The sequence below is a fragment of the Schistocerca nitens genome, chromosome 8 (genome assembly GCF_023898315.1).
Source record: "Schistocerca nitens isolate TAMUIC-IGC-003100 chromosome 8, iqSchNite1.1, whole genome shotgun sequence".
NCBI lineage: Eukaryota > Metazoa > Arthropoda > Insecta > Orthoptera > Acrididae > Schistocerca > Schistocerca nitens.
Genome location: NC_064621.1, coordinates 540772077 through 540916255, shown reverse-complemented (window position 1 = coordinate 540916255; position 144179 = coordinate 540772077). Strand labels below are relative to the sequence as shown.

Genomic DNA, 144179 nt, shown 5'->3' with positions numbered 1-144179 from the left:
CCATATCTTAAGTCCAAGTAGACACGGACGTGGCAAATGGCGTCAAATGTTAATTTAGCTTCTCCTGCCAACTCGGTTTGAGTTATGCTTTGCTTTGCGCTACTTAGGCGCTCATCACCGTAACGAGGATACAGTAAATTCTGAGTGTCTCATAAGTCTTTCTTCAAAATAAAAAAAATTACAGCACATAGCACGATATCAATTTATGCTTGTGACGCTCCATTTAACTATCTGAAGATCGTCCGATGACTTAAAATCTATATAGCAAGTTTCAGGGGGTTCACAAGTCTATTTTCAAAATTTCAAAACAATGTATCCAATTTTGCAGTCTGTAGCACGGTACGTGGTTACGCTCGTGAACAGCCATCTTACAACTTTACGATTGACCAATGGATGTCAAATTTTATACTGCATTTATCGGGTGTTTCACAAATCTGTTTTCAAAGTTTCAAACCAAAAGACCCAATATTGTGGCCTGTAGTGCGATATGCATAGTCGTGAACAGCGATACGGCTACCTTAGCCCTCAAAATCTATACAGCATGTTTCAGGTTCTCCACAATTCTATCGTCAAAATTTCAAGCCGCAAGACGAAAACTTGCGCCCTATGTAGTATCCGCCACGTTCGTAGTTATGTAAGCACCGATTGAGGAACCACGAAGCTCAGGTTGGTGAACTGAACTGAATGGTAATCTCCACTGATGCGAGAGACAGAACGGCGTTGCAAGTTGTATCAGATTTTTAGTCCCAGCTCGGTTTAACTCGGTGTTTACGCGCGCTTTCGACTTAGTTGGCTCGGTTTGGCGTAAACACGAATTGACCCATCGCTAGGTACAGGCACGTCCGTGGCCGATGACGTAGGCCTCGGGGTGTGTCAGAGTGAGGTCACAAGGAAATATCATTACAGCAAACCTTATGTTTTGGGCTAGTTAAGTGATTAGATTAGATTGGATTAGATTAGTTCTTGTTCCATAGATCATGAATAGGACACTTCGTAATGATGTGCAACGTGTCAGGTTAAGAAAAGGTGTCTATACAAGATATTACATGACACTTGATTTATTTATTTATTTATTTATTTATTTTTGGTCGGCATTGGCTTCAAGTTTGTGACGCAATGACACCTCCCTTACTTTTTTACCTCCATGAATAAGGCTCACCCTAAATATCTGTCTCGCAATGGCATCGGTGATTTCATGTGAAAGTCACAGGTACTTCACAACTGATGTTAATAAACTGGTGGTTGCAAGCACTGGTACTCAAACGATTAAGGGCAAAACAATTTGTATGTTATACAGATGCCTACATCTGAACGCGTAGCGTTGAATTAAGGTGACGGGGGAGTCCGATTCAAATCTCCTTTACAGCATTATTTGGTTTTTTTACTTTTATTGAAATTCTATATTTTTGTCAAATGGAAATTGTAATAAACAAATACTGTATTGACTCACAATTTTCAAATTAAAATTGCGTCTTTTTTTTTTTTTTTAGCTAGCTAGCTGACAAACCCACATTGCTCAAGAACTCATTGTGCCAACTTTCCATTAGTAATGAAAACAAAATATGAAGAATTTTTGTAGTGAAGTATCAAAAAAATTTCATTTTCATGTATTTGTGATTGAAATTAAGAATCAGTCATACGAGGAAATTTTCATAATATACAAATGTGGTAAGTACAGTCTCTATGAACATGGACAGTTTCTTTACACTGGGCGCAGGTGCTTCGCGCGCCAACAACGCCATTTTGTAAATGTCTCCACATTGGCAAAGCTTGTTATTTAGTTTCATGTTCCATGGACAATTTTAGATTATTTTAAGTTCTCGCCCCACAGACCCCAAAATGAGATGATTCTCAGCAGTGTGGAATGTGTCAGAAAGTATAACAGAAAAAACATAGAACATTTGAATACAATACTCACTTCCCTGCTCCCTTTTTAGGCGATTGTCAAAAATATGTGGATACATTACAGCTGACAATATGTACAGAATTGATACAGTGAGAATGAAATTCAGTTATGCACCATTAATAAATTTAGCATACACAAAATACATAATCTTGAATGTTGTGACAAAGTGGTGTAAAAACTGAAATGTAACAGACTTTTTTACTTAAGCTGGTCTAACATTCCTTGTTAAGATATTCATCTATAGAGTAGAAGGAGTCACCTACCAAAAAGTCTCTCATATTCGGTTTCAACTATGCTTTATCTGAAAGCAAGTTTTTAATGGTTGCTGGCAACTTATTGAAAATATGTGTTATTGAATATTGGACCTCTTTTTGGACCAAAGTGATTGATTTTAGGCCTTTATGTAGGTTGTTCTTATTCATAGTTTGATACTATGTTGGTTTGTTTGGAAAGGAAGGGACCAAACTACAGGGTTATCAGTCCCTAACAAACTTTGTTAAGGACTATATACACTCCTGGAAATTGAAATAAGAACACCGTGAATTCATTGTCCCAGGAAGGGGAAACTTTATTGACACATTCCTGGGGTCAGATACATCACATGATCACACTGACAGAACCACAGGCACATAGACACAGGCAACAGAGCATGCACAATGTCGGCACTAGTACAGTGTATATCCACCTTTCGCAGCAATGCAGGCTGCTATTCTCCCATGGAGACGATCGTAGAGATGCTGGATGTAGTCCTGTGGAACGGCTTGCCAAGACATTTCCACCTGGCGCCTCAGTTGGACCAGCGTTCGTGCTGGACGTGCAGAATGCGTGAGACGACGCTTCATCCAGTCCCAAACATGCTCAATGGGGGACAGATCCAGAGATCTTGCTGGCCAGGGTAGTTGACTTACACCTTCTAGAGCACGTTGGGTGGCACGGGATACATGCGGACGTGCATTGTCCTGTTGGATCAGCAAGTTCCCTTGCCGGTCTAGGAATGGTAGAACGATGGGTTCGATGACGGTTTGGATGTACCGTGCACTATTCAGTGTCCCCTCGACGATCACCAGTGGTGTACGGCCAGTGTAGGAGATCGCTCCCCACACCATGATGCCGGGTGTTGGCCCTGTGTGCCTCGGTCGTATGCAGTCCTGATTGTGGCGCTCACCTGCACGGCGCCAAACACGCATACGACCATCATTGGCACCAAGACAGAAGCGACTCTCATCGCTGAAGACGACACGTCTCCATTCGTCCCTCCATTCATGCCTGTCGCGACACCACTGGAGGCGGGCTGCACGATGTTGGGGCGTGAGCGGAAGACGGCCTAACGGTGTGCGGGACCGTAGCCCAGCTTCATGGAGACGGTTGCGAATGGTCCTCGCCGATACCCCAGGAGCAACAGTGTCCCTAATTTGCTGGGAAGTGGCGGTGCGGTCCCCTATGGCACTGCGTAGGATCCTACGGTCTTGGCGTGCATCCGTGCGTCGCTGCGGTCCGGTCCCAGGTCGACGGGCACGTGCACCTTCCGCCGACCACTGGCGACAACATCGATGTACTGTGGAGACCTCACGCCCCACGTGTTGAGCAATTCGGCGGTACGTCCACCCGGCCTCCCGCATGCCCACTATACGCCCTCGCTCAAAGTCCATCAACTGCACATACGGTTCACGTCCACGCTGTCGCAGCATGCTACCAGTGTTAAAGACTGCGATGGAGCTCCGTATGCCACGGCAAACTGGCTGACACTGACGGCGGCGGTGCACAAATGCTGCGCAGCTAGCGCCATTCGACGGCCAACACCGCGGTTCCTGGTGTGTCCGCTGTGCCGTGCGTGTGATCATTGCTTGTACAGCCCTCTCGCAGTGTCCGGAGCAAGTATGGTGGGTCTGACACACCGGTGTCAATGTGTTCTTTTTTCCATTTCCAGGAGTGTATATTGAGAGGCAGTGTTTGGAATACCCAGTTCCATGAACAACTTTCTACATGATGTTCCTGAATTTATTTGCTGGTTTTGACGAGTTACCCCAGAATGTTATCCCATACAACATAAAAGAATGAAAGTAATCAAAGTACATAAGTTTTTAATATGTATGGCTCCTATATCTGACATCATTCGCATTGTGAATATAGACTAGTTCAGGCACTTCAGCAATTCTGCAGTATGCCCTTCCCAACTGAATATGTTGTGGAGATGTAATCCCAGAAATTTAACTTTGTCAACCTCTCGTATCTGCATGTCTTCACACATTATGCACATGCTGGAAGAAAATCTCTTACATGTTCTGAACTGCATATATTGTGTTTTTCAAAGTTTAATGACAGTGAATTAGCTTTAAACCATTTATTAATGTCCAATTATATCAGGCATTTCTAAATTGATCTTGACTTGCTATTTATTACAATATTTGTGTCATCTGCAAACAAAACAAACTTAACATCTGGCACTGTAACAGATGAGAGGCCATTAATATACACGAGAAAAAGCAACGGACTTAGGACGGGACCAGAAAAAGAAGAAAGATTTACATATGTGAATGAGTAGTTCCTACAGACTACCTTTTACATGTTACAATAAAAGAAATTCTACAGAATAGAAGGTGTTGTCAAGGAGAAACTTTCTAATTTTGCTTTCAAATTTTACTTTGCTGTCTGTGTACATCACTGTTCAAGGGCGTACCCAGGATCTGAACTGGGGGGGGGGGGGTCAGGTCATACTAGTCTCAGGAAACAAAGACTCGAGACAACATACAGCACTTCTTTTAAAATAAAACAATAAAACAGTAAACCAGTGAAAAACTGCTTTTAATACACATTTTAAATACAAGAATGCACTTGTACAATCCGAGCAAACATGCAGCATTTCTTATTAAGTAAAACAGTTAACTAGTGAAAAACTGCGAATTTCTTCTGGGGGGGGGGGGCAGCTGCCCCTTGCCCATCGCTGGGTACGCCCATGTCACTGCTCCTTTTGAACTGTAGTGGGTTATTTGTAACAAACTTCAGCACACTTTTGAGCAATGAAGAATTTCCTTCTTAAAGATGAGTAACACCAGAACATTCCCTTAGGGAAATGGCAGCAAGGGACAGGAAAGGACATCAGGTGCACTCAGTGTGTATACCTGGGGGCCTCATTCAACATGTTGAAGAGGCTATTCCAGCAGCCACTAAGGGAACAGGATGCAACCAACTGAAGATTGTGGTGCCAGCTGGAACAAATTGATGCCTGTTGTCTGGGCTCCGAGGCCGTATTAGGGTCATTCCAGCAATTGGCATAGAAGGTTAGAAGACCAGCCTTGCACATAGAGTGTCAACGAAGCTCACAATTTGCAGCCTGTTCCCAGATGTGATAGTGGCCCTCTGGTTCTGAGTCAAGTGGAAGGAGGAGCCAGAGACTTTGAAGGTTCTGTGACAGGCTAGGCTGCAACTTCTTGGACTTGCACCATAAGGTTGAGAATTGTAGGGCCCCTAAATGGGTCAGGTGTGCACTACACGTCAAAGGCTGTTACTCAGTAGCTATGTGTGGGGTGCACACAAGGTTTTTTTTAGATTAGGCGACTCTCCATCCAGTCCAGATAACTGTAGGAAACCCGGAATAATCAGTGTAAGGTAAAAAGAAATGCCTCTCACCAGTGAGAGTATTAAAATCCTAATGGCAAACTGCCAAAGCATTCGCAACAAAGTGCCAGAGTTTGAAGTGCTCATAAAAAGCAGTGCTCCCATAATACCAGGTTAAAATCTGAAACTGGCAGGAGTGAGATTTTGGGGAAAAATTTAAGTGTATATCAAAAGGATAGACAGTTGGGAAATGGAAGTGGTGTATTTGTCACAGTAGGCAAGAAACTCAAATCTACTGAGATAGAAATTGAACTGCATATGCGACTGTTTGAGCAAGAATCTACATCTACATCTACATGGATACTCTGCAAATCACATTTAAGTGCGTGGCAGAGGGTTCATTGAACCACCTTCACAATTCTCTATTATTCCAATCTCGTATAGCGCGTGGAAAGAATGAACAGCTATATCTTTCCATACGAGCTCTGATTTCCCATATTTTATCGTGGTGATTGTTTCTCCCTATGTAAGTCGATGTCAAAAAAATATTTTTGCATTCGGAGGAGAAAGTTGGTGATTGGAATTTCGTGAGAAGATTCCGTCGCAACGAAAGACGCCTTTCTTTTAATGACTTCCAGCCTAAATCCTGTATCATATCTGCGACGTTCTCTCCCATATTTCGCGATAATACAAAACGTGCTGCCTTTCTTTGAACTTTTTCGATGTACGCTGTCAGTCCTATCTGGTAAGGATCCCACACTGCGCAGCAGCATTCTAAAAGAGGGCAGACAAGCATAGTGTTGGCAATCTCCTTAGTAGGTCTGTTACATTTTCTAAGTGTCCTGCCAATAAAACGCCGTCTTTGGTTAGCCTTCCCCACATTTTCTGTGTGTTCCTTGCAATTTAAGTTGTTCGCAATTGTAATACCCAGGTATTTAGTTGAATTTACGGTTTTTAGATTAGACTGATTTATCATGTAACGGAAGTTTAACGAGTTCCTTTTAGCACTCATGTGGATGTCCTCACATTTTTCATTATTCAAGGTCAACTGCCACTTTTCGCACCATTCAGAGATTTTTTCTAAATCGTTTTGCAGTTTGTTTTGAGCTTCTGATGACTTTATTAGTCGATAAACGACAGCGTCATCTGCAAACAACGGAAGACGGCTGCTCAGATTGTCTCCCAAATCATTTATATAGATAAGGAACAGCAAAGGGCCTATAACACTACCTTGGGAAACGCCAGAAATCACTTCTGTTTTACTCAATGACTTTCCATCAATTACTACGAACTGTGACCTCTCTGACGGGAAATCACAAACCCAGTCACATAACTGAGACGATATTCCACAAGCACGCAATTTCAATACGAGCTGCTTGTGTGGTACAGTGTCAAAAGCCTTCCGGAAATCCAGAAATACGGAATCGATTTGAAATCCCTTGTCAATAGCACTCAACACTTCATGTGAATAAAGGGCTAGTTGTGTTTCATGGGAACAATGTTTTCTAATGTCAATAGACAGTTTTCTTCGAGGTAATTCATAATGTTCGAACACAATATATATTCTAAAATTCTGCTACGTATCGACGTTAACGACATGGGCCTGTAATTTAGTGGATTACCCATACTACCTTTCTTGAATATTGATGTAATCTGAGCAACTTTCCAGTCTTTGGGTACAGATCTTTCATCGAGCGATCGGTTGTATATGATTGTTAAGTATGGAGCTAATGCATCAGCATACTCCGAAAGGAACCTAATTGGTATACAGTCTGTACCAGAAGACCAGAAGACGAATTAGTAGCAGAGGTGGGAATAAAATGATAATTGGATCTGTAGGTAGTGGGGAGTGGGCGTGGTAATTATGGCAATAAACAATCACTTACTCTCCCATCACTTACTATGAATAATTTTATTCTTGAAGCTTATACACAAAATCTTGTAGCATAGAGCATGTACTACAGAGGACTCACTTGGCAAAGATACAATTACTCTTGCTGGGGTAGGGCAGTGATATTATTGGGGGAGGAGGGGAGGGGTTGAGCCAGTGGTTCTACATCCCACACATCCTTCTATTGCCCACCAGACTCGTCTCGTGATGTAATTGAAAGCTTTATAGAAAACATCATTTCACTTGTACCAAAGCTCTCCAGTTATAATGCAATCATCAGTGGAGATTTTAATCATCCAACAGTTAATGAGGGAAAACTACAGTTTTGTTAGCAGTAGGAATGGTAAGACAACTTGTGAGACGTTACTAAATGCCTTCTCTGAAAACTATCAGACCAGATAGTTAGGAATCCCAATCATGATGGTAATATATTGGATCCAATGGCAACAAATAGACCTGACCTCTTTGAGGATGTCCATATGAAAATGTATCCATGTTGCAGTTGTGGCATCAATGACTACACAAAAAAAAAAATTACGCAGCAATATAAATAAGTTCAGCAAACTAGATAAAATATCAGTAGTGTCATATCTCAATAAGGAACTTGAAACTTTCAGCACAGGGCAGGAGCATGTGGAGGAACTCTGGCTCAAGTTTAAAAGAACATTTGACCACAAACTGAATAGTTGTGTACCCAGTACAACATTTCACAATGGGGAGGAACCTCTGTGCACACAGTTGCTGTAAAGAAACTTCTAGAGGAACAGAGATTACTGCATAATACGTGTGAAACAAAGTGTAGGGTTATAGATAGAAAAATGCTGAATGAAACTTGTAGAGCTATAGACAGAGAGATGCTGAATAAAACGTGTTTGGCTGTCAAGAGTGCAATGCATAATGCCTTCAATGATTACCATAGCAGAATATTGTCAAATGATATCTCACAAAACATAAAGAAATTCTGGTCATATGTAATGGCTGTTAGTGGCTCTGAGCACTATGGGACTCAACTGCTGAGGTCATTAGTCCCCTAGAACTTAGAACTAGTTAAACCTAACTAACCTAAGGACATCACAAACATCCATGCCCGAGGCAGGATTCGAACCTGCGACCGTAGCGGTCTCGCGGTTCCAGACTGCAGCGCCTTTAACCGCACGGCCACTTCGGCCGGCGGCTGTTAGTGGCACCGAAGTTAGTGTCCAGTCTCTAGTGAATGAGACAGGAACTGAACTTGAATGTAGCAAAGCAAAGACTGAAATGCTTAAATCCTTTTCAAATATTCCTTTACAAAGGAAAACCCAAGATAACTGCCCCCATTTAATCCTTGACCCACTGAAAAGATGAATGAAATAACTATTAGTGCCAGTGGAATCCCTATCAGAGCCCATACTGAATTTGTGGCTGATTTAGCTCCTCTTCTAACTGTAATCTCTTGTAGATCCCTCAAAGAAAAAACTGTGCCAAGGTCTTGGAAAAAGGTACAGGTCACACCCATCTACAAGAAGGGAAGTAGAAGTGATCCACATAACTACCATCCAATATCCTTGACACTGATTAGTTGTAGAATCTTAGAACATTTTCTGAGCTCAAACGTAATGAGGTATCTCAAACAGAATGACCTCTTCAATACCAGACAGCAAGGATTCTGAAAACATCAATCATATGAAACCCAGCTTCCACTTGTCATTGAGTAAAACTCACATGACATACTGAAACCTTTGGATCAAGGTAGTCAGATAGATCCAGTATTTCTTGATTTCTGAAAATCATTTGCCTCAGTACCACACCTATGCTTATTGTCAAAAGTAGAGTCATATGGGGTATGAAGTGAAATTTGTGACCGGATTGAGGACTTTTTTGTAGGGAGGACGCAGCATGTTTTCTTGGATGGGTTGTTATCGTCAGATGTAGAAGTAACTTCGGGTGTGCCCTAGGGAAGTGTGTTGGGATCATTGCTGTTCATGTTGTGTATTAATGGCCTTGCAGACAATATTAATAGTAACCTCAGACTCTTTGCAGATTATGCAGTTGTCTATAATGAAGTACTATCTGAAAGAAGCTGCATAAATATTCAGTCAGACCTTGATAAGATTCCAAAGTGTTGCAGAGATGGCTACTTGCTTTAAATGTTCAGAATTGTAAAATTGCATCTCACAAAATGAAAAAAACATAGTATCCTGTGACTATAATGTCAATGAGTGACTATTTGAATTGGCCAACTCATACAAATATCTGGGTGTAACACTTCGTAGTTATATGAAATGTAATGATTACATAGGCTCGGTTATGGGTAAGGCAGGTGGCAGACTTTGGTTTATTCGTAGAATACTGAGGAGGTGCGATCAGTCTACACAGGAGATTGCTTGCAAATCACTCATGAGACTGGTTCTAAAATATTGTCAAGTGTATGGGACTCATACAAAATAGGATTAACAAGGGATACTGAATGTGTAAAGAGAAGGGCAGCATAGATGGTCACAGGTATGTTTCATCCATGGGAGAGTGTCACAGCTGGCAAACTAATGAAGATAGATGTAAACTATCCTGAGAAAATCTATGAACATAAATTTCAAGAACTGCCTTTAAAGGATGACTCTAGGAATATACTACAATCCCCTACACATAGCTCATGAGGAGAACCCTAATATACCGAGCAAGGTGGCACAGTGGTTAGCACACTGGAGTCATATTCGGGAGGACAATGGTTCAAACGCTGACTTAGGGTTTCTGTGATTTCCCTAAATTTCTTCAGGCAAATGCCAGGATGGTTCCTTTGAAAGGGCACGGCTGACTACCTTCCCCATCCTTCAATAATCCGATGGGACCAATGACCTTGCTGTTTAGTCCTCTCCCCCCCAAATCAGTGAACCAACCAACCTAACCCAAATAACAGGTACAGCGGGAAGTGAGCCCTGCCATGCTCCTCAGGGAGGTCTGCAGAGAATAGATGTAGATGTACAGTATTAGACATAAAAACTGACCGCCGGTCGGCCGCCGCAGAGACTAAGTCCGAGTCGTTCACTTAAGGTGGCCAATAAAACTGACCGCCCCTTACAACCCTTAAGTCCGGCCATCTGCACAATCTGGCAACACTGTAAGATGCGGAAGTGTTAGGAGGAAGTGTTGGCTACTTCTGAGATGTTCTTGGAGTGTGTGATCCTGTGGTCTAGTGGTAATCGTCGTGCATTCTAAACTTATAGTCGCCTGTTCGCGTCCAACTGTATTTTTTTTTTTTTTTTTGTACCACATTTCGGCCCTCGTCTAAAGTTATGAGTCTGATTGAACATCGAAGATAATTCGCTTCACATTCTACCCACCAGAAATAACAAGTACTTCCAGAAATAATTCCGCAGGACAGCTCGTGGCTGCGTCGCGATCATAACAGCTGGAGGCCGGTTCCCACTAGAGCGCGGCAGCGCGGCGTGCGGCAACGGCAGCGGCAGCGGCAAGCGTTTTCTGCTTTGACGCGGCGGCTCGCGGAATTGGCGTTCCCACCTGGAAGCGGCAGACGCTAGCGGTAGCCAATGACGGACAGCCACTGAGGTACAGGGTGGGACCCACCGAAACGACCGGTGTGTTTGAATAACTATAACTTACACCTACGTGAAGGAAAGACGAAGTTGGGTGAAGACATTCCAATTTTTCATTTTCTGTACAATGTACTCTTTCACATATTTCATTATTCGTGTTTTCTCATTTCAGCATAAACAGATTTCATGACTACCATTCGTGATTGTTCACTATCTCCTAACACATTGAAACAATGTACGATAAAAGAGATTATTCAGATAGTTAAGCGAGACAAAAATTTAAAATGTGATACGGTAGCGGGTACACGAAAACAGTAAGAACACAAAGGCTAGGTGGAAGGGATGAAAGTGGAAACCACCTGATAGAATTTCCCACAGAGCATAGTAATCATCGCCAGCACCTTGCTTAAGAATCACAAAAGAATAATATATATTTGGAACTGAGTTTTCGAAACCAGATTTTAAATTGTAAGGCATTTCCTGGTGCAGACGCAAACCTGACTGAAGACAGTCAATAGCAAGAAAAGCGTTCTGAAAAAGAAAATTTGTTCACATCGAATATAAATTCTAATGGTTGGAAACTAGTTTACAAAGGTATTTGTGTGGAGTGCAGCCTTGTATGTAAGTGAAACGTGGACGATGAACAGTTCTGTCAAGAAGACAATGGACGCTTTCAGAACGTGGCGATCAATAAGAATGCTGAAGATTAGATACGAGGATCGTGTGACTAAAGAAGAGGTACGGAATTAAATACAGGAGGAAGAGGAAATTACGGCACAACTTTGACAACAATAGGGGTTACTTGACAGGACGTATTATGGGGTGTCAAAGAGTGAGGTCAAAGGGGTTGGGTGATAGTACTCTGATAATAATCTGTTGAAATACTATTCTACTATTTTATCTATTAATGTAAGCAGTGAATTTACTCTTCCATGCACTCCTCCACAAAACATTTAAACCAAAACTGAAATCAGCTGAACACCAAATCTTTCAACCACTGTCTGACAACTACTGGATTCACTTTCAACTTTCTATAACTATCACTGGCTAGCAACACACACATACAGATATAAGGAACACATACAGATATAAGGAGAACAAAAATAAACAAACATTAGTTTTCAGCAATAATTCTGCAGGTTGGCAACATGTACATAAACAAACCAGACAGGAAGGGACATGAGGTGAACAAACGGTGGTTACGACCTCAAATCAGAGTTTTCGGTAAAACGTCTACTGCTGGTGACAAGAAAAAAAGAGCGAACATGAAAATGTGCTTATGTTCCATAATCAAAGTCTTAGTTCAACCTCCAGCATGTGACCAGGTGAGGGGAAACGTATATGTACGCCAAAAACTCGATTCACTGTAAGTAATCAGTCATTCACGTAAAAAAAAGATGTGAACTGTTTTATAATCTGCAAGTATCACACTGCCGGTTGCGGTGGTCTCGCGGTTCTAGGCGCTCAGTCTGGAACCGCGCGACTGCTATGGTCGCAGGTTCGAATCCTGCCTCGGGCATGGATGTGTGTGACGTCCTTAGGTTAGTTAGGTTTAAGTAGTTCTAAGTTCTAGGGGACTGATGACCACATGACCACAGATGTTAAGTCCCATAGTGCTCAGAGCCATTTGAACCATTTTTGCAAGTATCACATATCAAAACAAAACTGAATCATTCTAGATTACACCGAAGATGCCTTAAATTAAAAGGCGAAATGCGTCTTGAATCAGTAAAGTACACTGGATAAAGAAAAAAAAGTTTGTTACTTACCAAAGGAAATAATCAATAGCTGTAGATATTTAGTAAATTACATCTTATGACATCCCAGAAAATTAGTTTCGGTTTAACTTCTCATTCCACATGCTATTAAATGCTGTTTAAAAGAATTCCGAAAAACTGTAGTTACTTTCATATCTCGGTAGATAAACAGATTTAGGATATTTATCATGCGACGAAATACGTGACTTTTCACAAGTTACCGTTTGCAAAAAAACAAGTTTCGATTTCTTGAACCGTTTGCGAAATTTGCGGTTGATACAACCACATGGTTTACGACGAGCAGGACGAAGTACCGGTCGCGTCGCGAGCAACCCGCGCGCGGTCACGGCACAGCCCGTCCGCCGACTTATCATTCAATATCTCGAGAACGGTGATAGCTATCCATCTGCTCTCAGCTTTAAAAACAATTTCGATATGTTGACTAAATTTCATACGGAATAATGTATTACCTAAAATGAACTGTACGCAAAGTCCTCGCAATGCGTTTTTACCTCTGCACACTCATTAAAATTTCGCGTAAAGGTTTACGTAAATGCGATACAAGAAGTAACCACGACGAATAACGAAAAGAAATTCGGTCCTTTATCGAGAGAAGATATCGGGCTGTAACATGCCCAAGAATGAAATTTTTCTGCCGAATAGTTTTCTTGGAATCGGATGATAAGTATTTCATAGCTGCCGCCGCGTCCGCGCCAGCGGTCCGGCGAAAGTTCGTGTGGCCCGGGTTTCCGTACCTGAGGTCACGCTCAGCGCGTTCTGTGATTGGCGGCGCGCACCTGGAGCGCGTCACGCGGCAGCGGAAGCGGTTCGACATGGGCAAACCGCGACGCAGAGCCCGCCGCGCCGTGCCGCTGACGCCGTTTCCATGGCAACCACGCCGCTGACGCGCGGTTTTGACGCGCGGCAGCCCTAGTGGGAACCGGCCTACGCTCGAGCGTTTCCTCGTGCTGCAGCGGCTACCGGCCACCGGCCAGACGTCTCCCGCCGCCTGAAATCCGGCACCGCCCATGTGAACGCAGCGCGACGCTGTCAGTGTATGTATCAACTGTCATTTCCGAATTTGAAGTTCTAGTTACCATCTTGCAGTTTAGCATTGGATTTTGCACACTTGAAAATCATGAACTACAGTTAAGCATTGTAAAATTTAGTCGCGAGTGGAAAAAGATGTAACATCTGCAACACAATATTTACTTTTGGTATAACAGAGGGCTGAATGCAGAGGAGGTAGCTAGAAAGAATTGAACTGTGTGTGGAGCGAGTGCTTTTGGGAAAAATAGGCCAGAAAAAGATATTCTTGTTTCAACAAAGATTGTTCTGGCATGAATGATTTTCCACTTTAAGGATGTCTCGACTACTGATACATGTGATGAATTCTACCATTTAACCATCATGCGACATTTGCATGCAACAGGCAAAGTTCAGAAGTCTGGTGTAGGAGTACTGCATGCTCTAATTCGAAACAACAATAATCAACGGAGTGACTATTATTGAACGTCATCAGGTCGCTCATTGAGCATTCCTATGCAGTACTGTTACTGGTGACGTGTTTTGAAACCTTTATCGTTAACTTCCTAGGAAGAAACGAAAGGCTGAGCCCCACCAAAAGACAAACTCCAGAAAAGAGTAGTGTGAACATAATATTATACATCTGATAGCTCCAAAAGTGTGGTTTGGGCTACGAATTCTGTCCCAAGGGGTGTGTGCATCACAACTGGAATTTGTTGCCAACAGCTGAGACACCTTTCGGTCGCAGTGCAAGAAAATCGAGCAACAAAACTACATCACCTGTGCTACTGCATGATAACGCACTCTGTTGATTTGAGAAACAAAACTATCCAGGAGACTGATAGGAAAGTCGTCTCTCAGGCACTTGTTTTGATAGGGAAGTCCTCTCTCAAGCACTTGTCCCTCTCGTCATATACCCGTAAAATTTTACCTTTCCCCCTCTTGATCGATCAACCGTCAAGGCAATTCATTTCTAGATGAAAATACTCTTCAAAATATACTGATTTAATGACATCGTTAGAACCAGTAGGTTTCTACTGGCGTAGAATTTACAAACTGCTGTAGCATTGTCAGATTGTTTTAGATATCGTGAAAGAAAATTCTACTGCTGATTACTTTCTCTTTGATGATTACTGTTGCGTTTAGTAAACTAATGGAAAACGCAATTACAATATTCACTGTACTAATACAAATTAAATTCAGCTTACTACAGAAACATCACGACGGCAGTCTATCTTAATAAAGCATTAAGTGTCTGTAAGCCGATTGAGCCTATTTTAACACGAATTAGTAGGATATTCCCGACTTCTGACTTCGAAAAGATCTGTGTTTACTTCATTTCCTGTATCATTCGCAAGTGTAATGAAAATGTGGCAGTTGCTAGATAAAATTATGTATTCAGAACAACAAAAAACATGTCGGCAGAAAACAAAAGTGGCATTATGAATTAGGCAGTGCCGTAAGGTTTTCGCTTTGACACTACGGATTACTAAAAGTAGCAAGACGAAGTTTGCTTGAGCGTTGTCTTACGATTACCTCATTGAATTTGTATCTGCCTGCTTGTAGCTGTGCTACAAAAGAATTAAAAATCTGGCTTTCAGCGAGTCTCGAGAGGCAAACAAAGGCAGCGTGCATTTGACAGCCAAGCATGTTACCTAGGAGCTAGCGAAGTGTTCCAGTGTCTTTGATGTTCCTTTTGGCTCAGTAGGGGCTGTGGCAGAAAAATCGCAACATATGAGACGAGAGTAGTGGTATTGCCCGTGTGGAACGACTTTCGTTACTCAAAAGCATTAACTGATATCCTTATGTCACATCTCAAGAGAAAATCACTCACAGTATTCAATTGGAATGATACGATAACATCAAGTGAATTTAGCAGGACAGTTCTGTGCCATCAAGGAAGTAACTCGTTGGTCACAGAGTTGCCAAACATATTCTGCGCTCTTGCCATGTTTCAGTTATACTGCCAGGAAGGATACCAGCTGATGTGTGCTGTAAGAGAGCTCGGAACTGACTATAGCTTCGTCTCAAAGTTGCGGGTGGCAAGGGCCGCAAGATCCTCATTATATGTCAATGAGTCTTGTTCGCATTTCTGTAACTAGGTTTAGGGGCTAATTATTTGTGTTTTACTATCTTAATCGGACAGAAACCTCGAAAGCGTATTCACCAGACGCGATTCACAATTTTAGAGCTTCTCCAGTGGTTCAGTTGGCAATGTATCTTTGCTGTACAATATTGTTATTGAGATCACTGTCATTGGCACATCCGCCAGAAGACAGGCATGGCCTGGCTTATTGTTGTCAGCTTTTCTTACGGATATTTTGCCTTTGCTCGAAACGTGAAGACTTAAGGTGAATTCGGACATTCTATATGGCGGAAATTTGATGTTTCTATTCTTCTAGCTCTAACATTCAAAAAACAATTACGGTACAATAAGAGGCAGAAAAGCGCCTGTCAGCCAACAATTAATAATGCAGTCATAATTAGTGGAATCTGATAAATTCCATCTGTCATCTGATAATTCTGAAAAACTACCTTTTTTCATCTGCGCAGCGCTGCAGTATGAACTCAAGGGTTTCATAGGATTCCTATACTTAATTTCGTTGTGATCGTTTTCAATGACAGTAGGGGAAGAGCCAAACCATCTGACTTGAAACATACTTTTCCAGCAGGATTTGAATCTTTGAGTACAGTTGCAGCAGCATGTCCAGTGAGGTACCAAGAATGTGAGCAATCACTCATTGGTATAGTACCGGCCAGGGCAGAAAGAAGCAGGTTTACGACAAAGTAAACGATGAGAGATACTGTCGCTGTCACTTATTAAACAGAAATTGTTCAGAAAATTACATCTAGAGAAATGAGTAGGTTGATGCAGCTCCAGTCCGGCACTATCACTGAGTTGCCAAACATTTTCCGAATTGCACTTAAGATAAAATGTAAAATGTGTATACGTGTGTGTGTGTGTGTGTGTGTGTGTGTGTGTGTGTGTGTGTGTGTGTGTGTGCGCGCGCGCGCGCGCGCGCGCGCGCGTGTGTGTGTGACTGTTCTTTCGGACATTTCCGAAAGAACAGACACTACGAATCGAAACAGAGAGCCTTGTTAATCAATTAAATATCCAAGGACAGATGTCCAGGCTGTCATGGGCGTTAAAATAGAACAACGGCGTCAGATGAAAATTTGTACCTGACCAGGTTCGAACCCGGATTCATAGTGTTTTTTTCTTTCGGACATATCCGAAAGAACAGACACCACTCATATATCCATATTTAGGGTGTTTCAGGAGGAATAGTAGATATTTTAGCAGGTGGTAGTACAGAAGAATTGCATAAAAACATTCCATATAAATGTGTCCACTTTTTATTGAGTACAGAGATACAGTTGTTAGTACGTAACCCTAACAAACTCAAAGGGGGACATTCAAAGTTGATTTTCAAAAATTCCCCCACCTACTTCGATGCACATTTGACTTCTCTTGATAACACCACGTGTAGTTCTTCTGAGGTCGTTTTTTAGTTCTTTTATGAGGGCTGCACTATTCATAATCCGAACGATCAAATCGGCTCTTGGATTTACTTTTCCTTTGTAGACTTCGCCTTTAACCATCCCCGCAGGCAAAAATCCAAAGAGATAAGATCCAGGGACCTTGAAGGCAAAGAAAAGTGCCCATATCTACTGATCAATCTTCCGGGAAATGTTAGGTTTGGATAGTGTGTCACCTGACGACTAGAATGTGCACGAGCCCCGTCATGCTGGAGGAACATACGCATTCTTGTAGCCAAATGAACCTCTTCCAATGACGCTGGAAGCTCATTTTCAGCGAAGTGTAGACAACTGGGTCCTGTAAGGACCAACATACGAAACGAAAATGCGTTGAACCCAGCTATATGTACTCAATAAAAATTGGACAAATGTTATATGGCATTTTTTCTGCAATTTGTCTACACTACCACCTCCTACTATATTTACTATTTCTCCTGAAACATCCTGTATAATTATTTGGGTCTCGACGGGTCATCGAAAGTTTTCAGTGCTAGACGCACGTCATCGTCCGGACCCTCGCGGGAATACCGTGTGACGGGGAGCGTGTGGAGATGGTGCTGCAGAGAGGTTGGCTGCTGTGTCCTTACAGTGCCCACCGTCGGAGGTTCGAGTCCTCCCTCCGGCATGGGTGTGTGTGTTGTCCATAGCGTAAGTTAGCTTAAGTTAGATTAAGGAGTGTGTAAGCTTAGTGACCGATGACATAAGCAGCTTGGTCCCATAAGATGTTACCACAAATTTACAAAATTTTAAATCCAAAATACTGCATCTCGGTTCTTACAATAGTGCAATAGGTGCGCACTGGTTAGATGTAACTGAAGAGAGACTCCAACTCTGATTGTGGTTAAGGGCGAATCCCAAGCGCATGGCTACGAACAATTGGGAGCGGAAACTTAATGTCATCGGAACCTTGTTGAAGGACCATGACATGCGATTGTTAAGACTGACTGCAGAAAGTTCAGCTTATAAATGCATACATACTTAGCAAAATATATCATGTCGCAGCAGTCTTACCGATACCGCAGGTCACCGCACATAAAATATTAGCTGTAGTGTCTTGGTATGTGTGGAAACAAAATATCTTCAAAGTATCCTTCCACAAGGCGACTTTGCAGAGGCAAAACGGAGGACTTGGAATTAAACACGTGTTTTTAAACTAATACATGCCACTAAGACAGGCATCACGAAACTTCTGTTCCTCTCGTTAGATTCCGGGGATAGGAACGCTCCTGTTAATGTAGCACGTATAGATGCCAGTCTAGATTACGTCCGAAAGTAATATGGCAACTGGAGCTGTATAAGACTTCCACCAGCACAAACCAACACTAGAACCGTCTATGATTATATTACCAGACATCGTCTTCACAGCACAATTCCGGTAAATTGATCTACTAAAAACTGGATGAACGTCTGGAAAAATATAAACAATAAAATTCTGCCAACTAGAATCAGTGCCGTATGGTACGACGTTGTAAACGAAACCATACCCACAGCGGAACGGTGAGGAAAATCAAATTGAGACCATCTCCATACTGCGACAAATGTCGGCTTGTAAAAACTGTAGCGCACATCTTCTTATGTGAAAGTAGAATCAGAATTTGGAACTGGACAAGGAAGAAATTAGCAGTATCAACAGAACCGCAGAAAGTCATATACCGATAACTGAAGCTTTACAGCCCAACTGGAAATGTTACCCGCCCGCAAAGAATAACAGTTATTCCTGGCTTCCGGGACAGTTTGTGTTTTACGTCTTAACTAACAAAACTTCGAACTTAGAAGAGTACATGTTTTTATTACAGAACATTTTAAGCTGAAGAAGAATAACAAGTATAAGGAATGGTTTCAAAATTTTTTATCTATTGCTTTATGTGGGCTACAAAGAGGCGGACAGTGTTATTGATTAGAAGCAGAATACTATTCTTTCACTTATTTATTCCTGGAATCTTCTTTTACGTTGGTTCTAAAATCAGAACTGTTCTAATTTGGTAAAACCCCTCTGGCTCCGAAATTTCTTTCATTTGTTGTCTAATATATGGCTTCCTTACAGACCTCATATGCATCCAGTGCATAATAACTTAAATTGCGAATATATTTCTGAATGAATGTTTGTTATGTATTTTTCCGCCACCCTTTTCACTGTTATAGGTTACGTTCTACAAGGAACGCACGCCATTGGAGGCGGCGACCTGTAATTTATTTTACCTTAATAACTACTTCAATTTTGTTCTACAATTTAAGGCATATATGGGAACAAACGTGGCGTACATGGAAAAAGTGCAGCTACTCAGTGACAGATATCGGGTAGGCTTTGTGGCCAGGCCTCGGATCTTCGATCCCTGCCCTCTTTGCCTCCATCTACCTGGTGCTGAAAGTCTTCTCAAACTTAAAAAAAAAAATACTGCAGTGGTTAGCACGTCTGTCGAGTAATCAGGAGGTCCAGGTTCGAAGCCCAGTTGGTCACAAATTTTCATCTGCCGTCATTGCTGTATTTCAACGCGCTGTGACAGTGTGGACGTCGGCCCTTCGATATTTAAGTTGCAATTGTTTTTTGAGACAATAGAGGTGATTTGCGAACATTTGTCTTGCCATCAATGTAAGGGACTTCAACGATATCCAACCCTTAGTGATTGCTTTGTGACTGCGGTAACCCATGTCATATACATGCGAATCAGTCTGATCAGATTGTAGTGCATATTTAGTCAAATAACGAATGGTCAGTGAAGTATTTACGAAGAGTAGAAGCAGGATTGCAGCGAACTGATCACTTAACCAAGTGTAACATAAAGTACCTGTGTAATGAGTCATTCCAGCTGCATAGCTGAGGGTAATATTGGTTAAGCAATTCACTGCAGAATTAATGTAATACCCGCACGATGATCTCTGTAGTCATACTGTATCATTAGCAGCTCGCGAATGGAGTACTACATCGTTAAATCGGATTAATCAAGCTGATTCCAAATAAAGAGAACCGATGCGCTAAATTATGTGCGCCACCATTAACCATTTGACAACAACACCACAACTACTGACAACCTGTACCATTATCATCACACAGTTGTAACTCGCAGTGATTACAAGTTGCTGATGTTTGTCAAGAATAGCGGAAAGCGCCTCTGAAGTTCCATTTGTAGGTCCTATTACGCCTAGGACGGAGAGAATCCTAAATAACAGTAATAGGTCACCCAGCGAAGAGAAGAGTCCACGTATTGTCTAAAGTTCTTGCAGTTTGATGTTAATGCAGTTCCCGATGGTTTCACACTAACGGGTTCTTTTGGCTATCGGAATACTCATAAGGGAATTATCAAAGTGTAATTGGTAGAACGCTCAACTACCTTAATAACACCTCATTCTGGATTGAATACGACTCGGAAAGCGACGTTAATTTGACGTTCCCGTCCATCTCCTGACGTCTTACTGAATGAAGTTTGAAGTGCACGCACTGTTGTGTTGCCTGCCGCATGGATTCTGTGAAGTGTTGTGGCAGCTGGCAGTCATTGCTGAATACAGACATGTGCAAATATCCTCACTGCTCTAGCGGAACTCGTCTTTGTTGCATTTCTTCCATACCATAATTAGCACAATAACATAAGACTTATTCTGCTGAAGAACTCGATGCTCACAAGTCCTTAAATAAGAATATCCTAGCGGGAGTGATGCATGAAAGGAGACAGACGGTTGGACAAAAGAATGGACAGCTCCCTGCTTTTTGCGTTTCCGATAGCAACTACGATAAGAATCTGGTGTCATATTATGCTTCAGAACCCTAAACTGTTTATTTTTTTACTTCATACTAAAATAAAAGCTATGATATGAGAAGAGGAAATGACTTATATGATTCTCAGTAAGTTTAGTTTGTCGTGTTTATTTTCTCACTTCACACTAAAACAAGGGCGTTAATATGAGAAGAGGAAATGAAATATACACTTCCAAGACATAAGATTTCCTTGTGTGCTACTATTGCGTGCATGAAAGCCCTGCAGTTAATTTTTGTATGTTGGATAAATTTTGATATCACCTCACATTCCTTTGTGAAAAGGTTCCTATTTCCTTGGAATTCAAATAGAGTGGACATTTCATCACTGGTTAATATTCTGATGACTAATGGCATGATCCCGTTGCAATTGCTCCATGGCACCTGTGAGTAGAGTCTCACTTCGGTTACTATAAGAACATGCAGGCAGTGATGTCCGCTCACTGCAGTCAGAGCCAAAGTGATCTCTTTCTGTTTATGGGGAAGCGTCTGCTGCAGTGTCCACGCTCAGCAAACATAAACAAATCGCGGCGGCATTAGGTACTGCTAATCGCTGCTCTTGTCGCGAGCCTCGACAACAAGAGCGCACTGTCTCTGCTAACGATACTATTGGAGTTAATACATCTTACTTACTTAACGTGATATGCAGGACGTTGGTTGGGTAAAAATTCAGTTTGCAACTTCCCATCGCATTAAAATACTTTACAGTCATATTTGATGCAATATTTATTGTTGGTTGTCTCTATAATGTTAATAGCATTGATTCAGATTGTGCGTGAACACGAAAACAGACAAAAAAAAACACACACACACACACACACACACACACACACACACACACAGAGAGAGAGAGAGAGAGAGAGAGAGAGAGAGAGAGAGAGTCATTGATTCCAGGGAGGGTGACAACTACTGTGTGTTGAACACCACATGCACCAGTCAAGTCCTCAGTTGGCGTCGAGCTGATGAGATTTTTCAATTACCTTGCATTGCAAGAATTGTAAGGAGGAGGCTGGAAGTAAATGGACTTGTATGCTGAAGAGCTGCGACAAAGCAAAGCTTGACCGATTATCAGATAATTGTCCACATGGGTTTTGTGGACGAGTATACTTTTAGTAACCAACCCACCCACCATCATTATGTAAGATTTCTCGAAGGCGTAGGGGCATTGATTTCATTAAGTCGTCGATAGTGTAGCGTGATGGTTTGCTTCCCATCATACGTGCTCTATATTCGTCCAAAGGTCGCTTGCATTTGTAGGTCCACATGGCAACGATCTTGTTACCTCTGCCCACATATTCTCTATGTGGCTGATGTTCAGTGATCGTGGCACAAACGGCAACAGCTTTATCCTCTCTTGGCCCTGAAATCAATCTTGAACTGCTCTGCTATGATGGATGGAGCTCTGCTCCTGTAAATAAACTTTTATCTCGTTACTTCATATGTTTATATTTAAATAATGTATTTGTAATAAGCACATTGTATTATTATTTTCCATAGTGTTTAACAATTCAGGCCCTGTCATAGATAAGTGATCTAGATTCAACAGTCCGATTAAGAATGTGGCTTACCCAGTCTATCATACGATGAGAGTCATAGTCGGATATCCACATTAAGACTGACTGGCTGAATCCGATTAGAACGATCTGGTATCGAAATAAAATTACAGGAATCGGATAATTTGAACGTCTGTATTGCAACAATACTGCGCACATAAATTCCTTTGATGGAGTAACAGGTAGCAACTGCCTAAGAAAACGTGAGAAATATGTCTACTAGCAGCAATGTAACGTAATTATAACCCACATTTATCTGATGGAAATACTGAATCGAACAATACACATCTATTTCAGTGGTGGGAAGATACACCATATCGGATTTGCTGATGACATAATGATAATAATAATAATAATAATTCCCGTGGAGGCCCGGGAAAAGAATAGGCCTCCGGTATGTTCTGCCAGTCGAAAAGGTGACGAAAAGAACAAACCACTAATAGGGCTAACCCCCCTTTTAGTGTGATTAGTTGGTTCAGGACAGAACTAAAGAAGCCTCGGACAAGCGCCGTCATGGTCGGGGACGACGCTTGAACCCTATGCCCGCCCAAAATGGTAACAACACTGCTAGCCAACTGGAAAATGATTCAAATCCAAATAGAGGTGTTTTGCAGGATATGCTTCCTGCAACCACCCTAGAAGGAAAACAAAGACAGAGGATGAGATGGTCAGATGAAGTTAATCGACACCTCATGGTCTGTTATTACCAAGCAACAAATCTAGGAACCAACACAACTGGATACAGATCACAAGTATACACAACATTTATCACCAGATACCCAGAATTAAAATTTTTAACAGAACAACGACTAGCTGATCAGATCCGTGTAATAATCAAAAATAACAGGATACCCCAGTCAGAATTAGAAAACATCAAACAACAAGTTCAACAAATACTGGAACAAAATAATGTGCAATCAGAAGAAGAAGAAAATACAGTAATGGACTCAAACATCCCAGAGCACACAAACAAAGAACAACACGCATCAATTAAACAGTCAGAGGAAAGCGAAATCTTAAGACAGCCACCACAACAAGCACAAATAAAACACGAAGTGACACACACGTTAGATATAGAAGAAAAATTTCAGCTGACATATATAGAATACAAAGACACAAATACAGACATTAGACCATTCTTGCATAGACGGCCAAATAACCCACAAGTCGAAACAACAATAAAAACTATCAACACAATCATACACAACAAAATAAATGAAAACAACTATGGAAGAGTTACAACTACTGGTTTATATAGGAGCACTCACTACACTAAATATACACACTAGGCAGAGATCAGAACCAACCAACACACAGAAGAAACCCACAAAACCAGCATGGCAACACAGGCTACAGATCAGAATAGAAAAACTGAGAAAAGACATCGGACAGCTAACACAATTTATAAGAAATGAAATGTCAGAAAAAAAACGAAAAAGGTTAGGTAAAATCTCACAACAAGAAATGATAGAGCAATTAGATGAAAAGAAGCAGAAATTACAAGCATTGGCCAAACGACTTAGAAGATACAAAAAAAGTGAAAATAGAAGGAAACAAAACCAAACATTCAACACAAACCAAAAGAAATTTTACCAGACAACAGATAACACACACATTAAAATAGACAATCCACCAAACATAACAGACATGGAACACCCCTGGAGCAACATATGGTCAAACCCGGTACAACATAACAGGCATGCACGGTGGATACAAGCAGAAACAGATACGTACAAGATGATACCACAAATGCCTGAAGTGATAATTTTGCAACATGAAGTCACCCAAGCAATTAATTCTACTCACAATTGGAAAGCCCCTGGAAAAGATAAAATAGCAAATTTCTGGCTAAAGAAATTCACCTCAACACATTCACATCTAACTAAATTATTTAACAGTTACATTGCAGACCCATACACATTCCCTGATACACTTACACAAGGAATAACTTATCTGAAAGCAAAAGATCAAGCAGACACAGCAAACCCAGCTAAATATCGCCCCATAACATGCCTACCAACAATATACAAAATATTAACTTCAGTCATTACACAGAAATTAATGACACATACGACACAGAACAAAATTATAAATGAAGAACAAAAAGGCTGTTGCAAAGGAGCACGAGGATGTAAAGAGCAACTGATAATAGATGCAGAGGTGACATATCAAGCTAAAACTAAACAAAGGTCACTACACTATGCATACACTGATTACTAAAAAGCTTTTGATAGTGTACCCCACTCATGGTTACTACAAATATTGGAAATATACAAAGTAGATCCTAAATTGATACAGTTCCTAAACATAGTAATGAAAAATTGGAAAACCACACTTAATATCCAAACAAATTCAAATAATATCACATCACAGCCAATACAGATTAAGCGTGGAATATACCAAGGAGACTCATTAAGTCCTTTCTGGTTCCGCCTTGCTCTTAACCCACTATCCAACATGCTAAATAATACAAATTATGGATACAATATTACTGGAACATACCCACACAAAATCACACATCTGCTATACATGGATGATCTAAAACTACTGGCAGCAACAAATCAACAACTCAACCAATTACTAAAGATAACAGAAGTATTCAGCAATGATATAAATATGGCTTTTGGAACAGACAAATGTAAGAAAAATAGCATAGTCAAGGGAAAACACACTAAACAAGAAGATTACATATTGGATAACCACAGCGACTGCATAGAAGCGATGGAAAAAACAGATGCCTATAAATATCTAGGATACAGACAAAAAATAGGAATAGATAATACAAATATTAAAGAAGAACTAAAAGAAAAATATAGACAAAGACTAACAAAAATACTGAAAACAGAATTGACAGCAAGAAACAAGACAAAAGCTATAAATACGAGGGCCGTTCAGAAAGTAACCTCCGGTTGATTTAAAAAAATACACCAAGTTAAATAAAAATATTTTAATATATACATCTTACAACTACATCTTTGCACTATTTTTCTACATAGTCTCCATAGCGATTGAGGCACTTATCGTATCTCTTCACAAGCTTTGAAATTCCTTCTGCATAAAAATCACCCGCTTGTGCCTGGAGCCAGCCTGTGATCGCATCTTTGAGCTCTTCGTCGTCATCAAACCGCTGTGACCCGAGCCATTTCTTCAAATGCATGAAGAGGTGATAATCACTTGGCGCCAGGTCTGGGCTGTAAGGTGGATGGTTGATAACGTCCCACTTGAAGGACTCAAGAAGGGCCGTTGTTCTGCGAGCAGAGTGAGGACGGGCGTTATCGTGCAAAAAAACGATACCGGAAGTCAGCATACCACGGCGTTTGTTCTGTATAGCCCGTCGTAACTTTTTTATTGTTTCACAGTACACGTCTTGATTAATGGTCGTACCACGTTCCATGAATTCAACCAACAACACCCCTTTGGCATCCCAAAACACCATTGCCATCAGTTTTCTGGCAGAAAAATCTGGCGAGGCTTTTCTTGGTTTGGTAGGCGAATTTGAATGTGCCCACATCTTTGATTGTTCTTTTGTCTCAGGGTTCACGTACTTAATCCAGGTTTCATCACCGGTCACGATTCTGTTTAACAATGGTTCTCCTTCGTCCTCATAACGTGACAGAAAGTCTAATGCAGAGGCCATTCTTTGAGTTTTGTGGTGGTCGGTAAGAATTTTGGGCACCCATCGTGCACAGAACTTACGGTAACCCAATCTTGCTGTCACTATCTCGTACAAGAGAGTCTTAGAAATCTGTGGAAAACCAGTAGACAACTCCGACATTGAGAAACGTCGATTTTCACGAACTTTTGCATCAACTGTCTGAACGAGTTCGTCAGTCACCAATGATGGTCTACCACTCCTCTCTTCATCATGAACGTTTTCTCGTCCACTTTTAAATAAACGTACCCATTCACGGACAACTCCTTCACTCATAACTCTTGGTCCGTACACGGCACAAAGCTCACGATGAATAGCTGCTGCAGAATATCCTTTGGCTGTAAAAAACCTTATGACAGCACGCACTTCACATTTGGCGCGGTTTTCTATTGCAGCACACATTTCAAACTGCCGCAAAAACTAAACTAGCGCAGGTACGACGTTCACTCGACCACGGCTTGATGCCGACTGACCTGTTGAGTGCGTGAACGCACAGATGGCGTCGCTACTCCCCCCACAACCCGCACTGTGACCAATCGGAGGTTACTTTCTGAACCGCCCTCGTACTTATGCTATACCAATATTGACCTACTCATTTGGAGTAGTGAAATGGAGTAACACAGACCTAGAAGCACTCAATACACTTACACGATCACAATGCCACAAATATAGAATACATCACATACATTCAGCAACAGAAAGATTCACATTAAGCAGAAAGGAAGGAGGAAGGGGATTTATCGACATAAAAAACCTACATTATGGACAGGTAGACAATTTAAGGAAATTCTTTCTAGAACGAGCAGAAACTAGCAAAATACACAAAGCAATCACTCATATAAATACATCGGCTACACCACTGCAATTTCATAACCACTTCTACAACCCTTTAGATCACATAACATCAACAGATACGAAGAAAGTAAATTGGAAAAAGAAAACACTACATGGCAAGCACCCGTATCATCTAACACAGCCACACATCGATCAAGACGCATCCAACACATGGCTAAGAAAAGGCAATACATACAGTGAGACGGAAGGATTCATGATTGCAATACAGGATCAAACAATAAACACCAGATATTACAGCAAGCATATTATTAAAGATCCCAATACCACAACAGATAAATGCAGACTTTGCAAACAACAAATAGAAACAGTAGATCACATCACAAGTGGATGTACAATACTAGCAAATACAAAATACCCCAGAAGACATGACAATGTAGCAAAAATAATACATCAACAGCTTGCCTTACAACATAAACTTATAAAACAACATGTTCCCACATACAAGTATGCACCACAAAATGTACTGGAGAACGATGAATACAAATTATACTGGAACAGAACCATTATAACAGATAAAACAACACCACATAACAAACCTGACATCATACTCACCAATAAAAAGAAGAAATTAACACAACTAATCGAAATATCCATACCCAATACAACAAATATACAAAAGAAAACAGGAGAAAAAACTGAAAAATACATCCAACTGGCTGAGGAAATCAAGGACATGTGGCATCAGGATAAAGTTGACATTATACCAATTATACTATCAACTACAGGAGTCATACCGCACAATATCCACCAGTACATCAATGCAATACAGCTACATCCAAACTTATATATACAACTACAGAAATCTGTAATTATTGACACTTGTTCAATTACCCGAAAGTTCCTAAATGCAATGTAACATATACCGTACAGTTCAAAGGAAGTCACGCGTGATCAAGGTCCGCGTCACCTTCCATTTTTAACCAGACATAACGTCTGAGACAAGAAAGAAATAATAATAATAAAATATCATGTGGCAGATAGAGGAAAGCCTCCCCCACATGGGTGGTACCGAGGAAATCAAATATTTGGGCTGAACGAAATACTAACACAATCCTGAATGGCTACTCAATCCGTTGAGCCCAAAATCCAGACACGTCTGGGTGAAAATCACCACTACTCTGGTCACCGTCTGTTAGCTCAATGAGCTCGGCTGAAAATATACGCTTCCAAAGGCTTCAACACCCTCTTGGCCCTGTCCGGTCCTGGTATCACCCAGGCCAAACCAATGAAACACAAGCAAACATGAACTGTGCAAGAAAAGTCAACTTTACTCCACGTGGTACACAACCCGCCCGTCGACGGGTGGCAGTTGGATTTTCGGATTCTGGGGAGTCCAGGCTAGCACGGCAGAGAATATCGAAGTTCTCTGGTAAATTTCCCTACAAGCAGAAAACATGCATTTGAAAACTAAACATCGATACATTGATCCAAACACGAAAACTAAATAATCTCACATAAGAAACTGACCGACAAAAAATTCTCATCCTTGCTCTTCAAGAACTACTACTTGACAATGAAACCTTGCATTATGGAAACCATTGCATCTTCAAGATCAAAATACAACAAAAGGTAGCGAAAGGCGCACCAATCTTCGGCATCGAATTTCTCTAACACAGATCTATCATCAACTCTGTCAAACAAATCACACCCATCAACAATCGACTTATGACTATGCTCATTCAGAGCCCCAGTAAAAAATATACACTCATCAATGCACATGCCCCCACCAAAGTCGAAAATGAGAAAAACACCGAAAACATCGAAAAATTCTGGAACACACTTGAAAAAACTATGAGCAAAATTCACCTAGATGACGTGAAAATACTAATGGGAAACTTCAACTCTCTATTAGGGACAGAAAAAAACCTACAGAAAAAACATTGGTACAAATTCAACACAGCGAAACACTTACACCAACGGCACACGTCTGACTGACATTTGCCAACAATTCAACTTCAAAAGGATTTCTACCCACTTAAGGAAAAAACCAGTCCCCAGGTAATATGCTTGGCTACCAGGTGCAAGCTTCTTTCCTTCGCCTTTCGAGACTCACTGAAAGCCAGATTTTTAATTATTTTGTAGCATAGTTACAAGCAGACAGATACAAATTCAATGAGGTAATCGTAAGACAACGCTCAAGCAAACTTCGTCTTGCTACTTTTAGTAACCCTTAGTGTCAAAGCGAAAACCTTACGGTACTGCATAATTCATAATTCCACTTTTGTTTTCTGCCGACATATTTTTTGTTGTTCTGAATACATAATTTTATCTAGCAACTGCCACATTTTCATTACACTTGCGAATGATACAGGAAATGAAGTATACACAGATCTTTTCGAAGTCAGAAGTCGGGAATATCCTACTAATTCGTGTTAAAATAGGCTCAATCGGCTTACAGACACTTAATGTTTTATTAAGATAGACTGCCGTCGTGATGTTTCTGTAGTAAGCTGAATTTAATTTGTATTAGACAGTGAATATTGTAATTGCGTTTTCCATTAGTTTACTAAACGCAACAGTAATCATCAAAGAGAAAGTAATCAGCAGTAGAATTTTCTTTCACAATATCTAAAACAATCTGACAATGCTACAGCAGTTTGTAAATTCTACGCCCGTAGAAACCTACTGATTCTAACGATGTCATTAAATCAGTATATTTTGAAGAGTATTTTCATCTAGAAATGAATTGCCTTGACGGTTGATCGATCAAGAGGGGGAAAGGTAAAATTTTACGGGTATATGACGAGAGGGACAAGTGCTTGAGAGAGGACTTCCCTATCAAAACAAGTGCCTGAGAGACGACTTTCCTATCAGTCTCCTGGATAGTTTTGTTTCTCAAATCAACAGAGTGCATTATCATGCAGTAGCACAGGTGATGTAGTTTTGTTGCTCGATTTTCTTGCACTGCGACCGAAAGGTGTCTCAGCTGTTGGCAACAAATTCCAGTTGTGATGCACACACCCCTTGGGACAGAATTCGTAGCCCAAACCACACTTTTGGAGCTATCAGATGTATAATATTATGTTCACACTACTCTTTTCTGGAGTTTGTCTTTTGGTGGGGCTCAGCCTTTCGTTTCTTCCTAGGAAGTTAACGATAAAGGTTTCAAAACACGTCACCAGTAACAGTACTGCATAGGAATGCTCAATGAGCGACCTGATGACGTTCAATAATAGTCACTCCGTTGATTATTGTTGTTTCGAATTAGAGCATGCAGTACTCCTACACCAGACTTCTGAACTTTGCCTGTTGCATGCAAATGTCGCATGATGGTTAAATGGTAGAATTCATCACATGTATCAGTAGTCGAGACATCCTTAAAGTGGAAAATCATTCATGCCAGAACAATCTTTGTTGAAACAAGAATATCTTTTTCTGGCCTATTTTTCCCAAAAGCACTCGCTCCACACACAGTTCAATTCTTTGTAGCTGCCTCCTCTGCATTCAGCCCTCTGTTATACCAAAAGTAAATATTGTGTTGCAGATGTTACACTTTTTCCACTCGCGACTAAATTTTACAATGCTTAACTGTAGTTCACGATTTTCAAGTGTGCAAAATCCAATGCTTAACTGCAAGATGGTAACTAGAACTTCAAATTCGGAAATGACAGTTGATACATACACTGACAGCGTCGCGCTGCGTTCACATGGGCGGTGCCGGATTTCAGGCGGCGGGTGACGTCTGGTCGGTGGCCGGTAGCCGCTGCAGCTCGAGTGCAAGCTGTTAATGATCGCGACACAGCCACGGGCTGTCATGCGGAATTGTTTCTGGAAGTACTTGTTATTTCTGGTGGGTAGAATGCGAAGCGAATTATCTTCGATGTTGAATAAGATTCATACCTTTAGACGAGGGCCGAAATGTGGTTAAAAAAACATCCATGAAGTAGCCAGCACTTCCTCCTAACACTTCCGCATCTTACAGTATTGCCAGATTGTGCGGTCAGTTTTATTGGCCACCTTAAGTGAACGACTCTGTGGCGGCCGGCCGGCGATCAGTTTTTATGTCTAAGGCTGTACATGTAGAACATTATTCTATATGACATTACAGAATGAAAATATGCAAAATACATCAACTTACTGATTTGTCTCTCCCCAAGATTTGTTATGATTCTGAGCACAAATGTGTCTGAACGAGGCTGTTTTTAGGAGTTCCAAAATGTTTCTTTTCCAATTTCAATTCCCATCAACATGGACGCCTAATAATTTTGAAGTTTTATTATTACCTCACCATGTGTTAAATTTATCGTTGATGTTGTACTCCTGGATGTAAAGCACTGAATACATTGTATCTTTTTAAAATTGAGGTTGAGACCATTCACAGAAAATCAGTCAATGATACCTTTAAGAACTTTGTTTACAATTTCTTCTGTTTCTGTATGTGTGCTTGGATTGATTACAATACTAGTGTCATCAGCAAAAATAAGTAATTCTGAGATTCTTGCATATTGGATGGAAGATCGTTTACATATATGAGGAACAATGGTGGATTTAAGACTGAACCTTGGGAGGATCCCATACAGAATTACTCCCCAGTCAGAATTATGCCCCTGGCCTATATTTGTTGAATTACAAAGTCCAGTTTTCAGCATTCTTTTGGTTAGGTATTACACTATCCATTGAGTGGCTTTACAACCAATCCCATAAATCTTCAATTTATCTAGGAGAGTACTGTGACTCACAGTCAGATGCCTTAAATAGGTCACAGAAAATACCAACCAGAGAGTTTGGAATGTGCGAACCAATGACAGGAGGGTAATATCGTGGCGTGTGTAAGGAGGTGTGGTTCCGGCCAGAGCGTGGAAGTTCACAGCCAGTTGCTAGAGGGCACGCGTGCACATCATGTGACTATACAGAGCTAGCTGCAGCATGCATCAATTGTCCAACACTGCCAGTCGCATTGCAAACAGTGACATGGAGGCGTCAACACAAGAGGAAAGAAGTGTTGTTCGTTTTCTGACAGTGGAAGGAGTAGGAGGAACAGAGATTCATCAATGACTGTCACAAGTGTACGGCGAACACTGCATGTCAAGGCGTGGCACAAGCGCTTCAGGGAAGGACAGGTGTAGTTAGCTGACGATGCACAGTCTGGAGCACCACACTGCATTACCAATGACTACGTCCAGCTAGTGGATGCACTCATTGCCCAGGACCACCGAGTGACAGTGAAAGCCACAGCTGCCATGGTCAGATTGAGTGTCAGAAGTGTTCAACCCATCATGAATGAATTACTGCACATGTGTGCCCAATGGGTGCCCCACAGTCTTTAACCACATCAGGAAGCATGTGAAATGGCCCACTGTCTTGCTCGTCTGCAGCGCTATGCTCAGAAAGGGAATGCTTTCCTGGCACAAGTGTTGCCCGGAGAGGAGTCATGGTGTCATCACTTCAAACCAGATTCAAAATGACAAAGACTCCAGTGGAAGCATCCAGGGTCACCAGCACCAAAAAAAGCCAAGGCCATCCACATGAGTGCAGGGAAGGTTATGCTGACGTTCTTCTTTGACCACGATGGCCCCCTTCTGATTCACTTCCTGCAGCATGGGACAACAGTGAATGCCCAGTGTTACTCGCAAACCTTGATGACCCTTCGCCAAGCGATTAAATCAAAATGACCAGGCAATCTCACCCATGGGGTCATTCTCCTCCACGACAATGCAGAGCCTCATACGGCCAATACCATCGCGGCACTCCTGCAGAAGTTCAAATGGGAGGTTCTAGGCCACCCTCCATACAGTCCAGACCTATCCCCCTGTGATTTTGCCATTTGTGGTCCTTTTAAAAAGGCTCTGAGGGCCAAACGATTCATTTCGGACGACAATGTCCAGCTGTACATGCGAAACTAGTTAACATCGTAGCCCCGGGAATTTTATGAGACACCCATTCACTGCCTTGTGTCACACTTGGACAAGTGTCTCAACAGTCAGGGTCTTCTAACACGCAGGTACTGGTTTCTGTAATTATGCCTCCAGCTTGTTTCTTTTTGAACGCCCCTTATATTATCTAATGCTTGTAAAACCTGGTGAGTGAACATGAAAATGCATTCTTGGTAGAGCAACTCTCCTGAAATGCAAACTGTCATTTTCCGACAGTATTATCGTTCCAAACTACATCACCTTATCAAATTTTTTGAAAGTAATGTCAGCAGTGAAACAGGTCAGTATTTATTGACATCTCTCTTACCTTGTTTCTTAAAGAGGGATTTAACAACAGCATATTTCAGTGTCTCTGGAAAAACGCTTTGAGTCAGTGACACATTACATGTTTCCAATGAAACTGGGCTCATCATATGATATCAAATCTTTGGTATGCTATTGCAAATACCATCAAAGCCAGATGAGTTTTTATTTTTGAGAGAATGTACAATTCTCTTTAGGAGAAGTTGGTGACACAGTCATATGATTGAATTTTATGAGATTTGGTTTTTCAATATACTGCTGTAATTTTTCTCTTCACCTGTTTGTCCCTATGCTTTCTGTTGTATTTAAGAAAATTAGTATTAAACACATTTGGTACCTGTCACTCATCAATTGCATGACTAATTAATGTGTCTTCACCATAAAAATAAACAATGACATGAACTGTGTAGATTATTCCATCTACTCAAGTCTGAAGACAGTAATCATTGACTGAAATCAACTACTTGATTAATAAACATTTGTAGTTCATGACTCAATTTACCAAAAAAATACATAATTCTGAATTGCTGGAGAACCTTACTGCAACTAAGTATGTTGCAACTCGTGGGTATCGATATTACTTAGTTTTTGTAGTACAGGTGTATTTCTGCAAACAAACAGCACATAACCAGAACATGAGCAAACACTGGGAACGTATGTGTTGTGTGCTTCTTCGTTCGACAGGGATTGGGCACAGACCGCTGAGTGGCGTCTGACTATTTAATGATTGGCATATGAAGAAACTGTTATATGAGAAACTACATGTCATTTGATAAACGGCTATGTTAAATTTTTCTATTCAGAATGGACTATAAGTAGGCCGACTGATAAAATTTTGGTTTAAGAAAAATGTGGTATTCTAGGAATTTTGAAAAGTTTATGGAATCGCTTTATGCATGTGCATTGGGAGTACATTACTTACGAGAGCGAGCATCATATTGAAAATTACTGTAAATTATACAAATTACTTCATTAATGATTCAATCAATTAATTAATTATGCCACTTGGTGTATAAAACTTGGGCTAAACGAAGTACAATGGAATAGGTCAAAACTTAACAATACTATGACAAATTGGGTAATATGAAATTTAGCTACCTATGAACTTTAATGTTAAAGAATGGGAAGTCCAGGTTGGCATATGAACAACTATGAAGAAGACAGATTGCTACTCACAGTAAAGATGACACACTATCTTACAGATAGCCACAACAATAAGACTATTACACACTGAGCTTTCGGCCAAAGTCTTCTTCAGAAAAGAAAGGAAAAAACACACACACACAACAAAAAACCACTACCTCCAGACACTGTGTGTGTGTGTGTGTGTGTGTGTGTGTGTGTGCGTGTGCGTGCGTGCGTGCATGCGCGCGCGCGCGCGCACGTGCCCTTTCCTTTCTGAAGAAGGCTTTGGTCAAAAGCTCATTATGTAACAGCCTTTTTGTTGTGTCTATCTGCATTTCAGTGTATCATCTTTGCGTTGGTTAGCAATCTATCCTTTTCATAACTGTCGGACTTTAAATGTTAATTGTCTGATAAATTAATTAGTTTAATAGAACTTGGATTATGTTATTTTAAAGTTTAACCTACCTACTAATCTTCATATCCAGCGGTTTCACCATGCCCAGAAATACTTACTAGATCACAATAATTTTTCTTGTTATGCAACATGGCAGAATAATGGATCTAACCGAGGAACCAGTTTAGTTGACACTTTGAAATATTCGGACACTTTCCACATTAACACTAGTTAGAAACTGCACCGAGTTTGAGAAATAAACAAAGAGGAAAAAATTAGTTGTTCACAGAAGTTGAAGTCACAACAGATGGAATAGTTCCAGCATGCTACGTTACAACTCCTAAAACAGCTTAGTTCAGCCACAATTGCAGTTAAATCATTGCAAAAGCTGGCGACAGACAAATCAGTAAGTCAAGATATTTTGCATATTTTCGATCAATAATATCATATGGAATAATGTTCAGGAGTAACTCTTCTTAAATTAAGTCTTCATTGTTCAAAATTGTGTAGTAAGAATAATATGTGGTGCAAGAAATGATGACATTCACTACTCCACATTAAGGTAGTCTTTACTACAAAAAGGCGTGAACTATACTGCAACCGAACGTTTTGATCACTTACCCAGTGATATAAAATGTCTGACATACTTTACTTTTAAGTTTACTTTCTGTCCAAAGCATCAAGTTACAAATTAAAAGGAAAAATAAATAAAGTACAAGTTACAGGAATAGAACTGAGAAGTAAAATTTTGAATAGTTTCAAATTGAAAAACAGCCTGTGTTATGAAGTTATTTAATCTCAATGATAAGGTTCAACCTTTTAGAGCATAATCAGAATGTCTAAAAAAACAAAAAACACTGAAACATACATAGAAACTTGCACAAAAGTAAGAGTCACAGAGTCATAAAGAATGAGGTATGGACACAATAAAAAGAAAGAAAATGACAATAAGCCACCCGCTGTGTGAAGGACACAAGAAAATTTCAAAAACTGTATGTTACCTTAAGCGTAACAGCAGACAGTGCAATATCAGCACAGCACAGGACCATAATACAAAAGTATAAACACAGTATCAGCTGTGCAGGGCACAATAGGTCCATTTAGTACTCGCAAAAATATGACTACGACAGATGAAAAATCACACACAGTATTAGCCCATTTACTGAACATTACTGTGCCTTTATTACATGTTGATTTGCTATTTATCATTCTACTATCATTTTACCTTCTTCTTTTGCTCATATATGGGCACATTAATATATACTTGGTTTTACATACTTCATATGACTACTTCTGTTTTTCATATAAGCATTTTAATCTACAGTGAAAAGCCAAAACATTGTGACCATTTTCTTAATAGCTTATTTGTCCATCTTCTGAATGAAATACACCACTTAGTCTGCATATCAGGGATCTGACAGTTTGTGGAGGTTGTTGTTGTTGTGGTCTTCAGTCCTGAGACTGATATGATGCAGCTCTCCATGCTACTCTATCCTGTGCAAGCTTCTTCATCTCCCAGTAACTACTGCAACCTACATCCTTCTGGATCTGCTTAGTGTATTCATCTCTTGGTCTCCCTCTACGATTTTTAACCTCCACTCTGCCTCCAATACTAAATTGGCGATCCCTCGATGCCTGAGAACATGTCCTAGCAACCGATCCCTTCTTCTAGTCAAGTTGTACCACAAATTTCTCTTCTCCCCAATGCTATTCAATACCTCCTCATTAGTTATGTGATCTATCCATCTAATCTTCAGCATTCTTCTGTAGCACTAGATTTCAAAAGCTTCTATTCTCTTCTTGTCCAAACTATTTATCGTCCATGTTTCACTTCCATACATGGATACACTCCATACAAATACTTTCATAAACGACTTCCTGACACTTAAATCTATACTCGATGTTAACAAATTTCTCTTCTTCAGGAACACTTTCCTTGCCATTGCCAGTCTACATTTTATATCCTCTCTACTTCGACCATCATCAGTTATTTTACTCCCAAAATAGCAAAACTCCTTTACTACTTTCAGTGTCTCATTTCCTAATCTAATTCCCTCAGCATAACCCGACTTAATTCGACTACATTCCATTACCCTCGTTTTGCTTTTGTTGATGTTCATCTTATATCCTCCTTTCAAGACACTATCCATTCCGATCAACTGCTCTTCCAAGTCCTTTGCTGTCTCTGACAGAATTACAATGTAATAGGCAAACCTCTTCACGCAGTATCATATCTCCCATTTCATCTTCCTCTACATCCTCTTCCATTTCCATAATATTGTCCTCAAGTACATCGCCCTTGTATAAACCCTCTATATACTCCTTCCACCTTTCTGCTTTCCCTTCTTTGCTTAGAACTGGGTTTCCATCTGAGCTCTTGATATTCATATAAGTGGTTCTCTTTTCTCCGAAGGTCTCTTTAATTTTCCTGTAGGCAGTATCTATCTTACCCCTCGTGAGACAAGCCTCTACATCCTTACATTTGTCCTCTAGCCATCCCTGCTTAGCCATTTTGCACTTCCTGTTGATCTCATTTTTGAGACATTTGTATTCCTTTTTGCCTGCTTCATTTACTGCATTTTTATATTTTTTCCTTTCATCAATTAAGTTGAATATTTCTTCTGTTGACCAAGGATTTCTAGCAGCTTTTTACCTACTTTATCCTCTGCTGCCTTCACTACTTCATCCCTCAAAGCTACCCATTCTTCTTCTACTGTATTTCTTTCCCCCATTCCTGTCAATTGTTCCCTTATGCTCTCCCTGAAACTCTGTACAACCTCTGGTTCTTTCAGTTTATCCAGGTCCCATCTCCTTAAATTCCCACCTTTTTGCAGTTTCTTCAGTTTTAATCTACAGTTCATAACCAATATATTGTGGTTAGAGTCCACATCTGCCCCAGGAAATGTCCTACAATTTAAAACCTGGTTCCTAAATCTCTGTCTTACCATTATATAATCTATCTGAAACCTGTCAGTATCTCCAGGCTTCTTCCATGTATACAACCTTCTTTTATGATTCTTGAACCAAGTGTTAGCAATGATTAAGTTGTGCTCTGTGCAAAATTCTACCAGGTGGCTTCCTCTTTCATTCCTTACTCCCATTCCATATTCACCTACTACGTTTCCTTCTCTCCCTTTTCCTACTAGCGAATTCCAGTCACCCATGACTATTAAATTTTCGTCTCCCTTCACTATCTGTGAAATTTCCTTTATTTCATCATACATTTCTTCAATTTCTTCATCATCTGCAGAGCTAGTTGGCATATAAACTTTTACTACTGTGGTAGGCATGGGCTTCGTGTCTATCTTGGCCACAATAATGCGTTCACTATGCTGTTTGTAGTAGCTAACCCGCACTCCTATTATTTTATTCATTATTAAACCTACTCCTGCATTACCCCTATTTGATTTTGTATTTATAACCCTGTAATCACCAGACCAAAAGTCTTGTTCCTCCTGCCACCGAACTTCACTAATTCCCACTATATCTAACTTTAACCTATCCATTTCCCTTTTTAAATTTTCTAACCTACCTGCCCGATTAAGGGATCTGACATTCCACACTCTGATCCGTAGAACACCAGTTTTCTTTCTCCTGATAACGACGTCCTCCTGAGTAGTCCCCTCCCGGAGATCCGAATGGGGGACTATTTTACCCAAGAGGATGCCATCATCATTTAACCATACAGTAAAGCTGCATGCCCTCGGGAAAAATTACGGCCGTAGTTTCCCCTTGCTTTCAGCTGTTCGCAGTACCAGCACAGCAAGGCCGTTTTGGTTAGTGTTACAAGGCCAGATCAGTCAATCATTCAGACTGTTGCCCCTGCAACTACTGAGAAGGCTGCTGCCCCTCTTCAAGAACCACACGTTTGTCTGGCCTCTCAACAGATACCCCTCCGTTGTGGTTGCACCTATGGTACGGCTATCTGTATCGCTGAGGCATGCAAGCCTCCCCGCCAACAGCAAAGTCCATGGCTCATGGGGGGAGGTATGTGGCACTAAATGTCTATGTACAGTTCATGTAATTTGTGGAAATAGCAGGCTGCTGATATGCATATGCGGTGATTGCGTCAGATAGCGACCCAAATGGATTCCCTAGGATTAACATCATGTGAATTTAGTCACCGAGGCATCAACGTGAGTTCACTATAATGTTCCTCAGACCACTGTAGCATGATTCTGGCTCTAAGACACTGACAATTATACAGCTGAAAAATGATATCATCGTTGGGGAAGACATAAAGCATGAAGGGATGCAGGTGGTTTGCAGCTGTCAGCATGCCTTTGATTACCACCGCACGCCAAATGCAAGCGCAGGAGACTGTCTCCTATAGCGTAATACTGATCCTGCTAGCCTGCGTCCGTGATGCACTGCACGTTTCGAGATGCCATTCACCTTGATCATGGCATTTGTGGAAACAACCATCGACCTAGTGTAGCAAAAATGTGATTTACCTGAAGAGCTGACACTTTTCCATCTATCGACAGTCAGATTCTGATGATCCCGTGCCCAATGCAATCAAAATTAACGATGTCGGTGGGTCAACATGTGAACATGTAGGAGTGGTCTACTGTGGACCTCCATGTTCAACAATGTGCAATGAATGGTGTGCTCTGAAACACTTGTTTCATGCAACAGCATTGTGCTGTTTCCGCAGAGATGCCACAGATAACCGCCTATCCCACTTCACAGATTAGACAATCATCCAATGTGAATAGTCATGGACATTCATCCATTTTGCGTCTAGTTGTAGTTTCACTGTCCTACCTCTTTCCATAGATGCTTATGACAGTAGCCCATGCACATTCGACATGCTTTGCCGTTTTCGAGATGCTTTTTTCACTGGCTCAGTGTAATAATAATTTCCCCTTGTCAAAGTGCTTATCTAAAAGGAGTTCCCAATTTTGCAGCCCACACATTCGCTAGGGTGATCCCCGCCCTGTCTGCTCCACTTACATACTTTTGTTATGGCATCACTTACCTACAACACCACCAGGTGGCATCCAACGTCGCAGTGGGCAGTGGTCATAATGTTTTGGCTTATCAGTATTTGTTTTACACAGTTTTATAGCCATGTAAATGCCTTGTGGCTAGTTTTATGTGCCATCTGGTTATCTTTTGCCACACTAGTGGTGTGTGTGCTTTCTAGTTTGTCACAGTTGTATCTGTGTAAGGGTTTAACAGATCTATTGCACAGTGCATGGTTGATACCGTTTTTATAATTTTGTAAGTGTGAGCCTATGCTGTGCTGCTATGGTGGTGCCTGCTAATGTGGTTAAGGTAACAAATGAGTATTTGAAACTTCTGAAATTTTTCTGTCGCCTTCATACACAGGATGGCTTATCGTCATAATTTCCTTCTTTTAATTAGGTTCAACTCTCATTCTCTGTGACTGGTACAGATGGGTTTCACATCTAGTTACTTTTTGTTCACTATATGTTTTCGTGTTTTATTCACGTAGTTGTACAAGACACGCCCCCCCCCCTCCCCCCCCCCCCCAATTTGTTCTTAATAGATTGTTTTCTTGTTTTATAGAGAATCTGATGATGCCCCAAATGGGTGAAATGCATTATTGAAATTAAGTAACACTGCAACACAGACTGTTTTTCAATTTGAAACAACTGACAAGTAATCTTAAAACAGAAAAAAAAGAGTATTTTCAGCAGAATCAACTTGCACATAACACCACAAAAAATAGGGTTTGCACCTTTCATCTACGTAACAGGCATGAATCATGAGGGTTCTAGTTAAAAATGTACAGGAACTTCATTGGAGCACTGTCTCACCTCAAAGCATTTTGAGTCATCTTGGAGAGCACCCTCACATAAGCAACATTGTGCTAACTCCGAAATGAAAGTAGCAAAAACAATACCATCTATAACGCTGTAGACTAACACTGAGGTGCTAAACCACCTTTAGTAAAAAACAATAGCACTGGCAGTGTGATATTCCACTAATGAATATACCTCCTTATCTGGTGCAACTCTGCAAGCTGATATCATTCTCAGATTTGTCATCAGCTGTCTGAAGCCCTTTGCCACAGACAATCTCTATGACCTCCCTGGAACTGCTGCTCCCAAACCCTTGTCTCATGGCTCATACCCCTGCAATATATCTAGATGCAAGACCTGTCCCATACATACTCTTACCACCACCACCCACTCCAGTTGTAATGTTAGCCTGCTTTATTTCTTCGTTGATGGTCCTCGGTGTCGACATACTGCATTGTGACACTGGCTGAAAAAATAGGGGATGGGGTGGGGTGGAAGTGCAGTACTGATTACTGTAAATGATGTAGTCGACAGGTGCACAGTTGCGTTTCAGAGTTCTTTACTTTTACTGTTCACAACCCCCCACCCCCTTATTATACAGTTATATGGCCAGTGCACTATTGGTTAACTTTCGATAAGCCTCATTAATAGGTTGCAGGCAAACATCCAAGTATTGCTACAATAGTTTACTGTAGAACATTTACGAGCAGTAAAAACCTAACCACACATTTCACAGTCTTTCAAATAAATTGAACAGACACTGTCATTGCTTTAACATATGATCTATTGGTGTAACACTTATTTCACAGTTAAGTTGATGCATTGCTGTTGATCTAACCGATACAGGTTCTGTGTCTGAAACTCAGCCACGGACTGACTGTCTCAGGACCAAAAATCAGGCCCTTATATATCCTCACAATAACACACATTGTTTGATGTTTAATTTACAGAAATCACACAGTTAAAACTTAACTCATTAAATTAACTGAATACATCGAAAACTTCCTTCTTTTTAACAATTTCTGCTACTAAAAGGGTTAAGCCAAATTATTTGTTTAAATGATGAAATTAACAGATATATTTATACAAACAATGCTATTGACAAAACTGGGAATTACTTTGCAATTAATTAAGGGCTGGCTTTCCTAACATGTTTTTGAATAGAGCCAAATAGATCCTTTACAAATACTGTTAGTTGTTCACCCAAATGTTTATAATTAGTACCGAATTTATATTTGTTTATACGCCCAACAATAGAATTTAAGTTATGAAACAATTACTGATTCACCCTATAATAAAAGACACTGACTAGGAATAGTCAAAATAAATTATAAAATCAATTACATACATAAAACTGAGCACAAAATTAGATCTGGTGTTATATTCTTTAAAACTGAGGGCCAACCTTTCTTGTGTACGAAAATGCAGATTATACTCACATATGTTAATGGTAATCAGTTCAAAAATGAATTTTAAGCAGGCAGATGGCAAAACAAGAGGGAAAGTAAAAATATCCCAGCTTGCTTTGTCACAGAGTCCAGTCACAAGCATTGTCTATCTCATCAAAGGCAGGGCTACTTGTGAAACCAGTTATTTAATCTACAAGCTACGCTGCAAATACTGTGCTGTGTTCTATGTGGGCACGACAACCAACAAGCTGTCTGTCCACATGAACGGCCACTGACAAACTGTGGCCAAGAAACAGCTGGACCACCCAGTTGCTTAACACGCTGCCCAATATGACATTCTTCGTATCAATGACTGCTTCACAGCCTGTCCCATCTGGGTCCTACCTACCAACATCAGCTTTTCTGAAATGTGCAGGTGGGAACTCTCCCTGCAATATATCCTATGTTCCCGTAACCCTCCAGCCCACAACATTCGTTACTCATTGTCCTTTAGACACGTATCCATTACCCTGTTCCTACTCCAGCACTGTACAACCCACTATTCCACCAATGCACCCACAGTCTTTCTACTTCTCTCCTTTTCCGCTGCCCCCCCCCCCCCCCCCCCACCTGTTCTCTGTCCAACCTCCAGACTGCACCTAGCTTCCATACCCTCTCTCTCCACCTCATCCATGTATGCTTCCACAAGCAGCACTTTTCTGTCCACCACCCCTACCCCACTATCCCTCTCCCACGCTGCCTCAGCCTCCTCCTTACCCCCACCACCCAGACTGCTTTCCTCATCATGCGCTGCTGCTTGCAGCCTGGCACAACAGTCAGACACTGTAGTCATGAGTGCGAGAATTGCATTTGCATGTGTGTGTGTGTGTGTGTGTGTGTGTGTGTGTAATTCTGATGAAGGTTTACTTGTTGGACAGTCTTTTTTTTTGTGTCTATCTGCAAACCAGGATATCTGCTGTATGGTGAATAACACTCCATCCTTTTAACAATATTGTCATTATTTCATCCTGTGGAATTAGTGAAGTCTGGTGGCAAGAGGTACAACACTTCTGGTCACATGAATAGAGGGTTATAAATACAAAATTAAATATCGGTAATGCAGGAGTAGGTTTAATAATGAATAAAAAAATAATAATGTGGATAAGCTACTATGAACAGCACAGTGAACACATTATTGTAGCCAAGATAGGCATGAAGCCCACGCCTACCGCAGTAGTACAAGTTTATATGCCAACTAGCTCTGCAGATGATAGAGAGATTGAAGAAACATATGGTGCAATAAAAGAAATTATTCAGGGGTTAAAAATTTAATATTTATGGGGGACTGGAATTCGATAGTAGGAAAAGGAAGAGAAGGAAAAGTAGTAGGTGAATATGGACTGGGGAATGAAAGAGGAGGCCGCCTGGTAGAATTTTGCACAGAGCATAACTTAATTATAGCGAACACTTGGTTTAAGAACCACAAAAGAAGGTTGTATACATGGAAGAGGCCTAGAGACACTGGAAGGTTTTAGATAGATTGTATAATGGTATGACAGAGATTTAGGAACCAAGTTTTAAACTGTAAGACATTACCAGGGGCAGATGTGACCACAATTTATTGGTTATGAACTGTAGATCAAAATTGAAGAAACTGCAAAAATGTAGGAATTTAAAGAGATGAACAGGGGACAAGAACAGGGGAAACAAGAACAGGGGAAAGAAATATATTAGAAGAAAAATGGATAGCCTTGAGAGATGAAATAGGGAAGGCAGCAGAGGATCAAGTAGGTAAAAAGACAAGGACTGGTAGAAATCCTTGGGTAACAGAAGAGATATTGAATTTAATTGATGAAAGGAGAAAATATAAAAATGCAGTAAATGAAGCAGGCAAAACAGAATACAAACATCTCAAAAATGAGATCAACAGGAAGTGCAAACTGGCTAAGCAGGGATGGCAAGAGGACAAACATAAGGATGTAGAAGCATATATCACTAGGGGTAATGTAGATACTGCCTACAGGAAAATTAAACAGACCTTGGGAGAAAAGAGAACCACCTGTATGAATATAAAGAGCTCAGATGGAAAACCAGTCCTCAGCAAAGAAGGGAAAGCAGAAAGGTGGAAGGAGTATATGTAGAAGGTCTATACAAGGGAGACATACTTGACGGCAATATTATGGAAATGGAAGAGGACATAGGTGAAGATGAACTGGGAGATATGATACTACATCAAGAATTTGACAGAGCAGTGAAAGACGCAAGTCAAAACAAGGTCCCGGGAGTAGACAACAATTTGTCAGAGCTACTGATAGCCTTGGGAGAGCCACCCATGACAAAACTCTTCCAGCTGGTGCGCAAGATGTATGAGACAGGTGAAATACCAGCAGACTTCAAGAAGAATACAATAATTCCAATTCCAAAGAAAGCAGGTGCTGACAGGTGTGAAAATTACCGAATTATCAGTTTAGTAAGTCACAGTTGCAAAATACTACCATGAATTCTTTACAGACGAATGGAATAACTGGTAGAAGCCAAAATCTGGGAGATCAGTTTGAATTCTGTAGAAATGTCAGAACACGTAAGTCAGTACTGACCCTACAGCTTACCTTACAAGATAGGTTAAGGAAAGACAAACCTACATTTCCATCATTTGTAGACGTAGAGAAAGCTTTTGACAATGTTGACTGAAATACTCTCTTTCAAACTCTGAAGGTGGCAGGTGTAAAATACAGGGAGCGAAAGGCTATTTACAATTTGTACAGAAACCAGATGGCAGTTATAAGAGTCGAGGGGCATGAAAGGGAAGCAGTGGTTGGGAAGGGAGTGAGACAGGGTTGTAGCCCATCCCCAATAGTATTCAATGTAGTAAAGAAAACAAAAGAAAAATTTGGAGTAGGAATTAAAATTCATGGAGAAGAAATAAAAACTTTGAGGTTTGCTGACAACATTGTAATTCTGTCAGAGACAGCAAAGGACCTGGAAGGGCAGCTGAATGGAATAGCCAGTGTCTTGTAGGGAGGATGTAAGATGAACACTGACAAAAGCAAAATGAGGATAATGTAATATAGTAGAATTAAATCAGGTGATGCTGAGGGAATTAGATTAAGAAATGAGAAATTTAAAGTAGTAAACAAGTTTTGCTATTTGGGAGGGCAAAATAACTGATGATGGCCAAAGTAGACAGGATGTAAAATGTAGACTGGCTATGGCGAGGAAAGTGTTTCTGAAGAAGAGAAATCTGTTAACATCGAGTAAAGATTTCAGTGTCAGGAAGTCTTTTCTGAAGGTGGAGTGTAGCTATGTATGGAAGCGACACAGGGACAATAACTAGTTTAGACGAGAAGAGAACAGAAGCTTTCAAAATGTGGCGCTACAGAAGAATGCTGAAGATCAGATGGATACATCATGTAACTAATGAGGAGATACTTAATAGAATTGGGTATAGAAGAGGAATTTGTGGCACAACTTGACTAGGAGGAGGACACGTTCTCATGCATCAAGGGAACACCAATTTAGTACTGGAGGGAAGTGTGGAGGGATAAAAATTGTAGAAGGAGACCAAGAGATGAATACACTAAGCAGATTCAGAAGGATGCAGGTTGCAGCATTATTTGGAGCACAGGATTGAGTAGCATGGAGAGCTGCACCAAATCAGTCTCTGGACTGAAGACGATGACGACAACATTTCATTCTGGATTTTCCATTGTTTCAAAGAACTGAATTGTCACACAAATAGTCAACAATTAACCAAGCCATTTAGCTAAGGTTTGGTGATCCTATATTTGTATTTTGGCACACAGTATTTCATAGAACTATGGATGCACTATACTACAGCCGCAGATAAAGAGCAATGATGCTGCAAAAACTAAAATATGTATCAATAATTATCACACATGTATTCAAACAGAAAGATAAAAAATGTATGCGAAGTACAGGATATTGGATAAACATTGCCAGAGCAGACTTTGAAATGAAGAAGCCAAAAGGATTATATAAACAGAACTGTCACAGTAAAAGATGCATGTTATGCAATAGCATATGAAATATAGGAAAGATTTTTTTCCATTTGTAATTTTCAACTATACTATCATTTTTTCATGCTGAGGGCTTTGATAAATATGAAAAATGATTCCCTGTTGAAATGATCGCACAGCCAATAGCATTATATTAATTTTCAGAGAAGCGAAGTCTAAAAACTGAAGTAGGACTTTTGTTTCATGAGTAACATTAACATTTTTAGTTCACAAGTGAAATGACCTGGAATCAACATTTTGAGAGAACACAAAATTTTGACAATAGTCACCACTGATAAAATCTTCTCAAGTGATCATCTGGGTGGTTGCATTGACTTGTCAGAACATTTCAGTGAGTCTTGTACCCATCTTCTTCAGACAAGATGTTGCGATGCCGTGTTCTGTATATTTATATAGCCGCTGGATAGCTGAGCTCTTCCGTAGGCGCCTCTGGAAGAAGGTGCTGTGCTGGTGGTGGGGGAGCATGGTTTAGCCCTGGAGAGACATTGAGTCCTGATGTTTGTCTGTTCTGTCTGCGGACACCGCTACTTCAGAGTGGAGCATCCTGTCGCATTTTCACTATTGCAACATGCCACACTCTGCTGAGTTTGCCACGCCGTGCCGAGTTGAAATCCCCTATCCCAGTTTATTAGGCTATTGTGCAGACTTATTTCTACTGCCTCTGACAACTGAGTCCCAGAATTCATTGACACTGCATAGCTTCTTCATTTGTTCAAAATCAAGGAGGAGTTGCCATATATGTCAAAAGTTATCATTGTGCAAAAAGTATAGAAACAAACAAGTTTTGTGTAGAGAAACATATAGAAGCATGTGCCTGTGAGCTTAAATTAAAGAAAGGCACATTTATAATTGTAACTGTATATAGGTCCCCATCAGGAAATTTTCATCTATTTCTGAAAAATTTGGACTCCTTGTTGTGCTATCTGTCAGACAGGGGTAAGCATATTATTATTTGTGGGGACTTCAATGTAGATTCTCTGAAAGAAGGTAATAGGAAAAAGGACCTTGAAGTATTACTCGGTTCTTTCAATTTGACACCCGTTATTGATTTTCCTACTCGGGTGGTAAAGGATAGCAGCTCACTGATAGATAACTTCTTTATAGACCAAGATAAGTTTAACCAGATAAATGCTCAGCCTGTTGAGAATGGTCTTTCTGATCATGGTGCACAGCTGGTTACAATAGATGACATAGCACCATTCAGCAATACTAAACAGTCCTCCAAAGTAGTACGTTCAGTCAACGATTTAACAATTGCAAATTTCAGGGAAAGCCTACAGCAGTTAGACTGGGATGAGGTGTACCGTGAACCTGATGCCAATTTAAAATATAATTTATTTCATGACATTTTTGTAAATGCATTTGAAAACTGCTTCCCCAAGAAAATAATTAAATATACTCGTAAGAAACCTTGTAACAAACCATGGCTTACTAAGGGTATAAAAATATCTTGTAACCGGAAAAGGGAAATGTATCTGACAGCAAGAAAGAGTAGTGACCCAGAAACTATCAAACATTATAAAAACTACTGTGTTATATTAAGAAAAGTTATTAAAAAATCCAGGAGTATGTGTATCATGTCTGAAATCAGCAACTCTGATAATAAAATTAAAACAATTTGGAATATTATTAAAAGAGAAACAGGTCAACCAAGAGCAGAGGAAGACAGTATTACCATAAAATTGAATGAAAACTTTACGAACAAAAAGTCAGAAGTTGAAAATATTTTTAATAATCATTTTCTAAATGTTGTGGATATAGTAGGATCCAGGTGTTCATTAGAAGATGCTAGGCTGTTAATGGAAGAGGCCATACCTATGCAATTTGATACAATTGAAATCTCACCCACTTCTCCCTCTGAAATTAGGAAAATAATAAACTTGCTTAAAAGCAAAAACTCACATGGAATTGATGGCATTTCCAGCAAAATACTAAAAGCTTGTTCTTAACAGATAAGTAAGATTATCAGCCACCTGTGTAATAGCTCTCTGGAACAGGGCATTTTCCCTGATAGACTGAAATATGCTATTGTTATACCTTTGCATAAAAAGGGGGATAGATCTGATGTCAACAATTACCATCCAATCTCCCTTCTAACAGCTTTATCCAAAATTTTTGAGAAAGTAATGTATTCAAGAGTAGCTTCACATATATGTAAAAATGAAGTACTAACAAAATGTCAGTTTGGTTTCCAGAAAGGTTTTTCAACAGAAAATGCCATATATGCTTTCACCAATCAAATTTTGAATGATCTGAATAACCGAACACCACCCATTGGGATTTTTTGTGATCTCTCAAAGGCTTTTGATTGTGTAAATCATGAAATTCTGCTAGATAAGCTCAAGTATTGTGGCATGAGTGGGATAGTGCACAAATGGTTTAATTCGTACCTAACTGGAAGAGTGCAGAAAGTTGAAATATGTAGTTCTCATAACATGCAAAGATCAGCCCATTCCTCAAACTGGGGAACTATCAAGAATGGGGTTCTATATTCATGAAGAGGCAAAGTTAGTTCTCTTTGCTGATGATACAAGTATAGTAATGACACCTGTCAAACAAGAATTAACTGATGAAATTGTCAATACTGTCTTTCATAAAATTACTAAGTGGTTCCTTGTGAATGGACTCTCACTGAATTTTGATAAGACACAGTACATACAGTTCCGTACAGTGAATGGTATGATGCCATTAATAAATATAGACCTTAATCAGAAGCATATAGCTAAGGTAGAATATTCCAAATTTTTAGGTGTGTCCATTGATGAGAGATTAAATTGGAAGAAACACATTGATGATCTGCTGAAACGTTTGAGTTCAGCTACTTATGCAATAAGGGTCATTGCAAATTTTGGTGATAAACATCTTAGTAAATTAGCTTACTACGCCTATTTTCACTCATTGCTTTCATATGGCATCATATTTTGGGGTAATTCATCACTGAGGAATAAAGTATTTATTGCACAAAAGCGTGTAATCAGAATAATAGCTGGAGTCCACCCAAGATCATCCTGCAGACATTTATTTAAGGATCTAGGGATATTCACAGTAGCTTCTCAGTATATATACTCTCTTATGAAATTTGTTATTAACAACCAAACCCAATTCAAAAGTAATAGCAGTGTGCATAACTACAATACTAGGAGAAAGGATGATCTTCACTATTCAAGATTAAATCTAACTTTGGCACAGAAAGGGGTGAATTATACTGGCACTAAAGTCTTTGGTCACTTACCAAATAGTATCAAAAGTCTGACAGATAACCAACAAGTATTTAAGAAGAAATTAAAAGAATTTCTGAATGACAACTCCTTCTACTCCACAGAGGAATTTTTAGATATAAATTAAGAAAAAAAAGCAAAAAATATTTAAAAAATGAAAAATTTAAAAAAGAAATAAAAAAACACAAAAAATGAAAAAGTTGTTATATTAACTTAAGTATGTTGTTAAATTAACTTAATTATGTCATGTATTGGAAAATTTGATCGTTCCACATCATTATGAAATATCGTATTCATGATCCATGGAACTAGTATTAATCTAATCTAATATAATCTAATCTAAAGATGTGTTCTTCATTCATGCTAAGCTCTACCACTGTGCAATTGTCTTTCTGCCCTAGTCGAACATTTCTGATATGTTTTGTACAGTGCTTGAGATGCATCACTGCATCTGTCAGTATACTTCATCCCATATTCACACTCAATACTGTAAACACTCAACGTCTGTTGTCCAAGCTGGTCTTTGGTTGAGCCAAGCATGTCCTTAATGATGCAATAACATCTATGACATGTTAAGACCATCAACCTACTCTGTAGCTCAGGAATGGGCACAGACACCATCAGAAGGCTTTACCCCAGGGCACTGACACCACCACGACTATATGGCCTCCTGAAAATACAAAAGGAGGGAGTACTCTTGCAGCCTGTATTGAACACCATAAACTCGCCAACAAACAGGGTAGCCAAACATTTATCACAGTTGCTAAAACCTCTCGTCAGTCACTGCTAACACTACATCAAGAACTCCATTGAATATGTGGAAACACTCCGAGGATTAATCTTGGACAAGAAGAGCCTACTAGTCAGCTTTGAAGTCACATCGCTTTTCATCCAGGTATCACTTGATGATCCTTCCTTCTACTCGAGGGACTCTTTGACAAGGACACAGAAAACTCTTTCAACACGTACTAACCATCAACTATTTCAAATGTGGTAGAGAATCCTATGAGAAAATAAATGCAGTTGCCAAGGTTTCTCCATTAGCTCTGGGTATGGCCAATTTATTCATGGAGCGCTTCGAGGATGTAGCACTGAATACTGCCCACCTAAAATCAAAGGCATTCTGTAGACATGTAGATGACACCTTCTTGATGTGGCCACATGGCAGAGAAAACCTACGCGAGTTCCTACATCATCTCAGTGGTATACATGACCGCATCAGATTCATCATGGAGATAGAAGAGAATGGACGCCTATCTTTCTTGGACATTTTGATCAAGAGCAGTCTGGTTCGCACATTGGGACACTCAGTCTTTATGAAGGAGATGCACCTGGACCTTTACCTTAATGCTCAGCATTGCCACCATCCAGTGCAATGCAACTTGGTACATAGTGTCAGGTCCATCTGCGACAGGCAGAACCTGATGGATCAGTCGTAGCATCTGAAGGAAACTTTCTATAAAAATGGTTATGAGAAACAAATTAGATGTGCCTTATAAACTGATAAGAGAAGGGTGGACAACCAAGAAGAAGAAGAAGAAGAAGAAGAAGAAGAAGAATCCAAATGTGATGCATTCTTCCGCATCGGGGCTCGCCGACAGCCAAGTTCATGAGAATAATTGAAAAGCATCAAATAAAGACCTTTCCACACAACACAGGAAATTAAGGACGTGCTGAGTTTGAGCAAAGACCAGCTAGGACTTTAGGCACTGGGCACTTAAAATATTGAGTGTGAATGTGAGATGCAGTACATCCGACACACACAACAATGCATATCACAGTACCATGCAGAACACGTAAGGAACTTCATGGTGGCAAAGCACAGAATGAATGAGGAATACACGTATGATTCTGAACAAACGAAAAAGCTAAACAGTGCCAACAGGTTTTGGGACTCAAACATCACAGAGGTGTAAGAAATGGGTCTACACAACAATATAATAAAGCAGGATAGATTACAACTCAGCACAATGTGGGATTCCGCAACTGCAAAAATATGACAGGAATGCCCCACTCTGAAGGCAGCAGCATCCACAGACAGAATGGACAAACACTGGGACTCGATGCCTGTACCAGGGCCAAGCTGATTTCCCTCACCACTGGTGCACCATCCTCTTCCAGAGGCACACGATCGGCCTGCCCACAGAAGATGTCAGCAGTTGTATAGATTTGAGAACAAGGCATCCTGACAATTCACCTGAAGATGATGGGTACGAAACTCACTGAAACATTGCAACAATACAATGTCACCACTCGGCTGATCACCTGAGAAGATTTTATCATGGAATATGCAGGAAAGCCTACAATAACATATAATTGTCTCAACAATGACTATGATTAGTGCTGAGGCTGGCAGATGCTTCTTAACTCTGTAAAAGATTTTTGATGCTTTTAAGCAGCACAATGAGTGACACACAAGGTTGACTGCATCAATAATGTTGTCTGTCATATATAGGTGTACTAATGTTATTTTAAACTATTTTATTACATTTGTAGTTATATTCTGTATTACAATTGTTTGGGTTCCATACAAATTTTGAAGTAATTTTACTATGCGCAGATATTTTGAATTCATGTGTTGCCCTCCAGTTACATTAGTCATGTGAAACCACTGATTAGAACAAATTCAACTCCTCATTCGATATAGAATACCAGTACAATTTAAATTTAGTTGACAACTGCTCATGTAGTGCATTTCTATAAAATCACAGGAAATTCATACCAAGATGTGTTGTTCCTCAGAAAGCAATTTTTTGTTCTCAGAACAACAAATTGAGGACTGAGAGAAATGCTTAGGCTGTATAAAAATGACCGAGCGTAACCAGGCTGAGCACATGGGGAGTGTATTCAGGCAGAACACCTGGGTATAGTAATTATGGATTCGAGATCACAGCCCATTTGGTGTTAGAAACACTCACTCAAAAGTTGTCTTCCTTCTACATTTATAATTATGGACTAAATTGGAACCAGTGACAACACTGAATGAAATTAACATAAAAAATTCAGAGTTCTAAAAGGATAACCATCAACTACAGCTTATCAGTGTTATACAATGAGTCCGTGGATGGCACACCTACAGAAGATGTTTAAATTGGTATCTGCCTAAGACAACCAGCTGCAAATAGCTTTGGCAGTACTAGGTTCGATAATGAACCAATAATACAATGCTTTGTTATAAAACTCACTTTCAAACCAGTCCTGTTAATATTTAAACTTAGTAATGTTATTGCAATGGACACTTTTTTCAAATGCTCATTTCTGATGAAACTTCCACCCAGATAATTCCAAGCCATGGTGGTGATAATTTACATCATCCCATGACATGTCCACTGGCTTAACTTTTTTTTCAGCTTTTCTTGCATGTAACTGTGTGGCACAGAACGTTGCTTCTGAAATCCCAACAGGATTATCTATGGGTACACATCACGTTTATATGCATGCAATCAAACAACTAATCTTCAAGTACTGTCAGCACTTCCACAGCTATGTTTGGGTTGATGTTCTTCCCAGTACTGTACAAATTTGCACACCTCAAAATTCAACAAATATGCACCCTCAGGTCATTCACCATTTGTTAACAAACTAACTAGCGCGTAACTTCCTGGCAGTTTAAAACTCCGTATGGACTGGGATTTGCAAGCAGAACATTGGCCTGGAGGCAGGGGTGAGCAAATAGCTGAGACCAGGGCAGTTAGGCTGCCAGTGTTGCCAATGTGAGCAAGTAGCTTGGTCGAATGCCCTCTGACAGGGGGACCAAATGCTTCATGCATGTGCAGTACAAAGTGTGGACACAGTGCACTAAGTCTGCCAGGCAGGTACCCTATACTACATGTGTCTGCCCACAAGTGAGCTGATGGGCACTCCACAGAGCCGAATTGGAACAGCCTGCCTTTTGCTGTGACTAACCGTTTCATCACAATATTCTTTTTTCTGGGAGAGTAAGCACTGTGAGGTGTGCAGGAGAATCTTCACGTTTGTAGGGCAATGACTGATCCATTAAATATTGGGTATATAGGCACATAAATTCTATTTCTTCTCTACAATGTCGGCTCACCCTGAAGATGACAAAGATACACAGCTGAAACATCAGAATAAATAGAATTTATGTAGCTGCATGCCTGAAATTTAATGGTTTACACAGGGGAACTTCTATGAAGCTTGCAAAGTAGAACAGGGATGCTGACAGAAGTAAAGCTTTTACAGTTGGTCATGAGTTGCGCTTTGATAGTGCAGTTCGCAGATCATTTGCCTGTGAAATGATCTGCCCACAAGACTTGCAGTCCCCAGCTCTGAAGATAGGTTAGGTTAGGTTAGTGTTGTTTAACGTCCCGTCGACAACGAGGTCATTAGAGACGGAGCGCAAGCTTGGGTTAGGGAAGGATGGGGAAGGAAATCGGCCGTGCCCTTTCAAAGGAACCATCCCGGTATTTGCCTGAAACAATTTAGGGAAATCACGGAAAACCTAAATCAGGATGGCTGGAGACAGGATTGAACCGTCGTCCTCCCGACTGCGAGTCCCGTGTGCTCTGAAGATAAATTCCCTAATATCAGTATGTAGTAAGTTACTCCATGGAACATAAGGAAAACAATATATGCAAAGAATTAGAATAATGTCACTTTCATGTAAACATAGGATAAACATAAATATTCATATAAATATTGTAATTAGTTTAGTGAACAGGATATGATTCCACCACAACTGACAATCAAAATTCATAAGTGTTCATAGATACCTCAGGGAAAAATCAAGACTACTGCAAAGTACACAATCTTATTTGTTGAATGATTCTGATTTAATCTGTTTGCTGTGAGCTATATGTATGTTTAGTAAGTACTGTTTTTAGATGGGCCTGATTACTTAATTGGAGCTTTTGGTTAGGGAGCCTGTGCTAAAAATGGACACCTGTATCTTTGCATCTGATATATAAAAGATGGACTAAGAAGAAAACATGGAAACATAGTTATATAAAATTGATGCATGAATGGAAAAACACACACACACACACACACACACACACACACACACACACACACACACACACACAGAGAGAGAGAGAGAGAGAGAGAGAGAGAGAGAGAGAGGGGGGGGGGGGGTCGAGAGAGAAATGAATTTATAAAAATACAATCTCATAACCATTACAGTGCACACTATTATTTGTCAAGCTACTACTGATTGCTCCAGAGGGGAATGCAACAAGTGGAGGTATTAGTTCTGGCCAACAAAAACTGAAGGAGGAGGACAAGTTGAACAACAGGAAGGGAAGGGGGCCTACTGTGAGTGTGCTATATGTTTCATACCACGTCAAAGCAGATCCGAAACAGTCAAGAATTCCTTACATAATATACATAAGTGCCTTGTTGACAAGTTTGTTTTCAGTTGTGGTATTTATTAGTACGAATACTGTATCAGTGCTCAGAAGCAGCATTCAGTGACATACTTTATTCTAACAGACATTCTCCAAGTCACATATGGCTCCAGTGTTGAGTAAACAATTAATTACTCATTCTCAAACAAAGAAGCTCAACAAGACAACTGGTACTATCTTTAATGAATACTAAAATGCTACCCATACCAATGTTATTATTAAGATATGTAATGCTCGCAATGGCTAGAAACATAAATACCAGTTTCAAGCACAGCAACCAGAAAAGTTACACAGATGATGCTTGTACATTCATATATTTCACTTTATTTACAGAGGCTCGGCAAAAAGGCACAACATACTGGTAACTTTTTCATAAAGCACAAAACCTTCAATAGTCCTGCAAATATGGGAAAATAGAGAACAATACATTGCCTTGTTCCGCATAAAGCAATCATCGCCACATTAAAGCTCATCTGTTACAGAAATCTATTAACATTATTTGTGAAACAAACTTTCTTTCAAAATTAGAAATTAAAATCTGCAAAAATAATAAAACATTGCTTAATCACAAAATATCACCCTAAAAATTTCAATCAGAAAAATTTCACTCCTCTGTTATCATCAAAATCCATAAATTCAGCATTACCACGTTGCTGCAGGCGAAGAACTGAGCGGACCAGTGTCTCTTCATCCAAACCATGGAAATCACAACTGACAGTATCATCTCCATGCGTTAGTTCGTATAATGTACATACTGTACCACTCATGCCGTTATCACGTGCCCAAGACAGAAGGCAGTCTGCCCACTCATCTATAGTGCGGCCACAATGCACAGCCCAGGTATAGCCCTGCTTGTCGAGACGTTCCGCATGACCAGTGCGAGCCAGTTCTTCCATTACAGCTGTTATGCCCTCTTCGGGAAACCGTCGGTTGATGGTAGCATTGGCAAATGGTGGACCCCGCCCTGCTTCACGCACGTCTACTTTACTTTGCCGCGTCGCTCCGTACCATTCAAGTACAAGTGACCTGGTGTAAAGAAATATTTCTTTTCAGTTCTCTGACAAAGTATTAAATGAAAAAACAACACACTTTATACCAACTTCAATCCCATTACTCTTTTTATGTTAATTTTAGGAGAAGTCACGTAAATTGTGAAAAGTAGCTTGACTGCATAACAGAAAACAGTGAATAATTTTGCTAGAGGATGTCACAGGAATGAAACTAACCTCAGACTGCAGGAACATGGTATGTGAGACCTGTGAAGATCAGTATTGTGTCCACTCTTATTCTTAACCTACACAAATGTGCTGACAATGACTTACAAGGCGATATCAAAAACTATAATGCTCGCTGATAGTAGTAGCATATTAATCAAAGGCCATAGTATTAAACACTATTCAAATGTATTCTGAACAGGCTAGCAGTTTTAATCTTATGCTCACAAGGACTCATATTACGGGAAATACTCTTAACTTATAAACACTGAGCCTAAAATTCCTCAGGATCCAACACAATTAATTAAAATGGAGTCGACCACAAAAAAATTATTAAGACACTCAATTTAGCTTGTTTTTCTCTTAGAAGTTTGTCTCATTGTGCAAAATAAGGCATTAACTCACCAGTTAACAAAATTTAGTATGTTTAATTAGAAATACTAATATTCAGAAATCTGAAAGCTAAACCAGGATTTTGGCCATAAAATAAATATCTTATTGACTGAAAGAGTACCTAATCTAATACATCCTGAGGCTAGCATCTCCATCTCTCCTCATCCTTGCAACAGGTGAGGTCCACTCAACCTGACATTGAAGCAACTTACTCCATCTCAACCATTTCCAATCTATACCTTTTTTCTCAAGAAAAGGAATTGACAGTTCCAAAAACTAAGAATAGTTTTTTTTTTTTAATATGTCTATTGGCAGTACTGGAGTTATGTACATACTGGCCAGCCATTCTGTGCATCCACAATTTTAGAAATAAATGCTTATAGAGTTCTGGGAAATACATTATTCCACATCCTACATTTATCAAACCAATCATGGAAACTTACAGTGACACCATTATCATTTTTGAAGATACAATCCCTAGTGGTGAATTAGCAATGTTGTTGAACAAATATGACCACCTCCTGTTTCACATATCACATTAATTAGTTACATTTCCTTTCAGTGTGATTATATAACCCACCGAAAACAACAAAACAGCAACCAAAACCATTATAAAAACTTTACCATGCATTACAAGTGGGAGAAAACTGGATAGTACACGTAACTTCTTTTTCTGCCCATATGTACAGACAGTAAAATTAGAAAAATTCTTTGTCTTCATTTCTTCATCATCAAGCCACATTGGGGCATTTATGGTGCTTTTTCACTTCCCCCACCTTTCAATCATTCTTCTTCTACAACTGTTTTCTTCCAGTCCAGATTCCTTCTTCTTAACATGGTCTTGATTGAGTCAATACCTCTTGCTCCACTTATCCCTCTTGCCCTCAAACTTGGACTTTATATCATTTGTTTTGGTATTCTTCCATCTTTCTTTCTCTTCTATCATTCAATTCTTCTTCTCCATTTCCTTCCTAACATCTACACTTCTCACACTGTCTCTCCTCATTTTCCATAACATATTTCTTAGGAATTTCATTTCACTGTCTTGGATGCTACTCTTCTCTCTTGTTGCACTGTCCATGTCTTTAACTCATATGTCAATGGGATGTAAGGTGCTTTTTGCACAGCATTTCCTCCGTCATGAGTTCATCTATCACCATTACAAATAATAATGGCGACAACATACTTACTTGACTCAATCCTGATCCAACTTGGATCTGAACACATTTGAAGATTTTGTCATACATTGCTTGAAGAATTCCAATTGTTTTCCAACCCCCCCCCCCCCTCTCTTCCCAAGTTCCCCAAACTTTCTCTGTGGTCACTATTGCATGTCTTCATTATCTGTCTCCCTTATTGAACACTGGAACTATAATTCCCTTTTCCCTTTCTTCAGGCACACATCTCTGAGTCCATATGCACCTTAGCAATCTATGTAACCACTGTAGCCCAGTAGATCCACATGCTTTTATCACTTTTACGTGTATTTGATCTATCCAACTGTGTCTCATATTTTCATTCTTAAACTGCTAGTTCCACTTCTAACATTAATATCTTTCTCTTTTCAAGTCCAGGTCCCCTCATTGCACTCCTATTCCCTACTATTACTATTTTTCATGTTTAGCAGTTTGTCAAAGTACTCTTTTCATCCTTTCCTTTTCTCCTCTCGTTGTGTTACTAGCACTTCACTTTCCCCTTCCACCAGCTCTGTAATAGTGTAAAAGGAGTACATTATGAGATAGAATTGCAGCCACCTTTAAAGAGGTGAAATGTGTGGTACTGCTGATAAGACACTTTCTAACTTCCAGAACTAATAATTACTTCCTCAGGGAGGGGAGAATGATAGTTCAGGGAAGGTTAAAAAGGAAGGGGTCACTCAGACCTCAGAATGAAAGGGATTTACAAGTCATGAGACAAGGGTCTGCTGAAATTTTATTTTTATTTGTTCTCATTTCTATTTATACTATTCATCACTCTTCTCCCTAATCTAGCTTTACTCCCCACACTGTCATCACATTTTCTGGACTGTAGCTGCCACATTACCTGCCAATGTACCCTCCCTGACCACCTCTCACTGATGCTTCCCCACTCATCTTTGTCTACTCTCATCCACACTACAGGTCAGTCCCTCTCATCCTGTGGCTTACTGAATGGCCCTTTCTTTTCACCTTCTCCAACTTATTCCTCTCCCCTCCCCAAGGAAAGAAATGTTAGTAGTGCAAGGTAGGAAGTTTATCACTTTTATATGTATCTCTCAAGAGTGATACACTTTTTGACTAGTCAGCAATTCTGTCTTACAACTTGTCAGTTTATTAGTTTATTTGGTTTAATTTTCCTCTGATACAATTGTAAAAGTATATACTGACACTACATTTCCCATCCGTGTATTAAGATTAGCAATAACTGCCATGGCAGTGTCCTTAAATGTAACACTTTCATTTATTCCCTACTGCCACTCTCAACAAGAGCAAGAGCATTAGCAGTTAAGTATCCCCACAGCTACTGTATGCCATCGTGGTACTAGAGACAGCAATTGCACATACACATAATAAACTTATGATTTAACACAGTTACACCAACTAAACTGGCATTGGTTTTATCTCCAGTGGAGCTCTGTAAGGTCTGACATGACTGTAGATCAGAAAATACCAAAACACAGCAGATATACTGATAACACAATACACACACAGATGTGTCAGCACAGTGACAAACAAACTCCAGCAATGATGTGTATGTGCAAGCATATTATCATTGTTCTGTCGAACAACTGTTATCAGTTCCAAGTGTTGAATGTGACTAACACTACCTTTCCAGTTTATTTATCTGAACATCTACATACTGATGATACAGGTAATCACAGAGGCACCAACATTTAATACACAGTGAATACAACCCCTTCCTCTCCCTCCTCCATATATGCACATTCACAACAATTTAAAGTGTGCACCTTTTGCATAACTTTTCCACTTCTTTAATCACTTTATTGAAAAACAACAAAATTATTTAAAAATTATTTGCAACAGAAAAAAGTCCCAAAAAGTGGAACAATTATTAAATTATTCTCCTTCATAAGTATCATCATCATTTGTGAACGTGGCTAAAATTGAACTGTGTACAGATTGGGACGTCGTGTGGGCGCTGATGACCGTGCACTTGAGTGCCCCACAAGCCAAGCCAAGCCAATCATCATCATCATCATCATCCTTCATAAAAAACTATATAACCAAAACAAAAAAAAAGGATGTGACACCTGATGGGCAAATTATTTGGAACCCATGGTAAATAAATAAATAATGATCTTACAGAACATGAGGGCATACTGGAAAAATAAAAAATGACAACAGAGAAAGAAGAGGAAGTGAAGTCATTACATGGTCCAAGTTGGTCACTACGAAAATAAAAAGTAAGCTTACAGAGGAATTCACTCCTTGCAATCACATACAATTATTTTCCATGATCCTTAAAAGACAGTAGTGCAACAGCTTGACAGTGAGTTAGGGAAATATCAAGCAGGTTTCAGAGCATCAATATCATTTATTGAACAAATAGAAAATCTCAAGATCATCCTCCAAATACAGCAAGAAACGAACCAGACAGTGGGGTAGCTATCTTAGAATTCCAAAAGGCATATGACTGCACAGATAGAACCACTCCTTTCTGAATACTAAGAGAACTAGGACTCAATGAAAACCTCAGTAGATTGGTGCACTCTACCCTGTCCAACACCAAATCCAAAGTAAAGTACATTGGACAACTCTCCAAGAGTTTCCCAATTAATACAAAGGTCAGGCAAGGAGAGGGTATTTCATGTATATTATGTAACAGTATCCTGGGAAAAAAAAGAAAAACCAGCACAGAATAGACCATATCTTTACCAACAAACCATGTACTAATGATGGGAAACAAAGCAGAAAATCTAAAGATTCTGTGTCACAGGCGTTTGCTGATGACCTGACCTTACCTGGCAAAGGACCTGCAACAGGCTTCTATGCAAATCCAAGTATGGCATTTAACAACAGTGAAACAGCTTTATTGATCAACATCACATAGACTGAATTCATTACAAATAGTAAAGATGCTCCTAGAATGGTGAGAGTCAATTATACCCAGGATATCAAGACAGCCAAAACTGTAAAGTACCTTTGAAATGAATCTCAAATGATCTCACTGAAACAGTAGCTCTTGAACAAAGGAAAATCAAACTACAGAAGGCATACCATGCCTCTAGAAAAATTTACGCCTTCAACCACCTGTTGTTGAACATCAAATTAAGCCTCTATAACACAGCAGTCAAATCGTTAAGTATTCTGTGCAGTGCAGTGCCTATACCTAACCAAGAAGACATCCAAGAAGACCTCCGGTTGCACTACATATCAGTCTCACTGCAACTAAGATTTCAATGGGATTCCAATAACTAAGAAGACTGTAACAATTATAGGAGAATAAATGATATGCCCTCATCTGGTATGATGCTCAGACAAACCATAAAAGAAAGACTAGACCACAGGTAGAAGATGTGGAAGAACAAGTTGGTTTAGGACTAATAAACAATGCACAGGCAATATATTCTTACAGAACAACTAGCAGAAAAGTAATAGCATGCAAAAAGGATCTGCACATAATATTAATTCATTTAAAAAGGTTTATGACAGTGTGTCAATTAAAAACATATGGGAAGAGGAAAAAAAAAATCTTTCCGGAGTTTGTACTAAGTCCGTGACTGAGCTGTGCAAGGATAATAAAAGTACAATCAAAACATGTAACTACCTAACTGAAAAGTTTACAATTAACAAGAGACTGAGACAGTGTTATTCCATCACTGCTACATTGATCAAAATACATACTGAAACAAACTCTAAGACACAAGAGGAGAAAATATCAATGTGTGTTTCCACAAAAATGGAATGGGAGTATTTGAAGTCTATTGTTTTCAAGCGATTCACATCAAACATGAAAAAAACATAACTAACTTGTTTAGAAAATTAGTAGAGGAATATAAAGAGTGGAGTACATTTGAAAACTGCAGTTTATATCCATAGAAGCTGTAGGCAACTTACGAACTGAAAAGGCTTTTTTTCCCTTAAATACAACCTCATACAAGTGGTTGGACCTTACTCTACCACCAGATGTAAGGGCGTTCAAGATATACAAAATAAAATATGGAAAGCAAAAGTCACAACTAAGCAACTAAATCCAGTACTACAGGATGAAACAAGATTTTCTTGCATTTTGCAGGAACCTGCACCCCCCGCCCCCACTCATCCTCCCCAGGTTATCTGCATTTCTACTGCAACCTACATCCTTTTCAAGTTTCTTACTGTGGTCAAACTTCAGTCTCCCTCAACAATTTTTGTGTTGTTGCTGTGCACACCCCACTGGGTCAAGGTGATTCATGGTGATATTTCCCTTGTATGTGTCAAAATTCAGTCCACCTCTGTAAATTTCTGGACCCAGATGCTAGGGTAGTTTTATTCCTAATGATGAAGGTGTTATTGATGTTGTTTTTGTGGTGGTGGTGGTGGTGGAAGCTTAAGAATTATACTGAATTTAATACAGCTTGACTACTGTGATGTTTTTATACAAGTATGTCGCCACAAAAGGCTTCAAGACACAGAGCTTTCCTTTCACATCTTAATTCTTTACACCTGTCAATTCATTATTCACAGGACTCCTCTAACATTAAATTCAAATTTCCAGCTTCATGTGATTTCTTTTCGATTACCTATTCTTCTAAGATTATTTCTTTATTCTATTGGTATTCAAAGGAAGAGAGAAGTGAACGAAGAATAACTTACAGGTATGCCTTAAAATACTCAACAATGTATAAAATTGGATGAGACATATTTCAAATTTCACACATTGCCTTTAGGCAATGACAGCGTCAGCTATTCCCCGTCTTGCACATGACGAATATATTAAAAATAGATAATTTATTCTCTAAGTCAACATTTTTACAATGCAGGAATACATATCAGTATCTTCAAACCTCCATGCTGCTATCTGCTTTGCTCTTGTCTCTGCATGTGGTTGCAATGTGAAGAATGGTGGGAAGTGAAACTGCCATGGAAACTCAATATTGGGATTTTCAATTGACATCTCAGCAACCCTCCTAAAAGTACAGAAATAAAATCAGTTAAAATAGTAATTATAATAGGCAGAAGCAGAAGCTGGAAATTACTAAATCCAGGTAGAAATGAACTTATACACTGCAAAATTCTGTAGGACTGGACTACGAAGGATCTTAAGCATTTTCAAGCACTTTGAATAAAATTTTCTGCTTCAGAATCTACCTCTTTGCGGAGGGAAACAAAATAATGAGACACACAGAAAATACTGAAGTTCTGCACCTTGAAAGTCAATTAATTCAAATCAAAAATTAAGATGGGGAAGAACACATTGCCTCAGTCCAAGAGAAAAGTGACAGTCAATGCCATTATGTGATTCCCATTTGGAGAGCATATTTTTATGTTATTTAGTTACAATGAAATGAATTTCTCAGTATCTCATATCTTTATTCTACTTACTCAGCAATTTCTCGTCAATGCTTAACAGACATAAAGGCCTACAGATTTCCCAAAAATAAATCTGAAAATTACTGAATTATCAACCACATTTTTGGAAGGAAAATTTTTTTTATCCCTGTGTTGTTCTGGAAATACAGCAACCATTGCACAACCAGATACCTATCAGCAGCTTAATTTCTTACTATATTAAGAATTTGAAAACATATCCTTCTTTTCACTGATTTCTCTGATACCATGGACACTCTTTACATGCTCTAGGCCCTCATTGTTCTTTCTAACTTTTGCATTTAGGTTTCCCATGATAATCAAGATGTCTCTCTTACTGATACTTTTAATGGTGTCACTTAAGGAGAGGTAAAACACTTTTCTGTTCAGTATCTGAGGTTTCTGTAGGAGCATAACACTGGATGACTGTGACATTTCGAATGTTTGTCTGAAACTTCAAATTTATGTGCCAGTCACAATTTGGTGATTGGAGGTACATTATTCCCACACAAGAATTGCCATAAGGTTACATGGGTATTCCCTGATCACAGAACGGAAAACCAAATTGATCATATAGCGCTAAGCAAAAAATTTAGAAGGTCACTGATAAACATGAGAAATAAATGTGGGGCTGATATTGGCAGTGATCACCACTTTATTGTTGCAAATTTTAGACTAAAAATCATGGCTACAAATAGAAAGTTTGAACAACGGAACAAAAAATATGATGCGGGAAAACTTAGAATAACAGCAAAACAATAAGCTTTCTGTATTGAGCTAAGGAACTGCTAAGAGGCACTCCAAGAAACACAGGAACATGATGAAAATAGTGTTGATGATACATGGATGCAGATTAAGGACGTCTATTGCAATGTGAGCAAACAGGCCCTGGGCTTTAAAAACCATTTGAAGAAAGATTGGATGTCTGAGCGTACATGGAATTTGATCGGCTGTAGCAAGGAGATTAAGGCAAAATTAAATATGAGTAAAACAAGACAGCAGAAAACTCGAATGCAAGCTGAGAATGCCGCTATTGACTCTCAAAGAGGAGTGTGAGGAATGATAAGAGAAAGTGGATGGATGAGCAAGCTCTGAGAGCAGAGACAGCCGCAGCAAGGGGTGATGCAAAAGAACTGTACTGCATCACTAGAATGTTGTCCAAAAAAGGTTTCAACAAAAACAGACCTGTGAAAATCAAGGAGGGTTGTCTGTTGACAACAGAAGACCAACTTAGAAGATGGAGAGAACATTTTTCTGAAGTCTTAAACAGAGAGTAACCTGAAGATAGGGAGAGGCAATGAAATTTTCCAGATGCCAGTGATAGAATCAATGTAAACACACCATCTAGGACTGAAATTAAAATAGCTCTCAAACAGATAAAGGACGGGAAGGCTCCAGGAATGGATAATATTGCACCTGAGGTGCTAAAATCAGACACTGACACCACCGTACTGCATCCATTGTTTGAGAAGATATGGTCAGAAGAGAAAATACCAAAGGATTGGAAAGAAGAGTGATTATTAAGTTGCCAAAGAAAGGGGATACTACCAACTGTAATAACTGGCGAGGCATCACCCTCCTATCTGAAACAAGTAAAGTACTCTGTAGATTGATGCTAAATCGCACCAAGGACTCAGTCAAGGCACGACTGAGAAAAGAGCAAGCTGGGTTTAGAGAGCACAGAAGTTGCGTCAATCTCATCAACACACTGCGTATAATACTTGAGCAGAGTGCAGAATGGCAGAACACACTCTACCTTACATTTATTGATTTTGAAAAGGCATTTGACTCTCTTAATAGGAGAGTTATGTGGCATACCTTGGAAGAATATGGAATACCATCAAAGATAATAAATATTATTAAAGCCATGTATGATGGATATGAAACTTACTGAATCTATCCAAGCAATTGCTGGGGTGAGGCAGGGATGCGTTCAATTACCTACCTTGTTCTTGTTGATACTGGTCAGCGTAATGAAAAGTGTTGTGGATGGTAGGAGAAGAGGTATTCAGTGGGGAATGCAAGACTGGCTTGAAGACCTTGACTTTGCTGACAATATCTGTCTGCTCTCGCAAAGATTGCGTGACATGGAAGAAAAGTTGGAAAGACTGAAAGAGGAAGCAGAAATTGCAGGACTTAAAATAAATGTTCAGAAAACTAAGGAAATGAGAATGCGATCTGAAAAACAAGCAAAGCTAACAGTGTATGGAAAGGAATTGGAACAAGTAGACTCCTTTGTATATCTAGGAAGTACCATCTGTATAGATGGAGGAGCCGAGGAGGATGTAAAGAGTCGGATATGAAAGGCAAATGGAGCCTTTGTACAGCTGTACCCTGTCTGGCATAATAAGAACATCTCGAGACGAACCAATCTGCACTTGTTCAGTAGCAACGTAAAATCAGTCCTCCTGTATAGTTGTAAAACATGGAAGGTTGCAAAACATGGAAGGTTGCAAAACATGGAAGGTAACAAACATGAATGTAAACCACCTGAAAGTCTTCATAAACCGGTGTCTTCAGCAAATTATAAATGAGAGGTGGCCAGATGTTATATCAAATGACGAATTGTGGGAGATGACAAACCAGCGACCAATCTGTAAACAAATAAAGGAAAGAAAATGGAGGTGGATTGGTTACACAATACACAAACAACAAGGAGCTGTTGAAAAGGCAGCACTGGATTGGAATCCACAAGGAACATGTAGGCGTGGCCGCCCGAAAAAGACATGGAAAATAACGTTGGAAGAAGAAGCTCTGAAAGCTGGTAAAACATGGAATGAAGTGAAATGTTTGGCTGCCAACAGAACCAGATGGAAGATGCTACCCTGTGATCCGACAGGAACAACAGAAAATAAGTCAAGTAAGTCAATATTAAGAATTTATATTGCAAGCTGTATCACCATGTCAATATATATTGATGAAAAAATACTATTTTTAATAACTACTACACAGTACTTGGATATGTGAACCTTTTTTCCATGTGAGAAGCTACTAAAAGTTTTGTTCACTGCTTCTGAGTATTCCTTAAGTACCATTTATCACACAATAAGAGGATTAGTGGTCGTGTTTTCATGCCTTAGAACAGTGGCTGGCACTCCCGATCTGCTGTGCTTGAAAGTTTTTGGCCATCAAACTTTAAAAAAAGTTGGACTATCACTGGAGTGAGATTAAAAAAAAAAACACAGATCCTTTAAATGAAAACAATTTCCACAGCAGATACAAATGAACATTTCTCATTTCCATGAATTTCACAACTTAAATGAATTTACAGTAATAAGATTTACTGCACATTGTGCTGCTTGTATAACATTTTTTCCTGCCCCTGCCAAACAATGATTTTTTCCAGAGACAATATGAAATATTTTCTGTTGAAATGTGTGAGTGAAAAACAAGTGATCACTTTTTACTAGGCACCCATGATGTAGGTTGAAAGACAAGAATAGTAGAAAGTTATGAAGAAAAGATAGAGGCAAAAGAATGAAAGTTTGCTACACCTTAAATTGTCTCTTTTCTCAGCAACCAACCTTTCACCTTTTCAAACCCCCTTAACTCAGTATGATTAATCATTTTCACAACCCCCTGAATCCATATTAACCATATTACAACATGGCGCACACACGCTACACTAGTCCCTCTGTGGCTGAGGCAGTCTGCACATGTCACTTCTATGATTATTATAACTTCTAAAAATAAACTGAGCAATTCAAAAGACCAAAAACCTGGTGAAAGTGTTTTTACTTTGGAGGTTCTATGTACTTCTGAAAAATACCAAACCATCAACTCCACTCACAGCTCATTATTTGACATACATCAGATCTTTTGCCTCATTATTTATCTGTAGCAGTTCTTATCTCAGTTACATTTTTTCAGTCATTCAACTAAATAATATGCTGACCTTTACGCCTGTTCATTTCTGCTTGTGATGTCTGGTAAACATCAGCAGTTAATTAGTACATGTGTTTAGAGCCACTAAAAAAGCAAATGTAAGAAATACTTTGTAGAAAAAAATACATTAAGTTTAATGATACTAATAGAAATCAATCAGAAGTTACATAGTTGATGTATGAATAATCTGGTGAATGAGGGTTGTTTTCCATACACCAAATACCATGAAAGATGAAATGATACATAGAAAATACTTAATAGAAACTGACAAGATCAATTTTAGGCCCTCAAATGAATGTTTAAAAATTTTCACAAAAGTGGAAGAGAACAGTTTCTGGCTATATTACTTCTGCATGCAAAAATCAAACATTGGAAAATCCAGGGTGGAATGTAACAATATTATGAAAAGTAAGTTGTTACTCACCATATAGTGGAGATGCTGAGTTGCAGATAGGCACAACAAAAAGACTATCACAAATACAGCTTTCGGCCAGTAAGCCCTTCATCAAAATTAGAAGACAAGACGCAAACATACACACTCACACGACTCTGCAGTCACAGGCAACTGAGGCCTCAGCTACCTGAGACTGCAGTTGTGTGTGTTCTAATTTCGATGAAGGCATTACTGGCCGAAAGCTGTATTTGTGAAAGTCTTTTTGTTGTGCCTATCTGTGACTCTGCATCTCCGCTATATGGTGAGTAGCATCTTTCCTTTTCATAATATTGTTACATTCCATCCTGGATTTTCCATTGTTTGATTTTTGCTGGACAGCTTTTCTTCGATCCTAACCCAGTGCTGTTTCCCTTTGTTACTATTTTCTAATGCATCACTATAACCAATGTCTGTCTGTCCTTTCTCTTCTTTTCTGTGTTTCTCTTGTAGCCTTACAAACCACACTGCACACACTACTTACGAGCCACACTGTTCAACTGTCTTGGCCACGCGCAACAGACAGCTACAAGTATTACTTTTGTATGCAATATTCATTATGGCTTAATTGCAAAAACTGCAAGAATTTTGTCATATGGATTTTCTAAGGGTAATGTTAAACCTAACCAAAGAAATGGGAAAGAATGAACATAGCAAGACTGGAATGGCTCAGGGCATCATTAAGGAAAACAGATTTTCAGAATCTGCACTAGAACAGACAAGTATATCAAGGGCCACTAACTTTACAGAGTTAACTGTTATTTAACAATCTGGTTTTCCTTACAGAAAAATGCAAGTTTTAATTGTAAGACATATACAATCGGGATGAGACAACACCAACTACTCTACAGAAGCCACTGAAAGTACTTGCTCAGTCTGTCTGCAGAGCAGTTGGAGAACTCTTTCAATTGTGTAAATGGTTGCAATAATTAGTACTGGTCACAAATTGCTCATGTTTCCTTAGGTGTGCTTTAAATGTCACATGTCCCACCTGGCTCTGGGGATGTAACCAGTCTCAGGTTGAATGAACAGTGAATAATTGTTACAAATTCTACAGCACTTTGCCAAAAATTAAAGTTCTACAAAAGAACATCCTAAACTCATCATTCTGGACAATCATAAAAGCCACACATGCTTAGCAACAGTATCATATGCGTAAGACACCAGTACTATTTTGCTTACTCTTACACCTTACATAAGCTACATCCTCTTGATTTGGGAGTCTTGCTTCTTTCAAGAAATTCCATACTGCAGCACACTGTGATCTTAGGGCAAAGCACAAAGGTATCAGTCACAATCTATGGTATCAGTGGGTTACTTGGCAGGGGATTCCCCCTTGCCACCACTAACAGAAACATATGCAGCTGTTTAAGGCATGTTGTATGGAGCCCCTGAACACAAAATGTTTTTGGACCTGAAAACTACCAGCCAGCTTATTCGACTAATCAACATTTGCCAACTTAGTTTAGGCAAAGAATTGATTTACCATGTACTTCCACTATTGATGTTTCTGACAAAATCATAACTGCAGATATCTGAGCATTTCTCACCCTTCTGAAGACATGATGGCCAAAAGAAAAAGGAGTGAACAATATCTCCAGATGACATTCAGCCTCATCCCCAGGGCCCTTTTCCACAAAGAAAACTAAATGATTCTGATATATACTCTCATCAAAACACAATTTTGGAGGAGGAAAGAAAATGAAGAAATCTAGTAGACCCATACGAAAATGATCTATAAAATAAAGCAATAAAATTTAAATGGGAAGATATTTGACTTATAAGATTCTGAAGAGCCTGAAGGGTCTGTTACCTATGGCCACTAACCTTCATCAGTATATCTTGCTTCAGGTGAAGAAACCATGGTGTTTTGTTCACCAAATTTTGCAATAGTGAAAGTCTATGGCAAATAGTCTACAATTTTAGACATTACGTTGCCAAGGTTTTGCAAGTCATAAAAGTGGAGATCCAGCAAGTATCATTTTACATACATATGACTTGAGCAATGAAATTTAGGCAAACACATGAAAGAAGTTTTGTGCAAGACATTGCTATATTGAAATTACCTAATCTGTTTCAATTATGATCAGCTTGTTATGCAAATATGTGGTCTTTTAATTGTGATTTGAGTGATTACATGTATTTATAAACAATCTGTAGGCTGTTGTGATTCTACAATTTATTGTTTGTATCATTACAATTTATTACATAGGTTGTAGTCATTGGCTATTTGGATGTATATTTCATTTCTGAATGTATACATTTTAATGACAGTTTATTTTATTTATTTGAGATACATATTCCATATATCCAGTATGGCGTGATTACACATGGATGTGGAACGAGTCAAAGAAGATACAATATGGACACCATACAATACAATACATACTGGTATATTACACATGGTAGATGAATGATTCAAAACTGGTACAATACAATAATATAATAGAGATAATAAACAATGCAATACAGAAATACAATAGTGATAAAAAACAATACAGATACAATGACAAATAAAATAATCTGAATTACTACTCAAATTATTTATCTCTGCTGAAGAATTCATCTAAAGAGTAGAAACATTTTTCCAGTAGGAATTCCTTAAGCTTTTCTTTTTTATTTTATTTAAATAGCGTTTTATTTATTTTAGACACTTTATATTACACGGGAGTGCGTTAAAAATTTTTGTACTTGTGTACTTTACCCCTTTTTGTACCAGAGAGAGATTTTTCTATTCACAGTGCATATCACCTTTCCATCTTGTGTTATAATGATGATGTGCATCATTTGTTTCCTATTCAGAGGAATTGTTGTGAGGTAGTGTTTAATATACCTAACTGTTTAAAAAGATTGTGACATGAGGTTCTTGGAGGAACACTACATACAGGCCTAATTCGGACTACTTTTTTCTGGCTTACAAAATTTTTTTTTAAAGTGGTGAGTTGCCCCAAAAGATTATTCCATAGCACATCACTGAATGAAAGTAGTCAAAATATGCAGACTTTGATATGCTGATGTCTCCAATTTTGGAGATTATTCAGATGGCAAATTTCTGCTGAGCTAACCTTTATTGGTGTTTGCTGTATGTGGAATTCCCGGTTGAGCCGGTTATCTATGTGAACGCCTAGGAACTTAGTGCACTGAACGCTCTGTAACTGTTGGCTCTCGTGTGCAATGTCAATCCCTTCTGGGCTTATGTATCTGAATTGGAAGTGAATGTAATTTGTTTTACCGAGGTTTATTGCTAGAGAATTTGCTGTGAATCAGTTCAGAACATTTGCAAGTGCTTGGTTGGCATTTAACTCTACGTCAGTGGAGGTTTTGCTGGCTGTAACTATATTTGTGTCATCTGTGATTCCGTTAAGACTGCTACGTGTGTCGGTTAACCTCCAGCAGAGGGTTAAGTGGGCCACTTACAAGTATGTTACATTTTGGCCTCTGCCTTTGATGATATTTAGATTATACTCTTAATTTTTTTCCCCAAACATCCCTTGAATAGCAACCAAAGCAGTTATGTGCTAAACATGTAATTCTTGTTAAATATTAAAATACAAAAAGTCAAAATGTAAAAACTGGTTCAGTTACCCTAACTTTAGCCTACTCCTTGTGTAATGGTTTTCCATTCCGAAGGTTACTTTCCTCCCTCAGAAGTTGTATATAGCAAGCAGTATTCACAATATCACAGACCTTCAATTGGTCATGCAAAAGATCTTGTGTCATGCAGGGAGTTGGCTGGAGTGGAGCTAATTTTGTCTACAAACTGGCTCACAGCAGATACTATGCTTTTGCCTTTTTGAAACCCATACTGATTTTTTTTTATTTTTGTATGGAATTTTGAATTTGCATTATCACAACCTTTTCAAATATTTTTGAAAGTGATGGAAGACGCGAGATTTTGCGATAGTTCCCCATATGTTCTTTTGCTCCTCTGAATAATTATTGCATACTTCACAGTAGCTGAGAAACTACCTCGGTTGGCCTTGGATGATTCTGAAGATTACCAGCAGCAGCGTTTTCTAACAATTTACAGTAAAAACTAATAGTAAACTGCTATACAATGATTCCAATAATGAGCATACCCTTATGTCGTTCCCAATTATTTCTCGATGAAGGCTAGGTTCTTGCTTAAAATCCCTCGCGACACGAATCATATCGCCATTTCCCTGTTACGGAATTTCTACGATCAGTGTCAATAATAATAAACATTCGAAAATAAGAGCTGTTCCATACCGACTGCAGCCACAGAAAACCACGAGCAATTATTTTTGTGACATTGTATACGCAGTACAATAGCGGGCGAAATCAGAGGGCAACCTGTCCGAAAGACTTTTTATTAAAAAATAAAGCTACATGGAATGAGGTAATTCGTCAGTAGGCCTACCGTTGGATTTACTTCTCTACGCCAAAACAATGTACTCGACTACACTAATAATTACTCAAATATGTGACAGCACTCTATTCTAAGTTTTAACCTCATTTGTACGTTATGTCTTCATCTTAAAATACAGTACACGGAGATTATATTTTGTTAACTTCATTTAGCTGACAAATCCATATAATAGGACTTACAAAAATATTATGTTCAGTTGTCTATAGCACCCGTATGAATTTCACAGCCAAACGTCGCCCATCTATCTTTCACCACTTCGAGAATGATTCACCGACGGATCCCGGTCGACGCGTTCAACACTTGTGAGTTGTGAATGACAACACAACACAGTGTGTAGTGTGTACCATGGCCGACAGTATGTCAAATCCCCGATGTGTATTGCTGTTTAGCGGAAAACGGAAGTCTGGTAAAGATTACATAGTCGAAACTCTACTACAAAGGTGAGATAAATACTGTAATTGAGAAGTTTTTATACTGACGTAAGTCGCCGGTTGTCAATAAAAGAAAGCTGTCTGGTATTTGTGTATAGTGACATTTGCTTACTACTTGATCCGTATCGTGTATAATGTTTATGTGTAACTGCAAGAATCACCGTCAGCGTAACGAACAAAATAAACACACTTCGACGAATGCAAACTTGCTGCTGCTTTTGTATAATTCTGAAATCGCCTGTCAATGACTGGAAAACGCCTTTAACAGCTATGATGATCACTATTTTAGACTCTATGCCTCGGGTTATGAATAATTCAGGCATACTTATAGAACGGCACACCGCGATCTGGAATGGAAAATTCATTTGCGCATGTTAGAAATGAAATCACAATAGACCACGATTTGTTGCGATCTTACGACGGTAACAACAGAAGTGGAATTTAATGGTCACAAACTACACGAAATACCTTGTGTAAAATACTAGGAGTAAGGGATAAAAGGGTAAAATGGAGTCAACAATCTTAAACGTTTTGCATATGTTGCACTTTTCAGTAATGAACGAATGTTGAAAAAAGCTGCACAACCGTTCAGTCAGATCTCGGTAAGATTCCAAAGTGGCTCAAAAGTTGTTAACCTGGACAACTATATAGAAAATCTGCCTTGTCTTTTCAATAGCATATTTGCTTGGTTGTTTTTTGTTTACTTCTCTAGCCATCCTTGTACGTTAAATATTGCATTGTTGTTGCCCAAATGTACAAGTAAATTCTATGTGAATTCGGTACAATGAAAATAGAAGATACACGTACACACATAAAATAGCACATGTAAGATAAAAAACAAGGTGATCCAGATATATTTATTTATTTAGTCATTCTAATCCTACATGTATAGAATATGTACAAGGATATTGGACGTGGTTAAGACTTTACAACATAAAATACTGTTTGTATTGCATTACTAGGGTCTAGATATTTAAGTAATTTAGCAAAGAATCATATATCCAATAAACATTAGAGATAACACACAAAGTAGAATATTCATAATGCATATTTATTTTGGTTGTTTGGTTTCTAGGTACGATACTCTGTCAGACTGTAAAAGCAATGAACAATTAAATAGGCCTTTAGTTCAGCCTCAAAACTACTGTGTTTACTTATTGGTCTGGTGGATCATTGTAAATTTTTGTACTAGTATGTAGAGTGCCTTATTGGCACAGTGATGTTCTCATCTGCTTCATATGAAGATCAGATTTTTGTCTTTATTGTGTGCATGTTTATCTTCATTTTTAATAAGATATCTGGGTGTCTATCAATATATTGTTTTACAAAAACTGACATTTCGTAGAAAAAAATGCAAGGAAGAGGAAGAATTGACTTTTTTTAAAAAAAAAATATGGCTCTGCATGATTTCCTTTGTTGTTGCATTACCCAGAAGATTATGCCATACTTAATTACAGACTGTACATAGAAGTAGTACACATTTAACAGGCTGTCTTTGCTGCAACAACTTTTTAAGATCCCCATTATGTATCAGGTTTTTCTTAGTTCTCTTTGCAAATATTCAGTGTGTATCTCACATTTTGTGTTCTTGTGGAGCCATCAAGAACTCTGACCCTTAGTTCTGTTTGTATATTTGGCTGGTGCCTTCTTTTTGGATTGTAGAAGTTCAGTGTTAGGCGTACTGTCTTTTCTTTGTTTATAATTAGCTTATTATAGCTGAACTTCTGTTCTATGCTGTTCATTGTTTGGATAGCAGAGTCTCTTAGTTTTTCTTCTGTTTTCCCACTAATAAGGGTTGGAGGGTAGTTTGGCAGTACTTGCTGTATATAAGGTCATTGACATAGAGGAGAAGCAGAATGGATTCTAATACTGATCCTTGAGGGACACCATATTTCACGTTTTCATAACCTAAGTAGTAGTAGCTGATTTTTTTACGGTCAGTATATTGCACTTCAACCACCTGCTTGCATCCACATAGGTATGTCCTGAGTCACTCATTGGATATACCTCTAATTCCTAAGTGGTCAAGCGTAGATTATTATGGTCAATGATGTCGAAAGCTTTGGATAAATCAAGACATATGCCTGTCACAAAATTGCTCTTATCCAGTTTAGCATAGATTTCTTTAAGAAATTCAAGTATTGCACTCTCATTTGTATAGCCTTTTCTGAAACCACGCTGTGAGCGAGAGAGAGTTTTATGTTTATTTAGGAAATCAGACAATCTCATATAAAAACATTTTCTAAAATTTTTGGCCGGCCAGAGTGGCCGTGCGGTTCTAGGAGCTACAGTCTGGAGCCGAGCGACCGCTCCGGTCGCAAGTTCGAATCCTGCCTCGGGCATGGATGTGTGTGATGTCCTTAGGTAAGTTAGGTTTAATTAGTTCTAAGTTCTAGACAACTGATGACCTCAGAAGTTAAGTCGCATAGTGCTCAGAGCCATTTGTCTAAAATTTTTGAAAATAGAGACAGTAGGGCTATTGGCCTATAATTTGAAATGTCTTCCAGATTTCCTTTTTTGGCAGTAGTTTCAGTTTTGCTATGAATGTATAATGTGAATGTAAAATGACTCGTTCCACATCATTTCAATAAGTAATGCAAATGATCCATGGAACATGAAACTAAATAAACTAAATATAGCAATTTATATGTGTTGTGCACATGCCTGTATAATTACATAATCATAGTCTGTTCCTCATATGCCTGTACTCTTGTATTCTGTAAGCAGCAAATTGTTTTCCACACACTTTAATTTGGTAATAGTTTTACATCAACATCCCCTGATAATTATTGTCCGATCTCGTTCATACCACTCATGTAAAAAATTATAGAATATTGTATGCACCAACAGATGAACCTGCACTTCGAGCAAAATAATGTGCTTAGCTCCGCACAGGATGGTTTCAGACCTTTTCTGCACTGTCAAAGCTGTTGAGACCATCATCACAAAAGTGTATGATTCCTTTGAGAGTAAGAAAACAACCGGTGCAACTCTTCTGGATTTGCCAGAAGCTTTTGATTCTGTGCCCTACATAGTTGTTATTGTTGTTGTGGTCTTCAGTCCTGAGACTGGTTTGATGCAGCTCTCCATGCTACTCTATCCTGTGCAAGCTTCTTCATCTCCCAGTACTTACTTCAACCTACATCCTTCTGAATCTGCTTAGTGTATTCATCTCTTGGTCTCCCTCTACGATTTTTACCCTCCTCGCTGCCCTCCAATGCTAAATTTGTGATCCCTCGATGCCTCAGAATATGTCCTACCAACTGGTCCCTTCTTCTTGTCAAGTTGTGCCACAAACTCCTCTTCTCCCCAATTCTGTTCAATACCACCTCATTAGTTATGTGATCTACCCATCTAATCTTCAGCATTCTTCTGTAGAACCACATTTTGAAAGCTTCTATTCTCTTCTTGTCTAAACTGTTTATCGTCCATGTTTCATTTCCATACATGGCTATACTCATACAAATACTTTCAGAAACAACTTCCTAACACTTAAATCTATACTTGATGTTAACAAATTTCTCTTCGTCAGAAACGCTTTCCTTGCCATTGCCAGTCTACATTTTATATCCTCTCTACTTCCCCAAATAGCAAAACTCCTCTACAACTTTAAGTGTCTCATTTCCTAATCTAATTCCCTCAGCATCACCCTACTTAATTCGACTACATTCCATTATCCTCGTTTTGCTTTTGTTGAAGTTCATCTTATATCCTCCTTTCAAGACACTGTCCATTCCGTTCAACTGTTCTTCCAAGTCCTTTGCTGTCTCTGACAGAATTACAATGTCATCAGCGAACCTCGAAGTTTTTATTTCTTCTCCATGGATTTTAATACCTACTCATAGTATACTTATCAAAAAGCTCCAGTACTACAGAGTTTGAGAGTATGATCTTCACCTTATTGAGTCATACCTAAGCAACAGAGGGCAGATGGCGGTTATAAACAACCAAAGATCAGGCTCATTACCTGCTACAAAAGGCATTCCACAGGGCTGGGTACTGGCTCCATTCTTGTTCAGTGTACACACAATGATTTACCATCATTCTTCCCATGTTGTATGCAGATGAGACAACACTAATCATACAGGTTGATGCACTAATTGCTAACAGGCAAATTGTTTGCAAATTAATAGTAATACTAAAGACATTGTTTTCACTTTAAGTGTCTGCAATGAAGATTACAAAATAATTAAACTGTTAGGTTTCTACATAAATCAGAAGCTCAGTTGGGCGAGCTACACAGAAAAATTGTGCTCAGAAAAAAAGGAAGGAAGGAAGTAAGAGAGAATCTTCTGAAGATAACTAGAAAGAGTTCAGTATTATGACAGTCCCTGGACTCTGTATGTAAAGCTGCCTTCTAAGTATCAGAGAGAATTTAAATAATTTTAACCTTAAGATGTCTGTACATGAACACAACCCAAGAACCCGATAATTAATTGCTAAGCCCAACAGTAGGCTACTTAAGCTACAACAGCTACAAATATCTAGGTACCAGATTTTTCAATAGACTTCCAAAAGATGCCCATTCTGTTTACTACAGTATATTTGAAATTGGTTTAGAGGAGTGGTTTAGGACGAAAGCATACTACTCCATAAAAGAGTATGAGGAATCAGACTTAGTGACGTAAAAGTTCTGACAAATTACTGTCATACTAAGTTGAAACAAATTGTTGGGTAAAAGGTTCCTGCATATGTAATTTTCATGCTATATGTAATGATGTGTCATTGATGTAAATATCATAACATTTTATGCACCTCATGTTTTGATAGCATTATATGTAAATATTTACACGAATGACATGTAAAAAAAATGTTCCAAGGTGAATAAACTATTAGATGATCATCAGACAACAGCTGTTAAATATGTAAACATAATGAAAATGATGATGAGTGAATGAGGGTATTTTCAGTTTTGGATTAATATATACATAACATCAAAAAGTGAATGGTCATTGTAGTCACTTATAGAATAAAAAACGTTGTTCAAGTTTTATATTTTCTAATTTAAATTGTTTTCATCTCCTAACTTCTGATGTAAACGGGCAGTCTGGTTTGTTGTGTATGGAGTGCTGTGCTATTTTGGATGTTTGGCTTATACTGAAAGTTTGATTTTAATCTAGTGGTGGTCAAGCCCACCTGCGTATTTTTAAGTTTATTGTGGTCTCAATAAGACCTTTCAGTCATTCTGAAATTGCAAGTTGCTGCTGCAGGCTATAGGTTTCATTCAATATAGTTTTATTCAACCAGTCACTGGACAAGTTTGAAATTTCAAAATTATTAACCACTTTCCGTAACTGTGTAGTGGTAATAGCAATCACCATACCTCCAAACATAAAATGTATAACTTTTTTAAATAAGACGTTGTATAGTTTTGTGCATGGTACAACTCTGACATTCTTCACACTGATTTTGCTGTGCATGACAAATTTTCCTTGAATTTTCATGTAGACTCTCTTATTCAGTGAAATATTGATTTCAATATTAACGAGTATTGGTGCTGTTTTAAGCCATTAATTCATAACTGAAAAGTATACCACCAGATTTAGATAGTTTCAAATGTTTATTTATTTATTTATTCACCCTTTGACCATTCGGCACATCATAGGCCTATAGGACATACCAGAAACTTAACACACACACACACACACACACACACACACACACACACACACACACACACACACACACACACACAATGGCCGCCGTGTCAGTGGTGCATTGACGTCCGCTCTGTGCTTTGTTTGCATTGATGCCACTGTCAGTGAGTGCAGTCTATGCGGTTGATACTGTAATTGTTAAAGATGTGTAAATACTCTTCATGATTTCGTATCTGTGTAACGTTGTTACTCAGCGGCCTGGGTTGTGAGCACTGTGTCGGTTTGCAAAATGTCAGCGTGGCTTACATCAGCAGCAGCGGCAGCAACGGTATCAGCTGACACACCACCGGCCACCTGAGACAACAGCTTCAGCAGTGGAGGTGGCATGTGACGTCAGCGATAGCAGAAACAGCAGACGCGTCAGCATCAATGGCGTCTGTATGTGAGTAGCACCAAGCAAAGTAGAATCAGGACTGAGTAACATCATTCAACCGGCATGTGACATTTTTGCCCTGTTTTTTCTGTTTTACCCTACAGCCAAAGAGACTAGAAACTGACTATATTTTAGAAAAATAGAAGTGATTTTTGCTCCGAATACCTCACACTGAAGAATTTGGGATGCGCACATTGTGCCTATCTGATTGCGCTGTCTCCATATCCATGTGAAATCATGGGTACTGGAGAAAACTACTCGCTCTCTGCTGGTGGCAGCCACCACTAGTCCATGTAGCGACAGTGATCACCAAAAATAGTAATCAACGTTATTTCAGAAGGAAAACAAAATGACAGTACACTAAGCGGTAGAAAAACAGGGGCTATAAAATGAAGTACCTTTATGAAACGGCATCGTTGGTAACATCTTCGGCTGCATTGACTGTGGAAAAGATCACCATACTTGACGATATTCTTATGGAGCTTCAAAATGAACTGAGGCATAAAAGAACCTTAACAGTTATACCAGCAACAGGGAGAAACAAAATTTGGACACTTGTCATCACTCGAGCAAAACTAGAAGAGCAGAATGAGGAGTTAAGAAAAAAAAAAGTCATCGGTTATATAAAGAATTAACTAATGGCAATGCACCAGACGAGAATGAATGCACCATCTGGAATCAGAAATAACTTATCTCAAATCAGAAAGTCGAAGATTAAGAACAGAAAGTAAGTCAACTCCACTGTCCTTTGCCACAGTTGCGGCCGCTGGCTCAGCTTCAAAGCTGAAGAGCAGAGTAGAAGAACGCATACAGCAATCTAAATCAAAACAGTCGAGTGTTCTCTTCTTCAAATTGGAAAACAATCACAACGCCAATCAATCCCACACAAGACACAGTAAAAATAAAAGCAGTCAGATCCACAACAAACAAAGTCATCTTAGAAATAGAAACACAAGCAGATAAAAGGAAAATCATAGAAAAGACAGCCCAACTAAAAGATATTAGATGTGAAGAGCCGAGGAAATTCTGACCTCCCCTCGCAGTGTATCAAGTTGGAACTACTCTATCTGATCAGGACTTCCTGGAGTAACTATATGACATCAGTTTAAGTGAGCACTTCTCTAAGGAGGAGTTCTACAAGGAAGTCAAAATAAAGTCCAAAACAGGCTCAGAAGGTAAATGAGCAGTTAATAACATCCTGGAAGTCACTTCAAGGGTTCGTTTTTTTCTGCTGCAAAGGAAAAATTTTATGTTGAGTTCTACTCTTTACACATCAAAGATTTTGTGGCTGTTCAGAAATGTTTCAGTTGCTGAGCCCTAGGTCACCCACCAAAATGTTGCAATAAAGAACCTGTATGTGAAAAATGTGCAAAGCCAGCCACAAGAAGTTAGAATGCTGAGAGGAAGCCACAGTTGGATGTATACCATGAAATTACGGGAACAGGACCTGTGATATGGCAGGGGGACGTGACTGCCCTATCTACAAGAAATTGTACGACAGGCAATTAGAGCACATCGAATATGACATTATTGACAACGTTCACTAAGAAGAAGCACAACTGCAATGGTCAGACACTGAAGCCCTCCTTACAGGTGGATGTAGATGTGCAAAGAAACAATACATGCAAGTGAAAACATAAGTAACCATCAACTAAAATGAGAGATTGGTGGTGTGCGGTCACTTAGCAACAACATGTGGGTATTGCACAATTAACAGAGCTAGAAACAAACACACTTACATCACTGCAAACTGACATAATTATGGCAAAGATATTTTAACATCACTGATTACTCAGATGAGGTGTGTGCAGGGAGCTGTTGAGTACTCCATAGGAAGGCAGATAAAATGCAAAATGATCCAGTGGACAATCTTCCAGACCAAACTTCTGCTACAAGAGGAAGAGCTGGAAGAGGACATTTTCTACCAATGTAGTGGGCAATGTAACAAAACAGTCAGAAAACAAACACAAAAGGATAAATAGGGCACCTCACTGAGACCAATACATATTCATTTCACAGCACTGAAAAATAAGGAACAGTTATACATTTTGACACACCAGTACAAGAAACATGAAAAGATACAACACCTGTTGACAGTTCGCTAGGTCAAAACACAGCATTAAAATTACATTCAGAATATGATTCTAGTAATTGCAGACCTTACATAAAGCCCATATGTTTTACATATGGTAGCAGCACACACGGCATGGACGCACAGTGAAAATAGCCACAAAGAAAAGACTCAGTTGCCAAATAACTTTGAAATAGGCAAATAGCATTAAAAAAAGAGATATTGAAAGTAGAATGTTAAATACAAACAATCTACCCAGTAATACAGTTAAAAATACTTCATCCATATGCAATTCCCAGTGTACACAAACAATAGAGGAAGACAAATCTCAGGATGTTTCACAGGACACACCCAGAAACCCCAAACAACACAATCATAATGAATTGATTATGGCAATTTTGAGAGTAACTTATGCATAAGTAGATAACAGTGAAAACAATCAATTATTGATAAAATTATTTAATTAATGATATGAATTAATAGAGGGAAAGATTCCACATGGGAAAAATATATCTAAAAACAAAGATGATGTGACTTACCAAACGAAAGCGCTGGCACGTCAATAGACAAACAAACATACACACAAAATACTAGCATTCGCAACCAACGGTTGCTTCGTCAGGAAAGAGGGAAGGAGAGGGAAAGACGAAAGGATTTGGGTTTTAAGGGAGAGGGTAAGGAGTCATTCCAATCCCGGGAGCGGAAACCCGGGATTGGAATGACTCCTTACCCTCTCCCTTAAAACCCAAATCCTTTCGTCTTTCCCTCTCCTTCCCTCTTTCCTGACGAAGCAACCGTTGGTTGCGAAAGCTAGTATTTTGTGTGTATGTTTGTGTTTGTTTGTGTGTCTATCGACGTGCCAGCGCTTTCGTTTGGTAAGTCACATCGCCTTTGTTTTTAGATATAAATTATTTAATTATATCTAAAAACAAAGATGATGTGACTTACCGAACGAAAGCGCTGGCAGGTCGATAGACACACAAACAAACACAAACACACACACAAAATTCAAGCTTTCGCAACAAACTGTTGCCTCATCAGGAAAGAGGGAAGGAGAGGGAAAGACGAGAGGATGTGGGTTTTAAGGGAGAGGGTAAGGAGTCATTCCAATCCCGGGAGCGGAAAGACTTACCTTAGGGGGAAAAAAGGACGGGTATACACTCGCACACACACACACACACATATCCATCCACACATATACAGACACAAGCAGACATATTTAAAGACAAAGAGTTTGGGCAAAGATGTCAGTCGAGGCAGAAGTGAAGAGGCAAAGATGATGTTGAATGACAGGGGAGGTATGAGTGGCGGCAACTTGAAATTAGCGGAGATTGAGGCCTGGTGGGTAACGGGAAGAGAGGATATATTGAAGAGCAAGTTCCCATCTCCGGAGTTCGGATAGGTTGGTGTTGGTGGGAAGTATCCAGATAACCCGGACGGTGTAACACTGTGCCAAGATGTGATGGCCGTGCACCAAGGCATGTTTAGCCACAGGGTGATCCTCATTACCAACAAACACTGTCTGACTGTGTCCATTCATGCGAATGGACAGTTTGTTGCTGGTCATTCCCACATAGAATGCATCACAGTGTAGGCAGGTCAGTTGGTAAATCACGTGGGTGCTTTCACATGTGGCTCTGCCCTCTCCAACCTCAACTCCTTTGGTTCCATCAGATTCACCTGGTCCTACTCCAAATCCCATGCCACTTTCCTTGACGTTGACCTCCACCTGTCCAATGGCCAGCTTCACACGTCCGTCCACATCAAACCTACCAACAAGCAACAGTACCTCCATTATGACAGCTGCCACCCATTCCACATCAAACGGTCCCTTCCCTACAGCCTAGGTCTTCGTGGCAAACGAATCTGCTCCAGTCCGGAATCCCTGAACCATTACACCAACAACCTGACAACAGCTTTAGCATCTCGCAACTACCCTCCCGACCTGGTACAGAAGCAAATAATCAGAGCCACTTCCTCGTCCCCTCGAACCCAGAATCCCCCACAGAAGAACCACAAAAGTGCCCCACTTGTGACAGAATACTTTCCGGGACTGGACCAGACTGTGAATGTGGCTCTCCAGCAGGGATACGACTTCCTCAAATCCTGCCCTGAAATGAGATCCATCCTTCATGAAATCCTCCCCACTCCACCAAGAGTGTCTTTCCGCCGTCCACCTAACCTTCGTAACCTGTTTGTTCATCCCTATGAAATCCCCAAACCACATTCCCTACCCTCTGGCTCCTATCCTTGTAACCGCCCCCGGTGTAAAACCTGTCCCATGCACCCTCCCACCACCACCCACTCCAGTCCTGTAACCCGGAGGGTGTACACGATCAAAGGCAGAGCCACATGTGAAAGCACCCACGTGATTTAGCAACTGACCTGCCTACACTGTGATGCATTCTATGTGGGAATGACCAGCAACAAACTGTCCATTCACATGAATGGACATAGGCAGACAGTGTTTGTTGGTAATGAGGATCACCCTGTGGCTAAACATGCCTTGGTGCACGGCCATCACATCTTGGCACAGTGTTACACCGTCCGGGTTATCTGGATACTTCCCACCAACACCAACCTATCCGAACTCCGGAGATGGGAACTTGCTCTTCAATATATCCTCTCTTCCCGTTACCCACCAGGCCTCAATCTCCACTAATTTCAAGTTGCCGCCACTCATACCTCACCTGTCATTCAACATCATCTTCGCCTCTTCACTTCCGCCTCAACTGACATCTTTGCCCAAACTCTTTGTCTTTAAATATGTCTGCTTGTGTCTGTATATGTGTGGATGGATATGTGTGTGTGTGTGTGTGTTGTGCGAGTGTATACCCGTCCTATTTTCCCCCTAAGGTAAGTCTTTCCGCTCCCGGGATTGGAATGACTCCTTACCCTCTCCCTTAAAACCCACATCCTCTCGTCTTTCCCTCTCCTTCCCTCTTTCCTGATGAGGCAACAGTTTGTTGCGAAAGCTTGAATTTTGTGTGTGTGTTTGTGTTTGTTTGTGTGTCTATCGACCTGCCAGCGCTTTCGTTCGGTAAGTCACATCATCTTTGTTTTTAGATATATTTTTCCCACGTGGAATGTTTCCCTCTATTATATAAATTATTTAATTAGATGGATAAAAAATCTACTCCCCAAGTGGTGGCAGAACACTTTAACCCTTCTGCCTGAAGAAGGAGCCACTGGCTCCGAAAGCTTGCCAATCACAACAGTCTTTTGTGTGTGTGTGTGTGTGTGTGTGTGTGTGTGTGTTTTGTGCTGCCGATTGGTGGGTAGATTATGCATAAGTAGGTTAGAAAATAGGGAAATTTTCCAGACTGCTTTTGACGAAGCAAGCTGGGATGATTTGAATTCCCCTCTTGTTTTGCCATCTGCCTCCTTAAATTCATTTTTTCACTTTTAACTATTTACCATTAACATACGTGAATATAATCCAAATTTTCAGAAAAGAGAAAGGTTGGCCCTCAGTTTTGAAGAATATAACACCAGATCTAATTTTGTTCTTAGTTTTATGTATGTAATTGATTTTCTAATTTATTTTGACTGTTGTTAGTTAGTATCTTTCATTATAGGGCAAAATCGGTAATTGTTTTGTAACTTCAGTTGTTGTGATCTGTATGTAATTATTTTGTATGGGGATTTTTATATGGCCAGTTTACATAAGTATAAATTTGAAAAAAAAACATATGTACTGTAGTTTTGATAAGATTTTTTATGTATTAATTTTTTTGTGTGTACATTTTAAACCCGATTGTGGTCATTGAATTGCCCATTTAGTTATTAGCAATATCTATCTGGTCAGTCCAATGAGGGGGTGATGTGATGAACGAAGCTCGCATAATTCCCCTCTTGTTTTGCCATCTGTCTCCTTAATTTTTTTCCCACTAATTAATAGTTACAGTGGAAGAGGCATTGAGGAAGATGAAGGGAGGGAAGTCACCAGTTCTGGATGAGCTAAGTGTAGAGATGGTGAGAGCAGCAGGAGAGGTAGGGATACAATGGCTATATCAAGTAATGAAAATTGTGTGGAGACAGAAGATGATCCCAGAAGACTGGAAGAACGGAATAATTGTCCCAATCTTTAAGAAGGGAAATAAAAAACAATGCAAGAACTATTGGGGGATTACATTGATGAGTCATTGTGCAAAGACTTTTGAGAAAATTTTGGAAGCACGAATTTGGACAAAATTAGAAGGAAGAAAGAGAGAAGAGCAACATGGCTTCGGAACAGGAAGGTCCACGGTGGATCTAATTTTTGCTGTAAGACAGCTGCAGGAACAGCACTGTGAATATGGAATAGATCTTCCTGGACAATGAAAAAGTGTAGGATAGTGTACGTAGAAGCAAAGTGTGGAAAGCTCTGCAGAACAGAGGGGGAGCAAAACAGATTATTTGGAGGATAAGGGAAACGTACCATGGAATTGTATTTAGGACCGAGAACCTGCCAGCTGTTTCCCTACAACAGAGCACACCGACAAAATGATACTTAGGATGGAGAATCTGCCAGCTCTGCGGACTCTTAGGACAAGCGTGTGCATAAAGAGGTGAAGGTTTGAACACAGACAAAGTTTATAAGGTCTTTATCAGGGCAAATGGGCAAATTTATTATGATGCTAAAGAGACAACACGTAAGTGGCCTGTACTAGAAACCCCCCACTGTGAAGATCTTACAACTAAACTGCAATAGGAGCACTTTGGTTGGAGTGGAACTGGGCAGAGTTGTGAATGAAGTACAGGCAGATACGATCTGTCTCCAAGAGCCATATACGCGTCGCACGAGACTTCCAGGCCTTCCCAAACATCTCGTAACAGTTACCAGGTCCTAAAATGCAAAGGCTGAAATTGTAATAGTGAACATAAATTACACAGTCAGAAAAGTAACACAGCTTTGTTCTGGACATGTAACCACAGCTGGAGCTATGCATGGATGAGAATTTTGGATTATCATATCCATGTGTGCACAGTATTCATATGACATAGGGCCTTTTGCAGCCATCGTCATTTGATAAGTGGCGCTATTCCACCACTTCCTACACATTGCACCCAGGTTTTAACTGTCCGCCACTTGCTGAAGGAATGCCCATTTTTTAACTGTTTACATTCTCACTTTAGGTTGCTGTCTGAGTTATTGGCCATTTTCACAAATGATGTACAGGCTGTCGACCACGTTTTACTTTTTATCCAACAAAGCAATATGGCGAAGGCCATTTAATTTTTAGTTTTGGACCTCTTGTTTCTGTATGGTGTCTTTTTTAGCCCTTTCTCCATGTCCTTGTTTTTAGCTGTCTTCTCTTATGTCAATTAGAACTGATGTGTAGTCGTTTTTTAACTCCTCTCTGTCTTCATGTTCTATAGTTTTGACTTGGGTGCAAGTGACCCCAGTTGTTTTTGTGCCTTAAAGCAAAAGAAAACCAAACCAAACATACACAAACACGAACACAGAAAACTTCACATCAACAAAAACAACATTTTCTTCTAAGCAAGGCTGACTGGCAAAAATTAGGGATGTGGTTGAAGAATTTTCCCTCCATACTGTCAATGGTAGCATGGACTATAAAGCTGACATTCTGACGGATCTGCTTCAAAAAGCACAACAAGTAACTATCCCAAAGACCGACCATGCACTGAAACAGAAACTCTCCTGGTTCACTAAGTTAATAAACGAAGGGCAGGCGCTAGAGACAAAAGGAAACATTTCCAAAACGCAAAAACAGGCACAAGAGAGGGGGGTGTAAGATTGGAACTATACCGTGATGCGAAGCAAAAATAAAAAACAAATTATACAAGACCAGACAGAATCACTGGAACAATTTTTTCAAATTTCAGCTACAAAACTGTTTACACTTCTAATAGGTAAGGTAAAGATGCTGACAGTACAGTCAACTTTTAGACACATAGGTGGCACTACTTAAGGGGCTGGAGGTGTTCAGCAGAGAACTTGCTGAACACAATTCCTGATGATGAAAAAGCGAATGACCAGCAACATCACACGGACTTACGATGACAAATGGAGGACACCTACACAAATGGCTCCGTTACGGTCCCATTTGCCCAGGAAGAGGTAGTGTTACCAATAAAACAAAGAATAAGAAGACTCGCAGTCCAGTTGGCATACATCCAGAAAACACTAAAAATACTGTTGCACATGTCAGCCCCTTTGTAACAGAGCACTAAATGAAGCACTGCCATGTGGAAAACAGTGAATGCAGTATGTGTTGTTGTTGTGGACATCAGTCCTGAGACTGGTTTGATGCAGCTCTCCATGCTATTCTATCCTGTGCAAGCTTCTTCATCTCCCAGTACCTACTGCAACCTACATCCTTCTGAATCTGCTTAGTGTATTCATCTCTTGGTCTCCCTCTACGATTTTTACCCTCCACACTGCCCTCCAATGCTAAATTTGTGATCCCTTGATGCCTCAAAACATGTCCAACCAACCGATCCCTTCTTCTAGTCAAGTTGTGCCACAAACTTCTCTTCTCCCCAATCCTATTCAATACCTCCTCATTAGTTACGTGATCTACCCACCTTATCTTCAGCATTCTTCTGTAGCACCACATTTCGAAAGCTTCTATTCTCTTCTTGTCCAAACTAGTTATTGTCCATGTTTCACTTCCATACATGGCTACACTCCATACAAATACTTTCAGAAACGACTTCCTGACACTTAAATCTATACTCGATGTTAACAAATTTCTCTTCTTCAGAAACGATTTCCTTGCCATTGCCAGTCTACATTTTATATCCTCTCTACTTCGACCATCAACAGTTATTTTACTCCCTAAATAGCAAAACTCCTTAACTACTTTAAGTGTCTCATTTCCTAATCTAATTCCCTCAGCATCACCCGACTTAATTTGACTACATTCCATTATCCTCGTTTTGCTTTTGTTGATGTTCATCTTATATCCTCCTTTCAAGACACTGTCCATTCCGTTCAGCTGCTCTTCTAAGTCCTTTGCTGTCTCTGACAGAATTACAATGTCATCGGCGAACCTCAAAGTTTTTACTTCTTCTCCATGAATTTTAATACCTACTCCGAATTTTTCTTTTGTTTCCTTTACTGCTTGCTCAATATACAGATTGAATAACATCGGGGAGAGGCTACAACCATGTCTCACTCCTTTCCCAACCACTGCTTCCCTTTCATGCCCCTCGACTCTTATAACTGCCATCTGGTTTCTGTACAAATTGTAAATAGCCTTTCGCTCCCTGTATTTTACCCCTGCCACCTTCAGAATTTGAAAGAGAGTATTCCAGTTAACATTGTCAAAAGCTTTCTCTAAGTCTACAAATGCTAGAAACGTAGGTTTGCCTTTTCTTAATCTTTCTTCTAATGTAAGTCGTAAGGTTAGTATTGCCTCACGTGTTCCAACATTTCTACGGAATCCAAACTGATCTTCCCCGAGGTCCGTTTCTACCAGTTTTTTCATTCGTCTGTAAAGAATTCGCGTTAGTATTTTGCAGCTGTGACTTATTAAACTGATAGTTCGGTAATTTTCACATCTGTCAACACCTGCTTTCTTTGGGATTGGAATTATTATATTCTTCTTGAAGTCTGAGGGTATTTCGCCTGTCTCATACATCGTGCTCACCAGATGGTAGAGTTTTGTCGTGACTGGCTCTCCCGAGGCGATCAGTAGTTCTAATGGAATGTTGTCTACTCCCGGGGCCTTGTTTCGACTCAGGTCTTTCAGTGCTCTGTCAAACTCTTCACACAGTATCTTATCTCCCATTTCGTCTTCATCTACATCCTCTTCCATTTCCATAATATTGTCCTCAAGTACATCGCCCTTGTATAAACCCTCTATATACTCCTTCCACCTTTCTGCCTTCCCTTCTTTGCTTAGAACTGGGTTGCCATCTGAGCTCTTGATATCCATAAAAGTGGTTCTCTTCTCTCCAAAGGTCTCTTTAATTTTCCTGTAGGCAGTATCTATCTTACCCCTAGTGAGACAAGCCTCTACATCCTTACATATGTCCTGTAGCCATCCCTGCTTAGCCAATTTGCACTTCCTGTCGATATCATTTTTGAGACGTTTGTATTCCTTTTTGCCTATTTCATTTACTGCATTTTTATGTTTTCTCCTTTCATCAATTAAATTCAATATTTCTTCTGTTACCCAAGGATTTCTATTAGCCCTCGTCTTTTTACCTACTTGATCGTCTGCTGCCTTCACTACTTCATCCCTCAGAGCTACCCATTCTTCTTCTACTGTATTTCTTTCCCCCATTCCTGTCAATTCTTCCCTTATGCTCTCCCTGAAACTCTCTACAACCTCTGGTTCTTTCAGTTTATTCAGGTCCCATCTCCTTAAATTCCCACCTTTTTGCAGTTTCTTCAGTTTCAATCTGCAGTTCATAACCAATAGATTGTGGTCAGAATCCACATCTGCCCCAGGAAATGTCTTACAATTTAAAACCTGGTTCCTAAATCTCTGTCTTACCATTATATAATCTATCTGATACCTTTTAGTATCTCCAGGATTCTTCCAGGTATACAACCTTCTTTTATGATTCTTGAACCAAGTGTTAGCTATGATTAAGTTATGCTCTGTGCAAAATTCTACAAGGCGGCTTCCTCTTTCATTCCTTCCCCCCAATCCATATTCACCTACTATGTTTCCTTCTCTCCCTTTTCCTACTGACGAATTCCAGTCACCCATGACTATTAAATTTTCGTCTCCCTTGACTACCTGAATAATTTCTTTTATATCGTCATACATTTCATCTATTTCTTCATCATCTGCAGAGCTAGTTGGCATATATACTTGTACTACTGTAGTAGGCATGGGCTTTGTGTCTATCTTGGCCACAATAATGCGTTCACTATGCTGTTTGTAGTAGCTAACCTGCACTCCTATTTTTTTATTCATTATTAAACCTACTCCTGCATTACCCCTATTTGATTTTGTATTTATAACCCTGTAATCACCTGACCAAAAGTCTTGTTCCTCCTGCCACTGAACTTCACTAATTCCCACTATATCTAACTGTGAATACAGTAATCATAAAAAAATCAGAGGATGGGGGCCCAGCAGACCCAAAGAATTACAGGCCCATCTGGCTCTCGAACACTTTGGCTAAGGTGCAGGAGGGGCTCCTGTGCAACCGTCGTCTATGGTCACACAGGACGCTATCTGACCTTAGTCCGCATGATTACGGTTTTAGACCAAAAATCTCAATAGACAATGTAGTTAACCAGGTTGTTGTTGTTGTTGTTGTTGTTGTGGTCTTCAGTCCTGAGACTGGTTTGGTGCAGCTCTCCATGCTACTCTATCCTGTGCAAGCTGCTTCATCTCCCAGTAACAACTGCAACCTAAATCCTTCTGAATCTGCTTAGTGTATTCATCTCTTGGTCTCCCTCTACGATTTTTACCCTCCACGCTGCCCTCCAATACTAAATTGGTGATCCCTTGATGCCTCAGAACATGTCCTACCAACCGATCCTGTCTTCTGGTCAAGTTGTGCCACAAACGTCTCTTTTCCCCAATTCTATTCAATACCTCCTCATTAGTTATGTGATCTACCCATCTAATCTTCAGCATTCTTCTGTAGCACCACATTTCAAAAGCTTGTATTCTCTTCTTGTCCAAACTATTTATCGTCCATGTTTCACTTCCATACATGGCTACACTCCATACAAATACTTTCAGAAACGACTTCCTGACATTTAACTCTATACTCGATGTTAACAAATTTTTCTTCTTCAGAAACGCTTTCCTTCCCATTGCCAGTCTATGTTTTATATCCTCTCTACTTCGACCATCATCAGTTATTTTGCTCCCCAAATAGCAAAACTCCTTAACTACTTTAAGTGTCTCATTTCCTAATCTAATTCCCTCAGCAACACCCGACTTAATTCGACTACGTTTCATTATCCTCGTTTTACTTTTGTTGATGTTCATCTTATATCCTCCTTTCAAGACACTATCCATTCCGTTCAACTGCTCTTCCAAGTCCTTTGCTGTCTCTGAGAGAATTACAATGTCATCGGCAAACCTCAAAGTTTTTATTTTTTCTCCATGGATTTTAATACCTACTCCGAATTTTTCTTTTGTTTCCTTCACTGCTTGCTCAATATACAGATTGAATAACATCGGGGAGAGGCTACAACCCTGTCTCACTCCCTTCCCAATCACTGCTTCCCTTTCATGTTCCTCGACTCTTTATAACTGCCATCTGGTTTCTGTACAAGTTGGAAATAGCCTTTCGCTCCCTGTATTTTACCCCTGCCACCTTCAGAATTTGAAAGAGAGTATTCCAGTCAACATTGTCAAAAGCTTTCTCTAAGTCTACAAATGCTAGAAACGTAGGTTTGCCTTTCCTTAATCTAGCTTCTAAGATAAGTCGTAGGGTCAATATTGTCTCACGTGTTCCTATATTTCTACAGAATCCAAACTGATCTTCCCCGAGGTCGGCTTCTACTAGTTTTTCCATACTGGAAATAATACAGGACATACATGAAAAATAAGCAGTAGCAATAGGTATAGCACATGCCTTCAATAATCTCTGGTGGCCTGCCTTGTTCACGAATCTATATATGCAGACACCAACAGTCTTAACAATAGGTTACTCAACTACTGCAAAGATAGGTTGATGCAGTGGGAAGCAGGAACACAAAAGGATGCCCATAAGGCTCAGTCTGTGCGCCAGTTTTCTGAGATATTGCCATAGACTGAAGATTGGTCTTTGCAATGCGCGGGGACGTGTGAAAGGAAATGCTGACGTGATCGGTGCTTGGTGATACCAACAGAAGCTGCAACGTTTAGCTTCACCATGTAGTTTGGATACTACAACTGCTAGGCCACTGGCGTTGGCAGAAATGTAAAAACAGGGAAGTCGACATGAAGTGTTCTGGACAAATCCGATATGTGACAAAAGCAAAAGACAGACCCATGGAACACCTTTCATTGTGCCACTTACAAGGAGTTACCATTGTTAGCAAAGTGGTTATTGCCAAGCGTGAAGGTGCATCGTTTTCCTTTCAATTCTTGCTCTAAGGGGGATAAGCAGACTGTTAGCTTGTTGATGTACAGAATATCTAATAATAAGTCAATACTTAAATATACAGCTCCAAAACCAGTAGTATATTTACTTTTATAGGGTAGTTTGTCAATATTTCTTCCGTCAATATTTCTATACTTTTTTTTTTTTGAAGTATTGAGAGTTGATAATGATATTTTTTTAAATATCAATATATCAGATTCCTGATATTTTTAAAAATATCAACAGTCGTAGTAGCAGATCACAGAATAACAACAATACTACAAGTAACACAAACATGGAATTTAGAAATAAGTAGGTAATAGAAATAAAACAATGAATTTTCCTGTTTGTACAAGTAAAACAAATAATTATTTGGTTCTTTAGGTCATTATTTTCAAACATGTAAATGTGTAATTTGTGAAATGTATAAGATGCAAACTGTAAAATATGAACTTTATAAAAATGTGCATAAACGTACATATGTTTTTTGTTTTGTTTTTCTTTTTTAATTAACTATTTAATTATATAGAAAACAAGAAAAGAACTAAAATTCTGAAAATTGTGTAGCATTCACCTTGTGATCCAATTAAAATTACCCTGTGGTAACTGACAGAGCAATGGTGTGGGGAGGCGGGGCGGCAGTGTTGCCAACTTGTAGATAGCCACACTTCACAAGGTGCTGCAGTTACCTACATAACAAAGAACACAGCAAGCATGTGGCACTCAAGAAAGAACTACCGCTGGGTGGCAGCTGGTCTCTACCACTCGGCTCACTGAAATGTCAATCACAAGGTCATTTCAGTAAGAGTATAGCAACCTGGGAAAACCATGAAAACCCAAGTCAGGATGGCCAGATGGGGCACTAACCCCACTCCTCCCATATGTGAATTAAAACTAGCTTAGCCACCTCGCTCAGTACATGACTTGCAAAGAAAATGATATGTATCTAGCTTACAAGAAGTGTATGTCATGCACAAGAAGTATAATCAGTGATGTAACTAAAACATGAACCACTTCATAAAATTACGCGCGCGCGCGCACACACACACACACACACACACACACACACACACACACACCTGCCAATACTATACCCATCACAACTGTTCTTATAACAGATTCCTATTTCTGAGGAGTCTGAAATAGAGATAACAGGATACCAACAGCAGGAACATTCTTTTGCAAAGACACACACAGCATAGGTGCTACATCTATTAACAAATTAAAAAGTGCTCAACAATAAATGAGGACCTGGTATTTCTGTAAGGTAATGTTAAAAGAAAAGAAAAAATTCCTTGACGTCTATATTTATGTGCTGCTCCATGACCCTGCTGTCAATATCTTTATTCTTGGCTTGTGTGTAACTTCTGTGTATTTTCTTACAGTAAATGTGTTTTTTTTCGTATCCAGGGTGTAATTACAAAGTTAATAAAATGTTTTCTTGCCTTTAAATAATATTTTTCATCAGGTTATGGGCCCAGTACACGTGTAAAGGCAAACAACACAGATTAATTAAAACAATATTTGAAATGAGCGTATGTCTGTAAAGAAACATGACTGCTAGCGGCGATTATAAGGTCAGCATTGATAAGCTTGAAGGACCTGACGACTGGGCCAAATGGAAATGGCATATTTCTATGGTGCTACGTTCATATGGACTAGAAGATATTATTAACGGTACACGTGAACGTGTAGAGTTGCCGCAAGATGCGACAAGTGAACAAAAAGAAGCGTATGTGGAATGGCTCAAGGACGACGCAAAGGCAGTAAGTCTTATAGCAAGTGCGCTAAGTAAACCTGTTGCAGAACTCGTCTTAACGTGCAAGAATGCTAAAGAAATCTGGGACAAATTACGCGCCCGATTTGAACGTAGCAGTAATCAGCGTTTGAATATGTTGATTGAAACATTTTTCCGTGTTAAACGTGATGAATCGGTAGATATTAGTGCACATGTGGCCAAACTGCAAAAGTTATTTGTGGACCTGAACGATGAATTATCAAAACATGAAGAAAATACGCTATCTGAAAGAATCTTAAATGGTCGAATTTTGTCTACACTGGGAAAAGACTACGACAATTTTAAGGATCTCTGGGATACGACACCGACAGAAAAGCAAAGCTTGAATTTATTGATTGAAAAACTCTGTACTATTGAACTGCGTGAACAAGACGTTAATGGAAGTGCAGCTTTTGTCGTTTCTAAAACAAGAAAACGGCAAACAAGTAATCAGCAAGTAAAGATGACGAAGTCACAATTAAAACAGAAGTTTCCGTGTAATAAATGCAAACAATTAGGTCACTGGGCAGCAGAGTGTCCACAGAACACTCGTGACAGCAATAAAAGAAAAGAGAAGAAGCGAGACGGGGAACACGCTGCATTTACTTCATACGCTATGGGTGTGTGTACCAGTAATCACAGTGACCCAAATAAATGGTATTGCGACAGTGGCGCTACAAATCATATCACTCCCAACAAACAGTATTTTGTTTCGTATAGTGAATTTGATGTTCCTCAAGTAATTTCATTGGGAAAACAAGATGTGAAAATGTGTGCGTACGGTCAAGGAACAGTTTACATCCAAATCCGACGAAACAATAAATGGTACAATGCTAGAATGGACAATGTTTTATACGTCCCTGATGCAAGTGCTAATCTGTTCTCTGTGAGAGCCATTGCCTGCAGAGGCTACAGTACTAATTTTAGTTATAATAATGTCTGTGTCCGAAAACAAGTCAGTGGCAATATTGTTATGACAATGGACTTTATGTGTTGAACATGCGTGTTGTTAGAAATGCAAAAATGAATCGTATGAGTTTGATGACTTCATCCGAAACATTGCAAGTGTACCATGAAAGGTTTGGTCATCAGAATAAACAACATGTGAAGAATATTTTAAAAGGAATGAACATTAATGTGGAAGATGCCAAGAGTGAATTTTGTGACGGCTGTGCGGTTGGAAAGATGCATAGGCTGCCATTCAAAACACGAACAATACGCGCTACCAGTACTGGTGAATTAATCCACGCGGATGTAAATGGACCAATGAGCACGAAATCTTTTGGAGGCAAGCATTATTATGTATGTTTCAAAGACGATTTTAGTAAATTTCGTCGAATTTTCTTTTTAAGACACAAAAGTGAAGTGTGTACTGTGCTTAAGCAGTTTTTAAATGAAGCACGAACTAATGGACATGTTGTCAAACAATTTAGATGTGATGGTGGCAAAGAATTTAACAATAAGAATGTCAGTGAACTGCTTGCAGACAGGGGAATAGAGCTACTGATTCCTCCTCCTTACACTCCTGAACAAAATGGTGTGGCTGAACGGGAAAATAGGACCATTGTTGAAGCTGCCCGGTCAATGCTAAATCCGAGTAAATTACCTAAAGGGTTGTGGGCAGAGGCATGTAACACAGCAGTCTACCTAATAAATCGTACTGGAAAATCTTCAGTTGAAAATAAAACCCCTTATGAACTATGGTTTAATCGACCAGTAGGACGACTTGATCATCTCAGAATTTTTGGTACAGGCTGCTATGTTCACATTAACAAACAATTCCGTTCCAAGTTTGATGATAAGGCAGTGTTTGGACGACTTGTTGGATATGTTAATGACAAAGATGGGTTCAGAGTTTGGATTCCATCTAAAAGAAAAGTGGTGTTGAGTCACGATGTAAAATTTAAGCCAGAAATTGTTTGTGATTTACATAGTGATCATGTTGAATTTGAAGTCCCTCGGGAAGAATTTAATGATCCGAATTCATCTAAAGATGACCAATGTAAATCTCCTAGGCTGTACACTTCTGGAGGAAGCCAAACTCAAGAAAAAATTGGCACTCTCGATTCTAGAGAAAGTCAAGAGTCGAGTGAATCTGAAGAAAATAAAGAATTAACAGAATTTCTAAAAGCAGAAGCTGCTGAATCTTCTAATGAAGAGAAACAGAAGAATAAAAGACAACGAAGAAAACCAACCTGGATGGAAAGTGGTGAATTTTGTATGGCAACAAAAGTTGATGCACTTGGATACAAAGATCCAAACTGTTTTTCAGAAATATTGCAGTCAAACGAGAAGGAAGAATGGATGCAAGCTATTAGTGAAGAACTTCAATCACTTAAGAAAAACAATACCTGGGTGCTGGTTGACCGTCCGAAGAATGCCAAAGTATTGCAAAACCGCTGGGTTCTACGGCGAAAGGTCGCAGTCAATGGAGGTACTCGCTTTAAAGCCAGATTGGTTGCAAAAGGCTGTATTCAGAAAGCAGGAATTGATTATGACGACGCCTTTAGCCCTGTGGCACGTTATGACACCATACGAACTCTGTTGGCTGTAGCTGCTTCAAAGAAAATGCTGCTAGGACAATTCGATGTAAAGACAGCTTTTTTTAATGGAATACTTGAAGATGAAGTATATATGGAACAACCAGAAGGTTTCGAAGATGGTACAGGCCGAGTATGTTTCTTAAAAAAAGGTCTTTATGGGTTGAAGCAAGCGCCACGTTGCTGGAACAAACGTTTTGTTGAGTTCATGAAGAAAGCTGGTTTTTCAAACAGTGATGCAGACCCATGCCTATTTTATCGTAGACAAAATGGAAATAGCCTTTATGTGGCAATCTACGTTGATGATGGCCTGATTGTCGGCAGTAACAAGAAAGAAATTGCTGTTTTTATGGATGTTTTACAACATGAATTCGAAATAACAACTGGCAGTTTTGACAATTTTCTTGGCATAAAAATAAAGCAATATGAAGATGGAGCAATAATGATAAGTCAAGAGAAATACACAGAAGAAATTCTGCAAAGATTTCGAATGGCAGAATGCAATACAATCTCAACTCCTATTGGACATGAGGACAATAATCAAAACGAAGAAGTTTCGTCATCTGTACCCTACCGTGAAGCAATTGGTTGTCTCATGTACCTTTCAACAGTAACTCGTCCAGACATCACTTTTGCAGTCAATAAAGCTGCTCGAGCTATGGAGAAACCAACCACTGAAGACTGGAATAGAGTAAAGCGCATTTTCCGGTATTTGAAAGGGACCTTAAATTTTGGAATTGTATATAATAAAAAAGAAGAGTTAAAGATTTACGCTGATGCAGATTTCGCAGGTGATAACCGGACAAGGTGCTCAACAACTGGAATTCTTGCAAAGTACTCAGGTGGTGCAGTGTCATGGACAAGTCAGTTGCAGAAAGTAGTGGCCACATCCACAACCGAGGCGGAAATAATTGCAGCTAGTGAAGGAGCAAAAGAGTTAGTTTGGTTACGTCGTCTGCTATCAGAATTAGTGGAAATGTCGGGGCAGCCTCCAGTTCTTTACATTGACAATGCTAGTGCATTGAAGTTGGCAAAAAATCCAGAATATCATCGACGTTCTAAACATATAGAGGTCCGACATTTCTATGTGCGTGAAAGATATCTGAGCGGTGAGATTTTCTTGGAACACATTGATGGACACAACCAGTTGGCAGATATTTTGACGAAACCTCTTGAACGAGTTCGATTTAATTTTCTATGTTCACAAATTGGCATGCAAGAGACAAAGCAATAATTTCATGATTTTTTCTTTTGGAGGAAGTGTTAAAAGAAAAGAAAAAATTCCTTGACGTCTATATTTATGTGCTGCTCCATGACTCTGCTGTCAATATCTTTATTCTTGGCTTGTGTGTAACTTCTGTGTATTTTCTTACAGTAAATGTGTTTTTTTTTTCGTATCCAGGGTGTAATTACAAAGTTAATAAAATGTTTTCTTGCCTTTAAATAATATTTTTCATCAGGTAACATATTCACTTACACTCTAGAAACACTCAACGACAAATTTTTTAGCTCTGCTCTAAAATTCATTTCCTTCTCCATCCTCTTTATATATGTTGGCCATGCATGATAAAGAATAGCACAAAAGTGGCTCACTTGTCTCTGAGGATGAGTTGTTGTTGCTTGCTGTAGATGAAGGGACCCACAGTTGCGAGTGTTATAACTATGGTAATCGCTTTTAGTTTGCAGGCCTGCAAGATAAGCCCTCATCATCAACTCACATTTGTGAAGGAAATAGTGCGCATATAGTATTAGGAACAGAAAGTTGGTTAAAACCGGAAGTGAACAGTAACGAAATCCTAGACACAGAATGGAATATATACCGCAAGGATAGGATAAACGCCAATGGTGGAGGAGTATTTATAGCAGTAAAGAATTCAATAATATCCAGTGAAGTTATTAGCGAATGCGAATGTGAAATAATCTGGGTTAAGTTAAGTATCAAAGGTGGGTCAGATATGATAGTCGGATGCTTCTATAGACCACCTGCATCAGCAACCGTAGTAGTTGAGCGCCTCAGAGAGAACCTGCAGAACGTCGTGAAGAAGTTTCGTGATCATACTATTGTAATAGGGGGAGACTTCAATCTACCAGGTATAGAATGGGATAGTCACACAATCAGAACTGGAGCCAGGGACAGAGACTCTTGTGACATTATCCTGACTGCCTTGTCCGAGAATTACTTCGAGCAGATAGTTAGAGAACCAACTCGTGAAGCTAACGTTTTAGACCTCATAGCAACCAATAGACCGGAACTTTTCGACTCCGTGAATGTAGAAGAGGGTATCAGTGATCATAAGTCAGTGGTTGCATCAATGACTACAAGTGTAATAAGAAATGCCAAGAAAGGAAGGAAAATATATTTGCTTAACAAGAGTGATAGGGCACAAATCGCAGAATATCTGAGTGACCACCATCAAACGTTCATTTCTGAGGAAGAGGATGTGGAACAAAAATGGAAAAAATTCAGAAACATCGTCCAGTACGCCTTAGATAAGTTCGTACCGACTAAGGTCCAAAGCGAGGGGAAAGATCCACCGTGGTATAACAATCATGTACGAAAGGTACTACGGAAACAAAGAAAGCTTCATCATAGGTTTAAGAGTAGTCGAATCATAGCTGATAAGGAAAAGCTGAACGAAGCGAAAAAGAGCGTAAAGAGAGCAATGAGAGAAGCATTCAACGAATTCGAACATAAAACATTGGCAAACAATCTAAACAAGAACCCTAAAAAGTTTTGGTCATATGTAAAATCGGTAAGCGGATCTAAATCCCCTATTCAGTCACTCGTTGACCACGATGGCACCGAAACAGAGGACGACCGAAGAAAGGCAGAAATACTGAACTCAGTGTTCCGAAACTGTTTCACTGCGGAAAATCGTAACACGGTCCCTGACTTCAGCCGTCGCACGGACGCCAAAATGGAAAATATTGAAATAAACGATATCGGAATTGAAAAACAACTGCTATCACTTAGTAGCGGAAAAGCATCCGGACCAGACGAGATACCCGTAAGATTCTACAGTGATTATGCTAAAGAACTTGCCCCCTTTCTATCAGCAATTTATCGTAGATCTCTGGAAGAACGTAAAGTACCTAGCGACTGGAAGAAAGCGCAGGTCGTTCCCATTTTCAAGAAGGGTCATAAATCAGATGCGAATAATTATAGGCCTATTTCGCTTACGTCAATCTGTTGTAGAATAATGGAACATGTTTTATGTTCTCGTATTATGACGTTCTTAGATAATACAAATCTCCTTCATCATAACCAACATGGATTCCGCAAACAGAGATCATGTGAAACCCAGCTCGCCCTATTTGTCCAAGAAATTCACAGTGCCGTAGACACTGGCGAGCAGATTGATGCCGTATTCCTGGACTTCAGGAAGGCATTTGATACGGTTCCGCACTTACGTTTAGTGAAAAAAATACGAGCTTACGGAATATCGGACCAGGTTTGTGATTGGATTCAGGATTTCCTAGAAGAAAGAACACAACATGTCATTCTTAACGGTTCAAAATCTGCAGATGTAGAGGTAATTTCGGGAGTACCGCAAGGAAGCGTGATAGGACCTTTATTGTTTACAATATACATAAATGACTTAGTTGACAACATCGGTAGCTCCGTGAGGCTATTTGCAGATGACACGGTTGTCTACAAGAAAGTAGCAACATCAGAAGACTCGTACGTACTCCAGGAAGACCTGCAGAGGATTAATGAATGGTGCGACAGCTGGCAGCTTTCCCTAAACGTAGATAAATGTAATATAATGCGCATACATAGGGGCAGAAATCCATTCCAGTACGATTATGTCATAGGTGGTAAATCATTGGAAGCGGTAACGACCGTAAAATACTTAGGAGTTACTATCCGGAGCGATCTGAAGTGGAATGATCACATAAAACAAATAGTGGGAAAAGCAGGCGCCAGGTTGAGATTCATAGGAAGAATTCTAAGAAAATGTGACTCATCGACGAAAGAAGTAGCTTACAAAACGCTTGTTCGTCCGATTCTTGAGTATTGCTCATCAGTATGGGACCCTTACCAGGTTGGATTAATAGAAGAGATAGACATGATCCAGCGAAAAGCAGCGCGATTCGTCATGGGGACATTTAGTCAGCGCGAGAGCGTTACGGAGATGCTGAACAAGCTCCAGTGGCGGACACTTCAAGAAAGGCGTTACGCAATACGGAGAGGTTTATTATCGAAATTACGAGAGAGCACATTCCGGGAAGAGATGGGCAACATATTACTACCGCCCACATATATCTCGCGTAATGATCACAACGAAAAGATCCGAGAAATTAGAGCAAATACGGAGACTTACAAGCAGTCGTTCTTCCCACGCACAATTCGTGAATGGAACAGGGAAGGGGGGATCAGATAGTGGTACAATAAGTACCCTCCGCCACACACCGTAAGGTGGCTCGCGGAGTATAGATGTAGATGTAGATGTAGATGTATGTGTATGGGGAGTGTACTGTAGTCATACACAACTTTTTAAATAGCCCTATGTGATAAGATTCAAATACCTTTTTTCTGTAATGTAAAAATTTCATTTAAAAGGCTCTTAGTTTCACCTCAGAAAACTGTTTTATAAGCTATAAGGGATTAGAAGTAACCAAAGTGAGCCATTCTAGCACCTTCTGAGGAGTGTATTTCAGAGAAAAGCTCTCAAACTAAGTCTCTGAGAGAGATTTGTTACATGATCTTTCAGTTTGTCTTGATCAACATACTTTCCTAAAAGTTTTGTACATCATACTCTTTATAACACACTTCGGCCCAGTACCAGTTGGAATTCTTGGTTTTGGTTCATTTTTACAAACTGAATGTAATCTTGCACTGTATATTCAGTTTGGCAATGGAAATTATTCCTGAAAGTTAATGTCCAGGTGACTAATAAATGCAGATGCTTACAAAATTTTGTAAATCATTTCCCAATGCAATGTTCATACCTGTTGACAGCTGTGTAAGAGAACACTTTACAAAGCATGGTGTGCATAGGAGTAAAAGAGGTAAAGAAAGCATATGTGCCAAAATAATAAAATCCATTTTATCAGCATTTAAAGTCACCAGAATTCCAATTCTCCTGCCTGCAATGGCAAATGTAGAGGGCCCAACTAAACCTGTGCAAACAGTGGAAGCTCTGATAGAAACATTGTCACAAACTTTAGGTGGAGCAACAGTGATTTTCCCTTCTCAAAAAGCAACCATTAAACATACAACTATCTTCGTGCCTTCATCAACAGCAATTTCAGAAACTTCATCAGCTGCTGACCTTTCATCAGTACTGTCACCCAAGACCCTTCGTCAATATTGGTCCCTCCACAGTCTTTAGCAGTTTAGGACCTTTCACTACCTGGTGTGTGTACATCATCAGTAGCATCAGAGGCAAGCAGAAGCAGCACAAGAAACAGGAAACACACAACTCTGCTTGATTTTTGGTACCCAGCCTTATTTCCAGGACTAACCTAACTCAAAGAACTGCTAATACACTCCCTACAAACCCTGCAATTTACAGCAGAACAGTGTCGTGCGAACATTGCACTGAAATCCTTTTTAATACGCTGCCTATTAATGTGATAACTGCTTATAGAGCTCCTTCAGGAAAGCTAAGTATGAATTCAGAGTTATTCAATTTGGACTATGTGATGCTCAAGCCGCCATTGAATGTACAATGAACGACTTGTTTCGACGCCTTAAATGGATGTCTGGATGACATTGTCATTTTTCAAAAACATTTGGAGAACATCTAAGCCACCTTATAACCATGTTGACGTATGTTCTGCCTGGCTATCTCAACTTCAATTCGAAAAAGAACCTCTTTGTTGCCAGAGAAATAAAAGTGTTTGAGCACCTAGTGACTGGCAGTGGTGTCCATCACAATCCAGTGAAAATAAGAGCAGCACATTTGTGATGTGAGAAATTGTGCTAATATTATCAGTGATTCATAAATGACTTCTGTACCAAGGCATGGTCCCTTTGCAAGAACTACTACAGGGAGATGCCAAATTTTCCTGGAACCAGGTGCAAAGATAGACTTTTTTTTTTTTTTTTTTTTTTTTTTTTTTTTTTTTTTTTTTTTTTTTTTTTTTTTGCTCTTAAGAAGGTCCTAACACCATCTCCAGTCTTTAGTGTTGCGAGACAAGGATGCCAAGACAGAATTTCGTACCAACACTAGTGGTTACAGGATGGGTGTAGTTCTAGTACAAATTCAGGAAGGTGCTGAAAAGGTGCTAACTTACGTTTGTAGAGTACTATCCAAGTCCGAGATTAACTACTGTACTACCTAAAATGAGTGGCTTGCAGTTGTTTGGGCCATCAACATGTTCCGGCTTCATTTATTGTTATCCAATGGGATGAAACTTGGTTAACCCTCTCACCATTCTGACAGACCAACATTCTCTATGCTTACTGACTACTCTGAAGGATCCATCAGGTTGACTGCCGACATTGGCACTTAGGCTTCAGGAATGCGGGGTCACAGTGATACACAAAAACAGGTTGCAGACTGCCTTTCAAGGCATCCTGTGGCAGAAGACAGCAGTGTGGACAAAATCTCAGTCATTACTTCATTAAATCACATTGCTACTGAACAGATCCAGCATTGCTGAAAACCGTAGAAGCCTTTAAGGATGAGGAACCAACAAAAGAAGAATTCCAATTAATAAAGTGAACATTGTATAGGAGGAACTATAATCCAATGGTTCATAAATGGTTGTTTGTCATCCCACCTCATCTACAGCCAGTTATTCAGAAATATTCCCATGATACTCTGACATCTTGTCACATGGAATTTGCGAAGACACTAGATAGAATCAGACAAAGGCATTACTGTCCAGGTCTGTACTGATCCATTAGGCATTATGTTAGCCACTGTAAGCTATGCCAGTGACAGAAGCACTTACTGAAATTACATCTGGGGTCTCCCATAAGTCCAAACCCTCGTCCACATCATGGGAAATGGGCAGCAGCCCAAAGTAGGGATGTGACTGATGGGGTGATGTATGGTGGAGACTATGTGTACCCCAGGACCATTCTGGTAGCTGTGAAGACCCAGCAGGAACCCTGAAAAGTGAGGACTATCGGGACTCTGGTGAAGATGTGGTGGCTTGTAGTATGTCTGGTTGGCTTCCCAAAGACAAAGGAAAGAAAACCCTGATTAAAAATTACCCATCCTCTGAAAGGAGTTGGACATATGCTGACAACCTGCTCCATAGAAAGAACTCATGTCACGGAACTTCAACAAATTGAAGGTGAACCAATCAGTTGTGACAAAAATGACAGGGAAAGGTTAGTGATAATGGACAAACAGTCGTGGGAGAAAGAGTAGAAATATAAAGTGCAAATCAGATTTATGTAATGTAATCTGGAATGTGAAGCCTCTGTATCACCCAGGGAGCCTGACAGAGCAACTAGGCGAAATAATGAAACTGAAATGGAGTATCATAGCTCTACAGGAAGTAAAGTGAAACAAAAGTGGAATCCTAGCAAAGCGAGGAGCTAGTATATTCTACAGTTTTAGTGCAGTCAAGTGGGGTAGCACAGTAGTTAGCACACTGGACTCAAACTATGGAGGACGATGGTTCAAATCCACGTCCAATTATCCTGATTTAGGTTTTCTGTGATTTCCCTAAATCATTTGATTCAAATGCCAAGATGGTTCCATCAAAAGGGCATGGCCGCTTTCCTTCTCCTGCCTTCCCTAATCTGAGCTTGTGCTTCATCTCTAATGACGTCATTGTCGACGGGACATTAAACGCTAATCTCGTCATCTTCCTCCTCCTCCAGGTTTAGCGTGGATAAGTATGAGCTCGGTATGGGCTCACCACTGGATGAAAGTGAAAATTTTCAATTATTTAATAATCAATGCCCATGCTCCAACTGAGGAAAAAAGAAAAGGACTTGTTTTATGAACTCAAGGAAGGAACACATGATTACTGCCCAGTCTACAATGTAAAAATAGTCATTGGTGATCTAAATCCTCAAGTGTGAAGAGCACAGATATTTGAACCAACACAAGTCACCAAATTGGGACATTGATAACCTGATTGATCATGTGTTGATTAATGCAAAGCACAAGTTATAACCCCTGGACTTAAGGAGCCTCAGAGGCCCAAATGGAGACATTGACCATTTTTTGGTATGGGCACAAGTGAGAGTTAGACTCTCCAGTGCATCTAAAGGAACTCAAACCAAAAAACAGAAATATAATGTGAGAGAGCTCTAGAATCATCTGTAGTTACAAAGCAGTATGAGGAGAAGATCTCACAAAAAAGATAAAGAATACAGTGGAGATGTCAGCAACGAACCAAGGCACATAAGATGTCCATAGTGTGATACTGATTATGAGATTGCAACAGAAGAAAAGAATGTAGTATACAGAAAAATGTTAGTCAAATTGCAGAAGAGCGTGAATGAGAGTTTGTAAAGAAAAAGGAGGACTAAAAGGATCCATCAATGAAAAAAGAGAGAGTAGATGAAAGCAAACATTAGAGTATTATAGTTTCTGAGTAATTGAATGAGGCAAGGGAATTGTGTAGGAAGATAAAAGCTGCTTGGAAACAGTTCAGTGGAAAAACAAGCTTTGTAAAGGGTGAAAGAGGACAAATCATAAGTTAGGGGAAGAGATCTGTGTGAGGTGGCACCAACGTTTGATAAACTCCTCAACTCCAGGATAATACCAAGAGATCTGCAATTGCCTGTTCTCTAAATTTTCTCAATAACGTTTCACAAAAAGAATGTCTTCTTTGCTCCAGGGGTTCCCATTTGAATTGACAAAGCGTTTCCATAATACTTGTGTGTTGATCAGATCTAGCAGCATGCTTCTGAATTTGCTTTGACATCTTTGTTTAATCCAACCTGTTGAGAATCCCAAGCACTTTCAGTACTCGAGAATGGGTCACACAACTGTTCTGTACATGGTCTGCTGTTTAGACGAGCTACGCTTTTCCTTAAAGTCTCCCAGTGAACGGAAGTTGACCATTCGCTTTCCATACCATCCGTATGTGCTTGTTCCATTTCATCTACGTCCATGCTCTGTAAACCACTTTGACATGCATTGCACAGACTACATCCTATTGTATCAGTTATTAGGGTTTCTTCCCGCTCCATTCACATATAGAGAGCAGGAAGTATGATTGAACTTCTCTGTGCACACTGTAGTTATTCTAATCTTGTCTTCACGAACCGTATGCGAGTCATATGTAAGTGGTTGTAATATATTCCTAGAGTCATCATTTAAAACTGTTTCTTGAAACTTTGTTAGTAGACTTTCTTGGGATAGTTTATGTCTATCTTCAAGAGTCTACCATTTCAGTTTCTTCAGCATCACGGAAACACTCTCCCACAGGTCAAACAAATCCATTAATTTTTGTGCTGCCCTTCTCTGTCAGTGTTTAATATCCCATGTTAGTCCCATGTGGTAAGGGTCCCACACACTTCAACAGTGTTCTAGAATGGGTCGCACAAGTTATTTGTAAGCAATCTCATTTATAGACTGGTTGCACTTCCCCAGTATTCTACCAACAAGCTGAAATCTATCACCTGTATTACCCAGAATAGAGCCTATGTGATCATTCCATTTCATATCCATACAAAATGTTACACCCAGGTATTTGCCCGTGTAATCATTCCATTTCGTATCCATACAAAGTTTTATGCCCAGGTATTTGTAGGAGTTGGCCAATTCCAACAGTGACTCATTGATATTGTAGTCATAGAATGCTGTTTTTTTTCATTTTGTGAAGTGCAGAATTTTACATTTCTGAACATTTAAAGCCAGTAGTCAGTATTTTCACCACTTTGAAATCTTATCAAGATCTGAGTGAATATTTATGCAGCTTCTTTCAGGCAGTACTTCATTATAGATAACTGCATCATCAGCAGAAGGTCTGAGGTTACTATTAATATTGTCCAAAAGGTCATTAACATACAGCTTGAACAGCAAGTGTCTCACTACATTTCCCTGGGGTTCCCCCAGAGATACTTTTATGTCTGACAGTGTCTATCAAAAGTCATTAATCCAGTCACAAATTTCACTTGATACCCCATACGATCAAACTTTTGATTATAAGTGTAGATTTGCTAGTGAGTCAAATGCTTTTCAGAAATCAAGTAATACTCTTATCTACCCGACTACCTGGATACGAAGATTCCAGTTTGTCATGTGAGAAAAGTGCAAATTGGGTTTCACGTGATCGATGTTTTTGGAATCCATGCTGGTTGGCATGGAGGAGGCCATCCTATTCAAGATCCCTCATTATGTTTGTGCTCAGAATATGTTTTAAGATTCTACAACAAATTGATGTCAAGGATATTGGACAGTAGTTTTGTGGATCACATCTACTACCCTTCTTGTAGGCAGGTGTTACCTGTGATTTCTTCCAACTGCTGGGCACAGTTTTTGTTCAAAGGATCTACAATAGATTATAGTTAGAAGAGGGGCTAACTCAGCTGCAAATTCAATATAGGATCTGATAGGGACTCCATTGTTGTCTGCAGCTTAGTTCTATTTTAACAATTTCAGCTGTTTCTCAACACCATTGACACTAATACCAATTTCACTCATCTTTTCAGTGTTACAACGATTAAATTGGGGCAAATGCCCTAGATTTTCCTTTTTAAAAGAACATTCGAAAACAGAGTGAAGCATTTCAGCTTTTGCATTGCTGCTGTCAATTTCAGTCCTTGTCTCATTCACTGGAAGGCTGGACAGTAACTTTGATGCCACTAATACTGTTTGCATATGACCAGAATTTCTTTGGGTTTTGTGAAAGATCATTTGATAATAATCTGCTATGGTAGTCACTGAAGGCTTCATGCATATTGCTTTGCAACACTACGCTTAGATATTTAATCAATGTGACCTCATCAAGCAGAACACAACTCACACTGTATTTGGACATTACAATATTGTTTTCTTTACTCCTCTGCATTAACTTACATTTTTCTACATTTAGAGCAAGCTGCTGTTCATCACACCAAATAGAAATTCTGTCTAAGTCATCCTATATCCTTCTGTAATTACTAAACAGCAGTATTTTGCTGTATACTACATGATCATCATCAACAAACATTTGCAGTTTGCTGTTCAATCTGCCTGTTAGATCCATTTATGTATACAGGGTGTTACAAAAAGGTATGGCCAAACTTTCAGAAAACATTCCTCACACACAAATAAAGAAAAGATGTTATGTGGACATGTGTCCGGAAACGCTTAATTTCCATGTTGGAGCTCATTTTAGTTTCTTCCACCTACGCTCAATGGAGCACGTTATCATGATTTCCTACGGGATACTCTACCTGTGCTGCTAGAACATGTGCCTTTACAAGTACGACACAACATGTGGTTCATGCACGATGGAGCTCCTGCACATTTCCGACGAAGTATTCGTATGCTTCTCAACAACAGATTCGGTGATTGATAGATTGGTAGAGGCGGACCAATTCCATGGCCTCCACGCTCTCCTGACCTCAACCCTCTTGACTTTCATTTATGAGGGCATTTGAAAGCTCTTGTCTACGCAACCCCGGTACCAAATGTAGACACTCTTCGTGCTCATATTGTGGACGGCTGTGATACAATACGCCATTCTCCAGGGCTGCATCAGCGCATCAGGGATTCCATGCGACGGTGGGTGGATGCATGTATCCTCGCTAACAGAGGACATTTTGAACATTTCCTGTAACAAAGTGTTTGAAGTCACGCTGGTACGTTCTGTTGCTCTGTGTTTCCATTCCATGATTAATGTGATTTGAAGAGAATTAATAAAATGAGCTCTAACATGGAAAGTAAGCGTTTCTGGACACATGTCCACATAACATATTTTCTTTCTTTGTGTGTGAGGAATGTTTCCTGAAAGTTTGGCCGTACCTTTTTGTAACACCCTGTATAGAGAAGAAGAGCAATCCTGATTCTATTATTGAAGAAGTCTTCAAACCACTCATATTTATGGGATCTATTCTGTCTGCTTGGACTTAACAGACTGCAGTGGGGCACCGTGTCAAGCACTTTCTGGAAATTTATGAACATGGAATTTGCCTATTCCCCTTCATCCATGGTTCACAGGATTTTGTGGAAGAAAAGGGCAACTGAGTTTACAGAAATGATGCTTTCTAAATCTGTGCTGATTTGTTGGCAGGAGTTTTTCTGTCTTAAAGAAATTTATGTTCAAGAGTTCTGCAGCATACTTATGTTAAGGATATGGGTCTCCTTTCTTATGTACAGGGGTCGCCATGTTTTTTTTTTTTTTTTTTTTTTTTTTTTTTTTTTTTTTTTTTTTTCCCAGTTGCTTGGGACTTTGTGCTGGGTGAGAGACTCACAATAAATACAAGGTAGATAAGGGGCCAGTGCTGCAGAGTACTCTGTTAAAACCAAATTGGAGTACCATACAGACTTGGAGACTTATTTGCTTTCATCTCTTTCAATTGCTTCTTAGTGCCAGGAATGCCTATTTCTATGTCCTCCATACTAAAGTCTGACCAGTGGTCAAACAGTGGTATGTCTGTATGATCTTTTTGAATGAACCGCGTCGTAAATGCAAAATTTAAGACTTCAGCTTTTGTTTTGCTATTTTTTATTGTCATACCAGACTGGTTGTTGAACAACAGGATAGAAGCCAATAGAGGTAGGAGATGAGAATTGCTTTCAAGAAACTGAAGATCAATAGGTTACCAGGTGCAGATAATATTTCAGCAGAACTGTTCAAACAAGGGGACAATGAATTTGAACCAGATTGTCCTGAAAGTGATCATTTCAGTATAGATTGAGGAGAAAATATCCCAGCAAGGGAGAGGAGGATTATATGCCCTATATACAAGAAAGGAGATATATTGGACTGTGACAACTATCGACGAATTACACTGCTAAACTTGGATTACAAAATATTCTCCAACATACTGTCTGAACATCTCCTCCCAATTGTTTAGAGAGAGTGGCTCATACCAATGAGAATTTCTCCCAGAGAAATAAACAGTGCAGCAGATCTTCACTGTATGGGAAATTCTAGAAAAGAAAATGAAATTCAAGATTGGCCTGCATCATCCTTTTATCAACTATGAATCAGTGTACTGTATCATGCCAGCTGAGCTGGGAACTGTGGAAAATTGTTACGGTTTATGAGAATGTCAATGAATGAGGTACAGACTAGTATAAGAATGGAAAGAATGGGGTCTAATCCATTAGTCATACTCAATGGTATAAGGCAAGTAAATGTTTTGGCATGATACCTTGGAGAATGTCATGTGTGATACAAACCTTGTATGCAGTGCAATGGTCTTTTATAAACCAGTGCAGATACTAGTTTATACCAGTGACTTAGGTAACAATTGCAGTTGCAAGAACTAGGAAGACAGTGGAAAGACATTCATCACACTTGAGCATGCCAATGGGAATATGGAACTAAATATCAACAAACAGAAAACTTAATAATATGTGGGTGTGGGGAAAGCATGTAGGGAAATCATGCTCCCTAAGTACCATTGGGTAATTATACATTTGAGAGAGTAGAGCAGTTTAAATGGATGGGATCAAGAGTCACTCACTCAAATGGCACCTCTTATGAAGTTAAACAGAGATTAAAATTATTTTCTTGAAGGCTCTTCACTTGTATCACTAAATTAACAATATATGAAACACTTGAAAGACCATTGTTTACGTATGTCAGGGAAACTTAGTTGTTAATGACAAGATATATTGGAATGCTAGAAGCCTTTGAGAGAAAGGTACTTCGAAGAATCATTGGCCCAAACTGTGAAGGAAGAGAAGCAGGAGGAAATGCGGTCATGAGCTATACACTATATATGAAGCTCCACCAATTAGAAGAATGGTGAAATCATCCAGATTGTGATGGGTGGGGCTAGTGGCAAGGGTGAGTGCTGTGGAAGTAACTAAAAGGATATCAAAATTTCCATTATTCCATCCTTGACTTTCCATTGTTTAAAAGAACATGTGATAGAAATCCAGGAGGGTTAAAGAGGATGAGGTTGACCTTGAACCAGATGGCTGGATGGAGCAATGGAGGACATGTAGAAAAACAGCTGTAGGGGAAGGAAAGCTCAAGTGTTGAATTGTGATAAGCTGATGGACAATTGTTGAAGAGGCCAAGGTTCACAATGAACTGTAGAACCACGGAAGAAGCATCTGGTACCAATTTGCTTTGCAGCAGCACCATTCTACTGAATTGGCATAATTCTCTTGCAGAGGTTCCAAAAGTCGACAAATGGGAATTGATGGATCATAGTCTGCACTGACTACTTCGTGCTTTCTACTGTCACTAAGCTGTGCCGACTGTCGAAGTTCTATGAACTGTAAAGGCTCCTTGTGGAAGACATCATTTGGAAGCATGAGGCATTCTGTGTGGTGGTCTCTGATTGTGGAAAAGTTTTGTCGTTGGGACTGGTATCAGAGGTAATCTCAGGTTGTAACATCACCCACAGGATGACAACTGCCTACCATCCACAAATTAATGGCCTCACAGAACGCTTTGATAAGATGTTGGCAGATATGCTTTCAATGTACATTAATTTTGAATTGAGAGAGTGTAGTACAGTGCGTCCACTGTGACATGCATATAACACAGTGAAGTGAGACACTACAGGATTCACACTGTTCATTCTGTTCCATAGTTGTGATGCTGAAACGACAGTAGATATGCTATTCCCATTTCACTGGGATGATGCTCAGGATGACTATGTGAAACACCAGGACCAAAGAAGCAAGACAGCTGGCTCGCATACAGACCCTGGATGCCCAGCGGAAGGACCATGAGTGCTGTAATACTGAGCACCAGCCAGTGAGATAAAGCCCAGGAGAGTTGCTAAGGATTTTTACACTTGCAGAAATAGAGACTGCCAGAAAAGTTATTAAATCACTACTTTGGGCCTCCTCGTAGCCTTCGATACGTGCTGGACAGTCACATACGAAGTCGAGGATAATGACACTTCATCAAGAAGCTAAAAATGTAGAGATATCATCCATGTTTTCTGTATGAAACCCTGTTGCAGTCCTTAGGTACAGCTCAACATAGGGGCTTCTCATACAAGGAAACTGAAGACTTGCATCATGATTGTGAAGCTTTGATATAATTATATGTTATTTAGTATTTATCATTTCTGAAAGGAACTTGAAATTTCTTACATTTGTGACGTTTGCATATTCTGGAATACTCAGCACTCTCTGCTTAGGAACTCAGTTTAGCCTCTGTCTGTATGTTGGTATTCATGATAAATGTGCTCTCAGTGCAAATTTATCATACTTCACTGTTGACTGTGCTTTCAGGGAACCATGATGATCCAGAGCATTAGTGGGGCATTTTTGTGCATCACTCTGATTTGAAGTGCTGCTTTTGGGTCAAAGGGAGTTGCATTCTACAGTGAAGTTGGAAACAGTTTGCATGCGTTTGCAGTGAAAATGTATTGTAATTTTATTAATGGCATCATCATGATTAACCACTCAGAAAAACGTAATGAGCTGCATATGCCAGCACCATACTTGGTACATCATGTTCAGCTGGTTAGAGCCTGGGCTGTGGATGTCACTCATTGCTTCTCTAGTGTTCACCAGTAAACCCCCAGTTCCTTAAAAAATAAAACTCCCATGTATAAAACAGCTTCAGACTTCCCATTACTTCACAAATAAGTTAATGTGTCAAACATTTGACATTAAGCATGTAAGTGAGAAAGTGTTTCGAAAGGGCTTGAAACAGTGTTTAAAGTTTATTGAAAATCACTATGTGCTATCATTCACTGGCTGAGTATTGTGTGAGTAATTTGTGCTTTGTTTTAAGCAAAATCTAATTTTTCATGCATCTGTGTTAATGATGCCATGTCCCCTGAACTATGTGTCACTTCAGCACTTCAGATCATTCATTAAGCACTTAAGTTTTGCAAAGTTTCTGCAAATTCTTTGCAATGGCAACTCACTCCAGAACTGAAAGAGTGATACGTTGACATCTGTAAAGAAGTTTTGCAGTGCTTTGTAACAGAAGATGTTTGTTTTTGGTGAAAATCATAACAGGAGACAAAAGCTGAGTACACTACCACCAACCTAAAACAAAGACAGCAGGCAAGGATTGACGCAATCCCTTATCACCAAAACACAAGAAATTCTGGACACAGCTATCTGCAGGGAAGATTTTGCTGATGCTTCTGGGTTGGATGAGGCATTCACTCAGGATCAAGCCACCCTATCCTTATTCTTTCACAACCTTAACACCTTCTCACCCAACTGCTTCACCTGGTCCTGTTCAACCCTTCGTGAACATGGACCACCTCCCATCTTTTTCCATATTAAATGCATCAACCACCAACAGTACTAGCATTTTGACAGCTGCCACCCATTCCACACCAAGATATCCCTCCCACACAGCCTGGACACGTGGGGACAGCATCTCTGCAGTGACAAGAACTCTCTTGACCAGTATACTGAAAGCCTCAAAATCCTTCACAGGCAGGCGCTATTCCTCAGACCTAGTCCACAAACAGATTTCCTGTGCCATATCCCTACACACCCCCAATCCTCCCACCAGCAGCTTTGATTGTCTATCATCATTCCCTGAAATGAGGGACATCCTAACCAAGAGCCTTCCCACCCCACTAAAGTGGTGTTCCATGGCCCACCCAACCTCCAAAACATCCTAGTCCATCCCTATGCCACTCCCATTCCCAACCCTTTGCCACATGGAGCATATCCCCATGGAAGAATCATGTGCAAGCCCTGCACAATTCACCCACCCAACACTTCCAATTCCAGTCTTGTCATAGGCTTATCCTGCGACATCAGAGATCAGGCCACCTGTGAAAGCAGCCATGTCATATACCAGCTCTGCTGCAATCATTGCACAGCTTTTTTGTGTTGGTATGACTGCCAACCAGCTGTTCACCAGGACGAATGGCCAACAGCAAAGTGGTCCCCCTGTGGCACACAACATGCAGTGGAACATAACACGCTTGATTTTAATGGGTGCTTCACAACCCGGTCATCCAGACCCTCCCCTCCACAACCTGCTTTTCTGAACTATGCAGATGGGAATTATTCTAGCAACACTTTCTCTGCTCCAAACGTCATTCTGGCTTCAGCCTATGGCAAGCTAATGTTCCCACACCCTCCACCCAAAAGTTTACATCCTCTCTGTCATATCACCTCCTACCAATTCATAGTCCCTCACCCTTATTGTGCACCTCCCTTTGCCAATGCACCACCTTCCTTTTCATCTTCTCTGCTCCTCTTTTCTTCTGGTTCCCATTCCCCCCCTCCTCCCTCTCTCCCCACAACCTCACGACACTGCACCTGGCCTTGTTCCACTACCATCTAGCCCCCTCGACACTCCGTCAGGCTGTGCTGACTTCTTTCCCACCATCTGTACCCTGCTATCCTCCCCCTTTCCATTCCATATTGCAGCTTTGCGACGCAGCACAATTGTATTGTGGCTGGAGATAGTGGTCTTGTGTGCGTGAGGTGTACTTGCTTGTGTGAATGTGTTTTTTTCTTTTCGGAAGAAGACTGGGCCAAAAGCTAAATGTGTAACCGACTTTTCATTGTGCACATATGTAATTTAATGTGTCACTTTAAAGTGAGTAGCAATTTATCCTTTTCGTAATATTATTGATATTCCAACATGAACTTTTCATTGTTTGATTTTGTGTTCCAATTTCGTTCATAGAAAAATATTTAAGGTTTTCAGTTGACTCCCTCTCATAGTAAGCAATAAATATTCCACCTTTCATAATTTTTTAAGGTTGTTGGCATGAAAAGGTTTTGTAGAGGTTTAAATTATGTGTAAATTCTTTTGCAAGTCATGAAGTGCTCTCATTCTCAAATACTGAGTGAGTATAGTCTGTGTATTTGCATTCAGTAAGTCATTCTGCCATAAGACATAAGCAGATCTAACTGTAATACTTACGTTATTGCATTAAACCTTTAACATAAAATTATGCCTTGTAATGAGTAGTTCATGACAGCATTTTAAATGTTTAATTCAGCCAATAATTATATAAATATCAAAAATCAAAATTTTGTTGCCCCCATAAGTTGTACATAGGCAACCTGCAACTGGGTCTGGGTGCTGTGAACTGGGTCTACTGTTTAGTAATATAGATTATGAATGCTGCTTAATTATCATGTCATAAGTGCCGCACTAAACAAGTCTGAATATTACTTGTGCCACTGTGGCGAAAAACGAAACTTTCCTTCACATATGCAGCTGCTGTTTCACTTGGCAGTTGCCTTTTACATTTTTGTCAGTACTGAAGCCACCATTGCAGCTTACCTTCCAGGGGGTTGGAAATACATGTCTCTATCCCACCACATAACAGGAAAAAAAAAAAAAAAAAAAAAAAAAAAACTAGTGACGATAGTCATAAGTCATGGACTGTCAAAATGAAAATTTTTATCATAAAATTGGCTCATATATGTGAATGCATGTTCCATCATTACATACTCTCTATCTGCAGATTTAATTGTTCTGCAAACAGGGGACTTGTCAGTATTCATTCAAGAAAGTATGGGCAGATGTACAACACAGAGCCGGTTTATAATTTTGTCTGCACCAATAGTCTAAGTGAACTCTAAGCAATTGTATAAGGTTACCTTTTTCTGCTTACAATTAGAAGGTTACCAAAAGGGATCTTACTTTTTATCACACAATGCATCACAATTCTAGAAGCACAGAAGTGCAGTATGGACATGGATCCAAATAAAATTTTGATCACTGATTGTATGCCTAATCGAAAAGGGAAAATCATAGAAATAACTTGTCTGAAAGCACATTATGGAATCAGATACAATAAAGAAATTGATACACTTGTGTAGGGAACAATGCTTTTAAAGATAATATTACCCTACTCAGAATTTAATAACTTCATTAAATCCCACATTAAACTCTTTTGGCAAGTAGAAATCTACACGGTAAAGGAATTAAAAGGCAGTTAACATGCAGAAACTCAAGACAGGGTGCCACTGAAACCCGGGTTCCACAAAACCAAATGCAGCCAAAGAAGCATTCCAGTTTAATGAACATTATTTTAAGCCATTGTGATTTTCCTAGACACCTGTAATGCTTTAGAATTTGTGAGACAGTGTACTGTGATTGCAGAAATGAGAAGTTATTCTGTCTCTCTGTCAAGAATTCAAGAAGAAGAGCCAATTAAAAACTGAATAAAGGAAAATGTACCTCTCCCTGTCTCCAATAGTTCTCCATCAGGAACAGTAGTAGTAATTATCTAGACCTAGCAACAAAAGATTTCAACAAAAGTGATTTGTACATTTAGTACATATTATAATAAGTAGCATATATTCATATAAAAAAATACAGAAAAAAACAATAATTTACTTTGTAAGGAAACATGATTGGAGTGTCTACATTATGCTATGTTAGCTATAATTATTTGCTAGAATAAAACTTGAATTTATGTGTGCACTGCTCTTATTTAACCTATAAAAAATCTTCATTAAACATGTTATTCTCAATGTGAAACTACTACTGGAAGATCAGTGTGGCAGGGGCTACATTACACTTGAAGGATTGTTATTGTGACACCCTCTAGATACCATTAATCCACATGAAAGGCAGTTTTGGTCTATTTCCATTTGATTCCACCTGCATATTATGTTCTTCCATAGTAAAGTAAATAGGTGCAACCTTAACCTGAAGGTTGGTGTAAACACAGCAGTGCTATTGGAGCTGGTATGCCCTCGCCTCCCTCTGATGTTTGAATCAACTTACCCAACCATTTATAAGAGGACCTACAGTTTAACATGGGCTCCAACGATTATGCCGCCTGACACTTCTCAAATACAAAAATAATTGCCAAAGTTGAGTGGGCCAGTAAATGATTAATATCTTTTCTGTTGGTTGGGCTCCTTCAGTGAAGTAATGCATTTAACTTCTTATCTGTAAAGTCAAGATACATGAATAACTACAGACTGCACAGGGTTTAACCCAGTGAGCACATTTGCAACCACCTCATTCATTATGTTCACAGTGTGTCTTATCTGTCAAACATCCTCCAGCTGTTGTGGGAAGCACGAAGATAGCATGATTCCAAAGAACTTTGACAATTACCAGCACTGAGTGACTCGCTTCAAACTTTTCTAGCTGCTGCGTATGTTATAAACGGTGCTTGCACTGGTTACCAGCAGTGGCCTAAAGGAAATCATCAGTATATCAACTGACGGTACTTCTATAATAGTTCTGTACGTGCTTAAAGAGATGACAAAAAAAAGGCAGTGCATTCACACTGAAATAATGGAATGCAGCTGTAAAAGGAATGTGCTGCTCCATATTTAAAATAAAATATTGAGAGATGCAGATACATTAAGATTTTTTAAAACTGAAATGAAAAGGTGAAAGAAAAAATGCGACACTGAAATATAATACTATGTTTTTCTTCTTCTTCTTCTTCTTCTTCCCCCCCCCCCCCTCGACACTACCACCTTCTGAGTTACAGAATGCTATCAATAGTAGTAAGGATTAAATTTAAACAACTTTCCTTTTTAGGCTGAAGCCTAATGATGCTGTGGTACTGCGGTTGTCAGCACCAATCAAAAAATATTGGGCTGAAAGTAAGGGTCTCGATTTTGATCAGCTGCTTGGTACAGGCGCATACAAAGAAAATTATCGGCTAGAAATGATACGTTGGGGAGAGTCAGTCAGGGCCAGAGACCCAGGCTACTTCTGTCAGCGTGCAATAGAAATGTCCAACGGTAAGAAATTCTATTGTAAAAATAAGTATATATAATACATATTGTCATGGGCTCTTCTGTCACACTGTCTTCCTGGTTAAGGCTGTATGAGAAACATCTTCTATGTTATTTTTATTTCTTTTCCCCGTATAAACGCAGCATTGCTACTTTGGCTGTAGCCATGTGAGAAGTTGCATGAGCAACACATTCCAGTCAAATAACAATGGTTGTCAGATGATTTTTAGAAAAAGACCTCCATACTCTCAGTAGTTGTTTCCAGTGCAATTAATAGTATGGGGTTAACAAATATGTTGCTGGCAGAAATTGTAAATAAACTAAATAAAAGTAGCTCATAGGTGTGGGCTGTTCATCTGAATTCTATGTTAAATCAGGCTTGTGTGTTATCCCTGGATAAACACTCAAAACTTCTTCCAGTTGTTCAGATATGTCTGTGTGGCATTGGTTCTTGGTTTTTAAATACTGCATGAGTTGCTCAAAGTGGATATTTTGTATAAAGATGTGGGCATTATTGTCCAAAACTATTTGCATTATTTTCCAAAGCTACCATTATAATTTAATGAAAAAGAATTTACCAAGTGATATCTCTAAGTGTGCTGCCTGAATCAGTATAAAATCAGTGTTTAACTTAATTTACATTTCAGTTTCTCTGTAATGAAAATAAGTACATAATTCTCACAAAATATCATTTGTACTTATTATGGAAGAAATCATTTAAAAAAAACTGCATCATTTTTAATTCCATATTTTGTCACAATATATGGTGACAACCCACCAGAAATGAAACTTCATATCAGATATAAACGGTGTGCTGGATCAGTACTAAAAACTGGGCCCAGCAAGGATCTTAGTTGAAGTTTCGATAAAACACTCAGTTTTAATGTATGGAAAAGTTTTATAGGAACATACATTCCACTGCAGAGTGAAAAATTCAGGCAGGTAACACTAGAAATATTTGATTATTAAATTCCCTGAGGAACTACCTTATGTGCTTTAAGCAGTGTCAAATGTAGGGTTAACTCACATGCACATGAGGCAGCTGATTGGTCACTGCACAATAGTTCCGGCCGCTGTGGCCGAGCAGTTCTAGGCGCTTCAGTCCGGAACCGTGCTGCAGCTAAGGTCACAGGTTCAAATCCTGTCTCGGGCATGGGTGTGTGTGATGTCCTTAGGTTAGTTAGGTTTAAGTTGTTCTAAGTCTAGGGGACTGATGACCTCAGATGTTAAGTCCCATAGTGCTTATATATATAAAAAATAGAGGGAAACATTCCACGTAGGAAAAATATATCTAAAAACAAAGATGATGTGACTTACCAAATGAAAGTGGTGGCAGGTCGACAGACACACAAACAAACACAAACATACACACAGAATTCAAGCTTTCGCAACAAACTGTTGCCTCATCAGGAAAGAGGGAAGGAGAGGGAAAGACGAAAGGATGTGGGTTTTAAGGGAGAGGGTAAGGAGTCATTCCAATCCCGGGAGCGGAAAGACTTACCTTAGGGGGAAAAAAGGACGGGTATACACTCGCGCGCACACACACACACATATCCATCCACACATATACAGACACACGCAGACATATTTAAAGACAAAGAGTTTGGGCAGAGATGTCAGTCGAGGCAGAAGTGCAGAGGCAAAGATGTTGAATGACAGGGGAGGTATGAGTGGCGGCAACTTGAAATTAGCGGAGATTGAGGCCTGGTGGGTAACGGGAAGAGAGGATATATTGAAGAGCAAGTTCCCATCTCCGGAGTTCGGATAGGTTGGTGTTAGTGGGAAGTATCCAGATAACCCGGACGGTGTAACACTGTGCCAAGATGTGCTGGCCGTGCACCAAGGCATGTTTAGCCACAGGGTGATCCTCATTACCAACAAACACTGTCTGCCTGTGTCCATTCATGCGAATGGACAGTTTGTTGCTGGTCATTCCCACATAGAATGCGTCACAGTGTAGGCAGGTCAGTTGGTAGATCACGTGGGTGCTTTCACACGTGGCTCTGCCTTTGATCATGTACACCTTCCGGGTTACAGGACTGGACTAGGTGGTGGTGGGAGGGTGCATGGGACGGGTTTTACACCGGGGGCGGTTACAAGGGTAGGAGCCAGAGGGTAGGGAAGGTGGTTTGGGGATTTCATAGGGATGAACTAAGAGGTTACGAAGGTTAGGTGGACGGCGGAAAGACACTCTTGGTGGAGTGGGGAGGATTTCATGAAGGATGGATCTCATTTCAGGGCAGGATTTGAGGAAGTCGTATCCCTGCTGGAGAGCCACATTCAGAATCTGATCCAGTCCCGGAAAGTATCCTGTCACAAGTGGGGCACTTTTGTGGTTCTTCTGTGGGAGGTTCTGGGTTTGAGAGGATGAGGAAGTGGCTCTGGTTATTTGCTTCTGTACCAGGTCGGGAGGGTAGTTGCGGGATGCGAAAGCTGTTGTCAGGTTGTTGGGACTGGACTGGAGCAGATTCGTTTGCCACGAAGACCTAGGCTGTAGGGAAGGGACAGTTTGATGTGGAATGGGTGGCAGCTGTCGTAATGGAGGTACTGTTGCTTGTTGGTGGATTTGATGTGGACGGACATGTGAAGCTGGCCATTGGACAGGTGGAGGTCAACATCAAGGAAAGTGGCATGGGATTTGGAGTAGGACCAGGTGAATCTGATGGAACCAAAGGAGTTGAGGTTGGAGAGGAAATTCTGGAGTTCTTCTTCACTGTGAGTCCAGATCATGAAGATGTCAACAATAAATCTGTACCAAACTTTGGGTTGGCAGGCCTGGGTAACCAAGAAGGCTTCCTCTAAGCGACCCATGAATAGGTTGGCGTACGAAGGGGCCATCCTGGTACCCATGGCTGTTCCCTTTAATTGTTGGTATGTCTGGTCTTCAAAAGTGAAGAAGTTGTGGGTCAGGATGAAGCTGGCTAAGGTAATGAGGAAAGAGGTTTTAGGTAGGGTGGCAGGTGATCGGCGTGAAAGGAAGTGCTCCATCACAGCGAGGCCCTGGACGTGTGGGATATTTGTGTATAAGGAAGTGGCATCAATGGTTACAAGGATGGTTTCTGGGGGTAACGGATTGGGTAAGGATTCCATGTGTTCGAGAAAGTGGTTGGTGTCTTTGATGAAGGATGGGAGACTGCATGTAATGGGTTGAAGGTGTTGATCTACGTAGGCAGAGATACGTTCTGTGGGGGCTTGGTAACCAGCTACAATGGGGCGGCCGGGATGATTGGGTTTGTGAATTTTAGGAAGAAGGTAGAAGGTAGGGGTGCGGGGTGTCGGTGGGGTCAGGAGGTTGATGGAGTCTGGTGAAAGGTTTTGTAGGGGGCCTAAGGTTCTGAGGATTCCTTGAAGCTCTGCCTGGACATCAGGAATGGGATTACCTTGGCAAACTTTGTATGTGGTGTTGTCTGAAAGCTGACGCAGTCCCTCAGCCACATACTCCCGAAGATCAAGTACCATGGTCGTGGAACCCTTGTCCGCCGGAAGAATGACGATGGACCGGTCAGCCTTCAGATCACGGATAGCCTGGGCTTCAGCAGTGGTGATGTTGGGAGTAGGATTAAGGTTTTTTAAGAAGGATTGAGAGGCAAGGCTGGAAGTTAGAAATTCCTGGAAGGTTTGGAGAGGGTGATTTTGAGGAAGAGTAGGTGGGTCCCGCTGTGACGGAGGACGGAACTGTTCCAGGCAGGGTTCAATTTGGATAGTGTCTTGGGGAGTTGGATCATTAGGGGTAGGATTAGGATCATTTTTCTTCGTGGCAAAGTGATACTTCCAGCAGAGAGTACGAGTGTAGGACAGTAAATCTTTGACAAGGGCTGTTTGGTTGAATCTGGGAGTGGGGCTGAAGGTGAGGCCTTTGGATAGGACAGAGGTTTCGGATTGGGAGAGAGGTTTGGAGGAAAGGTTAACTACTGAATTAGGGTGTTGTGGTACCAGATTGTGTTGATTGGAATTTTGAGGTTTTGGAGGGAGTGGAGCTGGAAGTGGGAGATTGAGTAGATGGGAGAGACTGGGTTTGTGTGCAATGAGAGGTGGTTGAGGTTTGCTGGAAAGGTTGTGAAGGGTGAGTGAGTTGCCTTTCCGGAGGTGGGAAACCAGGAGATTGAATAGTTTTTTGAGGTGAAGGGTGGCATGCTGTTCTAATTTGCGGTTGGCCTGTAGGAGGATGCTCTGAATAGCCGGTGTGGATGTGGGAGAGGAAAGATTGAGGACTTTTATTAAGGATAGGAGTTGACGGGTGTGTTCATTGGCTGAGTTGATGTGTAGGTGAAGGATTAGGTGGGTGAGAGCAATGGATTGTTCAGTTTGGAACTGGTATAGGGACTGATGGAAAGAAGGGTTGCAGCCAGAGATGGGAACTTTAAGTGTGAGTCAAAGACACCAACCACTTTCTCGAACGCATGGAATCCTCACCCAATCCGTTACCCCCAGAAACCATCCTTGTAACCATTGATGCCACTTCCTTATACACAAATATCCCACACGTCCAGGGCCTCGCTGCGATGGAGCACTTCCTTTCACGCCGATCACCTGCCACCCTACCTAAAACCTCTTTCCTCATTACCTTAGCCAGCTTCATCCTGACCCACAACTTCTTCACTTTTGAAGACCGGACATACCAACAATTAAAGGGAACAGCCATGGGTACCAGGATGGCCCCTTCGTATGCCAACCTATTCATGGGTCGCTTAGAGGAAGCCTTCTTGGTTACCCAGGCCTGCCAACCCAAAGTTTGGTACAGATTTATTGTTGACATCTTCATGATCTGGACTCACAGTGAAGAAGAACTCCAGAATTTCCTCTCCAACCTCAACTCCTTTGGTTCCATCAGATTCACCTGGTCCTACTCCAAATCCCATGCCACTTTCCTTGATGTTGACCTCCACCTGTCCAATGGCCAGCTTCACATGTCCGTCCACATCAAACCCACCAACAAGCAACAGTACCTCCATTACGACAGCTGCCACCCATTCCACATCAAACGGTCCCTTCCCTACAGCCTAGGTCTTCGTGGCAAACGAATCTGCTCCAGTCCGGAATCCCTGAAGCATTACACCAACAACCTGACAACAGCTTTCGCATCCCGCAACTACCCTCCCGACCTGGTACAGAAGCAAATAACCAGAGCCACTTCCTCATCACCTCAAACCCAGAACCTCCCACAGAAGAACCACAAAAGTGCCCCACTTGTGACAGGATACTTTCCGGGACTGGATCAGACTTTGAATGTGGCTTTCCAGCAGGGATACGACTTCCTCAAATCCTGCCCTGAAATGAGATCCATCCTTCATGAAATCCTCCCCACTCCACCAAGAGTGTCTTTCCGCCGTCCACCTAACCTTCGTAACCTCCTGGTTCATCCCTATGAAATCCCCAAACCACCTTCCTTACCCTCTGGCTCCTACCCTTGTAACCGCCCCCGGTGTAAAACCCGTCCCATGCACCCTCCCACCACCACCTACTCCAGTCCTGTAACCCGGAAGGTGTACACGATCAAAGGCAGAGCCACATGTGAAAGCACCCACGTGATTTAGCAACTGACCTGCCTACACTGTGATGCATTCTATGTGGGAATGACCAGCAACAAACTGTCCATTCGCATGAATGGACACAGGCAGACAGTGTTTGTTGGTAATGAGGATCACCCTGTGGCTAAACATGCCTTGGTGCACGGCCAGCACATCTTGGCACAGTGTTACACCGTCCGGGTTATCTGGATACTTCCCACTAACACCAACCTATCCGAACTCCGGAGATGGGAACTTGCTCTTCAATATATCCTCTCTTCCCGTTACCCACCAGGCCTCAATCTCCGCTAATTTCAAGTTGCCGCCACTCATACCTCCCCTGTCATTCAACATCTTTGCCTCTGCACTTCTGCCTCGACTGACATCTCTGCCCAAACTCTTTGTCTTTAAATATGTCTGCGTGTGTCTGTATATGTGTGGATGGATATGTGTGTGTGTGTGCGCGCGAGTGTATACCCGTCCTTTTTTCCCCCTAAGGTAAGTCTTTCCGCTCCCGGGATTGGAATGACTCCTTACCCTCTCCCTTAAAACCCACATCCTCTCGTCTTTCCCTCTCCTTCCCTCTTTCCTGATGAGGCAACAGTTTGTTGCGAAAGCTTGAATTTTGTGTGTGTGTTTGTGTTTGTTTGTGTGTCTATCGACCTGCCAGCGCTTTCGTTCGGTAAGTCACATCATCTTTATGTGTGTGTGTGTGTGTGTGTGTGTGCGCACATGCATTCATGTAGCAAACCACACACCAACCTTCTAATTTGCATGTCACTCTGCTATCAGCAGGTAGTAAAACTGGATGGTTAACCATCTTGTTGTATCCTTATTTCCCACATGAATAATGCTAGTAAAGTTTTTTTTGGAACTGTTGATATTGAGTGATGTTTTTCAAACAGGTAGTAGGTAGTCTTAAGGCTGCACCTAGAAATGCTGCTTAGCTCTTTGTAATAGGGGTTTGGGGCCACTCCTACAAAGTACAACTCCTATGGATCTCCCGAAGGCTCTACTAAATTAATGTTTGGTAGTAATTTTTTGAAAGTGTTTTGAATAGATTTTGTTCCTGACATTGGTAAGTCTATCTAATGTAGGGCTCAGTTTGCAAATGTCTTGCTAGAGTTCAGTAGAATATGGTAATGTCTCCGGTTTAGAATTAAAACTGAGAAAAGACTAAGCAAACAGCAAGACTAACATGCACTAAATTTAGTATCTCTTCAAAATGTGTGTGTGATTGGTTTTGATGAAGTGTCGCATATTGTGAAGTTGGCAGATAAATATGCTATGTATTGATCGTAAGTTATTTAGTAATTTATTGTGAAGAGGAAGGGAGGTACAATATGAAACTTTTGGCAAGAGTGTAATATTTCCTCCCCCATCTCCTTTGAAATCATGATTGTGGTGACAGACTTACCAGTAGTGCAACCTGAAGTGTAGGTTAGTTCTAATTGGTGTCACAACCTTCCCCAGTAAGGAAACATTGAGCCATGCCTGATCTTAAGTATTTGTTTAAGAAAACTTAACAACTCATTCATTTCTTACAGTACTTCTTTACACTTTTCACATATGGTTCAGTAATGCAGTTCACCAAAAAGGAATGTAGCAAGGATATAAATGAAAACCCTATAGTAGGCAAACATTTGCCACATACATTAGACTGTAAGAGAATTTTCAGTGCACTTTCTTCTGGTGGTTTGCTGAAGACTACTTTGTATTTTGGCAGTGAGTAAATATGATGACAAGTGTCCATGCCTCATAAGTCTAAGAAATTGCATTTTCAGACACACATTAAGAATATGTATTAAAAAAAATGAAAAAGTAATTGGCTGGGAGCTGGGACAGAATTGAGAGGAGAGAAGATCCTGTAGGTTGAGACCCCCAGTCACTCTCTCAACGTCCTGAGATGTCTCAACTGGAAGGGCATTTCACAAGAAAGGCAGGTGCCCACATTTTATATATCACAGATGTTTGGGAAGGATAGTTTTTTATTGTAGCTAAACCGCAAAATTTGCTTTAAGGTCATAGGAGAAGCATAGTATGTTATTTATGAGAAGTGTTTCCTTTGACTGCAATGTTGAGCTGAGCCTATTGGTCCTAACTGCTATGTCTGTTCTTCTTATGTGTGTAAATGTTTTGGAGGTCTCAAAGTAACAATATTATGAAAAGGATAGTTGTTACACTCCATATAGTAGAGATGCTGAGTTGTAGATAGGCACGACAGAAAAACAAAGTCTGACTTCAGCTGTCAGAGGCTGCGGTCATGTTTTCGTGTGCTGCATTTGTGTGTGTGTGTGTGTGTGTGTGTGTGTGTGTGTGTGTGTGTTGTCCATTTTCGATGAAGGCCTTGCTGGCTGAAAGTTCACTTTACAACAGTCTTTTTGTTGAGCCTATCTGCGACTCAGCACCTCCGCTATATAGTGAGTAGCAACTATCATTTTCATAATATTGTTACAGTGAATCCTGGATTTTCCATTGTTTTACAAGCAAAGTAAATTTTTCCTCAACTTGAAAGTTTTTTTGAACATCTCTGTGCTTTATTACCCTGGGTGTCATTGGAGGTGATAAGTCCTTACCTTTATCCGACCTTCAAACTTGCTTACCCTACCAAATATTGGGAGACGTACAGTTTAACATGATCTACAAATCACATTCCTGTCCAGCAGAATACAAAAGAGTTGTTCACCAGCAAAAGTTTTCTATTGCTCAGGCTTGCCTATTGCACAGGCTTGCAATTGTCGCATCGTGTTGAAACATTCTCATATTATGTTACATGATCTGCAGAATGAAATTTTCAGTCTGCAGTGTAGTATGTGCCAATATGATGAAACTTCCTGGCAGATTAAAACTGTGTGCTGGTCCAAGACTCGAACTCAAGACTTTTGCCTTTCACTGGCAATTGCTGGAGCTACCCAAGCACAACTCATGACCTGTCCTCGCAGCTTTACTTCCGCCAGTACCTTGTGTCCTAACTTCACAGAAGTTTTCCTGTGAATCTTGTTAGACTAGCACTCCAGGAAGAAAAGTTTTTGTAGAAACATGGCTTAGCCACAGGCTGGGGGATGTTTCCAGAATGAAATTTTCACTCTGCAGCGGAGTGTGCGGTGATATGAAACTTCCTCGCAGATTAAAACTGTGTGCTGGACTGAGACTTGAACTCAGAACCTTTGCCTTTCATGGACAAGAGCACTTGCCCGCAAAAGACAGAGGTCCAGAGTTCGAGTCTCGGTCCGACACAGAGTTTTAATCTGCCTGGAAGTTTCTTATACAATCTGTATGTAGAAATCTAGACAGAAGTAACTAGAGGGAAGGGAGGGTCTGACAGCAAATCAAATTGAAGAGAATCCAGTAATCATGAACTGTGAATGGGAAGCTACAGATCAAAATTAGTATGTATTTAACTCTGTAAAGTGGAGGATTTCATCTCCAAGTCTGCAGATAGTTCAGCCATTAATATCAAATGAATATCTCCAGGTTTTTGCCGATCTTATGTACAAGTCATGTATTGTTTCCTGTTAAATGTGTGCTATTCTTTATACCAAAGCTGCTAATTTTGCCAGTGTAAAATGCTGATGGTAATTACGTTTCAGCTAATATATGATATTGTAAAGGTTGTTCTTCCTTCGTTGATATACTACCATGAATAAAATAAATAAGATGCATTCTGTTACTCAGGAACTATTCATTGTGGCTTATTTGTTTACATTTGGTTTTTTATGTTGGAATGTGCCCTGAGGCTGAGACAAGTTTTATCAGATCAGTGAACTCAGTTATTGTAGATAAGCTCCTTACTACATCTGCATATGTGCACTCTGCCAAAATATGTCATGTACAAGGTTGAAAACAATATAAAAAAGGCTGATTTGTGCATGTACAAAGCATATTCACTTAGTGGTAGATGCCTTCATGGCAGAAATGATAAGAGCCAACACATCTGGCTCAATTATTTCCACTGTTCTTCGCCACTACTCCTACAGGATTACATTCCTGCCCCCATGAGCCATGGACCTTGCCGTTGGTGGGGAAGTGTCAGGAAGTCATTTCTGAAAGTATTTGTATGGAGTGTAGCCATGTATGGAAGTGAAACATGGACGATAAATAGTTTGGACAAGAAGAGAATAGAAGCTTTCGAAATGTGGTGCTACAGAAGAATGTTGAAGATCAGGTGGGTAAATCATGTAACTAATGAGGAGGTATTGAATAGGATTGGGGAGAAGAGAAGTTAGTGGCACAACTTGACTAGAAGAAGGGATCGGTTGGTAGGACATGTCCTGAGGCATCAAGGGATCACAAATTTATCATTGGAGGGCAGCGTGGAGGGTAAAATTCGTAGAGGGAGACCAAGAGATGAATACACTAAGCAGATTCAGAGGGATGTAGGTTGCAGTAGATACTGGGAGATGAAGGAGCTTGCACAGGATAGAATAGCTTGGAGAGCTGCATCAAACCAGTCTCAGGATTAAAGACCACAACAACAACAACAACAACTCCTACATTGGTCAGTTTTGATGAAATGTGATGGCAGAATGTGAGCTCCCTTATTTATTTTGTGTTAGATAGTATAGTTTCCTGATGCTGAAGTATTAAATGTAATTAGATGTAATGTATATGTAATTGTTATTGTTGTGGTCTTCACTGTGAATACTGGTTTGATGTAGCTGTCCATGCTATCCTGTGCAAGCCTCTTCATCTTTGCATAACTACTGCAGTTTTCGTCCATATGAACCTGTTTATTTTAGGCCAGCATGAGTCTCCCTATGTAAGTTTTATCCTCCACACTTCCCTACATTATTTTAGGCCAGCCTGAGTCTCCCTACGTAAGTTTTATCCTCCACACTTCCCTACATTACCAAATTGTTCGTTCCTTGTGGCGTATCCTATTGACTGACCACTTCTTTTAGTCAACTTGTGCCATAAATCTCTCTTCTCCACAGTTCGATTCAGTAGCTCTTAATTAGTTACCTGATCTGCTCATCTAAACATCAGAATTCTTTTTCTGTTCTCTTCTTGTCTGAGCTGTTTTATTCACATTAATTTTCATTTTCATAAAATACTATTCTCCAGATAAATACCTTTCAGGAAAAGACTCCCTAAAATTTAAATTCGTATTTGATGTTAACATATTTCCCTTTTATAGAAATGCATTTCTTGCTACCGTGTCTGTATCGTATATCCTATCCACTAGAGCCATCATCGGTTATTTTTCTGTTATAGCAGCAAAACACATATACTTCTTTTAGTGTCTCATTTCGTAATGCAATTCCCCCAGTATCACCTGATTTAATTAGACTACATTCCAGTACCAGTGTTTTACATTTGTTGATGTTCACGTTATAATATCTTTTCAAGACACTGCCCACTCTATAAAACTTCTCTTCAGAGCCCTTAGCCATCTCAGACAGAAGTACAATGTTATCAGCAAGCCTCATAGTTTCTGTTTCTTCTCCCTGAACTTTTAATTTCTCTCTGGATTTCTTCTTGGTTTCCTTCGCACCTTGCTCAATGTGGAGTTTGAATAACACTGGGGATAACCCTGCCTCACTCTCTTTCACTTCCTTGGACTCCTGCAGTAGCAGTCTTGTTTTTGTACAAGTTGTAGGTAACCTTAAACTCCTTGTATTTTATCCTTGCTACCTTCAGAATTTCAAAGACTGGACTCCAGTCAACATAGTCAAAAACTTCCTCTAAATGTACAAATCCTATAAACATAGGTTTTTGTCTTTTTTAAATGTGTCTTGTTAGATATGTTGTAAGCTCACTGTTGCCTCACATGTTTCTACATTTTTCCAGAACCCAGACTCATGTTCCCTGAGGTCAGCTTCTACCAGTCTTTCCATTCTTCTATATGAATGTTTTTACTCATTATGCTATTTTCTACATTCTCTTTTAAGAATATAATTGCATAAGAACATACAAAGAGTCACCATAGGATTGATGTTTACTTGGATTAACAGGCATTGCATCTGCTCTCTTCTAAAGTCAGATTACCCTATTCATGTGCATAGCTTTGTTATAAGACAGGAGTAGTTCTTGAAAATGTGAGATATTTCGATATGTAAACATAGTAGCTAGTCATTTTGCAGGTGTAGCTGATATGCTCCTTTTGTGTAAGATGCTCATCCATCACATTGTCAAGAAATTTATGCTTATCAAATGTTTCAACTAAGTACAATTATTCATCATGTATTCCAGTTCAAATTTATTGTAATTTAACAAAAACTTCAATTTATTTTTATTCAGTGAAAATTTATTCATGAGATATTCTGTGATTGAACCAAAGTTCTCTTTATTGTTTCGCATTGCTTTTGACTCATTACAGCGCTACCTAATGAAGCACATATCATCAGCATAGTTCACTTAAGAGTTTTGTGACTGTATATTATCATATATGAAACAGAAATAATCCAAGACTATATACCTGTGGGACTCCACAACTGAGAATTTTGTGCTATGATTTCACTGTTGGGGTCTTGCCTTCATTTTTATAACATATTTTGGCACATTGTCTTCTATTCCAGAGATAATAAATTAAGGAAATCTAATGCTACTACTCTTATTCCATAAGTTTCTAGTTTGCATAAAATCTCTGAATGGTTCACGTAAACAAAGACATTAGACAAATTTAAAAAAGCTGTAGTCACCTTGGTTCCCTTAAACCGTGTAGTCAGTGCTCCATGGAAAAAAGTTTCTACTGTTGTTATTGTGGATCACCCTTTTTGTAGTCCATGATGTGAATTGTTTACTAGATTATATTTTGAAATGAAAGATTTCATTTGGTCAAGAACTATTCCTTTCAAGTAACTTGTGAAGCAGTGAGATGAATGAAATTGGCTTGTAGTCCTTTGTCAGTGGTTGCTCCCTTTTTATACACCAGTAGTATCTGGATGATTTTTAAAACTTCCAGTATGGTCCTTGTCACAAGCACTAATTCTGTTTTTAGCTGTGAGATAATTTTCAGAACCTCATATTCTGTTACACTCCTCCTGTTTTAGTTGAGTTTATTCCTTGTCTTGAATGATCCATTTCTTCCCTGTATGCCTTATTAAATTGTTCTATGAGAGCATTACATACTGTCTTTGAGTCACTGATGAACATTCCATTTTCTTTTAGTACTGTATTACTGCATCCTAGATATTCCCTCTTCTCACATTCATTATTTACTGCACTGAGGTGACAAACATCATAGGGTGCCTCCTAATATCATGTTGGACCTCCTTTTGCCTGGCGTAGTGCAGCAGCTCAAGGTGGCATAGGCTCAACAAGTCATTGAAGTACCCTGCAAAAATATTGAACCATGTGGCCTCTGTAGCCACCTATAATTGTGAAAGTGGTGTATGATTTTGTGCACAAACTGACCATCCAATTATGTCTCATAAAAGTTTGATGGTATTCATGTAGGTGATCTGGGTGGTGCGGGCTTTCAAAAAAAAATAATGGTGGCCCTCAACTATGTACTCTCAGACTCAGAGTTGAAATATTAAAAGCTTTGGCTGGTTTCATTGTCTAGGGGCTGGGATACATAGTTGCCGCATTACAAGCCAAATACTGCCGAGTCCAAAGCATACAATATGAATACACACATGGATCGAATGGTTGAAGGTTCCTATCACTCGGATTGCAAATTTTGAGTGTAACATAGAAATTTATAAATGAAGGAATGCAATTAAATAAAATCTGCAGGTACTATTTTAGCAACTTTAAATGATGAGTACGATAGCAGAAGTACCTTTAAGAATGCCATTTATTACTGTAAAACACTTATTGGCGTTGATGGTCCAGCAATTAAATAAAATATAAGTTGAATAAAGGGAAACAATAGATTCCTACTTCACATGATTATTTATGAGCAACAACATAGCTCGCAAGATATTCACTTCTAAATGCATGCTACGTCTTCACTGCAGAAGCCACGGAAATCTTACACGTGCACAAGTCGGCACTATGAAATATTTCTCTGTTTCTCTCTCTCTCCCGCGACCGTGCGCAAACTGCTCAACACTCTCCAAGTATTTCCTGCAACAGTCCCTCACGCCTTCCTGTCCAGCACTCTCCCATGTCCTCTCACCTGATACTCCTCCCCCACTTCCATACAGTCTTTCCATTAACTTCGGTAGTCACCTACCATAGTAACGAGCGCTGTGATTGGCTAGAGCGCTCCCGCCATGTCTCCAAGCCAACGCACCCTCACATACATATTGAAACACATAAAAACTACTGGATTTACATTTAAATAACTTGAAATTAAATAAATATTCCTACAGCTGGACCACGCTGTAATACACATTATTAAATACATAAACAAATTAAGTAAACATATATCAAAGAAATACCAACAAAAGTAGGCCAGTAGCCTAATGTCTCTGTGCTTTCTAAACCACAGTAAATATTTGACCAATTTCTTCCTGAATAGTATATATCAGATATAAACAAAGACATAGACGAATAAATATATTTATAAGCATGCTGCTACTGTTTTGTCGTGTAACCGTGGAGTACTTACGGCTGACATGACCAATAGTAATTGGATACTTTGACCTCCAATAACTCATGTACTATTCAAGTTACATGCCTGTAATTCATACCAATTTAGGTTTACACTAATGGCTTTCTAAAGACATGTTGATCGACAAAATCGGATTAACGATTTAGATTTTGGAAACTCGTTGCTGGGTGTTACTTGTATAATTTACAATCAGATACTCAACTTTAAACTACTAAAGTTATTGTCAGAATCGCCGTGCAAAAAATGGTAATGTACATGTTTCTTTTTAAGGTATCATGATTCCTCTGGCTGTTATTAACTTCTACATGAACTGTGAAATGTCTGCCATCATGATTTCACAAAGTCTGCCATCTTTGGCACTCCTGGCATACAAATCTCCTTCATTGACACAAAGCACAGTCCTTGACACAGCGTCAACATGGAATTCCCAGCCACGGGGTCGGCCTGGACCAAGCGCTGGGGCTACGCCTTTTGGTCCGGCTACCGTTCGGCACCACGTGGTTGCTGACGAGCCCTGGCTTGCTGAGAGGCCCGTGCGACCACACCAATTCCATACTTAGAATATTTTCAGAGTGCCACAACTCGCCCATTACTTCACAGTGGCCAAAGAATTCTCTCAGATGTAATACAATGGAACACCTACAGCTGTCCTTATGATGTTATTTATTATATGACTACCAGTTTTTGTGCTTCACTGTACTATCTTCATTCCATAACTGACACCAAGGGGGTTAACTATGAACTGGTTTTCACAGACTACTGTAACAACGATGTTGTGTCTCCAACCATCAGCTACCAACTCAGTAGTTGGTAATTGATATTGGAGACACAACATCATTGTTATAGGTAATCTGCAGAAACCTGTTCATAGATGCTGGCCACTAATGAATCATGTATACAATTGGAGTTAACCCCCTTGGTGTCAGTTACACGCTGAAAATAGTGCACTGAAGCACTGAAACTATTAGCCATATAATAAATGACACCACAAGGACAGCTGTAGATGTTCCATTTTATTAATAGGTGAACGGCTGAAATCCCTCAAACCACCAATCAGGATGATGGACATACAATCACTCGAATTGTCTAGAATGTTCTTCAGATCAAATGTTAACAATAGTGGCATGATAACATGGCACATTTTCAACCATATAAATTCTATCATTGTTTGGGAACATGAAGTCCGTGAATGGCTGCGACCGAACAGAACCATTTCCAGTCAGTTATCAGTTGAGATGGACCAGAGGACCCCCTCCATTCCATGTAAACACAGGGCAAACCATTACAGAGCTCCCACCAGCCTGCACAGTGACTTGCTGACAACTTGAGTCCATGGCTTTGTGCAGTCTGCGCTACACTCAAACCCTACCATCAGTTCTTATTAACCGAAATCGGAACTCACCTGGCCAGACCACAGTTTTCCAGTCATCTGGGGTCCAACCAATATGATCATGAGCCAAGGAGAGCACTGCAGTGTAATATGCAGGTTTTTTTACTTATTAGGATACATGACACTTTGCTTCATACTGTGTGACTTCCTAAATATTTGCACCATTGAACATGCCTGCAAAGAACTGTGGTTAAATATTTCATAGAAATGTCCCAATCTGATTTGTATATCTGCTACCAGCAGGAGCTCCTTAATCTTATTCACATATGTGTTTGGAGCTTTCAACTGTATTACCTTTTACTAACAATGTTATGAAAAGGAAAGTTGCTACTCACCATATAGTGGAGATGCTGAGTTGCAGATAGGCACAACAAAAAGACTGTCACAAATAAAGCTTTCACCCAGTAAGGCCTTCATCAAAAATAGACCCCCCCCCCTCTCTCTCTCTCTCTCTCTCTCTCTCTCTCTCACTCACACACACTCACACACACACACACACACACACACACACACACACACACGTAAATGCTACTCACACACACAACAGGCAGTTGTGTGTGTGTGTGTGTGTGTGTGTGTGTGTGTGTGTGTCATCTATTTTTGAGAAAGGCCTTACTGTTCAAAAGCTTTATTTGTTATAGTCTTTTTGTTGTGGCTATCTGCGACTTAGCATCACCACTATATGGTGAGTAGCAACTTTCCTTTTCATAATATTGTTACATTCCAACCTAGATTTTCCATTGTTTGATTTTTATCTTTTATTAATATTTATAAATAATTTTGGAATGTAATATTGTTGCCATGCCCCAAAATAGTGGCTCTCAGACATGTCCTAATGTAACTTTCAATGTTGATATACGTAGTACAGAGGAAATAATAAAACAAACATCTGCTAATTTTTGTTTATGTAAATAGCATATGAAATTCAACATCTTCTTTGGGGTTCTATCTTCAACTGGCATAAAGATCTTTCGAGTAAAAAGTATTCTTCTGTTTGTTCACAAGAATCTTTACGTTCATAACAGTAAATGCTCTTACTTTTCAGGTACCCAATTCAGTGTGTGGATTGTGAGTGATACCAGGAGACTGTCTGATTTGAAATGGTTCTTGGATAACTGTGGTGGGCCCTCTGTGGTTCACACTGTAAGAGTTGTTGCTGATGATGCAGTCCGGAAACAGCGTGGGTGGATGTACACGCCAGGTATCAGAATGCTCTTTTTATGTTATTGCTGCTGTTTCATCAGTCAGTAAAACTAGAAAATCAGCAAGGATCCAGATCTCTATGCGTTAAAACACTCAAGGACATGTATGTGTTATCCAGTACTTTTAAAATAAATTAGAAATTCCCAATGCTTCATTTGTATCAGAACATCTGCACTTCACAAGCCGTCAGACAGTGTACACCCAGAATACATACAGCAACGTATCCAGGCATAAATCTGAATTTCCATTATTAAAACAAGAGAAATTCAGATTGTGTGGTCATTAGCGCAAGATGTTTATAGGAAGAAGTAATATGTTTTTTGAGTTGGGAAATTTCCCATAAAAAGTTTTTCAGCTGGGATCAAATACTTAACCTGTGTTATCTGCTTCAAGGAGTTGATCTTGCTGTTGTTGCTGTATAAAAGAAGAATAAACAGAAGTCCTGTTCTTACAAACACCAACCAAGTGGGTAGTAATGCTGAAATTAATTCATACCACACATAGTATTGAGTTGCTATCTTCTTTATTTCAAGGTATGTCTGTGAAAAGTTGCCACAGCATGGGCCTTTAAGAATTGATTAAATGTTTACGAAACTGATTGACACAGGTGCCATGTTGATACTTCAAACAAAACTGGGCTAACAACAGTAGTTCCACATTGGTCTTATGTACATTTTGCTACAGTGACTTGATTACAAAAAAACAGAAAATTTTGAGAGATAACAGTACATTAAATAACATTGCATAAGTCAAACAATAAAATGATGTTACATAATGTTTGAAATTTGTTACAGAGCAGTCTCATTCACAATGAAAATAGATGTGTAAATACAACAATACATATTATATTTTAGTGGATTGTTCATAAAAATAGAATATAAATTCTTCATATCATGTTTCCTAAGTTTAATATAAATGTACTTCATTTCAGTAAAACAATCTTTTCAAAAGTAAGTGTGCCAGACAGGATAATGGATTGTAATTACACAGTTACACTCTTATATTGATTGGATTTTGTTCTTTGTGTTTTTGAATTACATTAGTTTTAAATTATGTATCATCAATAACAATTGTAACTAAATTTTACTGATTTTAATACTTTCCAATTACCTCTGATTTAAATGTATTATCAACAATGGTAGTACTAGAATTTTAGTAATATTAAGAGAATAGAATATTTTTAAACATTCCTACCAATTACAGTGTCTACTTGAGGTAGAAAGAATACATTGTGTACATTTATTTCATGATCGTAGTTCCCAAAGTATAGTATTACTGGTATTGCCCATATTTGGCTTTGCTTAGGAGTGTTGTTGACATGATACCAGCTTTTCAGTTGTACGAGTGAGAAACTGCTGGCAACAAACTTTAAAGAAGCAGTAAAGTCCTAGCGGTTACGTTTCAGTGTAGTACGTAAGTTTCAGGACAAGCCTTTCTCTTAATGCACAAGGCTTTTGACTGTGTGGATCATGAAATTCTTCTAGATAAGCTGAAGTATTGTGATATGAAATGGACAATGCACAAATGGTTCAGTTCATCTTTAACTGGAAGAAGGTTGAAATTAGCAGTACAGATAGTCTGCAAAAATTGGCAGAGTCCTCTAACTGGAGAGGTATCCCACATGGTCCAGTCTCGGGTCCCTTATTGTTCTAAATATATATTAATGACGTGTCATTTTGTATTCATGAAGATGCAGTCTAGTTCTATTTGCCGATGATACAAGTATAGTAATCACACCCAACAAACAAGAATTAACTGAGGAAATTGTAAATAACCTCTTTCAGAAAATTATAAAGTGGTTCTCTGCAAATGGACTCTCACTAAATTTTGAGAAAACACGGTACATACAGTTCTATACGGTAAATGGCACACCACCATTGATAAATATAGACTTTGGACAGAAGTATGTTGCTAAGGCAGGATATTCAAAATTTCTGGATGTGTGCACTGATGGGAAATTTAAGTGGAAGAAACACATTGATGGTCTGCTGAAATGTTTAGGTTTAGCTACTTATGCTATTAGTGTTATTGCAAATTTTGGTGGTAAACATATTAGTAAGTTGGCCTCCTATGCCCATTTTCATTCATTGCTTTCATATGGAATTGTATTAGAGAAAAAGTATTCATTGCACAAAAGCATGTAATCAGAATAATAGCTGGAGCCCACCCAAGATCGCCTTGCAGATATTTCTTTAAGGAACTTTTGATATTCATGACATCTTCACAATACGTATATCCAGTTATGAAATTTATTATTAATACTCTATCCCAGTTCAAAAATAATAGCAAAGTGCATAGCAACATTACAAAAAAGGACGCTCTTCACTGTTCTGGATGAAACCTGCCTTTGGCACAGAAAGGGGTGAATTATGCTGCCACAAAAATCTTTGGTCATTTGTCAAATAGCATTAAAAGTCTGACAGATAGCCAACCAGCTTTTAAAAACAATTAAAAGAATTGTTGAATGACACCTCCTTCTACTCAATAGATAAATTTTTAGATATGATGTAGTAACCGATAAAAAAGTATAAAGAAAACTTACCATATGTTAAACTAACACATTCCACATCATTACAAAATGTCATATTCATGATCTGTGGTACAAGTATTAATGTAATGTAATGTAACATTATTCTTGTAGCATCTCCTAATGCAATACTTTGCACATTTCTGCAGTGCTCTCTCACTTGATAAAGAAACTTGTGATAAAATACACAGCTCTTCTTTGAGTCTTCTGGATCTTCAACTCGATAAGTGACTTAGACAATTGAGTAATAATCAAGACTCACAAAGATTTATATTTTTTAAGCAATTTCTTTTATTGACATGTTACAGGATTCTCCAGTGAATCTTATACTGGGGCCTGCCTTCACAACTATATGTATATGATTGACTCATCTTAAATTGCTCTGGGTGATTACCCCTAACTGTTTGATGGATATGACTAGTATTACTTATTTTTAACTATTCTATAATGAGATGGTATAAAGTCTTTTCACATTCTTTAAGCAGACAGTATAAAGTCTTTTCACACATTACACTACATTTCCTTGTTTTGAGGGTCACCTTCTAGTTTTGTTCATATCCAGGTTGTCCATTTCAGAACAGGATACTAATGATTTAGTTTTATGATACAGAATTGAATTATCTGTAACATAGAGCTATTGGTTCCTTAATATATTTTGTGAATAATAAGGGTCATAGCACATTTCCCTGCTTCAAATATGTTACTTTCAATTCTGGTGAAGTCTGCTTGTTGTGACTATATGTGAAGTTTGTTTTGCCAAAAGATGTTCATCAGGATTCCATACCTGCTCTTATTTTTTTCCTAAGAATGTATTCTGTTTTAGTAATTCACAGTTCAGAATGAAATTCAGAGCATTCTAAAAGTCACTCACTCACACATCATGTTCTGTAAATCCCATCATGAAGGAGAACATCCAGTGGTATGGACTGAGTCAACGTACTCATAAACAAAGAGAAACAGTCACTACAAGTTTACTTCTGTAACATATAATAACAACAAATTATAACTGGAGCTAATGTACTCACACTGACTATTGTGGTAATTACTTCTCGATCACTTAATATATGATTGTTAGGAGAGAAACATATACCTTTAAAAAGGCGACTGCTACTGTTCCGAGAAAGATCAACTTCTGTTTTTATACTTTAAACATAGAATTTATGTATCTTTGCATAACAAATTATCAGCTGTCGGTATATTGACAACATCAAAGATATGTTTAATACAAACATAAGAGTTAAGTGGAATCAGGGTAATACCTGACCACACAATATACGACTCACAAAATAGACTTGAACACAGTGCTTTCAAACATCGTCAGATTATTAAACAACATTAATTGGTGGCATACATTAACACCAACGTCAAGCGTTTGCATATCAAACTGTAAATGTGACTGTTTATTCATTTGTATTCTTCTTTCTTTTGCTATGATGAAAATCCATAAGCAATACAATGAAATCCAATGAAATTATCAGTTCAACAGTGCAGACACAACTCATAATCTCGGTGGAGAATTAGCTTCTGCAGCAAGCATAACACTTTCATGTCAGTGCGCAGATTAAATTCCAGACATAATTTGAACTCCACTCCACCTGCAGGTGATCTTGTGAACATCTGCTATAAATGCAGCCTCCAAACTTCTGTCCATGGTAACACTGTACCAAACCCACGGCATCAGTTTCACAGGGAAACAGCTCCTCTGCTGTCACACAAGACTTGCTACCTCTTGCATGCACTGGAAATGACAAGACAATGAGCCAGTCCATGTACAGCACATTAAAGCCTCATCACATGACCCCACTGCCTCTTAGCAGGATGCCAGGGAAGGTGTTGCCATGAGACACGGCCTCGGTATCATTGAATATCAATAACGGACAAGCTCAGTGAAGATCCTGCTGTGTTTCTTACATCAATTCCAGACTGCATTCAGTCCGTAACCAACTATGTGTCACTTCCCACCTGAAAAACTAAACCAACAGACATTACTATCATGCATTTTCCATCTTGACACATGATTTCCTTGTGAAAGCAGTAAACCATAATCATAAAATTATTAAATTGAATAGATAAAAAAATCTACTCACCAAGTGGCGGCAGAACACGCACATTGGCAAACTTTCAGAGCCAATGGCTCCTTCTTTAGGCAGAAGGATTGAAGGGTAAGGAAGAAGGGTGAAGGAAAAGGACTGGAGAGGTCTAGGAAAAGGAGTAGATTTCAGGAAAGTCACCCAGAACCGCAGGCCAGGGGACACTTACTGTATGGGATGAGAAGGAAAGACTGATTGTCAGCTGCATTGGTCCTGATTTGGAAACCTGAGGGCTTAAAGGTGGAAGACAGGATAATATGCAGACAGAGATTACTGCTTACATTATGCATGAATTAATAAGATTGAAGAGCTAAGTGCATTGTATGCAACAGAGGAGGGAGGGGGGGGGGATGAAAAATAGATGGGAAAGACAATTAAAGATGTAGAAAACTAAAATGGAGTGAAGCAAAGAGTAGTTATAGTGAAGAAATGCTGAGACAGAAGGAGTTAATGTAGATTAAGGCTAGTTGGGTGCTGAGAACAAAGGACATGTAGTGCTAGTTCCCACCTGCAGAGTTCTGTGAAACTGGTGTCTGGGGGGAAAAGCCAGATGGTGCGTGTGGTGAAACAAGTGCCGAGGTCACGAATGTCATGTTGTAGAGCATGCTCTGCAACAGGATATGTATTGAAATGCAGCAAGGTGCTGTTGTTTACCCTTCCATTACTATCCACTACTCTGTCATCTAAGTAATCTTTGATTGTGTAATATGCATTACTTATGAAGAATGTTTTAGCTATCTTTTTAAACAGATGTAGTTTAGTAATCTTTTTCATTACCATTGATAATTTATTTTACAATTTATCCCCGATATAATATGCTGATTTGAGGTTTTTTTTCTCAGTAAATGTAATTCCAAACTGGCTCTTGTTCCATGATTATCTATAAAACTGTTAGTGCAGCATTGAGTAATATTTTCCCTGATATGAACCACAAAATGGTTCAAATGGCTCTGAGCACCATGGGACTTAGCTTCTAAGGCCATCAGTCCCCTAGAACTTAGAACTACTTAAACATACCTAACCTAAGGACATCACACACTTCGTCTAAGGTCCGGCCAGTATGGTCACAAGCCCAGGAGAGGCGCTGCAAGAGCAAAGGTAGGATTCGAACCTGAGACCGTAGCAGTCGCACGGATCCAGACTGTAGCGCCCAGAACCGTTCGGCCACTCTGGCCTGCTACGAACCACAAATTGGTACATGTTCTCACTTGATGCAGTAAGGATGCCCAACTTTTTAAATAGCTCTTTAGAGTGAGTCAGATTGCTACTTCACTTATTATTCTTATGGCCCTTTTCTGCAGTTGAAAACTGAGGCCATGTAGCTGCCTTTGATCGCCAGAAAAGAATCCCAAAGAGAAGACTTGAGTGTATGCAGGCATAGTATGTCACCACAATACAGTGGTTGTTACAAACTGATGCTAACACCCTAAGACCATAACATCTGCTGACATTCCCTTTGTATGTTTGTATGTTGTTTTGCATATCTTTGTATGTTCATTTCATGTTAGCTGACAATCAATGTTCATTCCTAAAAACTCCGTGTTTGCTACACAATATTTAGATTTATCATCTTTGCTTAAAGTGACAGAGTTTCTTCCCTTCTTTATGGTGAAGTGGTGAAGTACATACTGTTTGCTTTGTATATGTTCAACACAAATTTATTACATACTGCCCAATAATAAACATACTTGAGGATTTCATTTGCTCTCTGTAATACAAGTTCTGATGTTTTATGAGTGGCTATGATGCTGGTGTCATTGACAAAGAGAACTTTTGGTCCATGTCTTACCTTACCTGGAAAGTCATTTATACAGGGTGTTACAAAAAGGTATGGCCAAACTTTCAGGAAACATTCCTCACACACAAAGAAAGAAAATATGTTATGTGGACATGTGTCCAGAAACGCTTACTTTCCATGTTAGAGCTCATTTTATTACTTCTCTTCAAATCACATTAATTATGGAATGGAAACACACAGCAACAGAACGTACCAGCGTGACTTCAAACACTTTGTTACAGGAAATGTTCAAAATGTCCTCTGTTAGTGAGGATACATGCATCCACCCTCCGTCGCATGGAATCCCTGATGCGCTGATGCAGCCCTGGAGAATGGCGTATTGTATCACAGCCGTCCACAATACGAGCACGAAGAGTCTCTACATTTGGTACCGGGGTTGCGTAGACAAGAGCTTTCAAATGCCCCCATAAATGAAAGTCAAGAGGGTTGAGGTCAGGAGAGCGTGGAGGCCATGGAATTGGTCCGCCTCTACCAATGCATCGGTCACCGAATCTGTTGTTGAGAAGCGTACGAACACTTCGACTGAAATGTGCAGTAGCTCCATCGTGCATGAACCACATGTTGTGTCGTTCTTGTAAAGGCACATGTTCTAGCAGCACAGGTAAAGTATCCCGTATGAAATCATGATAACGTGCTCCATTGAGCGTAGGTGGAAGAACATGGGGCCCAATCAAGACATCACCAACAATTCCTGCCCAAACATTCACAGAAAATCTGCGTTGATGACGTGATTGCACAATTGCGCGCGGATTCTCGTCAGCCCACACATGTTGATTGTGAAAATATACAATTTGATCACGTTGGAATGAAGCCTCATCCATAAAGAGAACATTTGCACTGAAATGAGGATTGACACATTGTTGGATGAACCATTCGCAGAAGTGTACCCATGGAGGCCAATCAGCTGCTGATAGTGCCTGCACACGCTGTACATGGTACGGAAACAACTGGTTCTCCCGTAGCACTTTCCATACAGTGACGTGGTCAATGTTACCTTGTACAGCAGCAACTTCTCTGGCGCTGACATTAGGGTTATCGTCAACTGCACGAAGAATTTCCTCGCCCATTGCAGGTGTCCTCGTCGTTCTAGGTCTTCCCCAGTCGCAAGTCATAGGCTGGAATGTTCCGTGCTCCCTAAGACGCCGATCAATTGCTTCGAACGTCTTCCCGTCAGGACACCTTCTTTCTGGAAATCTGTCTCGATACAAACGTATCGCGCCACGGCTATTGCCCCATGCTAATCCATACGTCAAATGGGCATCTGCCAACTCTGCCTTTGTACACATTGCACTGACTGCAAAACCACGTTTGTGATGAACACTAACCTGTCGATGCTACGTACTGATGTGCTCGATGCTAGTACTGTAGAGCAATGAGTCGCATGTCAACACAAGCACCGAAGTCATTACCTTCCTTCAATTGGGCCAACTGGCGGTGAATCGAGAAAGTACAGTACATACTGACGAAACTAAAATGAGCTCTAACATGGAAATTAAGCGTTTCCGGACACATGTCCACATAACATCTTTTCGTTATTTGTGTGTGAGGAATGTTTCCTGAAAGTTTGGCCATACCTATTTGTAACACCCTGTATACACAGAGGTGACAAAAGTCTTGGGATACCTCGAGATATTGTGTCAGACCACCTTTTGTCCAGCGTAGTGTAGCAACGTGACATGGCATGGACTCAACAAGTTGTTGGAAATCCCCAGCAGAGATATTGAGCCATCCTGCCTCTATAGTTGTCCATAATTGTGAAAATGTTGCCAGTGTAGGAATTTGTGCACGAACTGACCTCTCAATAATGTCCATAAATGTACAATGGGATTCTTGTTGGGTGATCTGGGTGGTGAAGTCATTCACTCGAATTGTCTAAAATGTTCTTCAAACCAATCATGAACTGTTGTGCCCCAGTGACATGGTGCGTTGTTATCCATAAAAATTTCATTGTTGTTTGGGAAAATGAAGTCCATGAATAGCTTCAAATGATCTCCAAGTAGTCTAATATAACCATTTCCAGTCAATGATTGGTTCAGTTGGATCCATTGGAGGATCCATCCATTCCATGAAAACACAGCCCACACCATTATGGATCTACCACCAGCTTGCACAGTGCCTTGTTGACAACTTGGATCCATGGCTCATGGGGTCTGCACTACACTCAAACCCTACCATCAGTTCTTACCAACACATTTAAACAGGCCACAGTCTTCCAGTCGTCTAAGGTCCGGCCAGTATGGTCACAATCCCAGGAGAGGCGCTGCAAGAGCGAAGGCACTCACATGGGTTGTCTGCTGCCATAGTCAATTAATGCCAAATTTCACTGCACATACATTCGTAGTACGTCTAAAATTGATTTCTGCATTTATTTACTCAGTGTTGCTTGTCCATTAGCACTTACAACTCTACACAAATGCTGCTGCTCTCAGTTGTTAAATGATTGTTGTCATCCTCTGTGTTGTCCGTGGTGAGAGCTAATGCTTGAAATTTGGTATTCTCAGCATACTCTTGACACTGTGGATCTAGGAATATGGAATTTCCTAACAGTTTCCGAAATGGAATGTCCGGTGCTGGCTCCAGCTACACAATGCAAAAACAAAATTGAAAATATCTACTGAAACACCAGAGAAAATGCACATAACAACTCTTACAAGAGGCATCTCATACATGCAGACTGAAGCGACAAATAAAATTGTGTACCAAGGCCAGGAATCGAACCCAGGTCTCCTGCTCACTATGCAGATGTGCTAACACTCTGTCACCCTAGCACAATGGTTGTGCGCAACTGAAAGGAGCAGGAGACGCAGGTTCAAATCCTGACCTCGGTAGAAATTTTCATTCTTCGCTTCAGTCTGCATGTGTATACCATAGATGTTTGAGACTTGAAAAGGCCTCAGGAACCATATAGTTTCATTTGTCTAACAATTGTTTTACTAAAAATTTATCATCATCAGACAAGTGAATTATGTCCACCATTTGCACACTGTTTTCCAGGTAAGACTGAAACCAGACATATGCATTCCTCTTATACGTAGCGCCTATGGCTTGCTCGATAATATTTTATGGACGTAGTGCCTATGGCTTGCTCGATAATATTTTATGGACAACATTGTCAGAAGTCACGGACAAGTCTAAGAAAATGCCTGTAACACAATCATCCCTATCAGAAGCTTCAAGTAACACTTTTGTGAACTCTGCAATGACCAATATTGTACCTCTCCCATTTCGGGAATCAAATTTTGCTTCACTGACGAGGCTGTATTTACTCATGTACCTTAGTAATCTCTCTTTGATGATAGCTTAAGTTACTTTAGAGAATGAAGGCTGCAGTGAAATTGGCCTGTAGTTTTCTGTACTTTCCATGTTACCTTACTTCAGTAAGGGCACCAATCATGCATGCATTTGGTACTCTGGGAAAAACACCTGAATTAAGGGACTCATTCATTGTGTTAATTGATGGTGCTTGTATGCTGTGTACAAGTACGCATGCCTTCGGAACAGAGACGGGAGCCTTATCTATGCCTGCTGACTCCTAACTTTTTTGATCATTGTACTGTCTTCCTCATTTGAGGGAAACAAATCATTGTGATGTGTAAATCTTTGTGGGTGCTACATGTGTTTTAAGAAGATGTTGCTGCAGCTTCTCTGAAATACCAGAGAAATAATCACGTACAAAACTTGCTAATTCATGAGGACTTGCTATTATTCTACCTCCATCTTTGATTTGTATGTTGTTATACTTGGCTACCTTCTCCACTTTCTTGTTTTATAACATACAACAATTTGCTTTAATTTTCTGTAATATATATTATTTTCTCATTGATTTTAAACTGTAAGTTATTGTTATTTTTTTATTTATTTATTTTAGTGTTTACTCCTTATCTTCTGTTTATAACTCTACGAGCCATTAGACAAAAACATCTAGTTTGTGCTTATATAAATGAGTGATTGTTAGCATACAAAAGTGGCAGGCAACTAGTTCCCTCCAGTGGAATAATAAATGGCACATGGACTCAAATGAATAACTAATAATTGCACTATCTTTCAAGCTTCTGTCCTGTTTAGATAGTGAAGTTACCGTTTTTCAGAGTACCGGTGCAGGTGAGTGGTCGCTTGTTCTCACTTTATATGTACAATGTCAAAGTTATTTTGTTGTAAAATTCCCATGACATTAAAGATTGAAATCATTAAATATTACAGATTTTATCCCATTATCCATGCAAATTCAATATAAGCGATGTGCTTCATTTCATGTGACAGGTATTGATGATGCTGAATCTGAGTGTGGCCTTGATTCCATTACTGATTGGAACTGGACAATTTCCAATAATGGTAAAGGCACAGAAGAAATAGAAGCTATTTTACAGAACATCGTGCAGTGGGTGAACTCTGCAACTTCAGTGACTCGATGACAACCTTCTGGCGCAAATTATAGAATAAGTGTTCAGCCATTCATCTTGTCTTTTGCCTAAAACCTCCTTCAGGCATAAAATGATGTAGTGTGACCATTGTTAAAGATACTGGTTGTAAATTCATTTGATCATTTGATGCATCAGCGGTAGCATTGTTCAGGTATAAGATTGCGGTACATTTGAAATTTTAGGTTTTTTAGGCAGACATTCCATAAATTCTTGGTAGTATTTATGCAAGGCACTGGAAAAACATTTTTTGTAATAAAGTGTATAGTGTTAAAATGTACTGTTTGAACTGTGCAAAAAAGATTTTAATAAAATGTTTAAATTTTTTTTTTTTTTTTTTTTTTTTTTTTTTTTTTTTTTTTGATGTTTTCGGTTGTCAAATAGTCCGTCCTATCATAATTAGAAAATTCTGAATGTTATTTTATGTGGTGGACAGTTGGTTGTTCTAGTTTTGAGCACCAAGACACAAAGTAATACGCTTTTATTGAAGCAGTATTATCAGAATGGGGAATGTGCTAGTTCAGCGTTACAATCCTATCGCCATAGGAAGGGGATTCGAATGGGTAAAGGTCCGTTGACAAATGCAGCTGTGGCGAGAGTGATTTCGAAGTTTGAAGCCACGGGTTGTTTAGACGATAGACCCCATAGTGGCTGACCCCAGCACAAGGCGTAATGCTGCTGAGACAGTTCAGGAAGAAATGGAGACTGTAGCGGGTTCGTCTATGCACGGGGAAGTCGGCGCTCGTGCAGTCGCACATCACATCGGCATTCCATACACCACTGTTTTGTTGGCACTGAAGCGTACCCTCCGATGCTATCCGTACAAAATCCATCGGCATCATGAAATGTTACCTGGCGATTTAGTGAAGTGGAGGGCATTTGCTGTGTGGGCAT

General features: G+C 39.7%; 2 protein-coding genes across 6 annotated transcripts; one reads left to right on the top strand and one right to left on the bottom strand.

The window, feature by feature from the left end:
* Positions 1-54786: 54786 nt before the first annotated feature.
* Positions 54787-71627, bottom strand: LOC126198439 (vacuolar protein-sorting-associated protein 25). Of its 3 annotated transcripts, none has more exons than XM_049934759.1 (3): positions 71489-71627; positions 62082-62204; positions 54787-55514 (listed from the first exon to the last, which is right to left on the bottom strand). In XM_049934759.1, the coding sequence occupies exons 2-3, from the start codon at positions 62189-62191 to the stop codon at positions 55082-55084; spliced, it is 543 nt and encodes a 180-aa protein (XP_049790716.1). In that variant the 5' UTR covers positions 62192-62204; positions 71489-71627; the 3' UTR covers positions 54787-55081. The 3 variants fall into 3 exon arrangements, with proteins under 3 accessions (XP_049790716.1, XP_049790718.1, XP_049790715.1); XM_049934761.1 differs by lacking the exon at positions 71489-71627 and adding an exon at positions 70999-71380; XM_049934758.1 differs by lacking the exon at positions 71489-71627 and adding an exon at positions 70505-70902.
* LOC126198438 (phosphomevalonate kinase) lies at positions 71626-143612 on the top strand. 3 transcript variants are annotated; one of them, XM_049934757.1, is made up of 5 exons: positions 71626-71749; positions 74004-74104; positions 115650-115855; positions 132295-132450; positions 143128-143612. In XM_049934757.1, the coding sequence occupies exons 2-5, from the start codon at positions 74082-74084 to the stop codon at positions 143277-143279; spliced, it is 537 nt and encodes a 178-aa protein (XP_049790714.1). In that variant the 5' UTR covers positions 71626-71749; positions 74004-74081; the 3' UTR covers positions 143280-143612. The 3 variants fall into 3 exon arrangements, 2 of the variants coding, with proteins under 2 accessions (XP_049790714.1, XP_049790713.1); XR_007540074.1 differs by lacking the exon at positions 74004-74104 and adding an exon at positions 142736-142968 and having other exon boundaries at positions 71627-71749; positions 143128-143261; XM_049934756.1 differs by lacking the exon at positions 74004-74104 and having other exon boundaries at positions 71627-71749.
* Positions 143613-144179: the final 567 nt, after the last annotated feature.

Excerpts from the sequence above, each read along its gene's own strand:
- LOC126198439 (XM_049934758.1), bottom strand. The coding sequence starts at position 70,542 with ATGGAAAACCATTACACAAGGAGTAGGCTAAAGTTAGG. Across the intron at positions 62,205-70,504 it reads AGGAGTAGGCTAAAGTTAGG|GAGGGTTGCTGAGATGTCAA; the intron begins GTAACTGAACCA and ends CTGTACTTTTAG. Across the intron at positions 55,515-62,081 it reads AAGCAGATAGCAGCATGGAG|GTCACTTGTACTTGAATGGT; the intron begins GTTTGAAGATAC and ends TCTTTACACCAG.
- LOC126198438 (XM_049934756.1), top strand. The coding sequence starts at position 71,655 with ATGGCCGACAGTATGTCAAATCCCCGATGTGTATTGCTGTTTAGCGGA. Across the intron at positions 71,750-115,649 it reads GTCGAAACTCTACTACAAAG|GCTGAAGCCTAATGATGCTG; the intron begins GTGAGATAAATA and ends TTTCCTTTTTAG. Across the intron at positions 132,451-143,127 it reads TGGGTGGATGTACACGCCAG|GTATTGATGATGCTGAATCT; the intron begins GTATCAGAATGC and ends TTCATGTGACAG.